At 38.8% G+C, this 138,033-nt stretch overlaps 17 protein-coding genes and 2 pseudogenes across 27 annotated transcripts in view; 2 read left to right on the forward strand and 17 right to left on the reverse strand.

Annotated features, from left to right (window-relative positions):
- Positions 1 to 2,422, reverse strand: part of LOC133731432 (uncharacterized) — a 2,849-nt gene extending 427 nt beyond the window's left edge. The window contains exons 1-3 of the mRNA XM_062158805.1: positions 1,659 to 2,422; positions 858 to 1,565; positions 1 to 768 (exon numbers count right to left, since the gene is read on the reverse strand). The exon at positions 1 to 768 is cut by the window's left edge and continues 20 nt beyond it. Of these exons, the coding sequence (XP_062014789.1) occupies positions 1 to 768; positions 858 to 1,548 (1,459 nt within the window). The 5' untranslated portion in view covers positions 1,549 to 1,565; positions 1,659 to 2,422. The remainder of the gene's footprint in view (positions 769 to 857; positions 1,566 to 1,658) is intronic.
- Positions 2,423 to 6,780: 4,358 nt separating this feature from the next.
- Positions 6,781 to 10,334, reverse strand: LOC133729831 (cysteine-rich receptor-like protein kinase 10). The gene is made up of 7 exons (XM_062157404.1): positions 9,397 to 10,334; positions 8,645 to 8,779; positions 8,429 to 8,550; positions 8,049 to 8,259; positions 7,697 to 7,934; positions 7,435 to 7,585; positions 6,781 to 7,347 (listed from the first exon to the last, which is right to left on the reverse strand). The coding sequence occupies exons 1-7, from the start codon at positions 10,184 to 10,186 to the stop codon at positions 7,021 to 7,023; spliced, it is 1,974 nt and encodes a 657-aa protein (XP_062013388.1). The 5' UTR covers positions 10,187 to 10,334; the 3' UTR covers positions 6,781 to 7,020.
- A 32,195-nt stretch (positions 10,335 to 42,529) lies between these two features.
- Positions 42,530 to 43,342, reverse strand: LOC133729832 (uncharacterized). 2 transcript variants are annotated; one of them, XM_062157406.1, is made up of 2 exons: positions 43,152 to 43,342; positions 42,530 to 42,994 (listed from the first exon to the last, which is right to left on the reverse strand). In XM_062157406.1, the coding sequence occupies exons 1-2, from the start codon at positions 43,236 to 43,238 to the stop codon at positions 42,542 to 42,544; spliced, it is 540 nt and encodes a 179-aa protein (XP_062013390.1). In that variant the 5' UTR covers positions 43,239 to 43,342; the 3' UTR covers positions 42,530 to 42,541. The 2 variants fall into 2 exon arrangements, with proteins under 2 accessions (XP_062013390.1, XP_062013389.1); XM_062157405.1 differs by having other exon boundaries at positions 42,530 to 43,045.
- Positions 43,343 to 45,516: 2,174 nt separating this feature from the next.
- Positions 45,517 to 49,376, reverse strand: LOC133731433 (uncharacterized). The gene is made up of 6 exons (XM_062158806.1): positions 49,345 to 49,376; positions 47,590 to 49,255; positions 46,865 to 47,496; positions 46,492 to 46,776; positions 45,711 to 46,407; positions 45,517 to 45,537 (listed from the first exon to the last, which is right to left on the reverse strand). The coding sequence occupies exons 1-6, from the start codon at positions 49,374 to 49,376 to the stop codon at positions 45,517 to 45,519; spliced, it is 3,333 nt and encodes a 1,110-aa protein (XP_062014790.1).
- Positions 49,377 to 58,010: 8,634 nt separating this feature from the next.
- On the reverse strand, positions 58,011 to 67,445 carry LOC133731434 (uncharacterized). Its single transcript, XM_062158807.1, has 16 exons — positions 66,758 to 67,445; positions 66,524 to 66,643; positions 66,251 to 66,441; positions 65,949 to 66,156; positions 65,604 to 65,841; positions 65,359 to 65,509; positions 64,954 to 65,258; positions 64,108 to 64,160; positions 63,136 to 63,224; positions 61,881 to 62,736; positions 61,540 to 61,668; positions 59,512 to 59,633; positions 59,014 to 59,224; positions 58,691 to 58,931; positions 58,440 to 58,593; positions 58,011 to 58,352 (listed from the first exon to the last, which is right to left on the reverse strand). The coding sequence occupies exons 1-16, from the start codon at positions 67,443 to 67,445 to the stop codon at positions 58,044 to 58,046; spliced, it is 4,065 nt and encodes a 1,354-aa protein (XP_062014791.1). The 3' UTR covers positions 58,011 to 58,043.
- Positions 67,446 to 68,261: 816 nt separating this feature from the next.
- LOC133731435 (uncharacterized) lies at positions 68,262 to 75,779 on the reverse strand. Its single transcript, XM_062158808.1, has 16 exons — positions 75,674 to 75,779; positions 74,700 to 75,341; positions 74,401 to 74,523; positions 74,124 to 74,311; positions 73,811 to 74,021; positions 73,476 to 73,713; positions 73,226 to 73,376; positions 72,837 to 73,132; positions 72,412 to 72,451; positions 70,408 to 71,254; positions 70,197 to 70,307; positions 69,929 to 70,104; positions 69,570 to 69,780; positions 69,198 to 69,435; positions 68,825 to 68,957; positions 68,262 to 68,754 (listed from the first exon to the last, which is right to left on the reverse strand). Exons 1-16 carry the CDS (start codon positions 75,777 to 75,779, stop codon positions 68,452 to 68,454), a joined length of 4,014 nt encoding a protein of 1,337 aa, XP_062014792.1. The 3' UTR covers positions 68,262 to 68,451.
- Positions 75,780 to 83,420: 7,641 nt separating this feature from the next.
- On the reverse strand, positions 83,421 to 86,740 carry LOC133729834 (cysteine-rich receptor-like protein kinase 25). 2 transcript variants are annotated; one of them, XM_062157411.1, is made up of 8 exons: positions 86,600 to 86,740; positions 85,437 to 86,084; positions 85,221 to 85,328; positions 84,979 to 85,139; positions 84,654 to 84,864; positions 84,326 to 84,563; positions 84,004 to 84,154; positions 83,421 to 83,913 (listed from the first exon to the last, which is right to left on the reverse strand). In XM_062157411.1, the coding sequence occupies exons 2-8, from the start codon at positions 85,960 to 85,962 to the stop codon at positions 83,611 to 83,613; spliced, it is 1,698 nt and encodes a 565-aa protein (XP_062013395.1). In that variant the 5' UTR covers positions 85,963 to 86,084; positions 86,600 to 86,740; the 3' UTR covers positions 83,421 to 83,610. The 2 variants fall into 2 exon arrangements, with proteins under 2 accessions (XP_062013395.1, XP_062013394.1); XM_062157410.1 differs by lacking the exon at positions 86,600 to 86,740 and having other exon boundaries at positions 85,437 to 86,492.
- Positions 86,741 to 86,838: 98 nt separating this feature from the next.
- On the forward strand, positions 86,839 to 87,550 carry LOC133729840 (probable UDP-3-O-acylglucosamine N-acyltransferase 2, mitochondrial). The gene is made up of 2 exons (XM_062157422.1): positions 86,839 to 86,972; positions 87,066 to 87,550. Exons 1-2 carry the CDS (start codon positions 86,852 to 86,854, stop codon positions 87,275 to 87,277), a joined length of 333 nt encoding a protein of 110 aa, XP_062013406.1. The 5' UTR covers positions 86,839 to 86,851; the 3' UTR covers positions 87,278 to 87,550.
- A 1,836-nt stretch (positions 87,551 to 89,386) lies between these two features.
- LOC133731436 (cysteine-rich receptor-like protein kinase 25) lies at positions 89,387 to 92,812 on the reverse strand (annotated as a pseudogene).
- Positions 92,813 to 93,491: 679 nt separating this feature from the next.
- Positions 93,492 to 96,435, reverse strand: LOC133729833 (cysteine-rich receptor-like protein kinase 10). 3 transcript variants are annotated; one of them, XM_062157408.1, is made up of 7 exons: positions 95,495 to 96,435; positions 95,198 to 95,317; positions 94,918 to 95,108; positions 94,609 to 94,819; positions 94,285 to 94,522; positions 94,040 to 94,187; positions 93,492 to 93,950 (listed from the first exon to the last, which is right to left on the reverse strand). In XM_062157408.1, the coding sequence occupies exons 1-7, from the start codon at positions 96,264 to 96,266 to the stop codon at positions 93,669 to 93,671; spliced, it is 1,962 nt and encodes a 653-aa protein (XP_062013392.1). In that variant the 5' UTR covers positions 96,267 to 96,435; the 3' UTR covers positions 93,492 to 93,668. The 3 variants fall into 3 exon arrangements, with proteins under 3 accessions (XP_062013392.1, XP_062013391.1, XP_062013393.1); XM_062157407.1 differs by having other exon boundaries at positions 93,492 to 93,968; XM_062157409.1 differs by lacking the exons at positions 95,198 to 95,317; positions 95,495 to 96,435 and having other exon boundaries at positions 93,492 to 93,968; positions 94,941 to 95,096.
- A 1,091-nt stretch (positions 96,436 to 97,526) lies between these two features.
- On the reverse strand, positions 97,527 to 107,600 carry LOC133729835 (cysteine-rich receptor-like protein kinase 25). 2 transcript variants are annotated; one of them, XM_062157413.1, is made up of 8 exons: positions 107,495 to 107,600; positions 99,564 to 100,211; positions 99,348 to 99,455; positions 99,106 to 99,266; positions 98,781 to 98,991; positions 98,452 to 98,689; positions 98,130 to 98,280; positions 97,527 to 98,039 (listed from the first exon to the last, which is right to left on the reverse strand). In XM_062157413.1, the coding sequence occupies exons 2-8, from the start codon at positions 100,087 to 100,089 to the stop codon at positions 97,737 to 97,739; spliced, it is 1,698 nt and encodes a 565-aa protein (XP_062013397.1). In that variant the 5' UTR covers positions 100,090 to 100,211; positions 107,495 to 107,600; the 3' UTR covers positions 97,527 to 97,736. The 2 variants fall into 2 exon arrangements, with proteins under 2 accessions (XP_062013397.1, XP_062013396.1); XM_062157412.1 differs by lacking the exon at positions 107,495 to 107,600 and having other exon boundaries at positions 99,564 to 100,530.
- On the forward strand, positions 107,592 to 111,732 carry LOC133729837 (probable UDP-3-O-acylglucosamine N-acyltransferase 2, mitochondrial). Of its 5 annotated transcripts, none has more exons than XM_062157415.1 (12): positions 107,592 to 107,867; positions 107,961 to 108,168; positions 108,264 to 108,340; positions 108,497 to 108,546; positions 108,636 to 108,751; positions 108,844 to 108,895; positions 108,989 to 109,059; positions 109,201 to 109,267; positions 109,494 to 109,565; positions 109,691 to 109,975; positions 110,099 to 110,323; positions 111,202 to 111,732. In XM_062157415.1, exons 1-10 carry the CDS (start codon positions 107,747 to 107,749, stop codon positions 109,757 to 109,759), a joined length of 903 nt encoding a protein of 300 aa, XP_062013399.1. In that variant the 5' UTR covers positions 107,592 to 107,746; the 3' UTR covers positions 109,760 to 109,975; positions 110,099 to 110,323; positions 111,202 to 111,732. The 5 variants fall into 5 exon arrangements, with proteins under 5 accessions (XP_062013399.1, XP_062013398.1, XP_062013400.1 ...); XM_062157414.1 differs by having other exon boundaries at positions 111,388 to 111,732; XM_062157416.1 differs by having other exon boundaries at positions 109,691 to 109,878; positions 111,388 to 111,732.
- LOC133729839 (uncharacterized) lies at positions 109,969 to 110,617 on the reverse strand. Its single transcript, XM_062157421.1, has one exon. It carries the CDS (start codon positions 110,607 to 110,609, stop codon positions 110,028 to 110,030), a length of 582 nt encoding a protein of 193 aa, XP_062013405.1. The 5' UTR covers positions 110,610 to 110,617; the 3' UTR covers positions 109,969 to 110,027.
- A 7-nt stretch (positions 111,733 to 111,739) lies between the features above and the next one.
- LOC133729838 (uncharacterized) lies at positions 111,740 to 112,717 on the reverse strand. Its single transcript, XM_062157420.1, has one exon. It carries the CDS (start codon positions 112,423 to 112,425, stop codon positions 111,817 to 111,819), a length of 609 nt encoding a protein of 202 aa, XP_062013404.1. The 5' UTR covers positions 112,426 to 112,717; the 3' UTR covers positions 111,740 to 111,816.
- Positions 112,718 to 112,912: 195 nt separating this feature from the next.
- LOC133731437 (uncharacterized) lies at positions 112,913 to 114,922 on the reverse strand (annotated as a pseudogene).
- A 1,217-nt stretch (positions 114,923 to 116,139) lies between these two features.
- LOC133729410 (uncharacterized) lies at positions 116,140 to 116,471 on the reverse strand. Its single transcript, XM_062156929.1, has one exon. The coding sequence runs from the start codon at positions 116,344 to 116,346 to the stop codon at positions 116,140 to 116,142; it is 207 nt and encodes a 68-aa protein (XP_062012913.1). The 5' UTR covers positions 116,347 to 116,471.
- Positions 116,472 to 116,945: 474 nt separating this feature from the next.
- Positions 116,946 to 117,778, reverse strand: LOC133733866 (NDR1/HIN1-like protein 26). The gene has a single exon (XM_062161510.1). The coding sequence runs from the start codon at positions 117,766 to 117,768 to the stop codon at positions 117,100 to 117,102; it is 669 nt and encodes a 222-aa protein (XP_062017494.1). The 5' UTR covers positions 117,769 to 117,778; the 3' UTR covers positions 116,946 to 117,099.
- Positions 117,779 to 119,951: 2,173 nt separating this feature from the next.
- On the reverse strand, positions 119,952 to 121,467 carry LOC133734592 (peroxidase 27-like). Its single transcript, XM_062162213.1, has 4 exons — positions 121,249 to 121,467; positions 120,970 to 121,155; positions 120,714 to 120,879; positions 119,952 to 120,615 (listed from the first exon to the last, which is right to left on the reverse strand). Exons 1-4 carry the CDS (start codon positions 121,465 to 121,467, stop codon positions 120,206 to 120,208), a joined length of 981 nt encoding a protein of 326 aa, XP_062018197.1. The 3' UTR covers positions 119,952 to 120,205.
- Positions 121,468 to 128,204: 6,737 nt separating this feature from the next.
- LOC133733511 (peroxidase 27-like) lies at positions 128,205 to 129,843 on the reverse strand. 2 transcript variants are annotated; one of them, XM_062161133.1, is made up of 5 exons: positions 129,706 to 129,843; positions 129,390 to 129,611; positions 129,122 to 129,307; positions 128,866 to 129,031; positions 128,205 to 128,768 (listed from the first exon to the last, which is right to left on the reverse strand). In XM_062161133.1, exons 2-5 carry the CDS (start codon positions 129,606 to 129,608, stop codon positions 128,359 to 128,361), a joined length of 981 nt encoding a protein of 326 aa, XP_062017117.1. In that variant the 5' UTR covers positions 129,609 to 129,611; positions 129,706 to 129,843; the 3' UTR covers positions 128,205 to 128,358. The 2 variants fall into 2 exon arrangements, with proteins under 2 accessions (XP_062017117.1, XP_062017116.1); XM_062161132.1 differs by lacking the exon at positions 129,706 to 129,843 and having other exon boundaries at positions 129,390 to 129,659.
- Positions 129,844 to 138,033: the final 8,190 nt, after the last annotated feature.

A 138,033-nucleotide genomic window follows, 5' to 3' on the forward strand; every position in this document is an offset into this window, starting at 1 on the left:
CTTCTCTTGTGTTTAGTTTCCTCTTCTTAGCTACTTTTTCCTTGGGGGGAAGATGCCTATGACAGGTCTTCACATTGTGACCTAGTATGCCACAGTTGCCACACCTCAAACTCTTTTGAACCCTGCCAAGCTTTGGACCCTCAGACTCCTTTTCAGATGCATCTTTTATCCTTTTGGTTCTTGGCCTACCAGGCTGCCTATTGTACTGAGGTGGGAGGATTTGGGGTTCACCACTAGGGATCCATAAGTCCATTCCATTCACTGGCTTTACTGTGTTAGAGTAAACAGCCATGTAGGTCTTGGTGAGGTAGCAAGAATCCACATAGTCTTCTGGTGTTTGTCTCATGAAGTTGATAGCAGCTATGGCATGCTTGCATGGTATGCCTGTGAGGTCCCATCTCCTACATGCACATGTCCTCCTAGTCAGGTCAACCACATGCTTAGATCCTCCAAAGCTTTCTACCTCAATCTGGGGGCTGCCAGAGCCATAAGGTATGCAATCTGTTGCAGATTTAATCTTGTTCTTCTCTAGGAGTTCTCTAGGCTTGGGACAGATAGGGTCCACAACTTTGCTCATCTTGTCTCTTCTCATTGCAATCCTCTTCATCATCTTGACCCTAATATCTTCAAAGCATGAAATCACAGGCTTGCTTCTAGCAGGTAAAATGAAAGCATTGAAACTTTCACACAAATTATTAAGAAGAACATCACATTTCAGGATGGTGCCAAAGTGAGCTCTAGACCAATGCTTTGGAGGCCTCAAAGGATCTACAAAATGAAATTCAACCCAAATTAACATTAGGTTGCCATCTTCATAATACAAGTACTAATACAGTATGGTTAGAGTATTGAAATACCTGTTAACCAGTCATAAGCTTTGGGGTCCATTTGCTTCATCAAAACCAGCTCTTTGGTGTAGTAGGCCAGGGTTATTGATTTGGCAATTGCCCAGACCTGATCCTTGAAAACTTTCCCAGGAAACAGCTTATTGAAATTGGTCCACAAGTGTCTAACACAGAACCTATGTTCTGCAAGAGGCACCACAGCTTCACATGCAGGTAGCAGTCCTTTCTGTTTGTCTGATATGAAAGTCCAACCATTGCCATCTCCTATAATCTCCAAATCTTTCACCAACAACCTCAAAAACCAATCCCATGAATCCTTACTCTCCATCTCAACCATAGCATAAGCTACCACCCAGGTTGTGTTGTTTGGATCCAATCCCACTGCTGATAATAGCTGCCCACCATAAGCACTCTTCAAGTGACAACCATCTAGCCCCAAAATGGGCCTGCATCCAGCTCTGAACCCCATCTTCAAAGCTCCTAAACAAACGTACATTCTCTTAAAAACTGGGAGCTGACCAGGGTTGTTGAAATCACATTTGATATCAACAGTGGTGTTTGAATCCACCCTTTTCAGCTCCTGTGCATAATCATGTACTCGTGCATATTGCTCCTTCATGCTCTTCTCAAGCAGACTCAATGCAGCCTTCTTGGTTCTATAAGCTTGTTGAAAAGAGACTCTGGCCCTCACACCAGCTGCCATTGTCTGTGCAAGAGACTCTGTGGCAACAAAAAAGTACAAAAATAAACACATTGCAAACTATATTAAACCAAGGACAATTCAAAGGAAAGAAAGAGTTGCAGAGATTATACATGTTGAAATACCAGGATTCAGCTTGATTTGCTCAGCAAACTTCTGTGTAAGGTATGGTGTTTTTACCATGCTATTATCAAGAATCCTTGGACAATTATGTTCTCCATTATAAGTCTTTATCATCAGGGTGTCCTCATGCTGCATCTTTGATGCAAACAGCTCAAAGGGACAGTTTGGTGCCTTGCAAATGGCTCTAATCCTCAGCCTATCATTCTTAAGAAAAACAGCTTCCCAACCATTTTGAATGGCCCTCTCTCTTATGGCAGCTCGGAGTACCTTTGCTGTGGCAAACTTCATCCCTTTGCAGAAGTGTGGATCCCTCATATCAACCTTAGGATTAAACTCAGGGAATCTGTCTTCACATCCATCATCATCAGAGTTATACTCTGGCCCTAGCCTTTCCTCATCTGAATCCTCTTCCCCAAACATCTGCTCATTGTCTTCTACATCATCAAAACTTTCCTCGTTAGTCTCCTGACCTCTACCTGCTACAGAAGGGCCCTCTCCTGGATTAGACACAACCTCAGATTCTGTTAACCAGTCAAAGAGAAAATCATCATCCACTCCATACCCTGCATACTCATCATCATCAGAAGCTTCAACATAATTTTCTTCACCTTCACTAGCTACCTCATCTTCAAGCTCTTCTTGAAACCACCCATCATCTACAACTTCATTTTCAGGCTCTTCTTGAAACCACCCGTCATCTTCACTCTCATCTTCTTCAACTAGTTCCTCCATCTGCATTTTCTTCTTTCCTTTATCACTAGGGTCAACAGTTGGAGCCCTACTAGCTTGAGTTGGGACTTCATCTTGAGCCTCATTGATCTTCACACCAGGTAGAGCAGGTACAGCCTTCTTTCTGTTTGCACACAGTTTATACCTCCTTGATGGTGTTGTCACTGGTTTAACTTTCTCAGCATGCCTTTTAGGTGATTCAGGAATCTCCTCAATCTTCACCCCCGATTTTGGCTTCCTTGGTGAGTCAGGGAGCTCCTCTATTATAACCCCAGATGATCCAGCTTGACTGCATCCCCAATTAGGTATATGATCCTCATACATGAACAAATCCTTCAAATCTTCATAACCCGGGACAAGCTCTAAGTGGTCTAGGTACAGAATAACCAGTCTGATTTCTGGCACCATGCAACACATTCTGATGACATCCGAGTCATTGTTCAGCTTAGACATGGCATCTTCCTCACTGCCAATAGAGTACCAGTAATCAATCCTTGTTCCCACATACTCAGACTTGATCCCTCTCACCATGCCATCCACCTCAGTCAATGACATTTTATCCTTGTCCACATTATCATAGTAGCTGACAGTTCCACCAATGTACTTGCTATCCTCATGCTCTATGTAGCCACCATGGTATACCTTGATTGTAAAATAATCAAGGTGTACTGCAACACAAGAATACAAAATCAGTTAGCACAATATCCTAGCCAAACAAATCAACACATGACAACAAAAATAAGACTGTTGACAGCAGGGTTCCAACATAATACAGCAATAAGACCTAAACAATAAATAGGGTAGCTGAAAAAGGCAGCTTAAACACCAACCCATTTCACAACGGTTCCAACCACTAAAACAGTAAGACCCTAAACAAAATTGAATTCTCCAGTAGGACCACAAAGTACACTGCCTCAGTACCACTTGTAATCGCTGGCATTTTGTTAAATCCCCTATTTGAGCTACCCAACAACAAGCACATGCACCATTCATTATTCAATATCAACCAGAAACAGACAAACCCTTTGAATTTAAAAATTTAAAACATAACCCTAAATCTCGAAACCCCCAATCTGAAGCTTCTAAACCCTACCTCTGATAACCCACAACTATAACCCTAAATTCGAAGCTTCTAAACCCTAAATCCATAATACTTGTAAAACCCACACAGATAAATTCATTAAAATTGAAAACCCTAACTCACCGTAATTGGGGATTTCGTCGCCTCCAGCTTCGATTCGAGGAATCCATTCATCTATCGGGCCCGCGGCCATGTCCCAAACACGTCGTCTCTATAATCCAGTAATCTCTTTATCTGGGTTTCGAGTTCTGTATGGAGAGGATCGTGATGAAAGAGATGAGAGAGAGAGAGAGAGAGAGAGTGTGTGTGTGAGTTTAGTGTTCCACTACGGGTCCAAACTCGTGTTTAATGGATCTGTAATTGAGTCAAAACTGTCACAAGGGGTTTTTAGGACATTTCGGCCAAATTAAGGGGACAAAGCAGAAACGTGGGCCATGCTGTCTGGTCCAGCTCAGCCAATGACGTCACATTTCGAGCCATTTTTGAATTTTGGAGGCTTGTGATGAAAAATAGAAGTACGAGGACCATCATGATTAAAAAAAAAGGTCAGGGACCAAAGTGATGTTTGCCCCAAAGTTTGAGGGGGCAAACTGAATTTAGTCCTAAAAAAAATAATCCAATCAGCCTTCGCTTTCATATTGGTCAAAGCAGTCAACCCAATATACATTTATGCTTCCCTAAGGGGAGCCGAATCACAGGAGATAAATAACCCAAAATTTTTACATGGGTTAATACACTTCGTTCCCACGAGTGTAGGTGCTGAAGAATCAAGAAAAGAAGTTGCGAGGGAGTGGTTACGAGTGTTTTAGTTTGATGAGTATTTGGAGTTTAAAATTGACCACGTGGATCGAGGACGAAACAATGATCAAAACATGTAAACTTTTCACCATATCCATATTCCCCTGCCCTGATCACATCCAACGGTCAAATTTGTCGAATTCTATTTCCTTCACCTTGTTCATTTTGGAATGTATACTTTTCTCTACAACCAGTAAACATGCTAAACAATATTAGTAGGCATAAAAAGATTTTGTGCGACCCAAATTATCAAAATTGAAAATCGATAGATTTTACATTACCTATGTATTTAACGAGCATTAATAGATACCGTGAAAAAAAAAAATTAACTTGGTCGGTCTTTTTTTTCATATTGGTCAAAGAAGTCAACCTAATATATGCTCATGCTTCCCTAAGGGGAGCTGAATCATGGGAAGATAAATCTTCAAAATTTTTTACATGGGTTCATACACCTTGTCCCCATTAGAGTGTGAGCACTGACTGATCGAGAAAAACAGTTGTGAAGGAGTAGTTATGAGCGTTTTAGTTTGATTAGTATTTAGAGTTTAGTGTTGACTACGTCGATCGAGACTGAAATGATGACAAAAACATGTAAAGTTTTACCGTCTAAATCACATCTAATGGTCAAATTTGCCATATTCTATTTCCTCCACATCTAATGGTCAAATTTACCGTCTAAATATAAGCCATATTTTCCCGTTTAAATCACATCTAATGATCAAATTTGCCAAATTCTATTTCCTCCACCCTATTCATTTTGGAAGGTATATATATATTTTTTTCTATAATCAATAAACATGGTAGACAACATCAGTAGGTATATAAGGATTCTGTGCAATCGAAAATTATTGGAAATCGATAGATTTGACATTAGTAAATACATGAATAATTTCAAATCTATCAATTACTTATTAAAATTAAAATGCTTACTTATTTTAATTAAAAAAGGATTTTCTTTATAAAAAAATCTGTCTCCACGATTAAACTTAAAATGATTACTTATTTTTTCTTATTATAAAAATTACACATTTCTTTTATCATAAATAGCTAAACATTTTAGTATAATTTAATAAATCCGTTTATTATAATTTTTTACAGGGTTATATTAAATTAAATTTAAAATTTTAAAAAATTAAATTGTCCTTTGCCAAAAAAGAGCCTAATAAATTGCAGTCTCTACTCGAACTTTTGCAGCCAAGACAACAGCTAGATGGCTTCACCATTATGCCAACCAAACGTAACTAAATGCTTCTCGTTCAGTGGAAATATATCCATAGTCAGACTCTTCTTCCACCTCCAAAAGACAAAGCCCAGAGAGCTTGACAATTCACATTAGTAGTGAGTTTGCATTCATCTTCCCCAATCATACAATTGCATCAGATGATAGATATAGCTCTATTCTCCATACCCACCATTGTTAGGACAAAGCAACCATCTTGATGCCGTCTCTACTGCCCTACAACATACAATTCGATCTCGAAAGCTGAATCGAGTGGGTGCTGGAACATTGTGAATTGATGGGTACCTCAAGTCCGATCTCGACATGGCCTTCAATCTCCAAATTCAGGATTTGTTGCCGCTGTAAACAAACACGTGAGAGGGAGATCACCGCAGTTAAAATCATATTTCCCTACTTCATCTCGTTTGTTGTTTATGAAAATGGAATTGACATTTTTGGCCCTCCGTTATGGCATGCCGGGCGTGTTTCAGAATTCTTCTGTATTATGATGAGATTCTTGATCTGAAGTATATATGTGGTTAATACGTTTATTGTCTTAATACGAGCAAACGTTGGTATATAGCATCTACAAATTTACGTATTTCGTTTCATCTAAACATAAAAACAACGACGGGGGTACAAGCCTACAAGAGAAGGTTGTGTCAATTACAATGCTAGGGTAAGGAAGCTTAGAGTGGCAAAGGAGCACAAGGGCCATGAACACATTAAAAGAAGGGCATTCTGGTAACTATGCTCTTTTAGATGATCCCCTTATAAGAAAGATTCAGCTAATATTGCTCAGATTAGGCCATACGTGATTATCATTGAGATGTAGCTATAAATTGACAGGAGTGGTGACTTGTTAGGTTGCAGTCGTCTCAGTTTATGGTCAAAATTTGTCCTTATTGTAGAAAAGAACGAAGAAGATTCTATTAAGGTTTGATTTTTGGAAATCAATATTATTGAAAAGTAAATTGATGACCAGGGTGCAATTTTCAGACAAACCGTGTTCTAGGCTGGTTTACTTTTTCCTTTTATTAATGTGTTCTGTATTAAGTGAGATAAACCAAACGTAACGAATTAAATACTTTCATCATACTTTTCTCACATACTCATGCATTTTAGGTATATTATGATTGAATTTTTAGTCTGAAGTATGGTTACATTCACACTCTTGGTACGAGCAAGATGTTTAGGTAGTTAAATTCTGGATACCAGGCAAACACTCGATGCGGTACAGATCAAGCATCTTCAAAAATTGTACGTATTTCACTCATCTAGAAGATGGTTAAAAGAGAGATTATAATTCATAGCTTCAGCTAGTCATTATCAATGTGAACAGAACTACCTATGGGGTAGCTATCACATCTGAGCAGAATTCTACATCTTTGGTGGTTATTGACTTTGGGATGCCAAAATTTAAAGAACATGCACATCCTAAATAAGTATATGCCACAACTAATTCCAGTTTCATCCTCAAAGAAAATATAAACAGATATTACAACAGAAGGGTGCCTTAATTACTTTATCGAGGATATACTTCAGTGATTGATCCTTCATAAACCGATGGACTTGACTTGCTGATAGACTGATCATACTCCAGCGGTATCTTTGGCATGAACTCCGATCTAGTCCTATGGAAAAATGCTGGCTCTTGAGGTAATGGTAGAGAAACAGAGTAGCTGTTGAGCATAAGAACTAGTGATTGCATTGTAGGTCTGTCAGCCGGATCTTCCTGAACACAAAGTAAGCCAATGTGGATACATCTGATAACTTCATTCCTAGAATAAGAATCTCTCAGACATGGATCCAAAAATTCCAAAGGAGTTCCATCCCTCCATAGTTTCCAAGCCTGCATAAGTTCATAAATTTACTTTAGGTTATTCTGTTGGCAACTTAGCAAAGAAGAGCAAAACTGGAGTTTTTAGCTTAAGCTTACATGGCTCACGAGGTCCTCAGCTGCATCTGTTTGGAAGAAGTAACTATTCTTCTTGCCACTGATAATTTCTAGAACTAAGACACCAAAACTATAGATATCGGACTTGATAGAAAATTGTCCATGCATTGCATATTCTGGAGACATGTAACCACTGCAAGTAGAATCATCAGTGAAGAAATATTAGCAAAATGGTAAATGCAGAGAGCATGAACAAGGATTCTACAATCATATACAAAAAGGCAATTTATGAATGGGAACTTACTATGTTCCAACAATTCTATTTGTGTTTGCTTGAGTTTGATCAACGCCGAAAATCCTCGCCATGCCAAAATCAGATATTTTTGGATGCATTTCCCCATCTAACAATATATTGCTGGCTTTAAGATCACGATGTATAATTCTTAGCCGGGAGTCTTCATGTAGATACATAATTCCTCGGGCAATCCCTGCAATAATTTTGTAACGTCTCGACCAATCCAGTTGTCCTTGTTTCTCAGGGTCTGCAAATCATCAAAATCAAGTAAACAAGTTATCATCAAGGAACTAATATCAAATCAATGTTGAAGTAATGCTGTTCCACTACGATAGATTATCAGATGCTTCAGTGTACAGACCAAATAGAATATAGTCGAGGCTTTTGTTGGGGACGTATTCATAAACAAGCATCTTTTCTTCCCCTTCCAAGCAAAATCCCAATAGCCTGACCAGATTTCGGTGTTGAAGCTTGGCTACCAGTACCATCTCATTCTTAAATTCTTGTGCACCTTGGCCAGAGTTCCTTGATAGCCTCTTGACAGCTATTTCTTGACCATCAGAAAGCAAACCCTGAGATCAAACTTTAATCAGCCAATGGATTCGTCATTCTTGCACAACATTTTTAGATTACAGCCTTGAAACCTTCTAGGTTCTCAAGCTATTCAGATTTAAGGTTTTTTTGATTCATGGACATGAAATTGAAACTTCCTAGACCATAATGATCGGCGCATTTATATACCTTGTAGACTTGACCAAATCCACCTTCGCCTAACTTGTTATCATCAGAGAAATTGTTTGTAGCAGCTTCAATGGTACCAAAATCAAATTGCAAAGACTCTACACTAGAAATGTCATTCACACCTGCACGATAAATCAATAAATCCACTGAACTTTTAGAAGACTTGATTCCAGGAGAAATCCAAAAGCAAAGTAAAACTGTAATCAAAATCATTACTTGTTTCTGGTACTGCATTGTACTTCTTTTTTGCCCTCTTAGTAATGAGGCAGTAGCCGATCACAAAAAGCACCAAAGAGGCTGCAATTGGAACGGCAATGGCCACAATCAATTTCCAGGAGGTTTTGCTCTTCCCTGCATAAAGAACAACACTTCAGACTCATAAAACAGAAAATGCAGAAAGTGATGAGTAGAAACGAGTCACAAACCCAATTGGCAAAAAATTGATTTAACAATTCCTAATCCTACCCACATCAATCCCTCCCTTTACTAATCCTCAATGGTTAGGCATAATTCAACCACTATGTAACCTAAATCATTCCAATTCCAAACGGGCCAATACTTCTCTCACAACTCACCACCAAGGTCAATGACAATCGATTTTCCAACAATTAATAAAGACATCATTTTCTAAAGTTCTAAACTTTTAATATAAATTTGGGAACTTTAATTAGGCAATCTAACTATAGATTTTTAAATCAAACAAAACTTTCGAAACATGTGATGCTCCCAATTTTTCATCTATTAAAAGTTGGGAACTTTAGCCAATCTAACACACTATAGATTCTTAAATCAAACAAAACTTCCATAACATGTGATGCTCCGAATTTTTCATCCCATCGAGTACTTAAAAATCTAGAACATCTCGGCCCTATTTCAAAAAAAAAAAAAAAAAAAAAAACTAGAACATCTCATGTTTCGAACAAGCATGATCTAGATGAATCTAATTTTTAATAGTGGCCGAACTTTACCTTTACTCACTGAGCTCGGCGGAGAAAGAGGCCGAGCCCCTGGCGCCGGCGCCGGTGCTGACGTCGAGTTATAAAAGGGATAAACTTCATACCTAACATTACAACTCGGATACAGAACTCGTCCCCCTTGCTTCCCGCCGCAGCAACCCGGCAACTGCGATATGGCTCCTACAAGACACCGATTGCAATCAGAACTAGACAAGTCCTGCGTGCACTGCCCTAAGCTGTACAAGCTAATCAACTCCGTGAAGGTCGCCTCTCTCGTCGCGAACTTATCGCCGCCGTTCGAAGCCGCCGTGGCCACCTCCTTCATACTCGCCGCCAAAACCTGGTTGAACCGGTTCGGTTCGCTGCTGATGTTACCCGTGTTCCACATGAACACCCCCGGCGACTCAGTGGCGACGGAGAAGAAGGACTTGTTGGAGTAACGTAGCAGGCAGTCGTCGTACCATATCACAACATCTTTCTCGACCGGGCAGCGCTGCACGATCTCGGCGGTTGCGGTGGTCACGCAGGACTTGCAAGCGGTGGTGGTGACGTCACCGCGGCAGAGGAAGAGGCCGTAGACGGTTTCGTTAGGGGTACGGCCGGAGGTGGCGTTGTAGAAGCCGGTGTCGCGTGTGGCGTTGGAGGAGAGAGTGGAGAAGAGGTGGTTGAGGTTGGACTGGAAGGTGGAGTTTGGGGTGAAGACGGTGGTGTTGGGGCAGCTATGGTAGAGGTAGTCGGCTTTTGTAGTTGGAAAGCTTAGCAGGGTGACCACTGAAAGGAAGAGAAGGATCACTTCTGCCATGTTAATTCAGCTCTATCTGCTTGCTTTTGCCTTTGGATTTGTAAGCGTATAGATCATGTATATTATCATTGTATAACCAGCGTGTGTTTGACTTGGGTCTTTAGGACTGGTGGACTTTAATAGCTCTTTGTTGGGATTGGAATGGTCAGAGTTGAAAGATATCTCAGTGGTAATAATCGGAGGAAGAGACAAGGAAATAGAGATTTTGTAAAACGTAACAAGTGGAAGATGGGGACGGGAGTGGAAAGATAATATATAGGTTCCTCTTCTACATACACCATCCGTTATTAGGTGAAAATGAAATGGAGGGACTTCAATGACCCAAACGTTACGCGAGCTATCACGACCCGAAAGTCAAGTCAAGCCAGCTTTTAGTGTCTCACTTGTCCAATATCTCCTTCAATTTACTAGAAAATTACAAAAAGGGGGAAGGCAAAAACCATGTAGAAAAACTGTGTGTTATTTCTATAGAGGCAAAAAAAAAAAAGTGTGTTATTGTTTGTACCCACATTTGCATGTTCACTCGGACATAGCTAATGTGCATGGTTATTGAATGATTTCTAATTACAATGAGCCGCTCAACGAGTAATTGGGCCGGTAGCCAGAAATGTTGGCCGATGGATAATTAGATAGTTCATTTGGTCTAAGTTGAGCCAGATAAAGCTAGGCCTTTAGTTATCGGCCGGCCCGTAGTCATCAATTTGAAAGAGATTTATTGACTAAAAGTCCATCGACCAATTGTTCAAATCACTCTAGTCAGTTTCCAACTTGAACTCAAATTAGGAAGATGATAGTCGATTGACAGAGAAGGCCGATAAGTAATAAAGATGAAATTTGATCAAGTTAGTATTTCAATCGAATTGAAGTTTGTTAGCCGATGAGGAGAGTTCAATCCAAGATAGTCTACTTCAAGATTAATTACAGCCGTTGATGACGACCATCAGAGCCAAAGCAAGATAGAGTCCAGCGTCAAGTGAGCCAACGATAAGTATTGGAGCCAAATCAAGATAGAGTCACTGGGCCAAGAGGAGGCCGAATTCCACTCAACTTCAAAGAGTCAAGAGATCAGTTCAAGTCACAGAGCAGCCAATATAAATAGAAGCATCGACATAAGACATCACACATGCACACAACTCTAGAAACTCAAGCCATCAAGCTTTTCTTGCTCTCGTCTTATCTTTTGCTTAGGTAGAATTTCCGTATATTCCTTAGTTAGTTTGCTCTGCTAGTTACAATTTCAGTTGCTTTACTTTCCTTGTAGCCTAGTATTGATTTTAAATTGTTTACTTTGTTTCATTCAAACAATAGTTAATAATTTTCAACCATTCCAGATTTCAGTTTCGTTGTTGCTATCTTTTATTTGCTTCTAATTGTCTTTATGCTTTATTTGTTTGATCATGTTATTTACTGTTCGTAGTCGCATAGTAGCTATTAATCTTGAAGATTTCATTCGTTACGAGTTCACTTTTACTGTTACTTGTTATTATTTGGATCCAATTGACTTAAGCCCTGTGACCAGACAATTCGTATTCACTCATACTCTCACAACCACACCTAATTCACCCGACCTTCAGCCATCAAGTCCTTGATCCAAAGACAGCGAACTATCGGCCGAGAATCAGTTCCTTCCTCGGCCAACAATTGCTTGATAAGTCAAAATTACGTCTACTACATCCGCAATTACACGCTTGGCCTTCTGGCCGCGTGTTTTCACACCCCGCAATCGATTCATTGAGAAGGACATTTGTTTCTTGATCTCTCGGTTATCTTGGCCGAGGTGATTTTCAGAGGAAACAGTTATAGTAAGATATCTTTAGTCGGTGTGGAACATATGAGTGTGTTAAGTACTTAAATTCTAAAAGATGTTTGGAAATCATGTTCTTAGTATTTTCTATGTAACAAACATTTAAATCTCAAGATAAGTAATCTCTTACAATCAATTTTCAGTAAGTAGTTGTCTCTTTTCAATGTTACAAAAAAATAAAGGTTAAATTCTTATCCGTCTCTCGATATAAGAAGCATCAAATGCGAAGACCATGTAAAGCGCACTTTTGTTTGAAATTGGCCACACACTATAAATTTTTAGATCTTCGAATCAAAATGAACGTAAGTCGGGTTTCTCGCCGACAGTACAGATTGAATAACTAAAATTTTTTGCTACGCAACGTGAAAGCCTTTAGAAACTCGATTTCTTGTAGGGAAGACATATTTGGGTGTTGAAAAGTCTTAATAAAAATCATTATAACAGTCAAATAAAGAAGACTGATATATAGACAAATAAAGAAGATTGATATATAGACAGGAATGAAAGATTGAAAAGAGAAAGTGCACGATGCAATATTAAACGAAATTTGTTTCTAAATTTACACCTGATTTAGGGGAATGGCAGATTTTTCTATATAGAAAGCAAGTCACTTAGGTTTGGAAAGGCCTAGTTGATCAGCTTTTAACATTTGAGCAACCGATAGCATGGTTGGCCTATTTTAGTGGGAAAGCCGACGTGGAGCTTGGGATTGTGGTTGAGATGGAAGGTTGAATTTACGGTGAAGACGGTGGTGTTTGGGCAAATATGGGCGTGGTAGTCGGCTTTTGTGGTGGGAAAGCCGAGCAAGGTAACCATCGGAAGGAAGAGAAGGATCACTTCTGTCATACTTACTTCAGCACTAACTACGCACTAACTCCCTTTAGGTGCTTCGACGGTTGAACTAGCTAGCCCTGTAATATTATGCAATAACAATTACAGGGTGCTTGACTTGGGGTCTTGAAGGATCGTTTAGTCAACCAAGCTGAAGCCAAATCTAAATCTAAATCTTCTTTGTCATTCTCTGAATAATTGAGAGAGAGACATATATATATCTCAGTGGTCAATGTGTTGATGAATTTCGTGGAAGAAATAGGAAGGAGATAAGGAAAGGAAAATGTATTAAACATGAGAACCTATATGGGGACGGGAGTCTTGACCAGAAACAAGGGGGGACCAGTTTTTGCTATTGCTACAGTGTTTTCAGGTTGTAATCTAGGCTTCATGCATCTAAAATCATTTGATAATAGGTGAAGTTGATCTAAGTCCTTATATAAACATACAATTATAAAACTCATAGACAAAGTCCCTATTTTCTTGTATGAGATTCATATACTCCAATCTAAACAGTTTATACGTGGAGCACATCAATGATCAATTAATTGACGGTACGAGTCTACGAGATCGGTTATTGGTTTTGAGGATTTACTGGTTCTAGAAGTACTAACTGAAATGTGAAGCCATTGTTTATGACCTTGACAACATAAGCATGCTAGTTTGGATTACGAACGTTAACATTGATTTCATCTTATTTTCTGTTTCATCTTAGTTAGTCATGTCGTATTGCTCTGCGTCGTAACATAACTTGTTCAATTAGTTAACTCATGCCATATTCACTGGTTTAACCTATTCCATTAAATATGGCATGCTCCTGTTAACATGTTTAGCAAGTTGTGTCATATTTATGTTCATGTCAATCGATAATCAACCCATACCTGTTAACTTCGATCATGCACATCCATTGATCTCGATCTAGCTAGTTGTATGACAATTGTGTCAGACATTTTTTTGAACGCGGGGGGTGTCAGTCCATTGAAGTAAAGTAGGAAACATTACAAGAGATGACTCACCCGGACTCCGGGCAACGACAGAAAGAGTCATGAATGAAAAATCTAAGACAAACCTAGACTAAACAAACATAATGAATCCATGAGATGAAGCTCAAGTGCTGTAGAAACATAGTTCGACACTACTAGGATGGTCCCCGACCAAAGACAAAAGACCATCCCAATTTATTCATGTTCCCTTCGACGTCCCCTATTCGAGGGCACCCATGGGAGTGCATTCCTCAGACTCAGAACCTTTGCCAGAAGACATGTGAACCTCCCTATCAGTAAGGGTTGGTGTTCCCGCAGCCAAACCCGAGCTGCCTTCACCAGAGGAAGGATTTTCCACTGCCTTAAAACTCCTCTTCCTTCGAGGTTTTGGATCCTCAGAAATCAGCTTCTTAGGTTTCAAACCCACTGGTTTTGGATTATTCTTACGCCCAGGAGGACGTCCCAATTTAACCTTCTTTGCCGGAGAAACTAAGATAACCTCGTTCTTACTCTTCAGGGCCAATTCAGGTTCAAAACCAAGATCAACGGCCTCCACCTGAGGAGCCTCCTCAATTGTCTTCTTACGCTTAGAATATTGCATGAGGGCCGTAGAGGATGTTCTCTTCTTCCCACTGAGAGATGGGACCACTACAGCAGCTTGCATGGGCGCACTAGCCCCCTGAACCGGAGATGGGATTTTGGCCAGTTGGGCCGCCAGAGCTGATACCGAGAAACCCTAGAGTGAAGACTTAGCCACGGAAGTAAACAGATTAGGTGCTGTGGACTGAGCCAAAACCTCCGCAAGACTCGGAGCAGCAGACCCCACCAAGCTAGGGTTAGGGTTGGCGCCAACAGAGACCTGCAGCGCTTCCGGAGGGCCACCGCAACCCGACCGCTGATGTTCCATCATACCACAGACCCGGCAGAACCCAACGAGTCTCTCATAGCGGAACCTTACCATCGCAGATGCCCCAGAGGTGAAATCAAAGGTGGATGGAGGGAAAACCTGTTTCACCGGAGACGACAGAGCATGATGGATACGAACCCTAACCGTCGTGCCCTTACGAATCCCAGCCTTGTCCAGATGCATGATCTCCCCTAAGGTAGCACCAATGAGCGCCACAGCGCCCTCAGTAACTAAGGCCGGAGGTAAACCCATAATCTCCACCCATACTGGAAAAGAAGAGATCGGCACTTGCGCCAGATCTTTCAAACCATTGAACTCAGCCATAGCCAGCGCCCATTTTCCAAAAAATCACGGCCCTCCCTCAACCGTCCTTTGACGATCCTCTGGGTTTGAAAACTGAAAAACAAATCGGTCATTGACTGCGCGTGCAGAGAGACGATTGCCAAGCCCCCATAAGGAGGTCATAGTCCCCAAGAAAGCCTTGGGATCAGCCCGACGCTTGGCCGTAACGGAGAGAAGTCTCCCCACCGCGAAGTGATGAGAAGACACAGCAGCAGCACCAGTCGGACCAAAGGATGTCCGGCCATCTTCAGAGATCGCCAAAGCGGCTGCCAGACGAGCGGTAACGTGATCAACCATGGTGGAAGAGAGGAGGATGCCAAGAGAAGAAGATGCGAAGAAGCCCTAGCCAGAAACCCTAGCAGAGCAAAACCCTAGCACCATAAAACTCTCCTTATTTATTATTGTGTCAGACATAATAACCCTTATCTTGTAAAAGTAAAATTACAATTGGAATTGGTTTACTCATTTCATTTCATAACCCCTTTATATAGGGAGAGAATTACAATAGAAAGAACAATTACAATGATGACATTAACTACTGATTGGTCCGTAATCCATGCTGATTGATGGTAATTGCTAATTGCTTGATTCCCTCTCCGTCAATCACTTTGACGAAGGCACATAATGTGTTTTTCCTTTAACACTCCCCCTTGTGCCAAGTCAAAGATGAAATGGTGCATGAGTTGTTGTCTCACTAAAAACCTTGCCAAGTAACAATAAAAACCCTGTGGGACAAAAAATACACATTGGTCGAAGAAAAAGAGCACAACGCACCTTTTACATTTGAGGATGACATGTGTGTGTTAGACTCCCCCTAACGTCTACACCTCCCCCTGATACTTACATTAATCAAGGGAGCTTGGAAAGTCTTCGCATTCCTATGCTTTTCACATGTTTCTCAAATGTGTCCTTAGGCAGTGATTTGGTGAACAAATCTACCACATTCTCCTCAGATCTTACTTGATTCATTTGATTCTCCTCAGACCTTACTTGATTCATTTGAATCTTGAGGAGACCTTGTTGTTGCTAATTGTAGGAAAACTTTGGCGATATGTGTTTTGTATTATCACCCTTGATATATCCTAGCTTCATCTGTTCGATGCAAGCTGCATTATTTTTATTAATGCAAGCATGCTCTTCAGTGGTAGAACTCAAACCACTAGTCCCTCGAATATGTGTGATGATAGCTCTTAACCATACACACTTACGAACCGCCTCATGTAGAGTAATGATCTCTGAGTGGTTCGAGAAGGTAGCCACATGGGTTTGCTTGGTTGATCTCCAAGATATCGTCGTGTTCCCAATGGTAAATACATAACCAGTTTTGGGAACGATCTTTATGTGGGTCAGAGAGATACCCAGTATCAGCAAAACCAAACAAAACGTCATTTAGCGTTTCGGTGTAGGGAGTGGCGCTTTCTCCATCAACATTTCCTTTAGGGATTGCAGTTCCATCTGCGGTCCCTCTTGTCTCTCTGTAGGGAAAGAACAGTCCCAAGTCAATGGTTCCTTTTAGGTATCGAAAATGTTCTTGATACCATTCCAGTGACGCTGCGTTGGCGCTGAGCTAAATCTAGCTAACAAGTTCACTGAGAATGCAATGTCTGGTCGAGTACATTGGGCTAAGTACAATAATGCGCCTATTGCACTTAGATAGGGAATTTCAGCTCCCAACACCTCTTCATCATCTTCCTTTGGACGAAATGGATATTTCCTTGCATCCAAGATTCGACCGATCATGGGAGTGCTAGCAGGATGCGCTTTGTCCATGTTATATCGCCTGAATTTTGGACATATGCAAACTGGTGGATTAGTATTCCACAAACTCGGTGTTCTAGTTCAAGGCCTAGATAGAATCGAGTTTTCCCAAGATCCTTCATCTCAAATTCGGATTTCAAGTAGCTCGTGGTTTCTCTTATTTCATCCAGAGTACCTATTATGTTCATATCATCGACATATACAGCTACAATTGCAAATCCGGAACTTGTTTTCTTTATGAATACGCAGGGGCATACTTCATCGTTCTTATATCCCTTTCCAATCAAGTAGTCACTTAGACGGGTATACCACATCAGCCCGGATTGTTTCATTCCGTAAAGTGAGCGTTTCAACTTAATTGCAAACGCACTCTGTGGTTTAGAGTCACTTGACTTGGGTAATGTAAGGCCATCAAGCACTTTCATATATATATATATATATATATATATATATATATATATATATATATATATATCTCTGAATCTAGATCCCCATAGAGATATGTAGTAACCACATCCATGAGCTGCATTTCCAGTCCTTCGAAAATTACTAAGCTAACTAAGTAGCGGAACGTTATAACGTCCATTACGGGAGAGTATGTCTCCTCGTAGTCAATTCCAGGGCGTTGTGAGAAACCTTACTCCACAAGGCGAGCCTTGTACCTCAAAACTTCATTATTCTCATTACGCTTTTTGACAAAGACCCAATTATGTCCTACAGGCTTTACATTTGGTGGGGTTAGCACTACCGGACCAAATACCTGTCTCTTTGTCAGAGAATCTAATTCTGCCTGGATTGTTTCTTTCCATTTAGGCCAATCTGCTCTTTGTTGACATTTTGCAACAGAGCGTGGTTCGATATCATCGTGCTCTATGATTCCTTGAGCAACAGTACATATCATCAATGTGTATGGAAGATCTTTCTATCAACTCATACGCACTCTCATAATCCTCTGAGATTTCTTTGTTCTCTGGAATCATTTTTAACATCGGAGCGTCCTCCAGTATTGATTCATGGACATAACCATAATCAGAGACAATCTCATGAGAGGGATTCTATACATTGATGATTGGTTTGTGCCTTACTCACCCTCTTCTTCCTTGGGTGAGTGTCAATCGAACCAAGTGGCCTCCCCCTCTTCCTTGGGGAGCCACGGCCTCGACCACACCTCCACTAAGTGCGGTTGCAGTGCCTCTATCTACGGCACCGTGCCCTTTGTTGGGGACTTCTAACCTTGCAGACACATTTGCAGCTGGTATATGTGATCTCGTTACTTTTGCGATATCAGTAAACGCATCAGGCATCGAATCTGCTACGTTCTGAAGATCGATTATTCTTTTCACTTCACTTTCACTTTGTGAAGTGCGGGGATCAAAATGAGATAGAGTGGGGACAAACCACGACAATTCCTGTCGTTCCCTTGGAAAATCTTTTTTCCTATCTCCCCCTAACGACGGGAAGACTGTCTCATCAAAGTGACAATTCGCAAATCTAGCGGTAAAGAGATCGCCTGTCAAGGGTTCCAAATAGCGGATGATTGTTGGGGATTCGTATCCAACATAAATACTTAATCGTCTCTGAGGACCCATTTTGGTGCGCTGTGGGGGCGCAATAGGCACATATACTGCGCAACCAAATATGCATAAGTGTGAAATGTCAGGCTCATATCCAGTTACCAACTGGTACGCAGAAAATGGTTGGCTAGCTATGGGTCTGAAACGAATAAGTAAAGCTGCGTGCAATATTGAATAACCCCATGCAGATATAGGCAGGTTGGTGCGCATAACCAATGCCCTAGTGACTTGGATACACATTTACGCAAGCGTACATATCATTGTCAAGATAGGGAAATATTATGCCCAAAGTTTATCGTACCACGGGGATTAGTGGCTAACCCACAATCCTTGGGTAATCGGAAATAAAGACACTTAACAAACAAAGAAAAGAAAAAGAAAATAAATAAAAATGTTAATCTAAGGCACCAAGCCCTAGCAATGCTCGGTTTTGGTTCTCACCAAAGCCTAATCAAAACTAAGAGCCTAGTGGTGGATATGCACAAATGAGTGGAAGATTTCAATATTTGGGAGTTGATTTCAACTTAACAAAAAGATAATGAATGTAAAGCAATAAAAATAAAAATGAAATGTAAACAATAAAAATGAGAATGTCGGGTGTTAGGGAGGCTCCTTCACCCAAATTCTATGTGTCGGAAGCTAATCTAATGTAGATGCAAATTCCTACTTTGGCGGTAGTCGTATCCAAGGCGGTTCAAGGCTCAAGGACCGAAATTCCCTTTCATGGTATTCCTACTCCGGTTCAAGGGCCGTAGGAACTCACTTGGCATGAATTAGAGCCGGTTCAAGGGTCACTAATTCACATCAAGAGGCGTAGAGATCGAGGAATTAGACTACTAAGCGACCCGCCCGCGCAATCACGCAACGGGTGTAAATCACCATGCTTATAACCCCTCGAATATGAAATTGAAGGTTTCTAGCTTAGGAATTAGAGGGGGTCAAGCCTCTAACTCCGTCCTAGACATGCTCAAAATACACACCCTAGAGTTGACTAGGCTCCTAGACATGCATTTTAACCCAACAAAAATAGATATAAGCATCCATCATATGAAAATTGCATCATTACATTAAATTAAACATCTTTTACACAAAATTTGGGTTAGGGATACAACCCTAAAACCCAACAAGAAAATTACTCACAACCCATAATTATAGACATCAAAACTACAAAATTCAAAGAGAAAAGAAAAGAGAAGTGTGGGAGAAAACAAGATTAATCACAAATAGCTAAAAAGCTAGCATGACTAGTCTTGAATTACAACTCCCACAATTACCCAAGTCTTTGATGAATCCTTGAAGCTTTGGGTGAGTAATTCTTCAATTCTCTAAAATAAAACCAACAAAAATCTGGAAAATAGTGAAGGAGGGGAGGAAGGGCAGCAACCCTCCCCAAGCTGCCTCTGTTTTGGTGCGGCTGCTGCGTGTTCTCTCTTGCGGCCTGTAGGTAGAGATGCTATATATAGGGATAATTAGGTCACAGTCCGTGTGTCAAAAGGAGAGAGGATGGCCAGATGATATTGATGGGTTGAATTAAATGGGGTGAGTGGCTCATGATCGCTTAGAGGGGGAAAGGAAATAAGGACTGCCACGTGGCAGCATGTAACTGGACAAAGATAAAAGAAAGAGAAAGACATAAAAGAAGAAGAAGAATGAAGGAGCACGTGCAGCCCTATGTTGTTAATTAAGCATTTGCTTAATTAACAAATCTCCACCATTTCTTCTTTCTTTCTTTCTCTGTTTTGTTTTTTTTTTTTTTTTTTTTCTCTTTCCTTCTTTTTCTTCTCTTCTTCTCTTCTTCTTTTGCTTTCTCTCTCAGCACAAATCAATGATTTTCACATATTTTCTTGCATTGATCCGTTGACCATTGTTGACTTTTCCTTCTTTTGTCGATAATTTCAATTAGCTCCAATTTCGCCTCATTTTCTCACGATTTCCGTAACTCCGCTTATTTTCTATAAAATAAATAAAAGTTGATTAATTACATAATAATTAACTTGAGGATTAACTTATTTCTCGTGTTTTAGATACAATTACATGCATCGAAATGCGTGTAATCACCTAGCCACCATCTGTAGCCTTTTGATGGTGGCTTCTGCGAGACCATTTTGTGTATGCACATGGGGTACAGGATGCTCTACATCGATCCCAATAGGCATGCAATATTCATCAAATGCTTTTGATGTAAACTCTCCAGCGTTATCAAGCATTATAGACTTGATAGGGTGATCAGGGTGGTGAGCCCTTAAACGTATAATCTGTGCTAGGAGTTTTGCAGCATTTCTTGTGGACAATAAAGCGACATGTGACCAGTGTGTCGAAGCATCTACCAGAACCATAAAGTACTTGAATGGTCCGCATTCTGGATGGATAGGTCCACAGATATGTCCTTGTATCCTTTGTAAGAATGGAATGTTTTATGTTATATCTTTAGCATAGGGAGGTCTCGATCCTGTTTTTGCTAAAGAGCAGGCTTTGCAAAACGAGTGATGTGCCTTTGAGATAGTCAATGAGGCATAATGGGAGGGAGGTAGTGCTTCTAGTACTTCAGAAGGCAATGACTGCATTTGAGCAATACTAGAACCGACAGCTTGCAGTGTGACGGATTTTTGTCCCATTTTATGTTTCACTCGAAAGAAGGGATGTCCATATGAGTTTTTTAAAATACGAATCATCATGTCACGACCGGGGTGCCCTAGGCGGTCATGCCAAAGCCTGTATGAGTCAGTGTCCCACATTTCATTATGGGTGACAATCTAGGATTCAATGATCCGAATCGTAGTGAGGTACAGTCCACTAGATTGACTCATGAGTTTCTTGATTACACGCATTTTTATGCGTATAATTATATCTAAAACACTAAAATAAGTTAGTCACCAAGTCAATTATTATGTAATTAATCTATTTTTATTATTTTGTAGAAAATAAGCGGAATTGCGGAAACCGAGACAAAATTGTGCGAAATTGTGTAAATTGAAGTATTCCGACAAATGAGCTAAATTGTCGACATGGTCAACCATGGTTAATGCAAGCTAGGGAGTATGATGATGTGTGCGAAAGTCCTAAGATCACTAAGGGGAGAAAAATATATATATATATATATATATATATATATTTATTTATTTAATCAAACATTTATTTAATTAAACATTTGTTTGATTAAATAAAGGAAGCACGAAGTAGCTTTGCAGCCTTGCTAATTATGCTTCCAATTATGCTTCTTGTTAGTTGCACGTGTCGCAAACCAAGGAAGCCATCCACCCATTGATTGACACGTGCCTACCTCATCTCTTCCTTTATCAAACAGACCAGCCACTTCAATTATTAACCGATTCTCACCTCTCTCTTGAGTATATATAGCCCACGACCTATTCTCCTCTGGGGGGGGGGGAGAACCCTAGAGAAACAGTAGACGCACCACTCACCAAAACAGAGGCAGCCCTTTGGGCTGCTCTCTTCTCTCATCTTCTCCTCCATTTTTCCTCTTTTCTTTAGTTTTATTTTAGGGATTTCAAGGATTTACTCACCAAAAGCTTCAAGAATCTATCAAATGGCTCAACCTCTACAAGATTCAATATTTGGGTATTTTGTGGGAGTTATAATTCAAGACTAGTCATGCTAGCTTTTTAGCTATTTATGATTATTCTTGTTTTCTCCTACACTTCTCTTCTCTTTTGTATTTGAATTTTGTAATTTTGATGTCTATGATTATGGGTTGTGAGTAATTTCCTTGTTGGGGGTTAGGGTTGTGTCCCTAACTCAAATTTTGTGTAAAAGATGTTTAATTTAATGTAATGATGCAATTTTCATATGATGGATGCTTATATCTATTTTTGTTGGGTTAAAATGCATGTCTAGGAGCCTAGTCAACTCTAGGGTGTGTATTTTGAGCATGTCTAGTACGGAGTTAGAGGCTTGACCCCCTCTAATTCCTAAGCTAGAAACCTTCAATTTCGTATTCGAGGGGTTATAAGCATGGTGATTTACACCCGTTGCGTGATTGCGCGGGCGAGTTGCTTAGTAGTCTAATTCCTCGATCTCTACGCCTCTTGATGTGAATTAGTGACCCTTGAACCGGCTCTAATTCATGCCAAGTGAGTCCCTACGGCCCTTGAACCGGAGTAGGAATACCATGAAAGGGAATTTCGGTCCTTGAGCCTTGAACCGCCTTGGATACGACTACCGCCAAAATAGGAAATTTGCATCTATATTAGATTAGCTTCCGACACATGAAATTGGGTGAAGGAACCTCCCTAACACCCGACATTCCCATTTATTTGGTTACACTTTTATTAATTTATTTGCATTTTTATTAATTGCTTTACATTTCATTATATTTTTGTTAATCTAAAATCCTCTCTCAAAATATTGAACTCTTCCACTCATTTGTGCATATCCACCACTAGGCTCTTAGTTTTGATTAGGCTTTGGTGAGTGTTTGGCTCCAATTTTGCTGCAGCTGGTCAACAGTCTCTTTTCTTGCGCGGGCGTGCCAGCACCGTTCGGGTGCGGTCGTCGGGGGTGTCCCTTGACCTGACTTCTATCAAGCGATTGTAGACGAGGAGAACACCAACCTCGTCGTGGGATTCTTTGTGCCTCGTGGTGAGGACTTTGCTGAAGTTTCTTCTTGTTCACAAGTCGATACTCAATATTGCAGATTGAGCAGAGCGAAATCACCGGGAAGTATTGAGATCTTGCTAAAGCGTGACTTTAGCTTGGCTGGGTTGCTAGGGCGTTACCCTTGCTTGGCTGGTTCTGTAACCGTTGTGGTAGCGGCACTACCGTCGGCTCCCGAGGAGACTAGGACCGAAGCACGTTGACAGAGGGTTTGGTGGCACTGAAAGTCGGCTTCTGAGAAGACTAGGACTAGGAGTGTGATCACCGGTAAGAGAAAGAGAAAGAGAGGGAGAGGAGTTGCTCTTAGAGAGGTTTGCTCTAGAGAGAACTTAGATCATCTTAGAGATGTTGTTGTTGAATGTGAATGTGTGTCTTAGAATGAGAGGAGAATGTGTTTATATAGGGAAGAAAAAGAAGAGTGAAATGATGAGTGGAAGAAAAATAATGAAAGTAGATCTAAGTTCACTTGTAAAATATGGAAAAGATAGAGAAAAGATGAAATGAAAGCAAAGCATGAAGGTGCAGCAACATGGAAGTGGTGATGATCTATTAAAGAGATTGTAGAAGAAAAATATATCCAAGGAAAAAGAGAAAAGCATCTAGCTTTCTTCATGTGGGTAGGAAACATGAACATGTGAATATTGAGCTGGTTTTAGGTCAGTTTCTGCCCCTTTATTCCTTCAATTATTTCTCCAACAAGACTTCATTATATGCCTTCGACTTCTTCTTATGAAATGTTCCACTATGAGTGTAGATCATCCTGACAAATTTTCAGATTTTTATTCCATGTGGTTGGGCCGAAAATGCTGCTGGACCTCTTACAGGTCCAGTTTTCCAGTTTTGCTTCTGTAGAAAATTGGGCTGATTGTTTGAAGGCCTTCCACTCAAAAAAAGCTCTTGCACTCTTCATAAGAAATGATCCTTGGTCTGTCTAGAATGGATCTGGAAAGTTTCAGCACATTTCGATTTCATTTGGTTAGTCTGCCACCCCTCCTTCCTTGTCTAGCTCGGTTTTTTTCTAGCCGAAGTAGGAAAATGTGCTAAAGTTGACTTTTCATGTTTACATGCTTCCATGCTTCCATAATAGGCTTTATTTAGCCTCTAAATATATATTTTGAATTTGTCGACAATATATAGCTTGAGCCACTGACATTGGCTCAATTTCTCCAAGACGTGCCTTGTCAGGCCAAAATGTTCATTTTGGGTCCAAACATTGCCCCCCAGACCTCGAAGTCAAAAGGTCTTCGTCTTGACTGAAGAGGTCTTGAATCAGCACTGCTCTTATAATGTCGTTGCTCCAAAGCCACTTGTATTGACTTGACTAAAATTACTTGAACAAGTGGCCTCTCTCCCTCTTAATTATACATAGTGAGCATACATATATTAATCGCCAGTCTTCCTTAGCGAACTATCCTTTGCGAGGCCATGTAATTAAAACCACTTCACTGCCAACAATTCGCAACCCAGCTTTCGCCACAATTATTGGAAAAAATATTGAGTTGACCTCCTCCACTGCTAATACCATACTAGGCATATTAAATGCCTCTTGTATATGTGCCCAGACCAATACCAATGACCTCTTAAGTATATTAGCAAGTTCCAGCCACTATTAGGCAAGAACACAATTTTTTGCATCCTCCGCGACGCACAAATTTGAAACTCTTTTTGTATTTTTGTATTTATTTTAATAAGACATTGTGAATCAAGGTTTAGACATGCGGCCCAAGTATAGTCGTCTAGACACAAATTTTCTTTCAAATCCTTTGGGCAACCTTACTGAAATGGCCAGATGGGGGAGGGCGAACAAGAGAGGCAGAATCCATTTTGGCATGAGCTACTCCCACATAGTGGTTTAGACCCATTTGCATGCACTTTTGGATTCAAGAACCTGTCATGAACGTTGTCCCCTTTCTAGACACCATTTCACATAGGCTATACTTACTAAGATAAGAAAGGTCATAAGTGTGAAGACAGTTTAACAAGTGTTAATAAAAGCCGCTCTTAACCTTAAGGGACCTGAACTAGGCACCAATAAGGAGTTTAGACCAATATTAACAAAAGAAACTTCACCTATCCCGTTATGATTCACAAACCCTTACCAAATTCAACCCTTTTTTTTTTTTTTTTTTTTTTTTAATGAAAAGAAAACTAGAAACGAAAAATTAACAGAAAATTAAAAGCAAAGAAAGAAAGAAGCTAGCAGCACCATGTTTGGCTAACCTCTAGAAGACCACGGGGGAGGCCATGTATGCTTCATTCCAAGCTCCGATGTATCAAAATTTGTAGGGTAAAAATTTCTCCTGTGAGAGCTTGTAGGAAAAGAACAAAAATACTTCTCGTTGAAGAATTTGGAAAAATTTGGCTCGTAGGAGGAGTAATCTTGCCCCCCAAGTATCTTTGTTGGTTGGCGAAACATGATCTTCAATTGCACTTTTGGAGATGAAGATGTTCCAAGATCGGCTTTGTCGCCAACTACCATGTCATAGAACATGGTGTCTTCAGGATTAGCCACAGATTGACCATTATAGACGACCACTTGCTGGTCTGAATTCTCCACATCAAGAGCTTCACTTACTGGATAATTGTAAACAAGAGTTAACTTGTATTGATGATACTCAAATTTACAGTTGCGAAGGACAACTTGGCCACTAGAATAATTGTTCTGGCCATTCATGCAACGTGGGTTGTAGATGTGCCCTCCACATATATCAAAGCCACCGCTTGGCCTTGAAGAATATATGAAGAACTTCAAGTTGAATTGATTAATAAAGCCACAGATTGGCTTCTGTAGACCACAACTTAATTGATAATTAAGATGACCTTCTCCATGCACAGCCTCTGTGTAAGGCTGTGACTCACCAGTGAGACCCTTAGGTTGATTGCCACCTATAGGCAAGTTAGTCTCAGAAATGACCTCTTCGCGAGCAGCTTCTTGATGTTCCAATTTGTCTTGATGCGAACTGACTTGAGTAGCCAAGCTGGAACCTTCTTTGCGCAAGGTCGCGAACTCCGATGAGGTCTGTTTGTGCTGGGTCGCAACGACATTCATCGACTGCTGGTGGTTTTCTTGGGCTGGTTGGGTCACGTCGGCCAGCTGCTCCCAAGTCTGCCGCGACTCTTGTTGGGCTGATTGGAAAAGTTCATCCATCCTCTTTTGCTGCGCCGCCAGGACCTTTTTCAAATTCGCATAATACGAAGCAGTGTTCTGTTGAAAGATAGCAAGTCGCTCCTCTATGCTCGCATTCTCCGGAATGGGAATGGGCACATAGCCTTCTATCGTTGCCATGACTTCAGGAATTTCTTTTGGTAAAGATTTTCCTCTGGCATCCCAATGATGGTGAACACAAAAAGACTCTGGTGTAGTCCCACCGGGTGTGCCAAAATGTTTGTTTTGAAGGCCGGTGGTTGAATGTGCTTGTCCCACTGGGCGTGCCAAAATGTTTGTTTTGAAGCCCGGTGGTTGAATGTCTTCAAGAAAAGAAAAAAAATTCTAACCTTGTCCCACTGGGCGTGCCAAAATGTTTTGGCTCCAATTTTGCTGCAGCTGGTCAACAGTCTCTTTTCTTGCGCGGGCGTGCCAGCACCGTTCGGGTGCGGTCGTCGGGGGTGTCCCTTGACCTGACTTCTATCAAGCGATTGTAGACGAGGAGAGCACCAACCTCGTCGTGGGATTCTTTGTGCCTCGTGGTGAGGACTTTGCTGAAGTTTCTTCTTGTTCACAAGTCGATACTCAATATTGCAGATTGAGCAGAGCGAAATCACCGGGAAGTATTGAGATCTTGCTAAAGCGTGACTTTAGCTTGGCTGGGTTGCTAGGGCGTTACCCTTGCTTGGCTGGTTCTGTAACCGTTGTGGTAGCGGCACTACCGTCGGCTCCCGAGGAGACTAGGACCGAAGCACGTTGACAGAGGGTTTGGTGGTACTGAAAGTCGGCTTCTGAGAAGACTAGGACTAGGAGTGTGATCACCGGTAAGAGAAAGAGAAAGAGAGGGAGAGGAGTTGCTCTTAGAGAGGTTTGCTCTAGAGAGAACTTAGATCATCTTAGAGATGTTGTTGTTGAATGTGAATGTGTGTCTTAGAATGAGAGGAGAATGTGTTTATATAGGGAAGAAAAAGAAGAGTGAAATGATGAGTGGAAGAAAAATAATGAAAGTAGATCTAAGTTCACTTGTAAAATATGGAAAAGATAGAGAAAAGATGAAATGAAAGCAAAGCATGAAGGTGCAGCAACATGGAAGTGGTGATGATCTATTAAAGAGATTGTAGAAGAAAAATATATCCAAGGAAAAAGAGAAAAGCATCTAGCTTTCTTCATGTGGGTAGGAAACATGAACATGTGAATATTGAGCTGGTTTTAGGTCAGTTTCTGCCCCTTTATTCCTTCAATTATTTCTCCAACAAGACTTCATTATATGCCTTCGACTTCTTCTTATGAAATGTTCCACTATGAGTGTAGATCATCCTGACAAATTTTCAGATTTTTATTCCATGTGGTTGGGCCGAAAATGCTGCTGGACCTCTTACAGGTCCAGTTTTCCAGTTTTGCTTCTGTAGAAAATTGGGCTGATTGTTTGAAGGCCTTCCACTCAAAAAAAGCTCTTGCACTCTTCATAAGAAATGATCCTTGGGCTGTCTAGAATGGATCTGGAAAGTTTCAGCACATTTCGATTTCATTTGGTTAGTCTGCCACCCCTCCTTCCTTGTCTAGCTCGGTTTTTTCCTAGCCGAAGTAGGAAAATGTGCTAAAGTTGACTTTTCATGTTTACATGCTTCCATGCTTCCATAATAGGCTTTATTTAGCCTCTAAATATATATTTCGAATTTGTCGACAATATATAGCTTGAGCCACTGACATTGGCTCAATTTCTCCAAGACGTGCCTTGTCAGGCCAAAATGTTCATTTTGGGTCCAAACAGTGAGAACCAAAGCCGAGCATTGCTAGGGCTTGGTGCCTTAGATTAACATTTTTATTTCTTTTCTTTTTCTTTTCTTTGTTTGCTAAGTGTCTTTATTTCCGATTACCCAAGGATTGTGGGCTAGCCACTAATCCCCGTGGTACGATAAACTTTGGGCATAATACTTCCCTATCTTGACAATGATACGTACGCTTGCGTAAATGTGTATCCAAGTCATTTCTCTAAAATGCGTTTCCTTCCACATTCATTAGAGGTAATATAAAAGTATTCAGTTCCATTCTCACAGTGTGCTTTTACATGATAACCGTTGGCACGAATATCTTTGATACTTAACAAGGTTCGATTAGCTCTTGGTGCATACAGAGCATATCTCATATTCTTTAGAGTATTTCTATTTAGGTAGAATGATAATGTTTTCATTCTAATAATTTTTTCTTTTTCTAGATGTATTGCTTTACATCTTTATTATGCTATTTCGAACCATGTAAATATGTGTAGTAAATAAAAGTCGAATAAATTCAGTGCTTCAGAATCAAATTCGAAATTTATTAATAAGCCAACGATAATCAAATCAAGGTCTTGTTTAGAAATTTAATTCATCAAACCATTTATTGAGATAAACTTTAAGACCAAGTAATAGTCTAATTAAAAATGAGGCATTATGCCTTCACAACTGTCTTTGGAAAATAAATAGATAAAGCAGATCAGTCAAAATCTAGTGCATCCATTGACTGAGCAAGTTCCTTGTTGCCATTGAAGTCTGCAATTGTGAGGTTGACATCTGGGTCATGGTCTCCTTCTTCCATATAGTGAGCCTCTTGTTCTTTAGACTCCCTATATCTCTTGTGAGTGGCTGCAACTATGTTGCTTGCTTGGCAGTTCTTGTACCAATGCCCAATGACTCCACACCTATAGCATGGTTCATTGCCAACTCTATCCTGTTTGACTGAAGGGTTCTTAGGTGCCTTTTGCACCTTGTTTCCATCACCTCCACGTCCCTTTCCACGTGGTGCATTGTTGCCACGTGGGTAGGGATCAACACGTCCAAACCCCTTTGCATTGGAGTTCTTTCCACCTTTTATTTTTCCATAATTAGCCTCGGGAATTTTCTTTGTCCCAGTGGGCCTAGCATTGTTGTTCAAGAGATCCTCATTTTGCCTCTCAGCCACTTGCAGTAGGCTGATCAACTTGTTGAAGGTTGTGATTCTTTTGTTGTCATACTCCAGCCTATACTTGTCCGCTAGCATAAACGCTGAAGTAGGAAAGGTGGAAAGAGTCTTGTAGATCATATCATCTTCTGTGATTTCCCTTCCACAGAAATTGAGACGTGTCTTTAAGCGCAACATGTCCTTGTTGAAGTCATTGACCCTTTTATAGTCAAGCAAGCGGATTCCATTCCACTGAACAGCCAGTCCTGGGAGCAAAGTATCATGAATGTTCCCAAAACGTCCTTTAAGGGCATCCCACAATTCTTTGGGTGTCTTCAATTGAAGGTACTCCCAGCGGAGGCTAGGATCAATATGTCGCCTCAGAAACATTAAGACATCTGCTTTCACCTTATTAGATAGTTCATCATCTTTGGGGTTGGTAATGGTGGCGGTATAGTCGTTTGCCACAAAGGCAGTTTCTACATCGGAAACCCAACGGTGGTACTCAAGTCCTTCTGAGTCCAAAATGTCAAACTCAGGTCGAGTTGGATCAGCCATCTACATAAAACAGGAGGGAAGATATAAATTACGCAGTCATAAAGACATCCACATGAATTATTTTCCAAAAATATGAATTAGATTTCAAAACCAAGATTCGTAATTGTCACATTTTTTTCGATGCTATGTGAAAATACTTTATCACAGTAAGTGTGTGTGTATAATGCGCATGAATTTTCATTATCATGGCAAAGCAAATTATATGTTGCATTTTAAAAATAAGCATAGCACATTTAAACATAGCATATATAAGAAATAAACTACATGGCATGCTCAAATTTCATAAATATACAACAAATTATATACTAGTTTAAATTATATACACATAATCATAGCAAATTATATACTACACATAATCATAGCAAATTATATACTACATGTTTATACCTACACTAGCAAGGCTAGTTCTCTCCATCACCAAGCATAAGTAAACCCCACTTTGGGACATCCACGAGACATGGCAAGGCCCAACCGCTACTTGCATCGTGTAGCCCTATGTTCAAGCTACGCGGCGGTATCCGGAAGTCACAAATCCGCCACCGGGAAGCCACCTTTCCGCCCTTGCCAACATGCCACCACAACATGGCTTTCTACATGTTAAATAGACTAGAATAGTAACTTTGCTTGTCCCACATCGAAGAACAAGTAAAGGAGATGGCTTCCTTCACTTATAAAAGGAATGCCTCCTCCCACAACTCAAGACATTCATTACATCTCTTGTAATCTTGTTAGGCCGCAAGGCTCGGCACACTAGTACACATTCAAGTGGACGTAGTCTCCCGCTCATGCGGAGGCGAACCACTATACATCTTGTGTCAATCTCTCTCTCTCTCTCTCTTTACTTATAGTTAATTAGGATCCCCACGGATCCAAGCATTAACATTTGGCGCCGTCTGTGGGAACCCTTAAACAAGAGGTCATCCCATCACAACTACCATGACTAGCGGTAGCGGGGGAAACGCCGATGAGCAGGCAGACCAGTCCGCCATCCCCCAACCATCCAATCCAGCGGTAGGTGTTAACCGCGCACTATTCAACACCCCAACTAACCCTGGCGGTGAGATGGATCCAGGCAGCAGCCGCCCACCAGGCAGCAGCCGCCCACCAGGCCAGGACCTCGCCGCCATGTACGAGTTGGCACTGGCAGACCTTCACAAGGCAAACAGAGAACGTGAAGAGGAGCGTAGAGAGAAGACCGAGGCCCAAAAGCAGGTGGCTGCGCTGATGTCACGTTTTGATGACCTAAAAAGGACGTTGGAAAGAACCGCCAACCCGGTATAGAGCGAGCATTCGCATAGTACAAGGCGTAGTCATCCCAACGCTGGTACATTGGGACCAGAACCAGTCGTACAGATGCAGGTCCCGCTGGACCCCCCTGAACTACTGGGGATGGGACCACCGCCCATTCCCCAACTCATGTTGGAGCAGGAGGCAGAGTCGGTACCACGCACCAACCGCTCGGAAATTAGGGCAAGAACTTAGGGTGATCCGCCTGCGCCAAGGCATAGGCAGACCCAGCGGAGTATATATGCCGGACCCGCCGGCGACGCAACAGCCCAAATTCTGGAGAGGATGCAGCAGTTGGAACAAAGGTTGGTCCGGGCAGAGTCGGGCGCCGCGCTGTCAACTCAAAGTCCACTTTTCACGTCCAGACCAGGACCCTTCACCGCTGCAATCCTACAAGCTATCAGGCCTGCGTACGCAAAAACTCCAAAGATGTCGCATTACAGCGGTACAACCGACCCCTTCGTCCACATGGACACCTTCAAGAAGGTCACCAACAACAAGGGATTTGACGACCCCACTCTGTGGCACTTGTTCAGCGAAACACTGGACGGAGAGGCAATGAATTGGTTCTTCGAATGTCCGCCAGGATCCATTGACTCATTCAACGCACTGTCACATACCTTCCTCTCCCGGTTCATCTTATTGTCCGCCGGACATCATAACACGAGTCAGCTGTTCAGCGTCAAACAGGGAGAGAATGAGTCACTCAAGGCATTCGTCACAAGGTGGCGAGCGGCGGCATCTCAGTGCCGTGATCTGGACAAGTCGATGGCATCGGCGGCCTTCAAGCAAGGACTCCTCAAGGGGCCGTTCCTCTATCACCTCAACTACAATCACCCAAATGCGGCATATGACCATATCATGACTGAGGCGGTCATTCACGCCCAGGCGGAATTCATTACATATGGAGAAGTCCCACCGCCACCGGTAACGCCAGCAAAGGCCACACAGCCCACCTCAAGTCATCATGAGACCGTTAACAAAGCACCCGCCGCATCGCCAACTGACAAGAAAAGGGAATGGCCACAGGGCCACTACCAGAACAAGCGGCAGAAGGATCAATACCACAAGGGCAACCGCCCAACACAGGAAGATAACCGCAACAGACAAACGGAGTCTTCTCAGCGGTATGCAGTGTTCACGGTCCTCACAACCTCGTACGAGGAAATATACAATCAGTGCAAGGACCAAATCCCGCCACCTCCTCCAGCAAAATACCCAAAGATGGGCAAACCCAAAAACACCAGCAGATGGTGCAAATACCATGAAGACAGCGGCCACAATACCAACAGCTGCAACGCACTGAAGACGGCAATTGAGACTTTGTACCGTGAAGGCAAGATGGAACAGTTCAAGGTGCGCCAACCGCCACCCGTGATTGCCAACGTAGAGACGTTAGGCCGCATTAACACAATCGACGGCGGTGCTCCAATCACGGGCTTGTCTCATAGAGCCAGGAAGCGTTATGCACGCATTAATCACCCAAAGGAGGTCTGCCATATTCGTTACGAGAGATCCGCCAAGGTCCCAAAAGTGGGTTGGGAACCTATTACATTCTCTGAGGAGGAGGAGCGCGGGGTACACCTACCCCATGATGACCCCTTCTTGGTTGACGCCATTCTTGGTAGGTTCTCGGTGGGGAGGATATTGGTAGATAGCGGGTCCGCTGTCAACGTCATCTTTAACGGTTGCTACAGCCATCTCAAGCGGAATAACAAATTGCTCCAAGACCATGAGCCGCTGCTCAGCTTCTCTGGTGACGTCACACAGCCGCTCGGTTCTGATTATATGCGGCTAACTATTGGCGCTAGTCCATGTATGGCGGAGGTACATACAGAATTCATAATCGTTGATTGTCTCAGCTCATATAATGCCATCCTCGGACGACCGGCGCTCAACAAGCTTAAGTGCATTATCGCCGGATACATGCTTCTCATGAAGTTCCCCACACCTAACGGCACGGGCAGTGTGCGGGGAAGCCAGCAATTGGCACGCGAGTGTTATTCAACGACTGTGGCACGGTCAACATGCCGCCATGATGTCCTAACAGTGGGAAACCAAGCACCGCCACCAAATATCTTCGAGGACCCTAGGGATGAGGAGGAGAAGTATGTAAGGAAGGAGCCGGTCAACCCGGACACATCCTTGAAAGTTGTCTGCATCTCAGATGAGCACCCTGAGCGGACAGTCCGCATAGGCGCCCAACTAGATCCAGAAGTAGAGGCAGAACTCATTCAATTCCTACGTCATAACGCCTCCGTCTTTGCATGGTCCTACGCGGACATGCCAGGTATCTCCCCTGAGATTATCACTCATAAACTGACCATCAAACCCTCTTTTTATCCCATCAAGCAGAAGCGGAGGGCCTTCGATGAAGAAAAATACCGGGCAATCGGAGAAGAGGTCGCCAAACTCCAGGACATTGGATTCATCCGCCAAGTCGTCTATCCCCAGTGGATCTCAAATTTGGTGATGGTCAAAAAGCCCAGCGGCAAGTGGCGGATGTGTGTTGACTTCAAAAACCTCAACAAGGCATGCCCAAAGGATAGTTTCCCGCTACCCCGTATCGATCAGCTGGTCGATTCCACCGCCGGACATGAGCTCCTCAGCATGATGGACGTTTTCTCCGGATACAATCAGATCAAAATGCACCCCAGCGACCAGGAATGCACAACCTTCACGACCGACAAAGGCCTCTACTGCTACAATGTCATGCCTTTCGGTCTGAAGAACGCCGGTGCCACCTACCAGCGGTTGATGAACGCCATGTTCGCGGAGCATCTGGGAAAAATCATCGAGGTCTACGTGGACGACATGCTGGTTAAGAGCGTAAAGGCCGGCAGACATGTGGCAAACCTCAGGATCATAGTAACCATTCTCCTGGCCTATGGTATGCGCCTCAACCCGGAAAAATGTTTCTTTGCAGTCACAGCTAGCAAATTCCTGGGATACATTGTCAGCGAGCGGGGCATCGAGGCTAACCCAGACAAGGTCCAGGCCATCCTTGACCTGGCGGACCCAGAGTATAAGGTGCACGTCCAGTGCCTCCAGGGCAAGTTAACCGCCCTTTCTCGATTCATCTCTCGACTCACTGACAAGTGTGCCCCATTCTTCAAACTCCTCAAAACAACGCACAAGAAAGTCATCGACTGGAATCCGGAATGTCAGGCGGCGTTCCAGGGCCTGAAGGAATATCTGGCGACAGTCCCTCTCCTCTCCGTCCCTGTCCAAGGAGAAACCCTATTCATATATCTAGCGGTATCTGCATCAGCGGTAAGTTGCGCAATTGTTAGAAGGGAAGGCCAGGATGAGCTCCCGGTTTTCTACGCCGGCAGAGGCATGAACGGAGCAGAAACAAGGTATCCTCCCTTGGAGCAACTGGCCCTCGCACTTATCGTTGCCGCCAGGCGCCTCCGCCAGTACTTCCAGGCCCACACGATCCATGTGTTAACCAATCAACCGCTGAGGCAAGTCATGCAGAACCCTGAACACTCGGGGCGCCTCAGCAAGTGGGCCATCGAGCTCAGCGAGTTCGACATAGAATACAAACCAAGAACCGCCATGAAGGGCCAGGCAGTGGCGGACTTCATCGCTGAACTCACCGAACGCCAACCTGAACCCGGTATAGAGATGGTACCCGGAGCGGAAGTGGTAACCGTCGGGGAGGCAAGTCCCCTCCAGTCGGATTGGAACCTACATGTGGACGGATCCGCCAGCGCCAAGGCCAGCGGCGCCGGAGTCATCCTAACAGGACCGGGGGGACTGAACGCGGAGTACGCGTTGAAATTCAACTTCAAAGCTTCAAACAATGTGGCGGAGTACGAGGCACTTATCGCCGGTTTACTCCTCGCCATTGACTCAGGGGCTGACAGCGTCAACATATTCAGCGACTCTCAGTTAGTCGTTAACCAGGTCAACGACAGCTTCCAGGCCAAGGACCAACAGTTAGCGGCATACTTGGGATATGTCAAAACGTTGCTAAAAAAGTTCAACTTCCACACCATCACACAAATCCCCAGGGAAAAGAACGCCAAGGCTGATTCCCTGGCGAGACTGGCAACCGCCCAACCACATCAAAGTCCAGCGGACACAAAGGTGGAATGCCTTGACAAGCCAAGCATCACAAAGACCCTAGTAGAGATCTTCAACATTGAAATCAACCCCAGCTGGATGGACGAAATCACTGCATACAAGCGCAGCGGCACACTACCAGAGGATAAGGTCAAGGCACGCCAAATTCAGCGGAGAGCAACCCGCTACAATATCCAGAATGGCAAGCTTTACCGCCAGGGGTTCACTCACCCCAACCTCCGCTGTTTAACCCCGGAGGAAGGAAGGCTCGTGCTGGCAGGAATCCACGGCGGGGAGTGCGGAAACCACTCGGGCGCCAGATCCCTGGCCAATCGTACAATGCGACAGGGCTACTTTTGGCCTACGCTTGGTGAGGACGCCCGGCAGGTGTCAAGATCTTGCCACAAATGCCAGCAGTTCGCCGATCTCCCACATGCGCCGGCGGAACCACTTTCAGTCATCATCGGTCCATGGGTCCACTCTACATGGGGCCTCGACTTGATGGGAAAATTCCCAACCGCCAAGGGACAGTTCAAGTACATCATTGTCGCTATCGACTACAACAGCAAGTGGATAGAGGCCGAGCCACTGACGGCCATCACTACCGCCAAAGTCATTCACTTCCTCTGGAAAAACATTTACTGCCGCTATGGTGTCCCACACACAATCATTACAGACAACGGCACACAGTTCAACAATGAGGAGCTCATTTCATTCACCGCCAATCTGGGCACCAAGATGAGCTTTGCCTCTGTCGCCCACCCCCAAACCAACGGCCAGGTCGAGGCGGCAAACAAGATAATCAAGAAGCTGCTAAAAAAGAAACTCGACACTGCCAAGGGCTTGTGGGCGGAAAAGCTTCCAGAAGTACTCTGGGCCATCAGGACGACTCCATCCTCCGCCACTGGTGAAACTCCCTTTTGTATGACGTTCGGAACTGAGGCCGTTCTGCCTGTCGAGGTAGCTCAACCCACCGCTCGGGTCGAGTGCTACCACCCAGAGACCAACGGCGATGGCATCAACCTGGACTTGGACCTCCTAGAGGAAAAACGACACAAGGCCCATTTGCAAAACCTGCAAAACAAACAACGAGTTTCGCGTTTCTACAACGCCAGAGTCAAGGCCCGGAACCTCCAACTGGGGGACTGGGTAATGAAGGAAGTCATTCCAGCACCAACAAAACTCCGCCCAACTTGGGAAGGTCCGTATAAAATAGTAGAAGTCGTTAGCCCAGGCACCTTCTACTTAATGGACAAGGATGGCGTCACTACGACCCACCCTTGGAATACCGAACACCTTCGGTATTACTACAAATAGTCGTGTCACTACCCAGGAGCATCTTGACTTAGCTAAATTTTTGTTCAATATTTAGCTAAGGGAAGCTACCCAACGGGTACATCCCCACTTTTGTTAACACTGACCAGTCAGTTATCAATGAAATGAGGAATTATTCAAACCATTGTTACCAAGTCTAGCACTGAGGGCAGCTGGCAACGCCAGCAATCGTCAGCGGACCTCGTCCGCTACGTTGTGCACTTGGACCAATCTTAATTCCTTTAATTTTTCATTGATTGCAAAAGAAAATCCTAAGTCAAACTCTAGCGGTATAGACATATCATCACACAACGTCAAAAATTCCATACTTCATATATTCAGGGCTGGGACTCCCCACCCAAAAATTGTTCCTTACATTCAAAAAAAAAAAAAAAAAAAAAAGTACATATGTTTTCAGCCTCAGCGGCTACAGTCAAAACAGAGCACGTCCGGCATGTCAGGGGTTGGCCGCATCGCCTACTTCGGACTGCGACGGCTGTCCGCAGCTTCCTTGGTCAGTCCCTCGAGCGGTGGGACTTGGCGTCTCTATGGTCCCATCCGCCGGAGTCTGGTACCCGCTGCCTGAGCTGCCGCCACCTGCTGGGGGACTGGGCACTGGCGGGGGTTTCTTCGTCGGCGCTGCATTTTTCGCTTGCGGCGCCTTGGGCAGGGACGCCTTGGCCCAATCAATGGCACCCTTCGCTCGCAACATCTCGACATTCGCCAGGGCGCCGGCCTTCGCCGCTTCATTCAGCGCGTTTTTATATTCCGTCGACTGCTTGAAATTCTCCACAGCGGCGGCGGCGGCTCGGCTTCCATCATCCCTCAGCCGGGTCAACTCACCCTCCAATCTCTTCACTTCCCCTTGCCTGGCGGCAGACTCCCGCTGCAGGATGTCAATTTTCTTCTCCTTGGCGGTCACACGCTCTTGCAGCAAGGCCTTGTCTTGCTCCAGCTGGGAGACTTGATCATTTCGTTCTATGTCCCGCTGGATGGCGACGTCTAGCTTGCCTCGAGCGTCCGCCGCGTCACAGTCTGCCTTCATCAGGCGTCGCTCCACATCCGCCAGCCTGTCCTTGGCCTCCGCTGAGCTCGCCGTACCTTCAAGCTTCGCCTGCCTCTTCTTCTCAGCACCACCTCCGCTGGGACGAACTCCTCCGCTGGGAATCACCGGCGGCACACCACCGCCCAACTCCGGGTTCCGCCGGACTTCCGCCGCTGAGCAGCTCAGCTCCGCGCACCATTCTCCAGCCGGACTTCCGCCTCTGAGCTCCCAGCACCATTCTCCGCCGGACTTCCACCGGACTTCCTACACTGCTCCGTTGCAGCTCCACCTCCGCCACGCAGCAGCTCCGCTCCGCTCCGTTCATCCATCACAGCTCGTGCACTAACGCAGGCCATCGGCTCATTGCAGAGATAAGTTTTTGACCACACATATACTATATTCTCATGGCCATGCATCTCAACACATAGATTGGCCATGCCTACACACATGTGCGTCCTGGGCTATTATCTTTTGGATACATGGCTGCACATGCTTATCCTTTATTTTATAACTTACAAGGGAATCTGAAACTCTTCCACCACATGCATATTGTGCCATGCATATATATTGACATTCTCGAATATATGTCATATTTACTCACTTTTATTCCTCGGTCGGTTCATTACTATGAATAAATTGCTAATCACTTTTAGCTCAATTAAACATGCTTGGATAAATGCTTGCGAAACGGTTACGACTCGCTTGGGTATGAAAGCATGGCCGCGACTCGCTTGGGCAACGCCCCGCACGCTAATACAGCGCCTACACCCAACTTGCTTGAACACCTAACTCGCTCCACTTATCCAACATGTTTTAGTGACGCTCTCGGTTCACAATGCTTCTTACATATGGTCTAGCCTCCGGGCACTACACTTGTTCACGTTTCCTTACATATGGTTTGCCTCCGGGCCCCACGAGTCTATGGTCTACGACCTACCGCCATGCGGCAGGGCGACGCCCCAATCTCTCATACACTTACGAATTTTTTGTCTTTTGTGATACAGGATAGCGAGTCCCTTCTTGCTTGCGGAGCTCGGGGACTTGTAGGGGCCGTACGCCCCTCGGATTTTACTTATGCTTGATGACTTCATGGTTTGAACTCCCCAACCAAGAAGCTACTCTTACTCGGGGACTTCGGGGACTTGTTTATACCTACACTAGCAAGGCTAGTTCTCTCCATCACCAAGCATAAGTAAACCCCACTTTGGGACATCCACGAGACATGGCAAGGCCCAACCGCTACTTGCATCGTGTAGCCCTATGTTCAAGCTACGCGGCGGTATCCGGAAGTCACAAATCCGCCACCGGGAAGCCACCTTTCCGCCCTTGCCAACATGCCACCACAACATGGCTTTCTACATGTTAAATAGACTAGAATAGTAACTTTGCTTGTCCCACATCGAAGAACAAGTAAAGGAGATGGCTTCCTTCACTTATAAAAGGAATGCCTCCTCCCACAACTCAAGACATTCATTACATCTCTTGTAATCTTGTTAGGCCGCAAGGCTCGGCACACTAGTACACATTCAAGTGGACGTAGTCTCCCGCTCATGCGGAGGCGAACCACTATACATCTTGTGTCAATCTCTCTCTCTCTCTCTCTTTACTTATAGTTAATTAGGATCCCCACGGATCCAAGCATTAACACTACACATAATAATAGCAAGAATATATCATGCATAAAATAAAATGTAAACAATAGCATAATACAAAGCAGGCGTAGACATAATTTATATAAGCGTAAATAAAATAAAAACATGCTCAAAATTTCAGAATAAACCCTAAACAATAAAATATAAAGCATGCTTAAATATAATCATATAAAACATAAATAATAAGGCATGCTTAAAATAATCAAAATTATTTAACTAAACATGCTCAAAAATCCTAATTAAATATACCATAGTATGAAATTAAATAAATAAAAGAAAACATACTTGGTTTGGAGAAAATAAAACAATCCTAGCGCACGCGCGTGTTGATGCAGGCGTGCGTAGCGATGTTTTTAGGCTTTGAGAAAAACTGGGCCGCTTTCTCTTTTTGTTGTTTTTTTTTTTTATCTTTGTCTTGGCCACAGGGCCTGATTCCTTTTTTTTTTTTTTTTTTTTTTTTTCTTTTTTTGTTTTTTTTTTTCTCTCTGGGCCTTCTGTTCTTTGGGCCTTTTTTATTTATTTATTTTTTTGTGGGCCGGGTCCCTTCTCTTTTTCTTTTCTTTCTTTTTTTTCTCGTCTTCTTCGCGTCTGCTACTGGTTTGCAGATGGGTGCAGATGGCTGGCAGCGGGAGCGGAGGTCTACAGTGCGCGGCCTGGTAGGCTGGAATCAAGTGGCCGCGGGGTTGGGTTAGGCTGGGCCTGCGAGGGGCGGCGCATGCGGGTGGTGGCCTGCTGTGCTAGCAAGGGAGGGCAGTGGTGCACGCGCGGAGGCTGGGCTATGTGCAAGAAGCCACTCGGAGGCTGGCAATGTGCTGAGCGGGGCTGGGCTGTGTGCGAGGAGCCGCTCTGTTGTAGGCGCTGGGCTAGAGGCTGCGCAGGCGGGGTTGGCAGGGAGGAGGGTGAGCTGATGCGCGGCCGGGGAGAGAAGAAGATTTTTTTTTTTTTGTTGGTGGCGGCAGAAGAAAGTTTTATTTTTTTCTAGGGTTTGGGTTTTTTCTTTCGAAACTAATTTTTTTTCCTCTTGGCTATTTGCTCTGAGCGTGCTGATAACGTGTAAAAGTAAAATGACAATTGGAATTGGTCTACTCATTTCATTTCATAACCCCTTTATATAGGGAGAGAATTACAATGGAAAGAACAATTACAATGATGACATTAACTACTGATTGGTCCGTAATCCATGCTGATTGATGGTAATTGCTAATTGCTTGATTTCCTCTCCGTCAATCACTTTGACGAAGGCACATAATGTGTTTTTCCTTTAACAATTGTTTATGTCTAGATTCTTTTTTTGTTTTTTTCATAAGTATTGGTTTTGGTCCCCCTATTTTTATTCTTGAAAATGAGTTTTTCTATTAGGAGCTCCATATTTTCTCATTTTACTTCTTTTCCATAAAATCTATTCCATATCATCATCTAATTAATGCGAAGATCACTTTAAATTTAAGATGCTAAATAAGGAACAGACATAATAAGTACTTGAAAGTTATCAAAAAATTAATAATATATAAAGAATAGTGTTTATTGAAGAGGATACTTAACTTCAACGTTCTCAATATATAAAACACTAACCCGTTAGAAATGCAATCAACCTAAGAAAAAATATATTGAGTCACTAACAGTTATCTGTGTTAAAAAAAAAGTTACTAACATTTATCCGCATGAATGTAATTGATTAAACAATTATTTTTATTCATGCCCTAGATACATGAGAAAAAGCCAATATAGACAACTTCTATGAAGAAGTTTGCATGTGCCAAAAAGAAATTCACCTCAATAGTTTTGCATTAGGAATACCTTGAATTGGGTTGGCAGTCAATTAATAGTTTTCATTAGAAATCAAAAGTCATGGAGGCTAAACAAAAATGGAGGATTGGCAAAAAAAAAAAGAAAAAAAGAAGAAGGAATATCCGTAAAGAAAAATTAATGAATGGAGTTATGGTGAGTAAATTCACCTAAACTTTCTATATTTATAGACTATATGAATAAGGTTATGTTAGGAATTTGAGGGATACACATAATGAGCAAAATTTTCATTCAAAAAGAAAAAGGGAGGTGTAAATAGCATGAGAGAACGTCTTAAAAAAAATTTGGAGGTCCCGATAGAAATTTTTTTTTTTTTTTGAAAGAGGGCCAGTACGGCTGCCCTTAAGCCTTGATCATTACTGAAACTGCAGAATACATGGGGGCACATGATACCTAAACCCCAAATTACAATAAGCATAAGGAGAATATCCCGAGATAATCACTACACCAAAACTGGGCTTTTACGGCCTGCGATGTGCGCCGTAAAAGCCTATTTACGGCGCACAAAAACAGGCTGTAAATGCTCGCGCCGTAAAAGACATATCCCATTTACGGCATGCTTTTGTGAGCCATAAATGTTCATCTATGCACGCCGTAAAAGTGTTCCTACCGATTCTCGGATCTCTAATTTGACATATAGGTGCGCCGTAAATGCTCAACAAAGCGCGCCGTAAAAGACTTTCTGTGGAACTCATTTACGGCACACATGGTATGCCATAAAAGAATACCTATAGAGTTATTTACGGTCCACATAGCACGCCGTGAAAGACTTTAGGCATAATTCTCAATGTCATTTGTGACACACTCTACACGCCATTATTGGCATTTCTTCTTTGCAAGAAATTTTATATTGCTGCTCATTTGCCAAATATGGCAGTATATTCAATGTAGCTGCTCAACTAACAATAATTCATTTCAAAACCTTTTATAGATTGTCAAAGAGCAAAGGTGAATTAACATATATGATACATTAATTGAAATAGGATATCTGTACAAACTTGTTACCATGCCATATGCAACTAAACTACAAAACAATTGCATTTGCATGTCCCTGCCAACTTGAGTTTAAAAGTAACATATTACAGTTCAAAAATATATTGCAAGGTAATTGCAAGGTTTCAAGCACCACTATCCAACTGCAATTTGTATCTCCCAATTAGTTCAAGCAAGCAAATCAGCAGTACCAACATAAGGCATTAATCTGCATACACCACAAAATTTGGCAATACCTGCTGGAAACAAGTTTGAGAATATATGTTATACATTGGCTACACTGTTTTCTTCTTCAATCAAGATAGAGTTAATTAAATAAGATACTAGCAAAGGATCAGAACAGAATCTAAATCACTGAAAGCATAGTACAATACTCGAAATAATAAATAAGATGAGTTCATGCAGTTTCTAAATCTTTCCTCCTTCTTTCAGATATATTTGCATCCAATATTTGGTTTTCAAAAGAGATTCTTATCTTCACAAACTACTTGAACTAAAGTTTCTGAAAATATTTATAATTTGAACTTGGAAATTAGCATTCACCCGACTATAATGGCATAGTCCTCGTATAACGACCTTAATTCTACAACTATAACTAAATTATAAGCAAATGCAGAGAGTTGCAATATGAGAACAAACTGGAATAGAGAATCTAGATGGATGTTATTTAACCACCAAAAACAAATAACACTAGTCAAGACAAAAATGAAGAGGTGATTAGTGTTAGGATATGTTACCGAAAAGTTCATAAACTAAACTTGTTTGATGTACTTGATAGGCCATGCAATTGTACTTCCTTGAGCCATACTCAGTGTTCCAAACTCCCTAGTTGGTCGATATAAAGCTATATCCTCAAAAACATCAAGCACCCAAACTTTCCAGCATTCATGACCAAGGGGCACATGATGGATCTTTACATTTGGATCTTTTGACTCAAGTTTTGCAATTGCAACAACCTGTTCTTCCATCTCAAACCAATTTAACAATTCGATTCTATTCTGATCATCCTTTGTAACTTTGGTCCTTTTACCTTCCTTGTCTTTGCTTTGTGACCCATGATCAGCAGAATATTGAATACTTGAAGTTTTCTTTTGGTTGCTTTGCTTGCTTTGTGGCCTCCCACTGTCAGAACCTCGAACACTTGCAATATTTTGGTTGCTTTGTACTCCATCACTGCTATGATGTTGAACACTAGGATTTTCATTCTGCGTTTGTAGTGCAAACATGTTAGCAGAATGCTGAACACTGTTACTACCCTGCTATTATAACATTAAGGAAATCAGTAACATGGTTGACTTATCGACCCAAAGTTAATAATTACAAATAAATAAATAATTTAATAGATGTATTTTAAAGACTTACGTGGTTATTCCCTTGTTTCTCTGATCTTGCTAAAAGAGTGGCAACCACTTCTTTCAATCGTTCAATCTCTTGTGATTGAGAAAGCATATTCTGTGCTTGAGTGGACACTTGTTTCTCTAAGTTAGCAACTTTGTTTCCAACTTTGGTTTGATATTCTATCTTTGAAGGGACTGCTCCAAATCCTAACCCTCTTACCCATCCTCGTGGATCAGGTCCTAGAACTTGTGCTACAGCATCATCTTTCAAAGAAGATGTTTGTGAAGGTTCTTGCTCTGCCCTTTTCTGCTTCACTTGTTTCTGTAAAAACCATGTGTCAGTTAGATTGTCAATTAGCTAGTCTTGTGGTATAGATATAGATTTCTTATTGAATTATTTGGTTAAAGAAATAAAAATATCTATGGCATTCAGTAAATACTTATTGATGACAATGGAAGGTGAAATTCTTAACCACAAATAATCTATTATTAAATTTATCATCTCAATAACCAAATCATTGTAAATTCTTGCAAGATTAGAAGGAAAAAAAAAAACAACCATCCAAATTGCATTAGTACATGAAAAATGCACTGAAATCACAATGACAGAGATAATGCACTGAAGCGTTTCCACACTACATGTTCTGGAATAAATTCAAGGCAATCAAACCAAAAGTAACTCACATATAGTCCCCAAAATTCTTTAACAACTTGTTATTTGGATCATTCCCATTCAAAACTTTGAAATAAAAAGAGGTACCAATATAAACAAACATGTGCAATTGACTCAGGAAACCTAATTTAAAGCCTGCTTAAGATGAAAACCTCCGGCAGATTGAAACCATTGAAAAAGTAATCCAAACTAGCAAAGCAAGCAAATGGAGAACAGACACATAATGGAACCAAATTTGCTTCTAGACAGAGAATTAATGGTCATTATTTGACTCTTTCCAAAGAAGAAGAAGAAGATATTATTCTTGCAAGTAATGATAATTTACGAGTCAAAACAGACTTACACTAACCCTTCTGGTACCTCTTCACCAAAATCCAAACTAAATACATAACTGATTAGGGAAAAAAAAATACCAAAAGATGAGCCATAAAGAAGAGTATACATACCACTATTTCCGGATCCTCAACTACTTCATCTGAACTCTTCTTCTTCTTTGCTTCATAAGCATGAATCCATATATCAGACCTTGATATCGCATCTGGATTTTCACTTTGTTCCCTCTACAAATCAACAAGTAGAAATAATCTTTATGTTATCAAATTATGAAACTCATATGACGTTAATATATAACCACATTATTCTTACCAATTCTTCTTCAAGCCGCGCGAAACTTTTTCTACTAGTTCTATGTAGTAAAGTTCTTCCTGCCCGCATTCTCTTGAATTTTTGACACTTCTCCTATGATAAACATATGGTCAAAGCATTTTTTGAAATCTGATATTGCAAGATAAATTCAGACTTGTATATATATTACAAAATACTTCTAAAACATACCTTAAATCCCACACTAGTTCTGTGTTTAATAAGAGCTAACCACTCATCCATGGATTCTATGTTATTAGGCTTGAGAAGGGCAGCAGCACGCTGTAAACCAACAACTTTGGCTTGCTCTTCCACTTCTTTCATCACTAAAGATCTATTATCTCGCCAAAGTTTCGTCATCCTTCGAAAAATATGCTTCTTGTAGAATTCATCAACAACAAAAGTTGTCTACAAAAGAAAATAAGTGAATCAATTGGTGAACATAAAAGGCTCGTTGTAATATGTTCCTATATATAAGTTTAGAAAACTTACTGTGACGTGTTTCCAAATCTGATCTTTGAAAGTATTAGATAGATCTTTCCAAGTTCCAGCGGTCATTGGTATTAGTTCTCTTGCTGAGGCTCCAATGAAAGAAGAGAATATACCTGCATTTTCTCCAATGGGCTGGCCTCTTTCATTGAATTCAACTACAATAGGAAGTTTCCTTTTTTTTTTGGCAATATCCAACAATTTGGCTTTACCCCGAGGGGGAATTTTTTTCTTTTCTGAGTTTGATGTAGCTTGACATTCCGGAATATCAGCTTCTATAGGGGATGAATTTGAATTTCCATTAGATATTCTTAAGGATTCATTCCTTTTTTCCCTAGCTGCAAGCACAAGAGCTGCTCGTGCAGCAGTATCCTGCCTTTTGGCTTTCTTTCCACCTTGTTTTGAGGTCTCTCCTCCACCCATACTTTATAGGGTCAACAGATTATGTTCTACAAAACACAAAAAAATTATGATCAATGTACTAACATGTAAAGCAATCTTATCCAAAACCACAAACTAAATTAGATCTTACCCTTAGAATATTGCTGTGCTGATAGATTATATCAATGCTTCTGTGGAATTTGAGTTATTCAGAGTCACCGTCACTCTGTTCAACCAGCAAACAAGCAAATTAATATCCTTGCTGATATTGATACCAGAACACACACAAACACATACAATGCAATAAATTCATTTAAGTATAACAAATATTGATACCAGAACACACACAAACACATACACAGAGATATATCTATTATTGTATGCAATTCCTACAATTACCGAATTGATTTCCTCATTATCATATCTCTCACATTCTTCATCCTCAACGTCGAGGTCTAGCTGTGATACATCTACTGGCATGTAAGCACTTTCATCACTATCATTCTCAAAAAACCCTCTTGGCGGTGCTTTGAGTACAACATGCCAATTCGAAGTGTCACTCTCTCTTGAATAAAAAACCTGTTTCGCTTGGGAAGCAAAAATAAACGGATCTCTATCAAACTGATGCTGCCCCTTGTGGAGGTTCACTAATGTAAAACCATCTTCAAATTTGACACCGGTCCCTATATTAGCCCAATAACAATCAAATAGGGGAACCTTAAATTGACGGTAGTCTAGCAGAACTATATCTCTTATAACACCATAGTAGGATATTCTGTCCATCTTCTGAAAATTATCCCTTGCACTTGCTCGACACATAGTGTCTCCTTCAACAAAAACACCACTATTTTGTGTGCTCTTCTCACTGGCCTCAGTTTGAAATCGGTTTCCATTGATGATGAAGCCTGTATGTGATACCACATCTGCTTTTGGCCGACAAGCAATCCACTTTACTGTATCTGACATATCTCTTGAATCACCAAATTTGACCTTATCAGCTAACCATCCACTAAAAGTACTAAGATGTCTCTGTTCAAGAAGGTTTTCATCATGCTCAAGACGCGTATCAGAATACTTTAGTTCTTCCCTGTGCATTCTGATAGGAAAAAGACTTGTATAAAAAAACTGGACAAGTAATCTAAAGTAAATTAGAACAACTAAATTTAGCAATCAAACTTACTCTCTCCATGGATCGACCTCTGAACTATTTGTCCACACAAATCGATGAGCAATCTCTAACATAGAAGAACTGAATAGTTTTAACTTCCCCTCACCAAGTGGTCGCCCTTCTAGTATTGTTTCATGCTCAAAATCCTCATTGCGTCTACTTTGAACACCTATTTCAGCTGCTCCTTTAATGTATCCACTACAAAAACGTGTCATTTCTTCAGCCAAATACTTTTCTGCTATGCATCCTTCAGGGTTTGATCGATTTTTGACATATCCTTTTAGGTCCTTCATAAACCTAAAAAAAAAAAAAAAACCTGCATTAGTATTGATACTATACAAAGGAACTAATCAATTATAGTTAATGAAGTGCAATGTAAGCTCACCTTTCGAAGGGGTACATCCAACGAAAATGTACAGGGCCACCAATTAGAGCTTCTTGTGCAAGGTGAATTGGTAGGTGAACCATAATGTCAAAGAAAGAGGGAGGAAAAAACCTTTCAAACATACACACAGTCTCTGCAATTTCTTCATCAAGAACACCAATATTTTTCTTCTCAATCTCTCTTTGACATAACTGATGGAAAAAAGAACACAAGCGAAAAATTGCAATTCTTGGTCCTTTGGGCAGAAGTCCTTTCAAAGCTACCGCAAGAATCTGTTGTATCAAAACATGGCAATCGTGTGACTTCAAACCCATGATCTTGTTGTCTTGTAAAGAGACACGATTTGCAAGATTAGAACAATACCCATCCGGCAATCTCAACTTGGCTAACCTCTTACAAAATATCTTCTTCTCCTTCTTTGAAAGCACGTAAGGTGCTGCATCACTTTTGGATTTGCTGGAACCATCTTCTTTTGGATGCAATTTCTTTTTAATACCCATCACTTTTAAATCTTTCCGAGAATTCAAGTTATCCTTCGTCTTTCCCTTCATGTTGAGTAAAGTGCCAATGATGCTCTCACATATATTTTTTTCAATGTGCATCATATCTAAATTGTGTCGCAATAACAAAGCCTGCAATATAGAGAATATATATTAAATTAATGCAATCAATGTTACAAGGTTTCAGCAAACTGTAATGAAACTAATTAAAAAAAAAAAACGTACCTCCCAATATGGTAACTCAAAAAACATTGATTTCTTCTTCCATCTCTTTGAAGGCTTTAAAGGATCCTCACTGTCATCATCACTATCATCATCTGAATTGCCAATGGAGTCATCTTCCATTTCATTGACTGAACTTTTTTTACCTTCAGTTCTTCTCCTTTTTCTGCTGTTACTGCTGCCAACCTTTTTTTTTTTCTTTCTTGTGCAACGCTTAGCCTCCTTACCCCAATTATTTTTAATATTCTTCACCACTTGAAATACCTCTGAACCAGTTAGCTTTCTAGGCCTCACTCTATGTTCCTCGGTTCCATTAAACCAAGTTTTATTATGCCGATATGGATGATCATGTGCAAGAAATCTCCTATGACACATATATGCATGCTTTCTTCCATTTGGCAGCCATTGAGAGGATGTTTGAACACCACATACCGGACATGCTTTCTTTCCCTTTGTGGAATATCCCGACAAATTCCCGTAAGCAGGAAAATCGTTTATTGTCCACATCAATATAGCTTTCAAGTTGAAGGCAGACTTGGTGAACGCATCATATGCAGTAACCCCATTGATCCATAACTCTTTTAAATCTTCAATAAGGGGTTCCAAGTATACATCAATGTCATTTCCCGGTTGCTTAGGACCGGGGATTAGTAATGTCAACATTAAATGTTCCTTGGACATGCATAACGATGGAGGGAGGTTATATGCAACCAAGATCACAGGCCAACAACTATATCGGGAACTAAGATCACCAAACGGATTAAATCCATCGGATGAAAGACCAAGTCTAAGATTACGAGGATCTTCTGCAAATGAAGGCCACTTGCTATCAATCTTCTTCCATGCAAGTGAGTCAACTGGATGACGCATCTTGCCATCTTGACTTTTATGAGTGTGATGCCATGTAAGTTGTTCTGCCTTTTCAGAATCCTTAAACATTCTTCTAAATCTAGGGATAATAGGAAAATATCTCAAGACCTTTGCAGGGACTCCTTTCTCAATCTTTTGGGTGCGCTTATTTACTTTCCACCGAGAGGCACCACATTTAGGACAAGTCTCCATGTGCTCTAGACTCTTTCTAAATAAACAACAATCATTAACACAAGCATGAATCTTCTCATACCCTAGATCAAATGCTTTGAGTAATTTTTTTGTTGAATATAGAGAACTAGGGAGTATGTTATCTGGAGGTAGAAGACTACGAACCATCTCTAGAAGTTCATCGTAGCCACTGTCAGATAAACTATTTCTTGCCTTAAACTTGTAAAACATAACTGTTGCTGACATCTTTGTGAAAGGACAGCCTGTGAATAAAGGAAGTTCTGCTTCGGAAACTAAATTTCCAACATTAGGCTCTAGTGGTGCAGGTGCAGGTTCCATAAATTCATCATCTAAATATGCATCTCTGTACATTCTATATGTCTCTAAATTCTCCATGTTTTCCATCATTTCTTGTTGTACAGAAGTGTTCGGATCCCCATGAATGGTACAGTTACAATAACCCTCATATAACCCATTTGAGATCAAGTGATCTAATACTTCATTAGGTGGATGAGACCAGATGTTTATACAGCCACTACAAGGGCATTGGATCTTCTTCGGGTACCCCTTACTTGCATGAATACTAATAACAAAGTTTCGTGCTCCATCATAAAAACCTCTAGGATCGCTATGACAAAAAAAATAACAGAATGTTTTTAAATTAGAATTAGGAGGTTTATATTATCATAATATTAATGTTTCTGGTTTAGATGTAACCTGCTTTTACAATGTGCCCATTCTGTTTCCATTTTGTTTCACCTTTGTTTTCCTTGAGGCTACATTCTAACTTGTATTTAGACAGCAAACACATTCCAGATGTTTAAATACTATAACTATAATTATCCAGATAATAAAAGAGTTACAAGTAATAAAAAGAAATTAAAAAAAAAACTAGCACAGAACTACACATATGCAGTTCTTTATATTTCATTGTTTCAATCATGTCTTGCTTAGTTAAAGGAATCTTGAAATCAAATGACAAGGAGAGAGAGAGACACAGAGAGAGAGAGAGATCTTACTAGTTAATGCATTTCACGGAAAGCATGATAATGGAGGTGATAATTTAATCTTTCATTCCACAGAAAAGTTGCCTTTATTACCAACTCTAGCACTGAACTGTCAATGTTGATATCTCCAAGGGTTGAAAAACTGTAGCTGGCTAATAAAACAACTAGATCAGAAATCATATAATAAGAATATAGCAATTAAAGAAAAAGTGGCTAGATAGAAGTAATACAACATAGACGTCCAGAGGACAAACAGATAACAAATTTGAAAAAAAAAATAATAATAATTATAACTCTTGTGATCAAATATGCTAATTAATACCTACAACGTTGAGAGAAAAGAGGAAAAAATAAGCAGGCAAAATTGAGAGGAAAGAAGAACAGCTCAGAAAACGTTAAGGTGGTTTTAGGGTCCTCCTTTCTCTTAAGTTTTAATTAGAGGGTTCAATAACTATAAAGGTTTCAAGAAAGCAAAAACCAAACTCCTCCCTTCAACTTCAAAGGCTTGATTAGCTGCTCTAAGGCTGTAAGTCATGTATAATATTCCCTTCAAGATTATAGCATGAGGGTACCTAATACCAACCATACCAAATGAGATGTCAACCGCAAACTATCAGATCTTTTGCATTGCTTCTGTGTCATATCAAAGAACATGTATATTCATGAATAATGATGTAGGATACATATATATATACTATATCTGTCTTAAGACTGCTCAACTTTATACTACGTATACATATTGAAGAATATACTATATTTGTAGTCATATATACTCGGAAATAAGAGAAATAGATGTTTGAGAATTATTCTCAAGAGGTTCAAAACAAACAGAAAATTAGGCGAACATATAACATGTTTTTATTCTTCTTGCATACAGACTTTATATCCATATATACGATATTTATGTTCTCATGCCCCAAAAATGAACTCAATTCTTCAGGTCTTATTCAAACAAGATAGCTGCTACTACTGATTAATTGTTATTGCAGGGTGCACAAATAAACAGCCACCCTTAAATTAGAAAAAACTCCTCATGTTCTAAAGTGTTCTGAAGCTATGGCTAGCTTGGAACCAAGCATATTGTCCAGAAAAGCTATAGCTTGGAACAAATGAAATTTAAAATGCAGATTTATATGCTTGACCAATCTGTATGACTTTGGGAAGCAAATAATTTGGAGCTATCCGTCGTCTAATAAATGGGAATTTAGAGGATAATTGAATACATGAAGCACATAAGAAGTAGAACAGAGCAAGAAGGGAAGAAACGAATATTTTTGGCGCCGATCAATCATAATACACGTATGATATTAAATTAACAAGTACTATACATCATGGAAAAAACTTCAAAATGAACTAAATACTCACTCTTGTTTGTTTGGGGTAATGGAGCTGTGAGGTTGACGCACCTATTCCATGAGCAATATGAGAGACCTGTTGATGTCCGAAGCCGAGATTTCATATGCCAAGAAGCAGCTGGTAATAAAGTTTGAAGATTCACTAGATGAATAGGCTACTGATGATGGTCAAGATAACAAGGTTATCATGCTTGTTCCTTACAAATACTGAAAATGAGGAGAGAAAGAAAGGTCATCACTAACCTAATCCCAGCACACTTTGCATTAAATAATGAGAACCTATATCTAGCACATGCACTATGTAATAATATATATCTTCCTCAGCACACTCTTTTTTTCCAATTCCAACATAGTGAACTTAGAAACAATTTTCTCAAAGCCTTCTCATTGAATTCAAATTGCTGAGTTTTGACAAAAAAAGAACCCACATATATAGAACCCAAACTAAAAGCAACAACATTTAACAAGAACCAACAACATAAATTTAAACAAGCCCACCAAGTGAGGGTCATATACAGACTGTTGCAGTAACAAAGGCATCTAGAAGACTTGGTCAAAGCAAGTAACAACTCACATACAGTCCCACTCCTAGTCAAAAATTCAGAGGAACGTACCAATGCATCTACCTTGTCATAGTGCTCCAAAAACTCATCACAATCGTGCATAAGACTTTGATCTGCTTTAACCGAGTCATCCACCAAATCAGAAACTCTGCCGCATCAATCAAACCAATTCAATACACTCAATCAAACCAAAAGTTTCAAATATTACATATCAAGCAGAAGCCCATCTCAGATAAACCAAATACCCAGCTACAAATCCTAAATTTTAGACAAACCCGGTTCACTTTTGATATAAAAACCCAATCAAATTTACCAAAATCCATATGAATCCACATGCAAGATCATATATATGGCCATACCTGAATTTATGAATAGAAATCACAATCTGAGATGCTCATCTTCGTCCTCGACTGAACACACAACGGCGGTCGACCCAACCCCTGTCGCGAAATCCGATAACCCAAGAGTAGAACTTGCGCGAGGAAGAGTTGAGATTTTTGCAATATCTTGAGAACAGGGTGATTAGATGGGAAGAAGAACTCGCGGGAAGGTTTGAGATTTTCGCTTTCAATTTTGGGGCATTGCGAACTGGTGATGAGTTTGCAAAGGGCATGACTTTCTTAGAAGAGAAAACTAAGAGAAGTAAGTAATTTTCGGGAAAGTTGCCAAAAGAGGGAAGAGAAAAGTGAGAGGGAAATCAGATATTTTAGGTTAAATTTCGCGCCTTAAAAAATTATGTTTTTACGGCATGCTTTTTTGCGAGCCATAAATAAGCTTTTCTATAGATGTTTTTACGGCATGCTTATTATGTGTGCCGTAAAAGCATAACACAATTACGGCGTGCTATTTTTGTGAGCCATAAAAGACAAACTGATAAGGTTATTAATGGCATGCATCTTATGCACGCCGTAAAAGAGTACATGACAAAGGTTATTTACGGCATGCATCTTATGCACGCCGTAAAAGGGTAACATTTACGGCACAAAAAATTGCACGCCGTAAATTTTGCGCAGTAAAAGCCTTGAATTGTTGTAGTGAATAACGGGAGTCTCTACGAAAAATATGTATTCTACCAAGCACTAATTAGCGAAGAGTGCACTTTTGGCTACTCTATTCGCTTTACAAAGGTGATGACATACCGGAAAGTAAATGCTTACTCGAAGCCATAAGATACTAATAAGATCAGCTTTCCCACTATGTTGCCACCGGAAAACAAATCCGATGACACTTAGTTTCATCCTGCCACTAGGAGGTTGCGACCATTTGACAAAGCAAGGAACTCGCCGCCTAACTGGGGCAGACAAGGCACGTACACAAGGTGTGCAGTCCGGGACAGAGTCCATGTCTCCCTACTACAGCTTGGTAGAGACTTATTTCCGGCATAAAGCCGCATTCTACTAAAAGAAAACAAATTAAAACAGAAAAAATAAAAATCAACCACTTTGGGCACAAAGACATAGCCCAGGCCCAAAACCCAAGCAAAATGGCTAAGTGACTGCATGGGCTTAAGAGTCTGGCCCAACCCAACACAGCCCCACCTCCCATCACCGCTGCCTCATCACCATCACTGCCAGATCGCCGAACCTCCGTCACACCACCGCCAAGATGAGCCTCACTCAGCGCCGCACCTCCTCCAGGATGAGCGTCGCTTAGCATCGCAGTACCAAACTTTGCACCATATATCAGTGAGCCGAGATGCAACAGAACCGATCGATCCAGTCCACGACGACGCCAGGAGAAGGTGGAACTCGATCTCTCTTCCCCACAGCCACACCTCGATGCAAACCCCACCAAGGACCGTCCTCCATACCCTGCAATCACCATTGCCACCGCTCTTAGCCTTTACAGCCCCAGATCGAGACCGATCTGAAGAGTTAGAATACCGCCACCAAAACCTCTCTTTCCAGCCACTGATACGCTAAAGGCAAGCGTATAATTTAACCCTATAAGATGTCATCTTTAGTATATAGTAAATAGGGATCGTTCTATTCTGGGGATTGAGGGTACACCTGTTATTGTCAAACAAATAAAGAATTAAAATAAAACAAAGTATATTATTTACAAAAATAAAATAAAGTATATACAAATTTACAAAATAAAGGGGGGTTTTTAGAATTGGGTTTCGAAAATTAAAAGAATTAAAACAAATAAAACTATACAAACACAAGTACAAGAATGGAACATAAGAAACAAAGATCAAAACCAATTCCATAATCAAATTTGATTCAACCCTACAATTGTTCTTCCAAGTCATGAGAAAGAAGTTGATCATGTGAAACATTTGAAGCAAACGATTTCCCATATTTTACTTTCCTTTACTAATTAACCTAAGTGAAAGCACCTAGATCAATCCTATCAAACATGCAATCAAAGTCTAGAAAGCTAGCTAATCAAAACATGTTCAACGCAATACACATAGAGAAAAGTTATCAACTTAAGTGCACAACCTAGTATGAATAAGTTCATCTATTTGCAATCCTCTTCAATTGAATTCGACCTTTGTCCAAAGCCTTTATTACTTGTGATTTAGGTTCACAAAACTATTAGGTGAATCGTTTACCTAAATCTAGCACCAATTACATGCATATATCCTAAGTTGGCCACCAAAGAACATAAACATATAAAAGTTTTCTGTAAAGCAAATTCAATCGAACAAACTCACATAAGCAACTTAGAATCACAATCATAGGAATCAAAAATTTCAATGAAACATAGAATTGGGCTATAAACTTTGCCCTAATGTTATTGTCAACTAGAAACAATTCCAACGAAAATCAAACAAGGAAAACCTAAAGGTTACAAAGAAAGAGGACGAATTACACCGTGAGATGGAGATGTAGACGTTTGGAATCTTGAATCTTGAAAGCAAGTCTTCAAGGTGGACGATGAATGATGATGCTCACGGCTCCTTCTTCTCTTCTTCTTCCTTGCTTGAAAACCGTGGATTGCACTAGAGGATGGAGAGAGAGCTTTGACGTTTGAGAGAATTTTCTGAATTATGAGGTCTGTCTAAAACATCAAAATATGGGGAGTATATATAGGGGACGTTGGACTTGGCCTCCAAGCTTCATGAATCTTCTATTATTTTTCCAAGGAATTATTTAATAATTCCACATAGCTTCGACCAATCCCGTAGTGCCATGTAAGCCCTGGTGTGTTATCCAACCAATCAAAACTCTCCAAAATTAAGTCCATATCCCTTAATATATTATTGCCGAAATATCCATGAATTAATTCTGATTTTCTTCTTTATTTTCGGCCAAAATTCCTTTAGGAATTGTAGGAACGAATCTGGACTTGTTTTTGAACCTTTTCTTCCTTAAATCTCTCCATGGACTACCTTTAACGTCTCCCCTTGATTTTCTCTTGATTTTCATGAAAAAATGCAGATTTTATTCCTTATTTTCGTCCAAAATATATTGAGGGGATTTAGGAACGAATCTGGACTTGTTTTGAGCTTTTTCTTGTTGCACAATCCCTTGAAACTCTCCCTAGAATATCTCCAACGTTTTTCCTTTATTTCTTCTTGATTTTTCACATTATCTTCATGATTTCCCACGGCAAAATCAGATTTAATCCTCCAAAAATATCTCTTTGTGCATCACAAAACCCTAATCACTTGGGCTTTAATCCATTTGCCGAAATCCACATTAATCTAGAAGGATCTTGGGCCTCCTTGCGTCATCTTCAAGCCTTGATGCCTCTAACGTCATTTCCCTTTAATATTTCAATCATGCTTCTTGGTTGACGTAGGAGTCATGCTTAGTCAAAGTTTCCTCTTCCGAACAGGATTTCCTGGTTGAAAAAGGAAAGCTTCATTTGTTCATTTCTGCTCATTTGTGGGTCCTCTAGTGGCTTGTCTTTGCTCCCTCCAACGTTCTCTAGCTCCTCTTTCCATTTATGAGCTCATTTCAGCTCATTTATTCCAAGGACCTGAAAATAGAAACTATTACCAAAAATAGAAACTTTCCTAAAATGAAAATGGAAACTTTCCTAAACTGAAATGGGAAACTTTCTAAAAATGAAAAATAGAAACTACAAAACAGAAACTTTCTACAATTAGGAACTTTCCCAATCGAAGAATGGAAACTTTCCTAAACAGAGTTTTATTAAGGAAATAACGCAGGAAATGTAGGGAAATAGCAGTTAAAACGTCGCATTAAAATGCTCCTATCAAATTCCCCCACACTTAGCTTTTGCTAGTCCCTTAGCAAAATCACACAAAGACACAAGCTAAGACTCAACGAAAATTTAAAGACTCAAACAAATACAATGACTCTATTGCCCTTCAACATTTTGTCTCAGAAATCTCTTACTTTCAATACACCAAGATTAGCACTCAACCAAAAATCAATGTTTAAGCATTCGAGAGTTAATTAAAACATATAATCCACACATACACAAGTAGGACTTGGTTGTAACAATGGTGATGGGGTGGAGCTCAGCATGTTTCAGACAAGTATGATCCATAACCTCACAAGGTATATCCACTATTTCTTCTCTCAGAATTCAAGGCAATGCTTAAAAGCTTATAATCACTCAATTATATGTGAGAGAAAATATTTTAAGGCAATCAAATAGCTCACATATATAAGAAACGAAAAGCACTTTGTGAATATAATTTTTTCTTTCAAAAGATCTCATGAAAGATATCAACTACTTGCACGAATGGACCCAAACCATAAGTTTAACTCTTATAACTCACCTCCACAGATCAAAGGCTGTCCCATCTTAAGGATCAAAAAGGTCTTACAAAGGGTTGTAATGGGGCCAAGGCTCAAGGTTTTAAGAATTGAAAGGTAAGGAATTAAACAAAGTGTCCTAAAAACCTAGTAGAGCTCATGTAGATGTAGAGACTTCTAGAAATCCACCAAAGCAAAAGTCGCACCCATAGAGGCAAAATACAGGGCCTAATGTCTTCATGTTGGGCCTCATCTTCATTTTAAACTTCCTTTGAATTCTAGTGAATTGGACAAAGGCCAAATTTTTCTGTAGTGGGCCTTCAATTCAAAACAATCTCCAAACTCTCCAAGTATGGGGGACTAAAATCCATAGACAAATATTTTTTTCTTTATTTTTCTTTTCTAGCCGTACACAATATATTTTTCTTTTCCTTTTCTTTTTCACGGCTTTCACATTTTTTTTTTCATGGACAAGTCTACCCCCACACTTGAACTTTCACATCTTCTCAATCCTCATCCTTAACGCCAAACCATGTAGTAAGTCTCGAAAGATAGCTCCACTAAGTTCTTAGAACAAAGGGTAGAATTGTAGCTATACTAAGGTTCAGGGTTCAGGATTTTAAGGGTGATGAAAGAAAGGGCTTAATGTAGGCTCAAAGGGTTTTATCTAAGGGGGTCCCACGACGGGCACAAATGGGGACACAAGCTTATTTGGCAATGGTGATAATTCCTAGGGTGCCTCTATCCTTTCCAAAATCAGGGACATGTATCGATAAAAGTCTCAACAAGCACAATAGTGAATTCTAGCATTCTCTAGTCCATTAAACTTAATCTATGGCAAGCAATCAATCAAATGAAAGAATAATGAGATCATCAAAACATCGCCAAGAAATTAAGAATTTTTTTTTTTTTTTCATTTATCACTCCAAGAAAAAGGGACATGGGCTCAAATATCTCACATGGGTTTTTATGAATCAAAACTCATCTTAACATGCTCATATTTTGTACCAAGGTCACGAAATCCATATCCACTACACATGCATACATTTTTCATATATCTCAATTAACCAAAGAATACCATTTTAAAATCATCTCAATACAGTGCTATTTTACTCAAGCACGGTACGTGCGGAATCCTTTTCTACCAACTTTATCCACATAGTTACGTCGGAGATCAATAAGGCATAATTAACTTTTAGATTATGTTACGTGCATAATTAACTTTTGTGACGTGATGAGCCCCTAACTTTGTGAACGATTAAAAACTAATCCATAACTTAAAAGTTGCATGAAATTAATTTTCAAATTGTACCAAAAAAATGAAGTAAAGTCATCTAACTTTAAAAGTCATGCCAGCTTGTAAGTCAATCTGAATAACCTTTCGATTTGTTATTAATTGCCCAGAAAAGTATTTACCTGTTGAAAAGTATCTCAGTTCCCAAGCGATAGTCAAATTCATTGAAAAAGGAAAAAAAGAAGAAGACTGAGATCAGAGGAATGAAGGATGGAAACGGAACTGGCCGATATGATGAGGCAATGACAATGCCATATATGTGCAGGCCAAAACCAAGGGCTCCATGTGAAAGCTGAGCTATGAATCAAAGACGAATTAGGAAGAAGAAGATGAGAGAGAGAGAGAGAGAGAGAGAGAGAGAACTGAAAAATGACTGGATTACATTTTTACTGAGTTGGTTACAAATCACAGTTTTACATGGACTTATATATCAGTTTTCTACTACCAAATTACCAAAATAGCCTAACATACTCCTAGCACCATGAATGAATGAACTGCAACAATTGTCATCTAACTCAGCGTGGGATATCATCAGAAATCGTCAAACCATTGACAGAGCAACTAGGTAAATCCCCTAATGTATGACAGTGATCATTGATAGATCTTCCTGTAAAGAAGGCAGGTCGCTCAGGTTTGGAAAGGCAGATACTTTCACTCTTTAACATTAGAACAACCGACGACATGGTTGGCCTATTGTTTGCGTCTTCTTGAACACACAACATTCCAATGTGGATGTATCTCAAGAACTCCTTTGGATTGCATGAATCTTTCAGCAATGGATCCATCAACTCCAACACTTTTCCTTCGTTCCATAATTGCCAAGCCTGCAATGAGCGCACATGTCAACAATATAATCAGTTAGTTCTAATTAACCAAATTAACTCCTAGCTATAACAAAAAGATCGACTTACAAGACTGAGAAGAGTCGGTGCAGAAGTTGTGGGATGAAAGCCTAAAAAGTTCTTTCTTCCCGTTAGGATCTCAAGCAAGAGTATTCCGAAGCTGAAGACATCAGATTTTACAGAATACAATCCCTCCATAGCATATTCTGGAGCCATGTAACCACTAAAGTAGTTGCAAAATCACATAAAAGGTCAAAACATAAAACTTGAGAGTATATACTAGGTAATTGCATGTACGTATATAATTAGTTACGACTTACTAAGTGCCAACAATTCTTATCGTGCTTCCTTGCGTTTGATCATCAACTCCAAACATTCTTGCCATTCCAAAATCTGAAATTTTTGGATTCAAACTGGCATCCAACAAGATATTGCTAGCTTTCAAATCACGATGTATAACTCGAAGCCTAGAATCTTCATGAAGATAGAGGATTCCTCGAGCGATTCCTCCTATTATGGTGCAGCGTCTTGACCAATCCAGTTGTTCTCTTTTTTTGGCTTCTACGCTCTCGCATTCAGCAAATATAATTATGACAAAGTACTTTCTCTTCAAATTAAACTTATTATTATGATATTCACTTACCAAATAGAAAATAATCAAGACTTTTGTTGGGCACATATTCATAGACAAGTAGTGTTTCTTCTCCTCCCAAGCAAAACCCTAGAAGCTTTACGAGATTCCTGTGTTGAAGCTTTGCTACCAATAAAACCTCGTTCTTAAACTCTCGTACACCTTGTCCGGAGCTTTTTGACAGCCTCTTCACAGCTATTTCTTGTCCATTATCAAGCGTTCCCTGGTGAGTTATATGTATAGTACTTAGTTTAAGCAATCAATCATTTTCCATTCCATGCCCAAGTTGTGAAACATCAATTGTATGCACATCTTGAAACTGAAACTATGCAATGCGCATGTATTCTTTTTTCACACTTCTTTTTTATCAATTTCCCCTTGAAAATCCCCAAGAATTTATTAAAAATGTAATTTTCCTATCTACAATTGTAACTGGAATTTTGAATTCTACTATTAATCCCATAAGATTGCATATGTCCTTAAATTTCTGAAGAATGAAAGGATTTGTACCTTGAATACTTGACCAAATCCGCCTTCACCTAACATGTAATCGGCAGAAAACTTTTTCGTGGCATCTTCGATAGTTCCCAAGTCAAATTGCAAGGATTCAACAGTTGTCATATCATTTTCGGCTAATTAAGAAAATTAAAAATGAATTTTTTAGAAGATTAGCTAAAAACATATTAAAAAAAAAAAAGAGATACTGTAGTCATAAAACAAAATGTATTAATATGTGGATAATCAACATTACTCCCCTTAATACCCTCATTTTGTTAAATATTTTGAACCATTGGATTAGTAATATATCCAATGGTTCAAAATATTTAACAAATTGGTAACTTGTTTAGCCCTTAGCATTTCTAATTTTTTTGGTAACACAAACTACTAATTGAATTGAAAACAATAAAGATAGTGAAAATAATAAAGCCAATTAATGTTTGATTATCAATTGACAATTGACAATTATGATTTTTCCTTTTTCAAAAAAAAAAAAAAAAGATTCTTCTATCCTAGGTTCACCGAATCACTTTTAGTTAAATAGTCTATATTACTAATTAATTTTATCATTAGTGAATTAATGCTTGATTAATGCTTGTTATTAATGGACAATTACACAATTGAAAATTACGTTTTTTCCTTATTAAAAACAAAAACCTTCTAACCTAAGTTCGCAAAATTAGTATTAGTTAAGTAATCTTTATTACCAATTAATTATATCATTAGTAGTTTCCTTAACAAAATATATTTCTTTTTACATGCATTTTACGACAACGACAACAATTAGTGTAAAAATAAATAATATTTGTTTTAAATGTAGTCAAATGAGAACCTTTAGGACTTATTTACTCAAATGAGAATCTACTTTACTCTAATGAAAACCTATTACAATTACCACTTTTAGGACTTAATTACTCAAATGAGAACCTACTTTTCTCTAACGAAGACCTTATTTACTTTAATGCAGATTTTTTTTCTAATTACCACATGTGTCCTCAAAGTGGTTACATGAGTCCTCAAAGTGGTAAATATTATATAAAATAGAACATGTATGAATCTTTATGTTTTTATCATTAGTGAAATTATTACTACAATGACTACACATTTTATCACAACCCACAACACTTGATGTAAAAGCGGTAACTTTTGTTCTATTTGTAGTAATTACTCCACCTAAACTAATGTACTAATTTATAGACAATTTAACAAGTATGACAACAAATTTGTTGTCAGAGTGGTAAATCTTTATGTTTTTATCATTAATGAAATGATTACTACAATGACTACACATTTTACCACAATTACAACAATTGATGATTTGATGTAAAAGCGGTAACTTTTGTCCTATTTATAGTAATTACTCAACCTAAACTAATGTACTAATTTATGGACAATTTAATAAGTGCAACAAAAAATTTGTTGTCAAAGTGGTAAATCTTTATATTTTTATCATTAATGGAATAATTACTCAATGACTACATATTTTACCATAACTCGCAACTATTGGTGTAAAAGCGGTAACTTTTGTTCTGATTGTAGTAATTACTTCAAAAACTATACCATTTACAAGATTACCAACCATTTTACAATTCCGACAACATTTGTGTTGTGAACATGGTAAAATTAAAATTAGACCAAAAGATATGTAACAACTCAATATTGTAAGGAGCTTTTCCACTTGATAATCAAGGTTCTAAATTTGATAAAAGTTGTCCAAATATGATATTTACATCTTTGACCACTCAATTACAATAACCACAACAACTGTTGTCATAAGTCATAATTGTAGTTCAACTATGTGTAATTTATTATTTTGACAATACTTGTTACATGATTTTTAACAATGTTACATATCAAGAAAGAGTGTGTTGTTAATATGGCAAATTTTATTTTAAAAAATGACACATGTCAATATTTAATTGGGTAACCTGTTGACCAGTTCAGTAGCTTTCCACTATATTAATTTACTAAAAGTAAAAATAATAAAAAAATAAGAATATGACAAACACCAAGGTACCCAAGACGACCCCTTAATATTACCTTCATGTTGTTGTCCTTTGGCTCTTTTTAATTTGCGAATGAAACATCTGGCCACAACCACAACTAGCACACAGAGAGCAACGGGAGCAAGAATGCTAGGAATGACTATGGATGGGAGTTTACCTATTCCTGTTTATTCAATAAAATTTTCAAACCAGTAGAACTGTAGAAGTGAAAACAATTATGAAGGGTAACAGCTAGGAAAATCTTTGTCAATTCTAGATTCTCAAACTTAAAACTATAAATTTTCCTCAGATATGTAAGTGATTGATCAAAATTTTCTTGATATTAAGCAATAGAACACTAGTACATCGAGTATTCATATGGTAATATAGTATTACCTTTACGTACCGTTGCCACCGGGGCTGGCGGAGGAGGTGCTACAGGGGCTGGCGGAGGAGGTGCTACAGGGACTGGCGGAGGAGGCATATCGTGCTGTGTTGAATAGAAGGGGTACACCTCGTACCTAATATTACAACTTGGAGACAGAATTCTTCCCCCTTGTTTTCCACTACAACAAACCGGAAGTTGTGCTATGGCTTCTCTAAGACAGTACTTGCAATCTGCGGTGGACAGATCCTGCGTGCACTGTCCGAGGGTGTACAGCGTAATAAAATCTGTAAAAATTGCTTGTTGGGTTGCAAACTTTTCAGGGGCTTTGATAACCTCTCGGACTAGCTCATTCGTGGTATTTGCTAGAACCTGGTTAAATTGGGCTGTTCTATTATCCTCAACCTGCGTCACATTCACTGTGTTCCACATGAACACCCTAGGTGACTGAGCCCCGGTAGAAAGAAATGACTGGTTAGAGTAGCGTACCATGCAGTCGTTGTACCATATGACAACCTGTTTCTCGACGGGACACCTTTGGACAACCTCTGAGGCCGCGGTGTCCACGCAGAATTTGCAATCGTCTGCGGACTTGTCACCGCGGCAGAGGAAGAGGCCGTCCACTGTCTCCTTTGAGATCTGGTCGCCAGCAGTGTCCTGGTAAAAGCCGGTGTCACTGGTGGCATTAGAGACAAGGTTAGACAGCAATTGGTTGCGATTGGTTTCGAAGGTGGAGTTTGGGGTGAAGACGGTGGTGTTTGGGCAGATATGGTAGATGTAGTCGGCTTTTGTAGTGGGAAAGCCGAGCAAGGCAACCATTGAAAGGAAGAGAAGGACCACTTCTGCCATACTTACTTCTGCAACTAGCTATAGCTCCCTTTAGGTGCTGCTAGCCTTCAATGGTTCAACTAGCTAGCCCTGTAATATTATGTAATAACAGTTACATGCATGGTGCTTGACTTGGGGTCTTGAAGAACCGTTTAGTCATTGTGTTCATGAAACTTCTTGGAAGAAGAGGAAGATAGAGACGAGGAAAGGAAAACGTGTTAAACTTGAGAACTGGAAGATGGGGACGGGAGTCGTGACCACTGACCAGCTACGTCTGCGACTAGTTTTAGCCATTGCTAGACTCTGTAGAGGGTATAATAGGTATTAGGTAGGTGTGTTTATTTTAGAATAGTATGAAAAAGCATTTTACTTTGCAAGTTCATTATCAACCAGTCAAAGATGTAGCCTTCGCGCGTTCTTCTCTTTTACCTTTCTTACCTTCTCCGTTATGTCACGGTGGGATTTCAGTGCTTCTCGAGTGAAACTCAAACCGAGAGTGCAAAACGACGTCGTCGGGGAACCTCGATCTGCATTGTAATCATCGCGGTTTGGTACAAGCACAGAGAATTTGGTAATTTCTTTCCGATTGGCGCCTCTCTCTTTTGTGCTCTTGAGCTATTGTCTGTCATGGAATCTCTTTACTTGGTTGTTATGTTCAGTTTTCATCCGTCCATTTTGAAAGTATGAATTAGTTGAGTTTTGAAGAAGAAGAATTTGTGATATTTTCAAGAAGAATTGATGGAATTTTGCAGAAATAGAAGAATTAGATGTATATATTTGAAGAAGAATTATTGGATTTTGAACAAGTAGAAGAATTAGTTCTAATTGTTTGAAGAAGAATTAAATTTTGAAATTGATGTTGAATTTTTTGAAGCAGTAGATGATTAGTTGTATATAGTCTGATGAGAAGAATTGAATGATTTGAAGAAGAAGAATTGGTTGAATTTGAAGAAGTAGATGAATTAGTTGCATATGGTTTGAAGAATAAGAATTATGTGATTGTTAAAGAACAAAATTTAGTTGGATTTTGCAGCTTGTTGTTTCTTTGTTTTTTGGATGGGATGGTTCTGGATTTGAATTTTGGTGTTGGTTGTGGTTTGAGGAGATGGAGGTGGAGCAGGTGACAAGATTTTATACTGGTAAAATAGAGATGAATCAGCTGATAATGGTCTCAGGGGTTGTATGTGATACCAAGCCCAAGATACTGGAGGTGAATGTTTTATGGTCAGAACAAATGTGCCGGGATATGAATTGGCTGAGAGCAAAATGGAGGGACTAGAGTATTCGTGTAATATGATGGCTGAATTTGTTATATCAGTGACCATGGATGATAACGCAGGCTTTGATGGTGAAATCCAAAACACTTTCTAGAGCTATTGTCGGGGTCTCGATATTTTCATTGAGTGCAACCTCCTGGGGTCTTAATATTTTCAGTGAGTGCATCCTCTTTGGCTTTGGTTTCACTGTAGGCAGAAGATGGCTATCAACATTAGCTCTAGGACTGAGCACTGACTGGTTCCTATTGGAAGATGCTTGATGCTTTACCAATGGACTTGAATCACGCTGCTGCTTAGATTGGATATCTTTTGTGGCAGTGACTTCACCTGATGCATCTTGAAAGACCTTAATTTGACCATTGTATTGAGTTTAAATCATGGCTTGGAAAGCTGAGAAGACAGCAGATTTAAACTCAATACAATGGTCAAATGAGATTCGGACCTAAAGGACATTGGAAGGCATACGATTGACAATCCAATCGGAATTTTTCGATAGCAATATAAGGAACCCAAATTTGAGCTCATGACAATTGGAGACGCAATTGGATAGGGACCCGCTCTGATACTATGTTAACCGGCGACAAGTGTGGCCCGTGGCTCATTATTATACCGATACGATCTCAACTTAACTACTTGTTAGGTGTTCGGTTTTAATCACAAAATGTCTCAGTACAATTGGGTGAGAGCCACCCACTTATAAGTTATATTTTATTTTGTCACTTTTCTAAGTTAACATTAAAAAAAGAAACATACCATATTAACCTTTACTGAAGGATTAACTACTGACCCTGAATTTACATCCTAAAATGATTTTGGTATTTAACTGTAGCATACATTACAACAATGCCATTGTTCTAATCATTTTGGATCATATGTTTGCAGAGAAAATTGTGCTTCCCCTGCCATTAGTTGAATACATCGATCGAACAGTTTTAGATGTTGAGTCTGGTAAATTAGCGAGCAAGCAAAATGAATTCACCTTGGTGAAATGATGGAAAGAGTGAGCTGATTTGAAGTAGGATTAGTGGTATGTGTAGACTCGTTTATTGGAGCAACTCTACCTATTGCAAATATGGCTGGTTTCTTTGGTTCAGGAAGACCAATTGAGTCATCATTTCCCAGCAACACAACCACAGCTGACATTGTTGGTCTTTCTTCAGGGTCTTCCTGGACACATAAAAGCGCAATCTGCAAGTATTTCAAAACGTCTGCTTTCGGGCAACATTCCATCAACAAAGGTTCCACAAACTCCGACCCTTTTCCATCCTTCCATAGTGTCCATGCCTATCAAATAATTAAGTAAATAAGTCTTGTTATTGATGCCTGCATTGCAGCTAAACTTGGTTAAGTGAGACTATTAGTCAAAGGGGGCAAAGAAACATACGTATTCAACGAGCGTCTTGGCATGTTCCGTGAGGTAGAACCCACTAGTCTTTTTCCCACTTATAATCTCAAGCAAGACTACTCCAAAGCTGAAAACATCAGATTTTACAGAAAATAGTCCCTCCATTGCATACTCGGGAGCCATGTAGCCGCTGTTTTAAAGGTAAGCATAAGCCATAAAGCATCAGCGCACATATTCTCTTTTCAATCGTGGTAAAAAGTTGAAATACACATGAAGAGACTTACTGTGTTCCTACAACTCTTTTAGTGTTGGCAGTGTTCTGGTTGTCACAAAATATCCTTGCCATTCCAAAGTCTGATATTTTTGGAACCATTTCATGGTCCAACAACACATTGTTGGGCTTCAAATCCCTGTGAATGATCTTAAGCCGGGAATCCTCATGAAGATACAGAAGTCCTCTGGCTATTCCTTCAATGATGTTGTGATATGTTTGCCAATTGAGTTCAGCTCGTCTTTCCAAATCTAAAAAGTTCAGTTGTAATTAAACCAATGCAGTTCATGTCATTGTCATGGTATCAAAGGGAGTATAATATATAAGCGAAATACAGTATAGTGGGGAATGAACGAACCAAAGATAAAAGTATCAAGGCTTTTATTTGGCATGAACTCGTACAAAAGCAGCTTTTCTCCTCCCTCAAAGCCACATGCCAAAAGCCGCACGAGGTTTCTGTGTTGAAGCTTTGCAATGAGAGTGACTTCATTTCTAAACTCCTCTAAGCCTTGCCATGACTTTCTTGATAGTCTTTTAACAGCTACTTCTTTCCCATCTAGCCAACCCTGGAGTATTTCCAAAGTTACATACACATATGGTCTTACTCAGCCAGCTATGAACCATTACTTCACCCATTTAGAACTATAAGAGATGTATTACCTTGTAAACAGCACCGAATCCACCTTGTCCAAGCTTGTTCGAATCTGAAAAATCATCTGTAGCTTTCCTTACAGTAGCTAGATCAATGAATGGCAGCTCTTCAGAACTTACCATTTTGTCTTCTTCAATGATTGTGACTCCAGTGGGGTTTAATAATTCAGGTAATAGTCCATGCTGGCTTCTTTCTTCATCTGCAGCAAGGTTAATTAGAATTACAAATAACTTTTAATTGGTAATCCTACCTATATAATTAAAGAGTTTTGATCCATGTACCTCGGACATTTTCCAATTCACTTCCCCGCCGAAGATAGACAGCACAAAGTACAATGAAAACTGCTGATAGTATAGTGGATACACATATAACGACCACCTTCCAACTCTTCCTCTTGTCCCCTGTCAATTAATTTATGGTGAATTGATAGTATGTATTTTCAATGTATTGCAACTTTGCAAGTACAGATGATTATCAATAGAAAAGAAGAACATTTGAATTTTGAAGTCTCTAACCTTTGGAAATGTCGTTGAAAAATCGGTAGAGCTCAAACCTCACATTACAATTATTGCTAACAACAGTTCCACCTTCACGAGCAGAGCAGCATACCTGAAGCTCCTCACGAGCAGAATTCAAACAGTTATGGCATTCATCTTCAGAAATGTCTCTAGTGCACTGTTGTAGGCCATAAATAGATTGCTTTCCTGAAAATTTCATATAGCCAGTTGCAAACATTTCCTTAGAAGTATAGGCAGTCTGGTACAAGAGCTTTGTCATTAAATTATTCAAAACATCAACTAACTGCTTTGGATTTGATACATTCTTCTCCTGCTTATTCTTCTCAGGAAGCTTTCCACCATAAAACATCACTGAAAAGAACGGGGTAGAGGAATAGTGAACTTGACATAGATCATACCATATAATTGCTTCTTCAGTTTTACAACTCTTGATTTCCTGGCTTGCATCATGAACACAGCTCTGACAAACTGTGGAGTTTACATCCCCTCTACAAAGTGCTTGTCCATAGACCCAGTCACTGCTATTGCCAATCGTGTCATTGTAGAAACCACCAGAGATTGAAGTATTGGAAGACAATGACTCGAGGAGTAGCTTGAGATTATTTTCAAATGGACTCTTGGCAGTATAGTTTCTGGATCTACAATCTTTGAAAAGAAGATCTGCACCAGAAATGGTAGTAGGCATTAAAAGTAGAATAATTATGAAAACCATAACTGAAAGTGGATCTCTATAAAATTTTTAGGAAAAGGTTCAAGGAAGACTCATACATATACATATTTAGGTCTCTCTGACTATTCAAGTCTGGCAACGGAAGTTTAACCACTTGTTTGCATACGGTTAGGCTCTTGGATATGCCCAGAAACTTCCTTGCAGAATCTAGGAAGGCTAAGATTCTTTATGATAGGGACTGGGAATAAATGTTCAAAGCTTCGAGTATTATAGGGACCAGGAATGTTTTGTACTGAGCAAGGCACTGATGTAAACTGGTACTTCTGATTAGTAAAATTACAAGTTTTATGATAAAAAATTTTAAAATGTTGAATTTTCTGATGTGTACTAATCAATGCCTTTGGCACCTTGGTTGCATACTATTCTTAAAATGAATGAATAATCTATAGCCAGCCGGGTTCATAAACAGTTGTAAACTGTTATATTCTGAAAATACCAAGTGTTGAAACTTTAGTGTGTATTTTTCTTTGCACTTTATGTTTGGTTCTGAACAACTTGTTTTCACTTACTACTGGAAATATTTTCTTTGGCATTCGTATTCTATGGACTGAATAACAACCTTGTCACACCCTACTTTTATTGAGAAGAGTTATGTCAAGTGCCTCTGAAGGTTGCAGAAACAGAATAAAAATAGCTGTTGATCCTGTTTTTTTCTTCAGGTTTCTCAGTTTTATAATCTGCTAGACATTACTGTGAAGTTGGTACTTTCATCCAGCACATCAATAACATGAGTAGTTATCAAGTGTCTGCAGTTCCCAAAAATGTACGAAATTTGAAACTCTAAGAGGCAAAAGAGAATACATATATAGACATATATTTCAATTGCAATTCCAAATTGGGAACTCATATCAGTTAGAGATTAGACTTTGTGACTAATTTACAGAAGGCAGGTATTTTGTGCCTGGGAGGACAGAACATCAATTAGATGGCAATTTCAATGCCACCATGAACATCAGCTCTGCTACCGTGGCGCTATGTTGGAAATTGTTAGTCCATTATAAGAGCTACTAACAGCACCAGCCATATTATGGACATCACTGAATGTTCCAATGGAGAAGGCAGGTTTTCCAGGTTGGCTAAGATTTACAGTTTCACTTTTCAACATCAAAATGGCAGAAGACATGGTTGGCCTGTCATATGCATCTTCTTGAACACACAACAATCCAATATGGAGATATCTTAAAAACTCATCTGAATCACAGTAACCAACCAGAAAAGGATCGATTAGCTCCAGTCCTTTTCCTTCATACCATAATTTCCATGCCTGCATACCATCGTTCCATTAGATATAACCACTCAAAAACTTAAGAAGCTATACAATTACTTAAACTTACATATGATGGGAGGCTAGCACGCTTGGCGTTCTTTCTCCCAGTTATTATCTCAAGAAGGAGTACTCCAAAGCTAAAAACATCAGACTTGAAAGAATATAATCCCTCCATTGCATATTCAGGAGCCATGTATCCACTGTTGCAATACGGAATTTTAGAATAGATGTAGAGAAACTTGAGTAGGGAGTGAAAGTCTACACGATAATGTTGGAACCAAAGCATTCAAAAACAGAGCAGTTATGTGTACTAAAGCCATGATTCTGTAAAAGGCCATGCCAATCTTGTGATAGACATGGAAAAATCTGAATAAAAAAGTTGCTCAACAGCTAAGTATTTCTGTAAATTGAAATTGCAAAGGTAGAGATCAAGGACTTACTAAGTCCCAACTATTATGGCAGTATTAGCTTGTCCTTCACTTCCTGCAAAGATCCTGGCCATGCCAAAATCTGAGATCTTTGGGTCCATCTCATTGTCCAGTAATACATTGCTAGCTTTCAAGTCTCTGTGGATGATTCTAAGTCGAGAGTCCTCGTGCAAATAGAGAATTCCCCTTGCAATTCCAGTAATAATGTTTATACGTCCGGTCCAATCAAGTTGTGCCCGTTTCATTGAATCTAGCCATCATAAGTGGAAAAATCATTGATTAACACAAATTGGCTAGGAATCATGTAATGCTGAACTTTGGATTTATTAGCTATATAAATTGAAGATAAATTAAACTGACAGAGATAAAAAGAAATTAGCACACCAAAAAGAATGACATCTAGGCTGCTATTTGGCATGTATTCATATACAAGAAGCTTTTCCTCTCCATCTACACAATAACCCAAAAGCCTGACAAGATTTTTATGTTGAAGATTCATTATCAGTTGAACCTCAGTTGTGAATTCCTCTGAACCTTGCTCGGAACAGCATGAAAGCCTCTTTATCGCCACTTCCTTTCCATCACTCATGATACCCTGAGAAATTAGGACTCAAATCAAACAAAATCGTAACCAAACAGATAATAAATACAACCAGTTAGTTTTCCTATAGTGCAGAAGTTTTTAAATTATTGAAGCAATGTTATTACCTTGTAATATTTTGGACAAGAAAAACTGTTCTTACCTTGTAAACAGGACCAAAACCACCTTCCCCAAGTTTATTCGACTCAGAGAAGTTGGAAGTAGCTGCTCGTATAGATGCAAAGCTGATATTGGGGTATTCCTGAGCTTTAAGGTTGTTCCTTCCTATAAATTGGTTTTCATGGACTAGTGTAGGTAAACCTAAAATTACACTATTGTCTGAAGATGGAGCAAAAAAAAAAAAAAGCTGCTTCAGAAAATGATTCAGTGAGCTTTGAATTAAATTTTCCATAAGCATTCAATATCATTACCTTTTCTATTTCTCCTTTTCATTGCAAGAAAGATATAGAAACCAAAAAGTACTACCGCCAGGCATGCTGATAGGCTCACCAGGATTATTATCAACCAAACCTTCCTTCCACCTGATTTTGGCAAGCATTTGCAATAAATAATCTAATTTCCTTGTGAAAAAGTCTATAATAACATGCATAATGATACACTTTCTTGAAATTAAGTACTTACCCTTAGAAGCTTGTGTTGGATAATTGTAGGAAGCTTGTGTTGGATAATTGTAGAATGGGTATAACTCATACCTCAGAAAACAACTACGACTGAAAAGTCTTGCACCCATGGCGAAGAAATATTCTCTTAAAACGTCTTCTGTGGCTGTCTGAAGGCATTTGTCACAGTCACCTTCAGATAAATCGGTAGTACACTGCACAAGAGCATATATCACTTTGTCTCCAAAGTTCACTTCTCCAGTAGCATACATCTTAGGGAAAGAATCATTATAAGCCGCTTTCTTAGCGAGTTCACCCAGCTTTTGATTCACAACAGACATAAACTTTTCTGGCTGCTCTGAAATATTCTGTGGATTGACTTGAAGAACGTTGTTGTCCGATACATTTAATCTGCCAAAGAAATTCTCATTGGAGTAGCGCAGCTGGCACCATTCCTCCCATACAATTGCTTCTTTTGACTTAGGACAGAGATTCATAATGTGTGATTGTGCTGCGTCTATGCACGTGTGACATGTATCGTTTGAAACAAAGTGGAGGCACATATAGAGAGCGTAAACTCTATCTGGCTCATTTCCAATCGAACCATTATACCACCTGGAAACAGAAGCTTTGGAAGATGATAAGTTGAGTAAACTCTCAAGGTTTCCTTGAAACGTACTATCGCCTGCATAGTCATTAGTAACAACTGAGCATATATTATAAGGAGGGACATCATAAGGTGGTGCAGCACAAGCAAGCTCAAAAAGGAGAGTCATGAAACAACAAAGCAAAAGCACCGGAATGGTTTTCATGGCACTTAGGATATGAACCATGTTTTGTCTTGCAATTTTTGCAGTACAAATAATCATCTATATATAATCATGCCAACAGATTTGTACCACTTTAAATATAGACTAATAGACCTTTCGGGTACAAGTTCAAGCTTAAACATTCACGCTTCTCTTTCAGCAATTTAGTCAAGCAGTTTAGTCTGGAAAAGTAAACGATCTAGATTGATGGGCGATCTAGTCTAATCCATCAATTGGCCTTAGATTCCTGGAACCTGTTCTCCTTTGTTTACTATTCAGCCATAGGCACACAAGTTTAAGGATTTATTGACCAAAAGTAATACCATGAAAGAGAGTGACAAAGAGATGTCACGGGCATAGAATAAAACTGGAACATGCTTGGATTTTTGTGTGGGTTTGTTGTTTATGGCTGGCGCAAGATATTATTATTCTTTTGGAATTGTTAATGGTGTAGGTATACTTGGCTTTCTTATCTGGGTTGGAAGTCATCACAATGGTGAAGGTGCAAAAGTCCAAGGATATGCATGGTTTTGAAGGAGAACAGGTAAAGCACTAACCTTTGTGGTCATGACCACAAAGCTTCAACGAAGCTCTTCATAGTTCTCCAATGGGTTCTGTATCTTCCAAATTTCCAGTCGCTGCCAGTGTCAATCTTTGACCTTTTCCAGACTGTTAAAATTCTAAAAATAGCCAAATAGGAGGAAGAGGATAACTTCTTGGGACATCTTACCTAATGGGCTTGCAGAGATGGGCCTAGACTTGAGTTTACAATTTTACATTATGTGAATACAAGTCGAAGTCCATTTGGGATGACTTTGTGGACCGTTACAAACCCAAATGGGTAAAAATATTTAGATAATCACCAATATTTTTATTCTCGAGAGACCTACTATGCGATATAATATTATTCATCAGTCAAAACTCCAGTTAGCATACTTGACACACGCACGCAACAACAACAACAACAACAAAAATAAAATCTCTAGTTAGCATTGACAAACATAAAGCAAAAAACATTGTGGAGTGCCAAAAAGATGTTAAAGCAATTTTTCGGTTATTTGACTTATTTCTGATCCTCTATGTCTTTTTCCGTCACTATAAAGATGATGATACATCAAAAGCACTAATAAGACTAAGACTGAGACTAAGAAAATCAAAATCATCCTCCGGACCTTGAAGGATGAGGCTTGACATGACAATGCTAGGTTTTCCTAAACCATGTAGAGAACTAGTTCTTGTTTAACAAGTAACCTAAGCCTATAAATACAGTACACATCATTCATTCTATTCGAGCAAAAATGGGAGCATACGAGGCGCATTTTTTTGTAGGTCTATTGGGGTTCGCATGTGCTCCGTAGAGGTTGTGTAATGAGGTCATGAGTTCGACTCACAATAGATTAGTTGTTGTATTTGAAAAGAAAAAAAAAATCTAGCATTGACATAAATTTTGCAGTATCATACCATGAATATTAACAATATGAAATTAAATTGGCTTTCTTTACAAGTTATGGCATGTCTGATTGCTACATAAAAACTTGTAACTTCCATTGCATCCATTTATTACCTATTATGTACATGACACTATCCATCTCCTACTTTGAACTTTCAGTTTTCAATCTCTGTACATATTGAGCAAAGTCACCTTGGCAAAATGATGGAAAGAGTGAGGCCGTTCGGAGTAGGACTAGAAGTAGACTCGTCAATCGGAGCAATTCTACTTGCTGCAAATATTGCTGGTTTCTTTGGCTCAGGAAGCTCAATTGAATCACTTCCCAGCAACACAACCACATCTGACATTGTCGGTCTTTCTTCAGGGTCTTCCTGGACACACAAAAGCCCGATGTGCATGCATCTCAAAATCTCTTTTGTTGGGGATGATTCCATCAAGCAAGGCTCGATAAATTCAACTTCTTTTCCATCCTTCCATAGGTTCCATGCCTATCAGTTATTTAAGCAAATTGAAATTCATGACTATTTGGGAGCAAAACTTGAAGATATATTAACCATTGTAGAGTAGAGATAAGAACTTACATATGCAACCAGCGTCTTGGCATGTTCAGTGAGGTAGAATCCACTATTTTTTTTCCCACTAATAATCTCAAGCATGATTACTCCAAAGCTGAAAACATCAGATTTTACAGAAAATAGACCCTCCATTGCATACTCCGGAGCCATGTAGCCACTGATTAACTATAATTGTTAGCTAGTTCTCTACTCCATCACATTTAAAGGACTCCAGAAATTGACAAAAAAAAAGAATGATAAAATGAAGCATACTCACTATGTTCCTACAACTCTTTTAGTATTAGCTGTGTTCTGATTTTCACAAAATATCCTTGCCATGCCAAAATCTGAAATTTTGGCCACCATTTCATGGTCCAAAAGTACATTGCTGGGCTTTAAATCCCTGTGAATGATTCTGAGCCGGGAGTCTTCATGAAGATACAGAAGTCCTCTGGCGATTCCTTTAATGATGTTGTGATATGTTTCCCAACTAAGTTCAGCACGCCTTTGCGAATCTGAAATTCATGACATGTTTAACTAGATATGATAGTATGATGTGATACTTAAGGCTGAAAGTATATGTAGTACTATAATGGGTAGGCTTAACAATACCAAAGATAAAAGTATCAAGGCTTTTATTTGGCATGTACTCATACAAAAGCAGCTTCTCCTCTCCTTCAAAGCCACATGCCAAGAGCCGCACTAGGTTTCTGTGTTGAAGCTTTGCGATGAGTATGACTTCATTTTTAAACTCCTCTAAGCCTTGCCATGACTTCCTTGACAATCTTTTAACAGCTACTTCTCTCCCATCTGGTTGCACACCCTGACAGTATTTTCACAAAGATCAAATGCATGTTAATTAGGGGCAGATACCAATTAATACTCGGCCCATTTAAAACTATAATATAATAAATAGCAGCATTACCTTGTAAACAGTACCAAACCCACCTTGTCCAAGCTTGTTGGAATCTGAAAAGTCATCTGTGGCTATCTTTATAGTTGCTACATCAACAAATGGCAGTTCCTCAGTCACCAATACGCCTTGTTCTGTAATTGTTACTTCAGTGGGACTTGCCAGATCATTTAATAGAACCTGCTCGCTTATCTCTTCATCTGCAAAAAGATACAAATGGAGATAAAACTTACTAGCTAGGTAATCCTGCATAAACTCAGAATAACCACAGTTTTCATCATCTTTGTACCATTGACATTTTTCAATCTCTTTTGCCGTCGAAAATGAACTGCACAAAGTACAACTAGAACTGCAAATAGTATAGCGGATGCACATGTAACCACCACCTTCCAAGTCTTCCTGTCATCCCCTGCTAATGGTACCTTAATTATAATGGATGAATATCAAGGTTGTATGTTCTATATATATATTGGTCATGCTATGTAACGCAAGCAATGTATATAATGGATTCCTAATAGTATTTATAGCCATGTCAATGTATGTCTTTCTAACACTATGATTATCAAAAGAAGAATTGAAGTCCCTAACCTTTTGAATATGGATAAATTAACAGACTGCTTGAAGTATCATTAAAAAACTGGTCGATCTCAAACCTCACATTACAATTTCTACTGACTACAGTTCCGCCCTGATGAGAGGAGCAGCATGATGAAAGATCCTCTAAAGCAAAAACCAGACAGTCATTGCAGTCTCTTTCAGAGATGTCTCTGGTGCACTGTTCCAGACCATAAATAATTCTATTTCCCGAAAGCTCAATTTCACCAGTTGCAAACATTTTCTTTGGAGGAGTAAACAGAGACTCTCCGGAGAGGTTATTCATTAAATACCTCAAAACATCACCAAAATAATGTGCATCTGATACATTCTTCTGCTGATTATTCTGGTCCGGGTACTTCCCAGTATAAGTCATCGATGAAAAGAACATCTGGTAGGAATAGCGAACTTGACATAGTTCATACCAGATCAATGCATCTCTAGATTTGCAACTGTTGAAGATTTCCTGGCTTGCATCACTCACACATTTCTGACAAGCTGTGGAGCTCACATCCCCTCTACAAAGTGTTTGTCCATAGACTCTGTCACGGCCAGTGCCAATTGTGTTGTTGTAGAAACCACCGAAGATTGAAGCGTTGAATGACAATGAGTCAAGGAGCTGTAAGGTTTTGTGGACTAATCAATATCAACTAAAGTCACAGTAACTTATTACTCTTCATACAGAACATGTAATTGGACTAAGTTATGTTATTCTAATTGCATTCCTCCTACAATAAGGGTATGTATGGCCATGCCTTACTACATTAGGTAAAATTGTTCTGTACACACTTCAGGAATATAGTTCCTATTGCTATTATGTTTAGGAAATCTTTATGGGAAGGAACCTAAAACTAAAAGCCTATATAAAGAACTACTTGGTCCCTGCTCTAGCTGTCATAACTATCAATTGAGAATTCATAACCTCTGCCCATTGGAGACTCTCACTAAAGGATAGCTCAGAGGAGAACCAACCAAGTGCATCAGCTCTAAGTTCAACTTGTATTCTTCAACAATGGCTGCAGCTCCAGGTAAGTTTGTGTTCTTACATTGAGTACAATTAGCATATGCATACATTCAGTTTTACTTATATTTGGTATCAGAGCCTTTGTGCTCAATTAAGAATCGACTTAATCTTATGCAAAAATTATTTTTGTTTTCATACACAAAAAAAAAATAATCGGAGCCTACAGTTTTTCTTCAAAAAAAAAAAAAAAAAAAAAAAAAAAAAAAAAAGGCACCAAGGGGGAGAGAATTAAGTCTGTTTAGGGCCTGCTTCATTAAACCCGGCCCAAATCTGGCAACCCCACCCGAAAGCCTGAACATAAAAAAAAAAAAAAAAAAAAAAACTGAACGAAGCAATTCTTGTTTTAACGTTGTTTGACTACGGTTATTCCCAATTCTGGGTTTGCTCCAGATGCTAGGGTCTCTCGATTAAGCCTTCAACAAGAAGATTCCGCCTAAATACTCTCTATAGCTTGTTGAATCCTTAATCAAGGAGCCTCTGCATCTACAATTTTTGCTTTCGGATTGTCATCAGTAATCAGACCTTCATAAATCTCAAACCCAGGTGCACGGCTTATACATGCTCCAGTTTTTGATTCTTTTTTTGCAAAATTTAAATTCGAATAGCCTTGTTGAGGCCTATATATATATGTAATTTTTGCAGGTTGATTGTGTTTTGATTGAGTTTTGTGATGGTTGAATAGTATGCTTAGTTTCCAGTTTCATTGAGAAAAAAAAAAAAAAAAAAAAAAACTTCACAATAAGATTAAAATCATAAAACTCTTTTCTAGCACTTAATTGTCTTGGTCCAGTTTTAGTTTAAGTTTTTTTTTTACAGATAGTACTGTCGATAGCAGTCTCTTGTGAAAAGATTTATACTAAAACATTAGTACTGGATCAGCAGCTTGTGACATTGATTTTAGTAGCTTGAATCCTTGCTCCATACAGGAGGTATAAATGATTAGAGCTTCTGAGGTCAATGTCAGCATATAACAAAGTCTAAAACTTGCCTTAAGAAGGTAACATGAACTGTTTTCTTGCCACTCTAGGTGTTAACATGTTCAAGATACCTACAGTTGAGTTTCTTAGATTTTGTGTATATGATTAAGGCAAAATAAGTGTCAAAAGTCTTTTTGCCACTCTAGGTAAAGCATGACACATTCAGCATTCATATAGGCACTTCATTCATTGCCTTTTCAGTTAACTAAATGCATTGTTTACTAATAAAACTTCTAAAATTTTCAGCTATGAATATGCTTTTTAATTGCAACCAAATGGAAACTCTTAATGGTTCGAACTTTAAGAGATGGAAACAAGACCTAGAATTATGCCTAGGATACAGCGACTATGAGCATGTCCTGCATGAAGACCCCCCAGCTGAGTTAACACCCACCAGTACTAGGGAAGCAAAAGATAAATATGCTCAGTGGCATAAACATAACAGAATGGCCCTAGTTATCATGAAAAGATCCATGTCAGAAGCTGTCAAGGGAGGTATACCAGATGCAAAACTAGCAAGGGAGTATTTCAAGAATATTGAAGAAAAGTATCAAGTGTCTGACAAGGCTGAAACTGGAGCATTAATGAATGCTCTTACTGGCATGAAGTTCGATGGAGTAGGGAGCATTAGGGAATACATTCTGAAGGGGACAGAAACTGCAGCAAAATTAAAGGCTTTAGGTGTCACCATTGATGATCCCTTTCTAGTTCACTTAATTCTGAATTCCTTACCCGCACAATACTCTCAGCTAGAATGCAGCTACAACACACAGAAAGAAAAATGGAGTGTGAATGAGTTGATTTCAATGTGTGTGCAAGAAGAAGATAGAATTAAGAAGAGAAAAGGGGTAGCTATTAATCTGGTCAGCAAACCACAATTCAAGAAGAAAGCTTTTAAGTCCAAGTATTCTGCAGCATCTACCTCAAAAACACAAAATGAAGCAACTCAGGGATCTAACAACTTTAAGAATCAAAAGTCAAGTTCAGTTAAGTGTTTCTTCTGCCGTAAGCCAGGGCATGTTAAGAAAGATTGCAGAGGTTTTAAGGAATGGATGAGTAAGAAAGGTAATAATTTCAGTTTTCAAAATAAAATTGTTTTTCATTTAGAGTCAAAAACTGTCAGTGTGTCTAGTAGCTCTTGGTGGTTTGATACTGCATCTCCAATTCATGTTATTACATCTATGCAGGGTTTTCTAAGAAAGAGGATTCCAAACAAGGATGAAGCTAGGATTAGCTCGGGGAATGGGAACCGAGTAGCTGTCAAGGCCATAGGAGTCGTTAGACTTGTTTTTATTACTGGTTTTTCTTTGGATTTAGAAAATGTATTTTGTATTCCTTCTATGCAAAGAAACCTGATTTCAGGCTCTCTTTTAGTAAAAAACAATGGCTGTACTTTTACAGGCAATAATAAAGGTTTAGATTTCTTCAAAAATTCTGATTTTATTGGTGATGCTTCTTTAATTGACGGTTATTGGCATATGAATTGCAGGAATTCTGTTGAAGTGTTTTTGACTGAAAAATCCGTTGGTTTTAAAAGGCCTAGACTGAATGAAAAATCTGCTTTTCTTTGGCATAAACGTTTGGGTCATATTTCAGAAGAAAGGCTGAAAATCTTAATCAAACAAAATGTTTTACCTTCTTTAGACTTTTCAGATTTCGGTGTTTGCATAGAATGTCTTAAGGGTAAAGCCACCAATCTTAGGAAGAAAGGGTCAATTAGAAGTCAAGAGCTATTAGAACTTATTCACACTGACATTTGTGGTCCTTTTCCTCATAAAACCATCTGTGGAAATCAATACTTCATTACTTTTATTGATGACTTTTCTAGATATTGTCAAATTTTTCTTATTTCTGAAAAATCAAAAGCTCTGGAAGTTTTTAAAATTTTTAAAGCAGAGGCAGAGAAACAGCTAAACAAGGTTATCAAAGTTGTTAGATCAGATAGAGGTGGAGAGTTCTATGGCAGGTACACTGAATCAGGGCAAAACAAGGGTCCCTTTGCTCTCTATCTTCAGGAATGTGGAATCAAGGCTCAGTACACCACACCAGGAACTCCACAGCAGAATGGAGTCGCAGAGAGAAGGAATAGGACTTTGATAAATATGGTGAGAAGTATGATCTGTAAGTCTGGTTTGCCGAGATATTTATGGGGGGAAGCACTGAAGACAGCTAACTACATATGTAATAGGACCCCTAGCAAATCAGTTGAGAATAAAACACCTTTTGAGTTATGGTTCAACAAGAAACCTAGTCTACATCACTTTCATGTATGGGGCTGCAAAGCAGAAGCAAGGATTTACAACCCTCAGCAACAAAAATTGGATTCCAGAACCTCGAGTGTTTATTTTGTTGGTTACTTGAACAAATCTAAAGGGTACAGGTTTTATAGTCCTCATGGCAGCACAAGAATATTAGAAACCAATAGAGCCGTTTTTGTTGGAGAATTAGATGGTTCAGACATTGTCGATATCGGTACATTTGAAGAAATTGATGAAACTGATACTAATGATACTTTTGAGTGGTTAGTTTACAGCAGCGATGAAGGAATAAGCACTGAAGTAATGGATCAGATTGAAGTACCAGCTATGCATAATGTTGTGCCTCCAGCAGAAACACCTGCAATTGAACATGATGACATTCAACCACAATTTGAACAAAATGAAGCTGCACAACAACAAGAACCTCATGATGAGCCTCATCGACATGATGAAAATGTTCAGCAACCTCAAGAAGTAGAACCACAACAGCAACAACAAGAACCAATACAATTGAGAAGATCACAAAGGGAAAGAAGATCAGCCATTCCAGATTGTTATGAAACAACATTTCTGACAGAGACAGATTTTGATCTTGGAGAAGAAGAAGATCCAGTTACTTATTCGCAGGCACTACAATCAACATATGCAGATAAATGGATAGAGGCAATGGAGTCAGAATTGAAGTCAATGGAAATAAACAAAGTGTGGGAATTGGTTGATAAACCAGAAGGATACAAACCAGTGGGATGCAAATGGGTATTCAAGACCAAGAAAGATTCAAGAGGTAATATAGAAAGACACAAGGCAAGGTTGGTTGCCAAAGGATTCACTCAAAAGGAAGGGATTGATTACACAGAAACATTCTCACCAGTGTCGACTAAAGATGCCTTCAGGATATTAATGGCCTTAGTAGCTCACTTTGATCTTGAACTGCATCAAATGGACGTCAAGACAGCTTTTTTGAATGGAAATCTTGATGAAGAGATATACATGGTGCAGCCCGAGGGTTTTATTGCTGAAGGACAAATTGACAAGGTATGTAAACTTAAGAAATCCATTTATGGTTTAAAGCAGGCTTCTAGACAATGGTACCTTAAGTTTGATTCAGTGATTACTTCATTTGGATTTGAGGAAAATAGGTTAGATGAATGCATATATATGAAGATCAGTGGGAGCAAGTTTATTTTCTTAATCTTATATGTTGATGATATCTTGTTGGCAAGTAGTGATGTGAATATGTTAAAAGAAACAAAGAATTTTCTTTTGAAGAATTTTGATATGAAAGATATGGGTGAAGCTGCGTTTGTACTTGGTATAGAAATCAAGAGAGATAGAGAAAGAAAAGCTTTGGGATTGTGTCAAAGAAACTACATTGACAGAGTGCTTAAGAGGTTTGCAATGGAAACATGTAAAGCAGGTGAGTCACCAATGTCAAAAGGGGATAAGCTACACTCAGGGCAATGTCCCAAAAACTCACTAGAAAAGAAAGAGATGGACAAAAGACCATATGCTAGACTGGTTGGGAGCTTAATGTATGCTCAAGTGTATACAAGGCCAGACATTGCCTTTTCAGTTGGGGTATTGGCAAGATATCAGTCCAATCCTGGGAATGATCATTGGGTTGCAGGCAAGAAGGTACTCAGGTATTTACAGAAAACAAAAGATTATATGCTGGTATATAGAAGAATTGAAGATCAGGACCTTGAGGTCATTGGATACACAGATTCTGATTACAAAGGTTGCATCGATGACTTGAAATCTACCTCAGGGTATATCTATATGTTGGCAGGAGGTGCAATATCTTGGAGAAGTGTTAAACAGTCTCTAACAGCCACTTCAACTATGCAGGCTGAATATGTGGCTATTCATGATGCTACTGGTCAAGCTTTATGGTTGAGAAATTTTATGAATGAAATAAAAGTGGTAGATTCAGTAGAAAGACCGTTAAAGCTTTATTGTGATAATGCAGCTGCAGTGTTTTTTGCTAAGAACAATAAGAGATCCACAGCCTCGAGGAATATAGATGTGAAGTACTATGCAGTCAGAGAAAGTGTGAGAAACAATGAAATTGAAATAATCAAAATCGGCACCCTAGCTCAACTTGCAGATCCTCTTACAAAGGCCATTGCAGTAGCACCTTTTCAGGTACATGTCAAAAATATGGGTGTCTTAAAGAATTTTGACTTGGCTGAATGAGTGGGAGTCATTTCTGAGTTCATCATATGAATCATACTTTAATAGCTGAAAACTTTAAATTTTCTTAAGTAATATTTATTTTAGAAGTTTATTTGTTCAAAGCTCTCATCATTATAAAGGTTCTGCATACATTGTTAAGCTTGAAAGTTCAGAATTTTTCAAGGATATTAAACATCAGTTGCAGATTTGCATAACTACGATGATCCAATTAGAACTTGAATTTTCTTTTGTAATATCAGTAAGCAAAATTTTATGCATTCTGATTATATTATTGAATCCTACAGTAAGGACCTTATTTGTGCTATTATATTTTACATTCATGAGCACCTATGAATATTTTGTGTACATGTAATTGCTCCTGTGATCTGTGGTTGCTACATTATGGTAATGAGGTGCTGGTGTTTGGTTAAACATCTGTCTTCTCATTGTCTAATGGTGTTAACTGCAGATTGACTGAGCTGTGAGGATGATTTGGAATTCATGACTTGTCCAGCGCGCACTTCATAATTACAATATCTTGTTTAAAGTAATAATTCTTGCTGTGTTGAATATTGACAAGTCCAAGTGGGAGACTGTAAGGTTTTGTGGACTAATCAATATCAACTAAAGTCACAGTAACTTATTACTCTTCATACAGAACATGTAATTGGACTAAGTTATGTTATTCTAATTGCATTCCTCCTACAATAAGGGTATGTATGGCCATGCCTTACTACATTAGGTAAAATTGTTCTGTACACACTTCAGGAATATAGTTCCTATTGCTATTATGTTTAGGAAATCTTTATGGGAAGGAACCTAAAACTAAAAGCCTATATAAAGAACTACTTGGTCCCTGCTCTAGCTGTCATAACTATCAATTGAGAATTCATAACCTCTGCCCATTGGAGACTCTCACTAAAGGATAGCTCAGAGGAGAACCAACCAAGTGCATCAGCTCTAAGTTCAACTTGTATTCTTCAACAATGGCTGCAGCTCCAGGTAAGTTTGTGTTCTTACATTGAGTACAATTAGCATATGCATACATTCAGTTTTACTTATAGGAGCTGCTTGAGATTACTTTCAAATTGGCTGCCAGGAGTGTAGATGATGCCATCATCTGAGCAAAAAGTGGAAAGTGGATCTGCACCAGAAACGGTAGCTGGTAACAAAAGTGGTAGAATCATGAAAAGCATAACTGAAAGCGTATCCATCCTCTAGAAATGGGAAATACAGTAGACACAGACCAGTCCAATAGCAAATACAACCTCATTAACTTAGTTCTCAAATGCTGGTTTGACTTCCGATATTCAATAGCAAAGAAACTTCCTTGTGATAGAGATCAAGAATAAAATCCAAATTTGAATTGTTGACAATGAAAGAGTTTGGCACATTGGTTATTTCCTTTTCTTTTACTTGATTAATCAGAGACTTTGGCACCTTGGTCAAATTACATACTAATCTTTCCATGTGCAGTAAATAAATTAAAGTATAATTATCTCAGAGTTTAGATCTAGATCCAGTGAAACAAACAAGGTAGTTGGTAGTTGTAATAGACTAGATCCTGGCCTACCTGGAAATCTCACCTAACTATTTGTCTGACAACTCAAGTAGAAGAGAGAAGCCAGGAAGTTACTAGTGAAAGAGCTGGACTTAGCATAGGAAGTGGCACAACATAGCAGACTTGACTTGACCTATAGACATCTGAATAAATATAAACCCTAATAAGTCTATGTATCTAATTTATCAAATTATAACAGAACCTCTTAGTTACTTATTTAGATCGATTACATAGTTGACTTGATTCTGAATAAATCCACCTTAAATCCTTAATATATCCATCTCAGTGTAAAATAATACCAGTAAGAATATATTCAGCTTTCATTGCTCATACCGTAGCTTTTTCGTTAAGTATAATTAAATTTAAAAACGAAATCAAAGTTAAAAAATAAAAAAAATCTGGGTTGTCACCCTCAGTGCACGTTCCAGGTTGGTCAGACAAATGCCATTCAAATTTAATTATAAAAATAAGAAGCATGATCTTATCTTCAAATAGAATGAAGTCAAATTTTACGGATCAGATTCATTACTATGGTATATTCTAGGCTTTTAACGATAAATGTTTAATAATAAACAAACAATTGGATCTTAGCAGCCTGAGTAGCTAACCACCTCAAATTTGATTTATCAGCATGATTTTCTGTGAGTGGACAGAAGAATCTTCACACCCTAATATTTATAATTCAAGTTGCAAAAGAGAAGACATATTCTTCAATTGCAATTCAAAGATTGGAATTTACATGGGGATAATATTCACAATCTGAGGGCTCTGTATTAAATAATTGCACTTACTACAGATTACAGATCAAGTAAAGTCAACAGAAAGCAAATACACAATTTAAATACTATGTGCCTGGTAGGACAAAGCATCAGTGCATTACAATTTCCATGCCATCCATGAATCAACTTCGTTACCGAGGCATGATATTAGAAACTGTTAATCCATTAATTGAGCAACTATCAGCACCTCCCTCAGTATGCTGATTAGTGAATCTTCCCATGTTGAAAGCGGGTTTTTCAGGTTGAGTGAGACTTACAGTTTCGCTTTTCAACATTACGACTGCAGAAGACATGGTTGGCCTGTCATTTGCATCTTCTTGAACACACAACAAACCAATGTGGAGATATCTTAAGAATTCTTCTGGATCACATGAACCAACCAGTGACGGATCAATTAGCTCCAACCCTTTTCCTTCATCCCATAATTTCCATGCCTGCATATCATCATACAATGGATAAGCATTACGCAATATCACTTTGAGGAAGTGCTAAACATCGATGAAGTTTATGTTAAATAAACTTACATAAGTTACGAGGCTAGGCGCACGTTTTAGTAAATGAAAGCCAGTGTTCCTTCTCCCAGTTATGATCTCAAGCAAGAGTACTCCAAAGCCATAAACATCGGACTTGACAGAGTACAGTCCCTCCATAGCATACTCCGGGGCCATATATCCACTTTTACAACACAAAAATTCATGGTAAAGGTTTGGAAACAGAACTGGGGGATGAAAACAAAAGTATTGCAACAGAACAACATATGGAACGATTTGAGAGTTTATATAAAGGAGTTCAAAAGTTAATTGTTTCAGTAAAACTAAACTAGAAGATCAGAAATCAAGCACTTACTAAGTCCCAACTATTGTAGCAGTATTAGCTTGTCCTTCACTTCCTGCAAAGATCCTTGCCATGCCAAAATCTGAGATCTTTGGGTTCATCTCATTGTCCAGTAATACATTGCTAGCTTTCAAGTCTCTGTGGATGATTCTAAGTCGAGAATCCTCGTGCAAGTAGAGAATTCCCCTTGCAATTCCACTAATGATGCTCACACGTCTGGTCCAATCAAGTTGTGCACGTTTCATTGAATCTAACCACCCATTATAAGCACAGAAGTCCTTGATTAAGATCCATCTAAAAATATATCTTGAAAAAATCCTGACTGAGAAATAAAACTAACCAAAGAGGATGACATCTAAGCTGCTATTTGGCATGTATTCATATACAAGCAGTTTTTCTTCTCCATCAGCACAGAAACCTAAGAGCCGGACAAGATTTTTATGCTGAAGTTTCATTATCAGTAAAACCTCATTTGTGAATTCCTCCAAACCTTGCTCGGAATAGCATGAAAGCCTCTTGATTGCCACTTCCTTTCCATCCCTCAGTACACCCTGAGAAATTAAGACCACATTCCTTTATCAACATAGAGAAAATACTAAACAAGCAGATACTACATACAAATATGCAGTTGTATCCTGAGTATAAATGTGAAATCATGTTCCTACCTTGTAAACTGGGCCAAAACCACCTTCCCCAAGCTTATTTGAATCAGAGAATTTGTTAGTAGCTGCATGTATAGAAGCCAAACTAAAATAGGGGTACTCCTGAGCTTTTGTGTCATTTTGTTTATGGAACAAATCATGCTGTCCTAAAATTTCTCTATTCCCTGAACAAACAAAAGAAACCTGCCTTAAGAAAATGACTAGAGGGATCAGCTATTTGAAGTAAAATTCAGAACAACCATTACCTTTTTTCTTCGATTTTCTCATTGCAAGACAGACACAGGAGACTACAAGTAGTACCCCCAGGCATGCTGACACAATTGTAAGGATTGTGATCAACCATATTTTCCTCCCTGCATTTAGGAGAAACCATTGGCAGTTTAAAATTGATATCCCTTGTGAAAGATAGAATAAGTAGCACAATTTGTGTCAAAACAGAGACGCTGTTTTCAAGTACTTACCTCCTTTGTTATTAGCAGTAGAAGCTTCAGACGTTGCCCCGTCATAGAAGGGATAAAACTCATACCTCAGATAACAACTACGACTGAGAAGTCTCGCACCGATGGAGAAATAGAACGCTCTTAAAACATCTTCTATAGCTCTCACAAGGCATATATCACAGTCTTCCCCAGATAAGTCTGTAGTGCACTGCACAAGAGCATATACCATTTTATGTTGAAAGGGTACTTCACCAGTGGCATACATGTTCAGTGAATGATTAAAAGCCGCCTGCTCAGCGAGGTTACTCAGCGTCTTGTTCACAACTGTCTCGAATTTTTCAGGAACTGAAATATTCTTCTTGTTATCTAAGGGGATGTTGTCATCTACATTCAATCTGCCAAAGAAATTCTGATTGGAGTAGCGCAGTTGACAGTTCTCCTCCCATACAACCGCTTCTTTGGAGTAAGGACATATGTTTGCAATGTCTTGTTGCGCCATGTTTATGCAATCATGACAGGAACCGGGATCAAGATAGTCGAGGCACATGTAGAGAGCAAAGACTTTATCTGGCTCATTTCCAAAGGATGTATTGTACAACTTGGAAACAGAAGCATTGGAAGGTAATGAATTGAGCAGAGTGTTGAGGTTTGTCTGAAACGTACTATTATCTGAATAGTAGGAAGTGTTTGAGCATAGCTTATATGGAGGGTCAGCATAAGCAAGATCACAAAAGAGAGAGATGATGACAGAACAAAGCAAAAACAGTACTGGAAAACGAAACATATTTTGGTTTTCAGTTCTTGAACAATGAACAACCATCATCAATTACAAGTTTACAACAAAAGCAAAAGATTCATACTAATTGGTCAGCAGATTAATATAAGCTTATAATGAAACAATTGGCTCTAGCTTATTGTTTTCCAGTATTTCTGCCAAGTAATTTCTGGGCCAGAGTGCTTGACTTCTAAGCATTCAATTGGCTATAATTTCCAGGAAAGTCTTTTATCTTTGTATTTACCAAGTCATTGGTATGAGTTTGAATACTTATTGACTTGAGCTAATGCCTAATATAATAAACAATGACAAAGACATCTTCAAGATAAAGATTCAAGATAAAGATAAAAACTACATCCATGGCTAAATGGGTGATTAATGAATGAAAAAAAATCAATAAAGGACCCACCTTTATGGTAGATTCAGTGAAACTCTTCATCTCTGTCATCTCCAAGACTGCAACTTTGAAATTTCCAAACCCCCAACTTTGCTTCTATGACCAAAAAGATGAAAACTTTAGCATTGGGCCAAGCCCAATAGAACTAGACCAAACTGCCCCTCCAACACAAACTCGACTATAACTGGTTCAGGTTCAGACACAAACAGAGTTTTAGTAGAAGTGCCCCACTTTCCCTCCTCAATTGAATCACACTCCTCAGTTATGGCACTCCAGCTTAGAAGACTTGCAGCTGCATTGGGATACCCGCCACAACAAGTTCGAGCCTTGTCTCAATTGGGCTTCGGAGCTTGTTACAGTTCCATTGCTTCCTCTGACTCCTCTGGTAATACCCATCACCTGTTTGTGAAAATGTCTAATTAGAGTCTTGGCATTACTTGCAATTTATGCCCACATGCTCTGTTTTTTGCAAGATTAGATTATGGGGTTGGAACTAAACCCCAAGATTTCCGAAGCTGGCCTAACGGAGGTGGGTCTTTTCACAAGTCTGCCAGCATTGACCCAACAGCGTTTGTGGAGTTTGGTGCTGCTGTGCATTCGAAGTCCGTTGTGGGTGAGCATGTTTGTATTGGTTCCGGAGCTGTTATTGGACCTGGTGTTTCAGTTGGGCAATCGACCAAAATAGGGTAGTGATCTGATTTTCTGTAATTTGGACTTTCGTTTTGTTTAGAGAAAATTATATGTAACCCCAATTTTCTAAAGAGGTATTAGGAAAAATCCATGAATATTTTCCTATCAATCTACATCGTAGGTACAACCACATCTTCTTGTTCTGTCTGTAGATGCCAGCGGAAGGGTATGTAATGGTTACTCTAGCCTTAGGCAAACACAAATTTCTAGTAATTTGATAACACTCCACAAATGCTATCTGGAGGTGTTACAATATGCTTGTAATCAACTCTATTTGAGTTTCTATCTATAAAGTTATTTCCTTGATTAAAAAAAAAAATCCACGTAGGCAACCTTCCTTGTAGAGTGTTTATTCTTTTTTCTTATTTTTCTATATGCCTGATTTACTTTTGGGCAACATTCTTTATAGATCAACACTGTATAATTATAACGTTTTGAAAGTATGGGATTTATGGCTTAAAAATTGCATGCTTTGATTTCAAATTTTCATTGAGGAAAACTTTTATATATAGCACCATGATTTTAAACTATACAAATACTGGTTCAGTTCCTGTAGAAGTTCAAATTTGTTGTTGTGAACTTATGTATCACCTATGCATTCGTGACCATACTCTCTTTCAAAAGTATGATATCTACTAATAAGGTATGTTATTCATGAGATTTAGTTTTTCCAATCTTTTCTTTTCTCATCATTGTACCCTAAATTTTCTTATGATAAAGTATGTTGTTCTAGGTTTGAACTTTTCCTTTTGTATATTGTCATGTTATTTTGATCATCGTTCATTCTCAATTATTATCTAATCGATAGATACATGCATATAGGGACGAGTTAGAGATTTTCAACTTAAGAAATATTGTCAACTCGTAATGATAGAATACCTAAGAAAGAGGTTGATATCTTCTCCAAAATAAATAAATAAATAAAAACAAAATGAGATTGATATGAAAATTCCTAGAAGTGAGGTTAGCAAAACATATGCGTCTAATCTTTAGGTTGTAAAAATAAAAATAGAAAATTACATATAAGTAACAGACCAAAGTTTGTTAAAATATAAATCTATTAGATAGGTTAAAAACTTAAACCTCTACCTTTAAGTCGGGTTGCAAATAAATTGATGAAAAACACAAAATCTACCTTTAAAATAGAAAGTTTAAATTACTAAAAAGTAAATTTCATATTCATTTAAATCTAACCACGTGGTGTGGTGTGTTGGTCGAATGGCCTAGTCTGGAACCCCCAGGTCTAGCGTTCGAATCCCAACTCCATCTCGTGGCCAGCAGATTTGAGGGATCCTTTGGGTTCGTGCGTCTGCGGTGCAGTGGATTAGTCTGGCTTTGCCAGGCTTTCGCCGCAATGTCGGTGCAGGTGTCCTGGCGCTGGGATACCACTGCATGAGTGTGTGTGAGTTACTAACAACTAACCCGATAAAAAAAAAAATATATATATATTCATTTAAATCTATAAAGCCTTTGAATTCAAAAAAAAATAATGCATAAAGAAAAAAAACTCTTTAATTCTAGCAATAATGATGAGTAAAAGGAAAACTGCTATAATTGGTCCCAATAAAAAATCTACAATTAAGGTATTTAAAGAGAACATTAATTTTGCTAGTTGACTAATATTTATCAGCTTTAAATAGTGACACATGTGTAATTTAGAAAAAAAATAAAGACAATATTTTGTCCTAGTTGGCAACAATTGGGTATAGATTGAAAAAAAAAAAATTGGGTTTCTCCATTAAGAATTGGGTCTATAATGAATTTCTCGTTCATAAACTGTTGTATTCTGAAAATACCACTTTATGTGTCGTTCTGAACAACTTGTTTTCACTAACTACTTGAAATATTTTCTTTGGCATACGTATTCTATGGACTGAATAACAACCTTGTCACACCCTACTTGTATTGGGAAAGAGTTATGTCAAGTGCCTCTGAAAGTCACAGAAACAGAATAAAAATAGCTGTTGATCCTTTTTTTTCTTCTGGTTTCTCAGTTTTATAATTTCTGCCGGACATTACTGTGAAGTTGGTTCTTTCATCCAGCAAATCAATAACGTGAGTAGTTATGAATTGCACTTCCCAAAAATGTACGAGATTTGAAACTCGAGACGCAAAAGAGAATACATATATATTTCAATTGCAATTCCAAATGGGAACTCATATCAGTTAGAGATTAGACTCCGTCACTAATTTGCACAAGGCAGGTACTTCGTGCCTTTCCAACATCAGCTCTGCTACCGTGGCACTATGTTGGAAATTGTTAGTCCATTATAAGAGCTACTAACAGCACCAGCCTTATTATGGACATCACTGAATGTTCCAATGGAGAAGGCAGGTTTTCCAGGTTGGCTAATATTTACAGTTTCACTTTTCAACATTAAAATGGTAGAAGGCATGGTTGGCCTGTCACATGCATCTTCTTGAACACACAACAATCCAATATGGAGATCTCTCAAAAACTCATCTGAATCACAGGAACCAACCAGAAATGGATCAATTAGCTCCAGTCCTTTTCCTTCATTCCATAATTTCCATGCCTGCATATCATCATTCCATGAGATATAACCACTCAGAAACTTAAGAAAGTGCTATACAATAACTTAAACTTACATATGATGGGAGGCTAGCACGCTTGGGTTCTTTCTCCCAGTTATTATCTCAAGAAGGAGCACTCTAAAGCTAAAGCCATCAGACTTGAAAGAATATAATCCCTCCATTGCATATTCAGGAGCCATGTATCCACTGTTGCAATACAGGATTTTAGAACTGATGTAGAGAAATTTGAGTAGGGAGTGAAAGTCTACAAGATAGTGTTGGAAGCAAAGCATTCAAAAACAGAGCAGTTATGTGTACTAAAGCCATGATTCTGTAAAAGGCCATGCCAATCCTGTGACAGATATAGAAAAATCTGAATAAAAAAGTTGCTCAACAACTAACTATTTCTATAAATTGAAATCGCAAAGGTAGAGATCAAGCACAGTACTTACTAAGTCCCAACTATTATAGTAGTATTAGCTTGTCCTTCACTTCCTGCAAAGCTCCTGGCAATGCCAAAATCTGAGATCTTTGGGTTCATCTCATTGTCCAGTAATACATTGCTAGCTTTCAGGTCTCTGTGGATGATTCTAAGTCGAGAGTCCTCGTGCAAATAGAGAATTCCCGTTGCAATTCCAGTAATAATGTTTATACGTCTGGTCCAATCAAGTTTTGCACGTTTCATTGAATCTAGCCATCATAAGTGGAAAAATCATTGATAAACACATTGGCTAGGAATCATGTAATGCTGAACTTTGGATTTATTAGCTATATAAATTGAAGATAAATTAAACTGACAGGGATAAAAAGAAATTAGCACACCAAAAAGAATGACATCTAGGCTGATATTTGGCATGTATTCATATATAAGAAGCTTTTCCTCTCCATATACACAATAACCCAAAAGCCTGACAAGATTTTTATGTTGAAGATTCATTATCAGTTGAACCTCAGTTGTGAATTCCTCTGAACCTTGCTCGGAACAGCATGAAAGCCTCTTTATCGCCACTTCCTTTCCATCACTCATGATACCCTGAGAAATTAGGACTCAAATCAAACAAGAACGTAACCAAACAGATAATAAATACAACCATTTAGTTTTCCTATAGTGCAGAAGTTTTTAAATTATTAGAAGCAATGTCATTAATTACCTTGTAATATTTTGGACAAGAAAAACTGTTCTTACCTTGTAAACAGGACCAAAACCACCTTCCCCAAGTTTATTCGACTCAGAGAAGTTGGAAGGAGCTGCTCGTATAGAAGCAAAGCTGACATTGGGATACTCCTGAGCTTTAAGGTTGTTCCTTCCTATAGATTGGTTTTCATGGACTAGTGTAGGTAAACCTAAATTACACTATTGTCTGAAGATGGAGGCGCAAAAAAAAAAAAAAAAAAAAAAAGCTGCTTCAGAAAATGATTCAGTGAGCTTTGAATTAAATTTTCCATAAGCATTCAATATCATTACCTTTTACTATTTCTCCTTTTCATTGCAAGAAAGATATATAAACCAAAAAGTACTACCGCCAGGCATGCTGATACGTTCACCAGGATTGTTATCAACCAAACCTTCCTTCCACCTGATTTTGGCAAGCATTTGCAATATATAATCTGATTTCCTTGTGAAAAAAGCTATAATAACTTGCATAATGATACACTTTTTTTTTAAAGTACTTACCCTTTGAAGCTTGTGTTGCATCATCGTAGAATGAGTATAACTCATACTTCAGGAAACAACTACGACTGCAAAGTCTTGCACCCATGGCGAAGAAATATTATTCTCTTAAAACGTCTTTTGTGACTCTCTGAAGGCATTTTTTACAGTCACCTTCAGATAAATCGGTAGTACACTGCACAAGAGCATATATCACTTTATCTCCAAAGTGCACTTCTCCAGTAGCATACATCTTAGGGTAAGCCGCTTTCTCAGCGAGTTCACTCAGCTTTTGATTCACAACAGACTTAAAACTTTTCTGGCTCTGAAATATTCTGTTTATTGACTTGAAGAACGTTGTCCGATACATCTAATCTGCCAAAGAAATTCTCATTGGAGTAGCGCAGCTGGCACCATTCCTCCCATACAATTGCTTCTTTTGACCGAGGACAAAGATCCATAATGTTTGATTGTGCTGTGCCTACGCAATTGTGACATGTATGGTTTGAAACAGAGTTGAGGCACATATAGAGAGAGCGTAAACTCTATCTGGCTCATTTCCAATTGACGCATTATACAACTTGGAAACAGAAGCATTGGAAGGTAATAAATTGAGTAAACTCTGAAGGTTTTCTTGAAACTTACTATCGCCTGTAGAGTCATTGGTAACAACTGAGCATCTACCATAAGGAGGGTCATTATATGGTGGTGCAGCACAAGCAGGCTCAAAAAGGAAAGTCGATCATGAAAGAACAAAGCAAAAGCACCGGAATGGTTTTCATTACACTAGGGGAATGAACCATGTTTTGTCTGGCAATCTTTACGGTATAAATAATCATCTATAATCATACCAAAAGATTTGTACCACTTTAAATATTGACTAATAGACCTTTCGGCTACAAGTATGCATTCAAGCTGAAACATGCAAGCTTCTTTTTCAGCAATTTAGTCAAGCAGTTTAGTCTGGGAAAGTAAAAGACCTAGATTGATGGGACCATCTAGTCTAATCCATCAATTGTCCTTAGATTCCTGGAACCTGTTCTCCTCTGTTTACTATTCTGCCATAGGCACAGAAGTTTCAGGGTTTATTGACCAAAACTAATACTATTAAAGATAGTGACAAAGAGATGTCACTGGCATAGAATAAAACTGGAACATGCTTGGTTTTTGTGTGGGTTTGTTGTTTATGGCTGATGCAAGATATTTATTATTCTTTTGGAATTGTTAATGGTGTTGGTATCCTTGGCTTTCTTATCTGGGTTGGAACTGATCACAATGGTGAAGGTGTAAAGGTCCAAGGATGCATGGTTTTGAAGGAGAATAGGTAAAGCACTAACCTTTGTGGTCATGACCACAAAGCTTCAACGAAGCTCTTCATAGTTCTCCAATGGTTTCTGTAACTTCAAATTTCCAGTCGCTGCCGGTGTAAATCTTTGACCTTTTCCAGACTGTTTAAATTCGAAAAATAGCCAAATAGGAGGAAGAGGGTAACTCTTTGGGACATCTTACCTAATGGGCTTGCAGAGATGGGCCTAGACTTGAGTTCACATTATGTGAATAGAAGTCGAAGTCCATTGGGGATGACTTTGTGGACCGTTACAAACCCAAATAGGTAAAAATATTTAGATAATCACCTTAATTTTATTCTTTTTTTTTTTTTTTTGGTAATCCTTAATTTTATTCTTGAGAGACCTACTATGAAAACTGTGTAGATATAATTTGGCTCCTATTATTCATCAATCAAAACTCTAGTTATAATACTTGACAAAAAAAAAAAAAAACTCTCTAGTTTGCATTGACCAACATAAAGCAAAAACCTTGTGGAGTGCCAAAATCTTGATTCTAATTAAAGATGTTAAAGCAATTTTTCAGTTATTTGACTTATTTCTGATCCTCTGTGTCTTTTTCCATCACTAATGATATGGAAAAATGATATGGAAATTTGTTGTATTTGATAAAAAAAATAATAAATTCAATGCTTGACATAAATTTTGCAGTATCATACCATGAATATTTTTTTTTTGAATATTAACAATATGGAAATTGGCTTTCTTTACAAGTTATGGCATACATTACAATGCTCCTCGTTGCTACATAAAAACTTGCAACTTCTATTGCATCCATTTATTACCTATTATGTACATGACACTATCCATCTCCTGCTTTGAACTTTCAGTTTTCAATCTCTGCACATACTGAGCAAATTCACCTTGGCAAAATGATGGAAAGAGTGAGGCCGTTCGGAGTAGGACTAGAAGTAGACTCGTCAATTGGAGCAATTCTACTTGCTGCAAATATTGCTGGTTTCTTTGGCTCAGGAAGCTCAATTGAATCACTTCCCACCAACACAACCACATCTGACATTTTTGGTCTTTCTTCAGGGTCTTCCTGGACACACAAAAGCCCGATGTGCATGCATCTCAAAATCTCTTTTGTTGGGGATGATTCCAGCAAGCAAGGCTCTACAAATTCAACTTCTTTTCCATCCTTCCATAGGTTCCATGCCTATCAGTTATTTAAGCAAATTAAAATCGAGCAAAACTTGAATATTAACCAATGTAGAGATAACAACTTACATATGCAGCCAGTGTCTTGGCATGTTCAGTGTAGAATCTACTATTTCTTTTCCCACTAATAATCTCAAGCATGATTACTCCAAAGCTGAAAACATCAGACTTTACAGAAAATAGACCCTCCATTGCATACTCCGGAGCCATGTAACCACTGATTAAGTATAATAGTTAGCTTGTTCTCTACTCCATCACATTTAGAGGACTCCAAAAATTGACAAAAAAGAATAGATAAAATGAAGCATACTCACTATGTTCCTACAACTCTTTTAGTATTAGCTGTGTTTTGGTTTTCACAAAATATCCTTGCCATGCCAAAATCTGAAATTTTGGCCACCATTCCATGGTCCAAAAGTACATTGCTGGGCTTTAAATCTCTGTGAATGATTCTGAGCCGGGAGTCTTCATGAAGATACAGAAGTCCTCTGGCGATTCCTTTAATGATGTTGTGATATGTTTCCCAACTAAGTTCAGCACGCCTTTGCGAATCTGAAATTCATGACATGTTTAAGTAAATATGTGATACAAGGCTGAAAATATATGATATATAGTATAATGGGTAGGCTTAACAATACCAAAGATAAAAGTATCAAGGCTTTTATTTGGCATGTACTCATACAAAAGCAGCTTCTCCTCTCCTTCAAAGCCACATGCCAAGAGCCGCACAAGGTTTCTGTGTTGAAGCTTTGCGATGAGTATGACTTCATTTTTAAACTCCTCCAAGCCTTGCCATGACTTCCTTGACAATCTTTTAACAGCTACTTCTCTCCCATCTGGTAGCACACCCTGACAGTATATTCACAAAGATCAAATGCATGTGAGGGTCAGATACCAATTAATACTTGGCTCATTTAAAAATATAAGATAATAAATAGCAGCATTACCTTGTAAACAGTACCAAACCCACCTTGTCCAAGCTTGTTGGAATCTGAAAAGTCATCTGTAGCTATCTTTATAGTTGCTACATCAACGAATGGCAGCTCCTCAGAAGTCAGCAAGACGCCTTCTTCTGTAATTGTGACTTCAGTGGGACTTGCCAGATCATGTAATAGTACATGCTCGCTTCTCTCTTCATCTGCAAAAAGATATAAATGGACACAAACTTACTAGCTAGGTAATCCTGCATAAACTCAGAATAGCCAACATTTTTCATCATCCTTGTACCTGTGACATGTTTTAATCCCTTTTTCCTTCTAAAATGAACAGCACAAAGTAGAACTAGAACTGCAAATAGAATAGTTGATGCACATGTAACCACCACCTTCCAAATCTTACTGTCATCCCCTGCTAATAGTACCATAATCATAATAAATGAACTGATAGGCTGTATGTTCTATGTAAAGCAAGCAATGTATATATAATTAATTCCTAATATTATTTATATCCAATGCATTGCAAGCAAATTATGTCTAATATTTTGCCAACAGTTGGATTATCAAAAGAAAATTTGAAGTCCCTAACCTTTTGAATATGGATGAATTAAAGGACTGCTTGAGGTGTCATTAAAAAACCGGTAGAGCTCAAACCTCACATTACAATTTCTACTGACTACAGTTCCACCTTGATGAGAGGAGCAGCATGATGAAAGATCCTCCAAAGCAGAAACCAGACAGTTATTGCAATCACTCTCAGAGATGTCTCTGGTGCATTGTTCCAGACCATAAATAGTTCTATTTCCCGAAAACTCGATTTCACCAGTTGCAAACATATTTTTTGGAGGAGTAAACACAGACTTTCCGGAGAGGTTTCTCATTAAGTACATCAAAACATCACCAAAATAATGTGCATCTGGTACATTCTTCTGCTGATTATTCTGGTCAGGGTACTTCCCAGTATAAGACATCGACGAAAAGAACATCTGGTAGGAATAGCGAACTTGACATAGTTCATACCAGATCATTGCATCTGTAGATTTACAACTGTTGAAGATTTCCTGGCTTGCATCGCTCACACATTTCTGACAAACTCTGAAGTTCACATCCCATCTACAAAGCGTTTGTCCATAGACTTTGTCATGGCTAGTGCCAATTGTGTCGTTGTAGAAACCACCGGAGATGGAAGTGTTGAATGACAATGACTTAAGGAGCTGCTTGAGATTACTTTCAAATTGGCTGCTAGGAGTATAGTGACTGGCATCAGCTGAGCAAAAAGTGGAAAGAGGATCTTCACCAGAAACGGTAGCTGGTAACAAAAGTGATAGAATCATGAAAAGTATAACCGGAAGTGAATCCATTTTCTAGAAATGGGAAATACGGTGGACACAGACATATCCAATAGCAAATTAGAAGCAAAGACAGACTCATAAACTTAGTTCTCAAATGCTGCTTTGACTTCCAACATTCAATAGCAAAGAAACTTCCTTGTGATAGAGAGCAGGATTAAGTATTTGGAAGATTAGCACATAGGGTTATGAGTTATGGCCTTTTCTTTTGCTTGATTAATCAAAGATTATATTTATGGCACCTTGGTTACATTACATCCTATCATTATCTTTGAGTAGATTTAGTGAAACAAACAGGTAGCTCGCAGTTGTAAGAGACCAATTCCTATCTGAATATTACTTAATTATTTGGTTGAACGTACATTCAAGTAGAAACTAAAAGCTATGAAATTACTAGTGAAAGAGCTCGACTTAGCATAGCAAGTTGCACACCAGAGCAGACTTGACTTACCGGCCTGTAGCCTTCATGATAACAAAAAATAAAAAATTAAAAAATTAAAAAACTGTACTTCATATCTTTAAATGATTCTCTAAAGTGACATCATATTATGGCCCAAGCAACTATGCTTCAACAATTACTATTTTTTTTTTCTTTCGATTAAGTTGACTTCATTCTGAATACCATGTTAATACATCCATCCTAATGTTGAATAATATCAGTAAGAGCTTGACAGGTTTCCATATTTTCTCTAGTCTCATACAATTTCTTTACTAGATTGTGATTTAATCGTGAAATAATTTCCTTGTAAATTCTTGGATTTTGACTCTGAATCGGACTATCGTTCGTAGAATATTAATACTCTTTCCGATTTTAAAATGACTTGTGTATGTTTCAAAAGGATCTTTTACCGTGCTAAAAGGTTTTCACCTCGTTTTATTGTTCATATATTCAGCTTTCATTGCTGATACTATAGGTTTTGTGTTGAGAAGAAATAAATTGAAAAGAAAAATTGGAGAAGAAAAGAATCTGGGTTGTCATCCGCAGTGCACATTCCAGGTTGGTCAGACAATTGCAATTCAAGTTTAATTTTATCAATAAGAAGCATCATCTTATTTCAAATAAGATCAACTCAAGTTCTATGGATCAAGTTCATTACTATGATCCTTGGCTTCAGATTATCGCAGTGCTATGAATGTTTAATAATAAACAAACACGTGGATCTCAGCAGCCTAAGGAGCTAACTACCTCAAATTTGATTTATCAGCATGGATTTTCTGTGAGAGCGGACAAAAAAGTCTTCACGCCCTAACATTTATAACTGAAGATGCAAAAGAGAAGACATTCTTCCATTGCAATTCAAAGGTTGGAATTTACATCAGATTAATATTCACAATCTGAGGGTTCTGTATTAAATAATTGCAGTTACTACAGATTACAGATCAAGTAAAGTCAACAGCAAGAAAATACACAATTTAAGTTGTGCCTGGTAGGACAAAGCATCAGTGCATTACAATTTCCATGCCATCCATGAATCAACTACGTTACCGAGGCATGATACAAGAAACTGTTAATCCATTAATTGAGCAACTATCAGCACCTCCCTCAGTATGCTGATTAGTGAATCTTCCCATGTTGAAGGCGGGTTTTTCAGGTTGAGTGAGACTTACAGTTTCGCTTTTCAACATTACAACTACTGAAGACATGGTTGGCCTGTCATTTGCATCTTCTTGAACACACAACAAACCAATGTGGAGATATCTTAAGAATTCTTCTGGATCACATGAACCAACCAGTGACGGATCAATTAGCTCCAACCCTTTTCCTTCATCCCATAATTTCCATGCCTGCATATCATCATACAATGGATAAGCATTACACAATATCACTTTCAGGAAGTACTAAACAGCTATGAAATTTATGTTAAATAAACTTACATAAGCTATGAGACTAGAGGCACGTTTAGGTAAATGAAAGCCAGTGTTCCTTCTCCCAGTTATGATCTCAAGCAAGAGTACTCCAAAGCCATAAACATCGGACTTGAAAGAATATAGTCCCTCCATAGCATACTCTGGGGCCATATATCCGCTTTTACAACACAAAAATTCATGGTAAAGGTTTGGAAACAGAACTGGGGGATGAAAACAAAAGCATTGCAACAGAACAACATATGGAACGATTTGAAAGTTTATATAAAGGAGCTCAACAGTTAATTGCTTCAGTAAAAATAAACTGGAAGCTCAGAAATCAAGCACTTACTAAGTCCCAACTATTGTACCAGTATTAGCTTGTTCTTCACTTCCTGCAAAGATCCTTGCCATGCCAAAATCTGAGATCTTTGGATTCATCTCATTGTCCAACAACACATTGCTAGCTTTCAAGTCTCTATGGATGATTCTAAGTCGAGAGTCCTCGTGCAAATAAAGTATTCCCCTTGCAATACCACTAATGATGCTTACACGTCTGCTCCAATCAAGTTGTGCACGTTTCGTTGAATCTAACCACCCATTATAAGCACAGAAGTCCTCGATTAAGATCCATCTAAAAATAATATCTTGAAAAAATCCTGAGTGAGAAATAAAACTAACCAAAGAGGATGACATCTAAGCTGCTATTCGGCATATATTCATATACAAGCAGTTTTTCTTCTCCATCAACACAGAAACCTAAGAGCCTGACAAGATTTTTATGCTGAAGTTTCATTATCAGTAAAACCTCATTTGTAAATTCCTCCAAACCTTGCTCGGAACAGCTTGAGAGCCTCTTGATTGCCACTTCCTTTCCATCCCTCAGTACACCCTGAGAAATTAAGACCACATTCCTATATCAACACCGAGAAAATACTAAACAAACAGATGCTACATACAAATATGCAGTTGTATACTGAGTATAAATGTGAAATAATGGTCCTACCTTGTAAACTGGGCCAAAACCACCTTCCCCGAGCTTATTTGATTCAGAGAATTTGTTAGTAGCTGCATGTATGGAAGCCAAACTAAAATAGGGGTACTCCTGAGCTTTTGTGTCATTTTGTTTATGGAACAAATCATGCTGTCCTAAAATTTCTCTATTCCCTGAACAAACAAAAGAAACCTGCCTTCAGAAAACGACTAGAGGGATCAGCTGTTTGAAGTAAAATTCAGAACAACCATTACCTTTTTTCTTCGATTTTCTCATTGCAAGACAGACACAGGAAACTACAAGTAGTACCCCCAGGCATGCTGACACAATTGTAAGGATTGTGATCAACCATATTTTCCTGCCTGCATTTCGGAGAAATCATTGGCAGTTTAAAATTGATTTCCCTTGTGAAAGATACAACAAGTAGCACAATTTGTGTCAAAACAGAGACGCTGTTTTCAAGTACTTACCTCCTTTTTTATTAGCAATAGAAGCTTCAGATGTTGGCCCGTCATAGAAGGGATAAAACTCATACCTCAGATAACAACTACGACTGAGAAGTCTCGCACCGATGGAGAAATAGAACGCTCTTAAAACATCTTCTATGGCTCTCACAAGGCATATATCACAGTCATCCCCAGATAAGTCTGTAGTGCACTGCACAAGAGCATATACCATTTTATCTTGAAACTGTACTTCACTAGTGGCATACATGTTCAGTGAAAGATTAAAAGCCGCCTGCTTAGCGAGGTTACTCAGCATCTTGTTCACAACTATCTTGAATGTTTCAGGAACTGATATATTCTTCTTGTTAGCCAAGGGGATGTTGTCATCTACATTCAATCTGACATAGAAATTTTGATTGGAGTAGCGCAGTTGACACTTCTCCTCCCATACAACCGCTTCTTTGGAGTTGGGACACATGTTTACAATGTCTTGTTGCGCCATGTTTATGCAATCATGACAGGAACCGGGATCAAGATAGTCGAGGCACATGTAAAGAGCAAAGACTTTATCTGGCTCATTTCCAAAGGCTGTATTGTACAAGTTGGAAACAGAAGCACTGGAAGGTAATGAATTGAGCAGAGTGTTGAGGTTTTTCGCAAACGTACTATTATCTGAATAGTTGGAAGTGTTTGAGCATAGCTTATACGGAGGGTCAGCATAAGCAAGATCACAAAAGAGAGAGATGATGACAGAACAAAGCAAAAACATTACTGGAAAACGAAACATATTTTGGTTTTCAGTTCTTGAACAATGAACAATGAACAACCATCATCAATTACAAGTTTACAACAAAAGCAAAAGATTCATACTAATTGGTCAGCAGATTAATATAAGCTTATAATGAAACAATTGGCTCTAGCTTATTGTTTTCCAGTATTTCTGTCAAGTAATTTCTGGGCCAGAGTGCTTGACTTCTAAGCATTCAATTGGCTATAATTTCCAGGAAAGTCTGTATCTTTGTATTTACCAAGTCATTGGTATGAGTTTGAAAACTTATTGACTTGAGCTGATGCCTAATATAATAAACAATGACAAAGACATCTTCAAGATAAAGATTCAAGATAAAGATAAAAACTGTTGTAAATCATTATGGCTATATCATGTAAATAGATATAGGGTAAATCATTATGTTGTTATAGGCTTACCCTTTCCATGTTTTATGGATGACTTTAGGAATCCTTGTTTTATGGAGGACTTTAGGGGTCCTTGTTTTATAGAGGACTTTAGGCTACATGTTCCCTATCTTCCACTATATGTAGTCCATTTCTCATCCATGTTATGAGGAGAAAAACAGAAAATACTACACTTATTATCTGCATCTAAACTCTCTCTCTCTCAAGTTCTTAGAAGCAAAGCTCTCTCCATTTTCTGAAACACTTTCTATGTTAGTTTTACAACACGTTATCAGCACGAATAGCTCTAGGATTCGGATTGCAGATTGACAAGAGAAGAGGTGAATAACTATTGGGTTGCAGAGAAGTGGTAGTTCATCATTCAATCAACATCAGTCTACAAGCTCTACAACCAAGTAGGTTTTTCCAAACAAAAACCAATTTCACTGTTTCATTTTACCTTCTGATGTCTGTGTTCCAGTATTTATTTAAAATAGTAATTCAACTCCAAAATTCACCAAATTTTGTATGCTGGAGTCCTTATATGTTTAGTACATCTCTGTAAATTTTCATATTTTTCTGGGTAGTTTTGCTTAGTGTTTCAGTTCGTTTTTTGACTGTTGTTCAGTAGGAACTGCAGTCACAGTTTATGACTTTTGTTGAAGCATCTAGTTTAACTTAATCCTCTATGAGAGACACTTATTTCTCTTGCATTATAATTGGCATGATTGAAAAAAAAGGGAAAGAAAGAGGAAAATCAATAGCTTTTAATTTAGCTATCAATTCATGTATATTGTGACGAATATCTATATATACTTGTTTGGACTTTGTGATAATGATACATCTTTCCTTCATTATTTATTATGATAATGTTTTGTGGTGTTACCTGCTCATATTAAATTTAAATATTTTACCCGCTTAAATTCTTTGCATTAGAATATATATGTGCGGAATGCAGGTACTTAACGAACCGGAAGTTCACACACATAAACATTGAACCAAAATTTCATACATAAATATTGAACCAGAAGTTCACATATAGTATCGAACCTGTAGTTTTGACAACACTGAAATATTATGAATCTTTCCAAGTAGGCTCACCCAATTCGATGTGATGTCTAGGCAAGATACAATGAGGCTGTGTACTTAAGAGAGCCTCGCTCCACCCAAACCTCATACTCTTACCTGGTCGTATTTAATTGGAGTTACCAAAAGGGTTGAGTAATAACTTTTCATTCCTTGGCAGACCAGCTTGAGCCCAGCAGGCCCACTCTCCCTCTGCGGGACCTAGCAGCCCAGCAGGCCTCACACACCATTTAAATTACGCATGAAAGGCCGGGTCACAAGCCCGCAGACTAAGCCCGATAGGCTTCACTATCAAGCCCATTCCTTTGGTCCAGCAGAATCAAATAAAAGGAAAAATGATTTGATTCTACTGAGATTTGAACCCAGACAATGTACATGTCAATATGGCTATTGCAAATAAATTCACCATATTTCATATGTGTAATTAATTGCCAGAAGCATTTATTCACATAATTGTGTGACAATTAATATGTTATATTACTAGCATGCAATTAATATCTCAATTGATTTGTGATTTCCATTTATTCAATTTGTGAGATATTATTTCAATTTGCTCTATTCAATATTATTGTGTTACTTGTCTAAATTTTCGCACTAGAATATATGTGTAGAAAATGCAGGTACCTAATGAACTAGAAGTTCTAAATGAACCAGTAGTTCATACACATATCGAACTTGTAGTTTCGATAATGCCATTTAAGAAACTTGAAGTTTCCTTCATAAATTCACCACACATGATAAAACCAGTAGATTTTACATGTTTAATCCGATTTTTCATACCATGTTATAGAACCTGAAGTTCCTATTAGTTGCTTATGGACGATATTACCCAAAGCACTAAGATTATTTGTTCCTTTCCTGTAAGAAATACCAAATCTCAACAAACTTGACTTTGTTTCTTTGGAGGTTTCCGGAAGAAACTATCTAAAGTGGTTCAAGATGTGATAATTCATCTAACTGCAAAGAAGATGAGATCAACAATCAATGCTAACAATGTCGTCATTGAGGCTTTTAATATGAGTGCCATAATTTTCAAAGGAAACATATGGAGAAAACACTCCAAGTTGAGTATCCGATGAAGAGGATACACAGATTCTTTGGGTCGCTCTAGAAGAGCACTTTCACCATCAAATGACCATTTTCTTGCTTGAAGCAAGACATGATTGGCAGAACGAAATTAGCCCATATGACCGTCTGCCACTTGGCCAAAGCCCAAGAGGCCATGTAATCAGGCTCCACGTGGCCAAGGCCTACGTGGTAGGAACCATGATGCCATAACTCAGCAAGCCCGAGTTGAAAGGAACACTGGTCCGGCCCGCTGCCACCAGAATCGATCAGCATGATCTTTGTTATCAATGTGGAGGAATTGACTGCTGGTCCCGCACCTGTTGTGCGATAGCCTAAGCAGTAGATGAGTATTACGCCAGTCGCAGAACTCGAAATACCAACTTTATTAAAGGGTCATTTTCTATCGATTCCACACTAGAGATCATGGATTTTCAGGCAGTTACTGAACATACCGAGGATTAGAACTCGAAGACATGGGTATAATTGGCCCCTTGTGCCATATCTATTTCATCTTAATGAATGAAACATCTTCGGATTTTGGTGATTTATGTTTTCAATTATTTTGGATTATAGAAATGTGGTTATGTTCGAATATATTTAATTCAATAAACTTATTCATACATGTGATCCATTGAATTAAATAAATGAATAGGCATATTCTGTGGGGAAGTTTGTTGTCCGGTTAAAAGTGCTATTACGCACACCATACTCCGAGATCGGAGATATGTTTCAAACTTATTGCCCATGCATACCTCTGTGACAACCATATCAGGCCAATCCAACCTGATAGAGGGCTATGGCAAAGCCCACTTTATGTTGTCCAATGGTACTGAATTTACCATTAATGAGGCCTTATATTCTCCACGTTCCAGAAGAATGTTATTGAGTATTAAGGATATTCGAACCAACATTTATCACGTTGAAACCCCTAAGAAAAATGAGTGTAATATCTTTGCATAACCTCTGAATGTGCGGCCAGAAGCGTATATTGGAGAAATTGAAATTTGTTAGCCAGAAGCTAACCAATTCGAGCAACTACTTGCTATGGCATGACCATTTGGGACACCCAGGTCAAAGTATGATGCACCGTATCCTCAACTTATCACACGGGCATCCCCTTCTGAATAAGGGTCCTGTGTTTAGTAACACATTACGCCAAACTTGCTCGTTAGGAATGTTAAACTCTAGACCATCATGTGCAAAGACTAGTATATACACACACCATTTTTCTGCACAGAATGCAAGGAAAATTTGTGGACCTTTCCAACCACCATGCGGACAATTTAAATATTTCATGGTTGTGGTTGATGTATCGACAAAGTGATCACATGTTACACTATTGTCCACAAGAAAATGCTGCTTTTGCTAAACTCTCGCCCAGATCATGAAATTGTGGATCACCACTCGGATTATCCCATAAAGTCCATAAGACCTGATAATGCCGGAGAGTTTACAGATTGTCACTTTGATGAGACAGTCTTCCCGCCGTTAGGGGGAGATAAGAACGTTACCGTTCCTGATGAACGACGTGAATTGACGTGGAATGTGTCTCCACTATGTCTCATCTCGATCCCCGAACCGCACAATGCGATAGTGAAGTGCGGAGAATTCTAGATCTACAAAGTGTAGCCCAAAATATGCCAGACGCTTTCTCTGATCTAGCTAAAGTGACGAGATCACATATACCTGCTGCAAATGTGCCTGCAAGAATAGATGTCCCTGTAGGACGCGTTGTCCCGGATGGACGAGGTACGACCATGGCGGCTAACCAGTCACATGTCCCTGCCCAGAAGCAAGGTAGACCACTAGGTTCGAAGGATTCCTATCCCCGGAAGAGGGTAAAACCAGCACAAACGAATCCACTAGACATCGCGATCTCAACTGATCCATCTCACGAGATAATTCCAGATTATGGGTCCGTCCTAGAAAAGACAACGTTAGGGGACGCTCCAACATTTGAACCCACTCTCGAGAATAGAGAAATCTCGATAAATTATGCATGCTTAAGTGAGATTTGGAATCGAAATGAGATTATCATCGATGATATATTTGTATTCGCGGTAGCTACCGAAATTATAACTAGCGATGACATCGAACCTCGCTCCGTTGATAATGTCAACGTAGAGACGACTGGCCAAAATGGAAAGAAGCAATCCAGGTCAAATTAGATTCCTTGACAAAGAGAAAGGTGTTTTGGACCTGTTGTTCCTACACCTCCCCATGTTAAACCTGTAGAATTTAAATGGGTATTTATAAGGAAGCGTAATGAGAAAAATGAGATTGTGATACACAAAGCTCGTCTAGTGGCGCAAGAATTTTCTCAACGCCCTGTGATTGATTACGAGGACGCGTATTCTCCCGTAATGAACGTCATAACGTTCCACTACCTTATCAATTTGGTAGTTTCCGAAAAACTGAATATGCAGCTTATGAATGTGGTCATAACTTATCTCTAGGGGGATCATAATACAGAAATATACCTGAAAGTTCCTGAAGAACTTAATATACCCGATGCAAATAGTTCTAGACCACGGAACACGCTCTCCATTAGTTTTGAGGCGTTCACTTTATGGATTGAAACAATCCAGACGGAGGTGGTATAACCGTCTAAGTGAATATTTACTCAGGATGGGATATGTGAATAATAAACTATGCCCATGCGTGTTTATTAAGGAAACAAGTTCCTAGTTTAGAATTGTGGCGGTCTATGTCAATGACATGAATTTGATCGATACTCCTGAAGAGATCAAGGAAACCGCAAAGCACCTGAAGTTGGAATTTGAGATGAAAGGCCTTGGGAGAACAAATTATTGTCTCGACCTGGAGCCCGAGCACAGTGCAAATGAAATTTTGGTCCATCAACCAAATTACATCCAGAAGATGTTAAGATGCTTTAATGAGGATAAAAGCAAGCACACCCATGGTCGTCTGAAGTCTAGAGAGAACCGTATCGTCCTGCAGATGATAACGAAGAGATATTGGTACCAGAAGTCTCATATCTAAGTGCAATAGGCGCATTATTGTACTTGGCTCAATGCCCTAGATAGGACATCTCATTCGATGTGAACTTGTTAGCTAGATATAGCTCTGCGCCAACACGCCGCCACTGGAATGGCATGAAAGACATTTTTCCGCTACCTTAGAGGTACAACGGATATGGGCTTATTCTATCCCTACGCATCAAGGAATGGATCAAACCCCCTTGATCCTCAGAATGATGCTCGCCTTGTTGGATATGCTGATATAGACTATCTATCAGACCCGCACAAGGCACGTTCCCAAACTGGTTATGTCTTTACCATTGGGAATACTGCAATTTCTTGGAGGTCTACGAAATAGACACTTGTTGCTACCTCTTCGAATCATGCTGAGATACTAGCTCTTCAAGAAGCAGTATGTGAATGTACATGGCTAAGAGCCGTTACAAAGCATGTTCGAAGCACATGTGGACTGCATTCCACCACTGATGAACCAACCATTATCTACGAGGATAATGCTGCTTACATAGAGCAGATGAAGACGGGTTTCATCAAAGGAGACAACACCAAACATATTGCACCGAAGTTCTTCTTCAATCAGCAACAACAGGAGCATCAGAAGATTGAAGTCAAGCAGATTCGATCTGAAGATAATCGTGCAGACCTCTTTACCAAGTCACTACCAAAGTCTACATTCCAGAAGCATGTTCAAGGTATTGGTCTACGTAAACTATCTGAATTACCTAACATGTAATTTTCAGGGGGAGTCGAAATCAGGGGGAGTATCCCGAAGCATATACACTTGACCATCGTGTACTCTTTTCGTCCTTCGTCCAGGGTTATTTTGTCCCACTAGGTTTTGTTACCTGGCAAGGTTTTAACGAGGCACATCTTTAGAATGGTCACCCCACTTATACTACATCCTGAAGATGCTTTGATTTGACATATATGCATTTGCTCATCTTTTCCCTTCGACCACGGGTTTCTCCCACTGGGTTTACCGGGCAAGGTTTTGGTGTAGCAAATCTAAATGCATCCCTCTCGTAGACATACTACCTACTTATGATGCTAATAAGAAGACTCCACTTATCTCCGAAGCTGTGATATTACTACTCCACACTCATACGCGTTGTGCTCTTTTTCTCCTTCGACCAAGGTTGTTTTTTTCCCACAGGGTTTTTATTACTTGGCAAGGTTTTTGATGAGACAACTTAGAAGCGCACAACCCATGCAACACTATTGACATGAAATATCCAAGGGGGAGTGTTGTAAATCATTATGGCTATATCATGTAAATAGATATAGGGTAAATCATTATGTTGTTATAGGCTTACCCTTTCCATGTTTTATGGATGACTTTAGGAATCCTTGTTTTATGGAGGACTTTAGGGGTCCTTGTTTTATAGAGGACTTTAGGCTACATGTTCCCTATCTTCCACTATATGTAGTCCATTTCTCATCCATGTTATGAGGAGAAAAACAGAAAATACTACACTTATTATCTGCATCTAAACTCTCTCTCTCTCAAGTTCTTAGAAGCAAAGCTCTCTCCATTTTCTGAAACACTTTCTATGTTAGTTTTACAACAAAAACTACATCCATGGCTAAATGGGTGATTAATGAATGAAAAAAAATCAATAAAGGACCCACCTTTATGGTAGATTCAGTGAAACTCTTCATCTCTGTCATCTCCAAGACTGCAACTTTGAAATTTCCAAACCCCCAACTTTGCTTCTATGACCAAAAAGATGAAAACTTTAGCATTGGGCCAAGCCCAATAGAACTAGACCAAACTGCCCCTCCAACACAAACTCGACTATAACTGGTTCAGGTTCAGACACAAACAGAGTTTTAGTAGAAGTGCCCCACTTTCCCTCCTCAATTGAATCACACTCCTCAGTTATGGCACTCCAGCTTAGAAGACTTGCGGCTGCATTGGGATACCCGCCACAACAAGTTCGAGCCTTGTCTCAATTGGGCTTTGGAGCTTGTTACAGTTCCATTGCTTCCTCTGACTCCTCTGGTAATACCCATCACCTGTTTGTGAAAATGTCTAATTAGAGTCTTGGCATTACTTGCAATTTATGCCCACATGCTCTGTTTTTTGCAAGATTAGATTATGGGGTTGGAACTAAACCCCAAGATTTCCAAAGCTGGCCTAATGGAGGTGGGTCTTTTCACAAGTCTGCCAGCATTGACCCAACAGCTTTTGTGGAGTTTGGTGCTGTTGTGCATTCGAAATCCGTTGTGGGTGAACATGTTTGTATTGGTTCCGGAGCTGTTATTGGACCTGGTGTTTCAGTTGGGCAATCGACCAAAATAGGGTAGTGATCAGATTTTCTGTAATTTGGACTTTCGTTTTGTTTATATCTATACTTGTTTGATTTTGAGGGAGTTGTTGGGTTTCTGATTTCTACAGCTACAATGTTTCACTTAGTAATTGCACTATAGGAGATTCGTGTATAATCCACAATGGCGCATGCATCGGTCAAGATGGTAATGCTCTTTACTGTAGGCTTTGATACATATTATGCAACTAATGAAAGTGAAGAAAAAATCATAATAAAAGCATATTGGGATGTAAGTTGAATAACGGATGTTGTTATGATTGTTATGAACAGTTGTCTGATCTAGGATGTTGGTTAACTGTAGGATTTGGGTTTATGGTGGATGAGCATGGGAATATGTTAAAGAAGCCTCAGGTTAGTGATGTTTCTTTGTAATATTTTTCTCTTTCCCTTTTGTACTTTGGAGTGTAAGAGGTTATGTATTGCATTTTCAAGCACTGTAGAAATGGAAGGATCTTATTGTATTTCTTCCTTGTTCTTCTCTCCATCCAAAGATGCTGAATGCTAGGATAGGGAACTGTGTGGAGATTGGTGCAAATACATGCATTGACAGGGGTAGGTAAGACCTATGCCCTTTGGAGCAGTTGACACTTTGTACTCTGGTTCTGTATAAGTTTGAATACTGATAATTGACTTTCATGGTTGATGCAGTTGGAGAGATACAGTTGTAGGAGATCATTCGAAGATTGATAATTTAGTTCAGGTACTTTTGCCTTTCATGGCCAAAAAATGCTTTTGCCCTTTGCTTCGTTAACTTTCCAGGGATCTACAATAACCTGTTTTCTCGGTTTTACAGATTGGTCATAATGTAGTTATTGGGGAGAATTGCATGCTTTGTGGTCAAGTTGGGATTGCAGGCTCAGTGACGTACGTTCTATCTCTCCCTCTCCTATTTTCATTTCTCATTTTAAGCCATGGTATACAATTCACTTCCATTGTAATGGCTTGGACGATATTTCAAAAATCTGCCAAAGCTAATTATTGACTGTCTTCTTTCTCCTCTTGTAGGGTAGGAGACTATGTGACTATGGGAGGAAGGGTAGCAGTTCGTGACCATGTCTCCATTGTATCAAAGGTATTTGCACTAAGAGCCAGTCGAGTGCCTAAAGTTTCATGACCTTGACTCGTTAATAACGCGGTATTCTATTTATGTATCATATGAATTTTGCAGTGTGCTGTTGTTAGAAATGCCCAAAACAGTTACTTTCTCTTTTTTAGTCACCTGATTCTTTTTCATGCCCACCCATCTTTATTTGACCGAGGAGTATGGTTGAAAATATAAAAATACATGGAATTTCCAGGTACGGCTTGCTGCTACTAGCTTTGTCACAAGGGACATTAAAGAACCTGGAGATTACGGTGGCTTCCCAGCTGTAAGTATCATCTTAAAAATGAAAGAAATGAAAATGATTTCTTCTTAATGGTGCAGGGTGATTGCTGTACATTTGCAGGTGGTATTAAATTGATATGTGGATAATGTAGTTTGGTTGCTTTTCAGGTTCCAATCCGCGAGTGGCGAAGACAAGTTGCAATTCACAGTCGGACATCAACAAAGCGGAACCCTTAGTATCACCTTATGCTACTAAGGCTCGTATTGTGACATGTAGGAATTCTGACAGTCACTACTGCAATTTGTTTGCTGCTCTACTATGTGCCATAGAAACTCCATCAACTATTTTGATATTGGTCGGTGAATAATTTTAAGCAGCTTTTTTATTTTTTTTTATCATTATATCAATATAAAAGAAGCTCAGGAGCGATACTTCTACTACAGTAACAGAAGGTATGAACAGAAATAAAATCAAGAATATTGTAAACTAGGTTAGATGAAATACCTAATATCGAAGACTATTTGTCCTCAGTTTCTTGGAAGCATATCTTAGCTTGATTTTCTTCTTCTTACCAGAAAGCTTGCCGTCTTTACCTATTGGTAACAAACCTTGCAAGTCTAGCACATGATGTCTCTTGCTTCCCCATGTGTTGTATCGAATCCTAGTTAGTAAAGTCACCTTCAATTCTGCAGTTGCATTCGATATTGAATTACGAACAGCTCTCCACACTTTTGGATTGGCATCCATATAATCAATCACTGTACGCCGTCTGCTTCTGCCAGTTCCTTGATGAAAAGGAGGTATGGTTTTCTCTGCAACTTTATCCTGCCCATAATTGAACGTCAAGAGAGAGGTATCATAGTAAATACTGTAGTATGTGTTACAGTTTTTAATTTCAAGGGCATATACAATATAGCCATTCTGACCCCCATTCTCTAAACTAGACTTTGGGATGGTGATATCCACAATGGTATAACTAGGGGATTTCACGTGAAAAATTAGCCACAGGAAAAAGGCCAGAAAACCCAGAATGGCCAAAGTTTCCAGAACACACGCATGGAAATACGTTTTTTCACTTTCACACATTTCTCCAAATGAGGATCAGATTGACACCTGATTTTAGTCTATTTGAGAGTTGAGAAGGAGAACAGAGTAAAGTGGTGTATTAATTTTCCCTAAGAAACTCACTTGCGAGATTATTAAATGCAGTTACTCTATCTAAGTTACAACAGGTTATGTTCTTTTCTTCCAGAGTGGGGCTAAATTATACTTGAGAGGAAGGCAAAGACTAAAGCAAAGCTATTAATTTGTCATCAACCTTTGCTGACAGGAAATTTGTGCTGGACTTGAGACTTTGCTTCTGCAATACATGGTTGGGAACTTGGGATACTAGCTGGGCATTCCTTTTCAAAAAGAAAAAAACCAATAGAGAAAAAGCTATAAAGGAATAGAGAAAGGAAGGAAAATATAACTGTATAGAAAGGAATAGAAAAAAAGTAGATAACAGAGTATCATATTATGCATCGTATCAGTTTTGAAGTTTGATGTTGTTAGAACTTAGAAATGCCCAAAATTGTTACTTTTTCTTGTTTACAGTCATCTCATTCTTTCATGCCGCCCGTCTTTTATTTGACTGAGGAGTATGGTTGAAAATATAAATATACACAAAATTTTCCAGGTGTGCCTAGCTGTGTGGCGAGGGAAATTAAAGAACCCGGAGATTAGGGTGGCTTCCCAGCTTTAAGTATCGTCTTAAAAATGAAAGAAATGAACATGCTCTTTCTTAATGGTGCAGGGTGATTGCTGTACTTGTGCGCATGTTACTGAATTGATATGCAGATAATGTACTTTCTTCTCTTTTCAGGTTCCAATCCGCGACTGACCAACACAAGTGCCAAACTACAGTTGAACATCTAAATAGCGGAACCCCTTAATATATATCACTAGAAAGGAACCAGGTTCCACCCTTATGCTATTAAACCCATCTATTGTCATTATGATTTATGAGCTTGTGAAGAACTTGACTATATATGCTTAGCAAGGAGGTAACTATCTAGGAATTGTGATATAGTCTTATAGTGCAGTATGTTGGCTGCAACATTATGCACTGCAGAAACTCATGAAGTATTAGATATTGGTCAATGTATACTTATAAATGCTGTTCTTTTATTATTACTATATGAATATAAAGAGGCGCGGAATTGATACTTATACTTAAAGTAATAGAAGGTATTATCAGTATAAAAATCACAAGCATAAAACACCATATTGTAAATTAGTTTACAATATAACATCAAAATCTAAGACTATTCCTCCTCAGTTTCTTGGAAGCATGGCTTAGCTTGATTTTCTTCTTCTTACCAGAAAGCTTGCCGTCTTTACCTATTGGTAACGCACCTTGCAAGTCTTGCCCGTGACGTTTACTCTTGATTCCCCATGTTTTGTATCTAATCTTAGTTAGCAAAGTCACCTTCAACTCTGCAGTTGCATTCGATATTGAATTGCGAACAGCTCTCCACACCTGTGGATTGGCATCAATATCATCCATCACCGTACGGGTTTTGCTTCTTCCTTGATGAAAAGGTGGTATGGTTTTCTCTGCAACTTTATCCTGCCCATAATAGAACGTCAAGACTGAGGTATCATAAAAAATACTGGAGTCTTTGTTAGAGTTTTCAATCTCAAGAACATACACAATAGAGCCATTCTGTGCCCCATTCTCTATATCAGAATTTGGAATGGTGATATCCACAATGGTATAACATGGGGACTTTGGGCGTAAACTTAGCCAAAGAACTAAGGCCAGAAGACCCAAAAGGGCAAAAATTTCTAAGACACACAAATAGAAATGCTTGTTTTCGCTTTCGCACATTTTCCCGAATAATGAGGAACAGATTGCCATCTGATTTTTAAATAATGTCCATATGAGAGTTGAAAGGAAGAGAGAAAAGTGGTGTAATTGCAGAGAAAGTTCGGTTGAGAGATATGAATGCGATTACTTGCAATCTGAAGTTAGAACTGGATATGTTCTTTTCTTCCAGAGCAGGGTTATGCCCCATAGGTTCACTTGAAAAGCCTAAGAAGGATATTTGCTAAAGGCAAAATAGGTCAGCCAAGATGAGAAGCAAAGGCTAAAGTAAAGCTGTTAGTTCATCATCAACTTTTGCTGACTGGATATCTGTGCTAGACTTAGGCCTTTGCTTCTGCAACACGAGGTTTTATCAAACTGGGCATATATTCCTCTTCAAAAAGACCATATAGAAAATCTATGCAAGAATAGAGAAAGAAAGACAAAGGGTATATAGAAAGGAATAAAAAAAGTAGATAACAGAAGGTATTGCTTTTATGCATGTATGCCACTGGAACTGGGTCTGTCCACAATTTTACAAACATTAGATTAAGAAGAATAAAATGACATAATGGTGGCAAATTAAGAAATTTTACACTGTTCGCTTTTACATGCCACCAACTCCAAATTCTGAAGTTACTGAGTTGAAAATGAAAGCAACTAGTATCTTGTAGCTCAACATGAAAGCAAAACAATATTATAAACTAAATTACAGGAAAAACATCTAAGATAAAAGTAACAACCGAAAATTTTCTCTATTCTTGCTCTTCCATTTCTTACTCAAAATGGCGCTTTAGCTTGATTTTCTTCTTCTTACCAGAAATCTTGCCATCTGGCCCGATTGGTAATACAGCTTGCAAGTTTACCCCATGATGCTTGCTGTTTCTTCCCAAGGTTTTGTATTGAAGCTGAGTTCGTAAAGCCACCTTCAGTTCTGCAGTTCCATTCAATATGGAGTTTCTAATTGCCATCCAAAGGTGTTGATTGACCACCTCCACATGATCAACCACTCAAACTGTATCGCTTCCTCTGATGAAATGCAGGAATGGTGCTCTCCCCAACTGTATCCTGTCCATGATAGAATGCCAGAAGTGTGTCATCATAGAAAATAACCGAGCCTTTGTTAAAAAAAATTATTTCAAGGCCATATTCCATGGAACCTTTTATACCCCCATTAATGTCCAAATCGGACTTTGGGATGGTGAAATCCACAATGTTATATCTAGGGGGGTTTGGGATTAAGCTCAGCCATAGTAATAAAACTATGAGACCTAGGGTGAGAAGATGAATATAAACCTAGATAGCAGTAGTACCTGGTTTTGGACATTTCCCTAACCGAGGATCACAATCTTAAATACTGGCAAAGAGCTTGAAAGGAAGTTTAACAGAGAAAATAGAACAAGGATTTGTTGCTGACCGTTTGCAATATATTTTACTAACACAAAAGTTAAAGAAGGGAAAGAGAAGTACATAGGACAAGTAGAGAGGAAATAGACCGAGGGTTTGTTGCTGCTTTTCTTCATTAATTACACAATCGAATTATCTTCAGGCTTATATAGCCTCAAGATGTAACTGACCTTATCATCTTCAATCTTTTTTCTTTAGCAAGGTTCCATTTAGTAGTTAATACCAAACGCTACTATATTTGTAGTGTAAACATATGTCAATGGCTTTCCCATTACTAAAGGAAATGTTTGCTTGTGATCTAAGAGATGTTTTAAAATAGAAGTTAAAGAGCCCACTTACTCATATAAAGCAATAGTAATGTTTCTTATTAAAGGAACCACCCTTCCAGAATATGGTGGGACTGTAATCTCAATATTTGTCTTCAAGGCCATATATTACTGATGTATGTAGAAACTCACGGTCTCATTTGAGCAGATGAAATAGGGAAAGTTCTGTAACATTTTGTAGGAATTATTGCATTGGACATATATATATATATATATATATATATATATATATATATATATATATTAATATATATATATATATATATATATATATATTTAATAATGCGCTTTCTTTTTCTTATGAATCAATGATTTGAGGCCAATCAATTTCTTTCAGTAATTTTCTTTTCTGTGCTTTCATTTTTCTACATTTTTAGACCGAGTTGAAGCCAATTTACGCCAGGCCTCCGCTAGTAGCAGTCCTAATTGTCTGAAACAGAGATGATCCTATGACAACAAAGATGAAGAAGCCAAGGCAGAAAAGAGGCAACTACAAAAAAATTATATATACAAATATTCTTTTGCTTGTTATATGCAATTTTGATAACACTAATGCCTTTGCAAACTAAGTATAGATGAACTAATAGCATAATTAATCCAGATGTCAATCAGATAGTAATGAAAGCAAATCAGTTGACCGAATTAACTATGCTGTTTATGCAACAAATGAAGCAAATCACAACTTCTGATGGAACAGGGCCAATAGCAGAGTCGACCTTCCCCCTTTTGGCAGTTTTCTCCGGCACTGCTCCTCTCTCCGTTATTTTCTTCTCAAACTTTTCTACCTTCCTAACAGTAAAATGCTTTGATTTTGTCATGGTGCCGAGCTGTGCGTGCGTTGCAGGTTATTAAACTTTCCCCTTTTCTTCAAACTGCAAGAGCTTCTATTCAATTAAGAGAATGAAGAGAATCGTGTCAGGTACTATTTCAGTTTTCACGGAACGAGTATTTATAAAGGCTCTATCCTAGGACTATAAGAATTCCCATTTATGATAGGAGACCTCTTTTGTTCTGTTTTGATCCTTTTCAATAGAATCCTAATATCTTCGGGATTCTATTAGATCCAAGTGTTGCTCCAACTCCGTTTCAATGGAAATCTCCTGTACAGTTCTTGCCAGTTTATATCAGAAACCTTGGTAACATCCAGTGTGGCATATAGCGGAGGGGTTGCTCTAATTTACGGGATTGTTCTATATAAAATTGAGAAAGGGAAGAGGGGGCGAAAAGTAGTGAATCTTGCAGGAACAGACTTTGTGTAGAAACTGATTTTCTGTATTTTGCTGTTTACAAAGATACACATATATAGCAGTGAATTGCTGCTGTTACAATACAAGTATTAAACTATATTTACAGCTAATTATAACCATATCAAAATAGCCTATGAGTAATTCAATGGAGAAGATTCATGGCTTGATTTCAGGAGAAGCTTTAGTTTGTCTAACACTGCTTGCTACTTGGTTACTGAGGGATATTGCTAGCTGCAAGAACCCGAAAGTGAAAAAGTGCAACTAAGGCCCAGTTTGGATAGCTTAGTTTAAACAATAAGCAGCTGTAGCTTTTAGTTTATGAAAACTGTTTATTTTTTACCAAATTCTAGAAGCATCAACTTAATGGTGTAACTTTTAAAATAAGTTACTTTATTAAATTTCCCAAACATCTTTTGCTATTTATAAGTTAAGCAGTTTTTACACTTTAAAAGCTAACGTCAAACTGGGCCTAGAGGGCTCAAATTATGGGAATATATATAGAGGAAATCGTGCGTGGGGTTCTATGTAAACTTTTTTGCACCACTTGAAAACGAATATCCTTTGCCTGTTATGTATGATTTTGTAAAACATTCATGCCTTTGCAAACTGGCAAATATAGACACTAGCATTATTAAATCACATATTGTTTATAATTCCCAACCCAATTACACCAAAAGCAGTTAAATCAATAACAGAAGAAAACAACAATAACTTTGAGTACTTTTCTTTTCTGTGCTTCTAAATATAGGTTTTAGTCTTCTACATCTTTAGACTGAATTGAGGCCGATTTACACCATGCCCCCGCTTGTAGCACTCCTGATTATCTGAAACAGAGATGATCCTATGACCACAAAGATAAAGAAGCCGAGCAAAATAGGGCCAACAGGATAGTCCCTCCCCCTTTTGGCTGTTTTCTGAGGCACAGCTCCTCTCTTCGTAATCTTCTTGTCAAACCTCTCCACCTTCCTACTAGTGAGCCTCCTTGATGTCGTCATGGTGCTGAGGAAGCAGGCGTGTGTCACAGCCCTTTCTTGAACTGCGAAGAGCTTCAAGTCAATTAACAGGATGATAAATCGTGCTGCGAGTGCCTTTTCACAGTACTCCTATAGTCCTATTTGTAGAGGCTTAATTAATCCTTGGACTATATAGAATTCCATTTTTTGATAGGAGAGACCTCTTTGTTCTCTGTCATGATATTGTTTTGATAGAATCCTAATATCTTCAGCACTCTATTTGAGTCTAATTTTCAATCTTCTTTCATTTTAGTTCTTAGATATCAGAGTGAGGCTTACTGGCCATCTCTATCATTGAAGGCTTTATCACTCTTCTCTTCACAAACTAACTTAACCTCCAGTTCTGTCTGCGACAGCAATACTTCCCTGTATGCTTGGCTAAATTAGCTTTATTCTCGGATGAAAGAAATTTTGGCAGCTTAAAAAAGAAACTGAATCCAAGGAAGCATTCGTATGAATGAAAATGGAGACTTAAATGGAACGGAAGGTAAGAGAATGATTGTTGAAGAGTCTCAATGTTTTCCTCTTAATGTTAAAGATTACTGATATGTAGATGGATGAACTACTTGCATGATCCACGTATTAGATATCATTTGAACCAATTTAATTATGTATGCAACAAATGAAGTCACAAACTTCTGGTCACTATACAAATATAAACGAACCAAACCCAATAACCCCAAAAGCAACTAGAAATATTCAATTACAAAAGGAAAAACAAAGATTTCTCCAACTCTAAGTGAAATAGACAGGACATCTTTTATCTTTAGAAATGGCCAGGATCAGGCCATCCTGGCCTACATCAACATCACAGTTGGCGTGAACACGGTGGCGCTTACTAGTCCAGGTGGAAATCTTAAACCTAATCGCCGACGTTAAATCTAGGCGAAACACAACCGTCCCTTTTGCACGATCATTCATGAACTCCGTCCAACGTTGGCTACTTACCGTCAAGCTTGCCCCTGTAAACGATCCATGTACGATTGTTGTGTTCTTCGGCCCTTGATAAAATGGTGGCAACAATGATGAGATTAATCCAATCCGTTGGTCCTTATAGTAAACTGCCCCGTCCATCTGATCATAATATATTCCGATATTATGGTTCGCATTACGGGCGGAGGCATTGAACGTTATCTCTGCATTTTCGAACCCCGTTGCTTGGTTCAAACCGGGTACTGAAAATTGATGGATATGAAATCTGGGCCGGTGAGGACGGAAACTAAGCCATAGTATGAAAGTTAGTATACCAACAACAAGAAGGAGAGCCAAGAAAATGGTACATATAAACTTGGACAGCCGGGTGGTGAGGCTTTCTTTGACGCGGTGGGCGTAGTACCGGGCAGTGTGCTGACGCTTAATGGGTTGGGGCTGCGGGGTTGACACCGGCAACCGGGAGGAGTACATTATTTTGGAGAGGAAGGAGAGAGCAATGTGATGAATAGGATACACGGCTTTGGAAGTGTTTATATATGTTTATGTAGTGAAGAAGGTGACGGGGAAGTGAAGGGAAGTTAAAGCATTTTGGGTCTTTTTGCATGGAGAAAGCAAAGAATAATGACAGGCTGACATCGTTATATCAATTGGTTTGTGTTCATGTACATTATATAGGACTGTATCACCAACCACATTACATAAACTTGTATACGAGGAAGGTATAAACTATAAAGAAGGTGCCCTGAGAATTGTGGAAGGTATATATACGAATTATCCTGGAGAATGCATGATAGTGTGAGCTGGTGGTCCAATGTTTATATATGTACTTTTTTCATAATGATATACCTAATTCTTATTGGGAAGTATATGTTATCTTTGTTTACGTCCCAAAATGATGCTAAGGAAGCAAGGAAGAAAATAAAGATGCTAGAGAGTAGAGATTATAGTGGAATGATCAAAACAAAGGTTCTAGAAACTAATTGATTGTAGAATATTAGAGTGTTGTAAAAGTAGTCATAGATTGCCCTAAAGTACTAAGGGTTGCTCTAAGATACTAATGACAATTGTACGTTTTTTTTTTTTTTTATCGGGACGCTACCTCGATTACGTTAGAGTTAGCAACACACTCACTCCGTCAGTATCCAGACTTAGGTTTACGAGAATATCTTAGCAAAGTCAGACTAATCTCTCGCCGGATGCGCATTAATCCGAAGACCCCTCAAATCTGCTGCCTCAAACTTGTGGAAATTGAGACTGAAACTCTAGATATGGGTGTTCCATACTAGACAGCTTGACCAACCTTACCACATTAGGTGGTTAATGACAATTGTACTTTAACATTACATTTGGTAAATTTATTTTTTTTTTGGTAATATTACATTTGGTATATTTGGTACACTGTAACTGCTTTTATTCTCTCCTAATACTTTTGTGTATACTTTATTGGAGCCTCCAATATTGTTAATGCGTTTATGCTGTTCTTTTTTTTTTCCCCCGGCAAGACTATTCTAGTTTAGTTGTTTTGTTACGTCATTTCACTTCTATTACACTAATAATTAATGAGTTGTGCTGAAAATTGCAATAAATTAGACAAAAAAATGCTAATCGATTGCAAGCAGAAAAGTACTGATCGGTTAACTGCTTATATAAATCGATGTACGAAATAGTTATACATATATATATATATATATATATATATATATATATATATATATATATATATATATATATATATATATATATATATATATACGGACGCGTTCCAAAGAGGACGTCCGCACTTTCGCTAAAGTGCGGACGACGGCGCTGCAGTCCAACTCAGGCCACGACGGCGCGGCGCGGCTTGCCGGAGGGAGCCCAGGGGTCTGCGGTCGAGTGGAGTCGCCGGCGACGGGTTTTCCGGTGCTGCACAGAACCTGCAGTTGCAGGTGAGGTGGCTGCCCAGAAACCGGCAACCCCGACCTCCTCCGACCTCGAACGGTGCCCAGAAGCCGTCTGGGATGCTTCCGGCCTCCTTCCGGCCCGATTCGCGCCACCGTCGACGCCTGAGCTGGGCTGCAGCGCCGGCGTCCGCACTTTAGCGACGTGCAGACGTCCGCTTCAGAACCCGCCTGTATATATATATATATATATATATATTTTTATTTTTTTTTTTAAGGAAGGGCCAGAAACGGCTACCCGTAGGCCATGATCATTAATGAAACCATAAAATACATGGGGGGGGACATAGTGCCTAAACCCCAAATAATAATAAGCATCAAGAGAATCACCCGAGATAATACCAGGCGTCTCAAATAGAATACATATTCTTAAACTGCACCAATTAGCGAAGAGTGCACTTCTGACTACTCTATTCGCTTTACATGAAATTAGGAATATATTTATTTTGATTTTCTGATAATGTTAAAATAATGAATCTCACTTGTGATAACATAGCTGTCATAGCTAACCTTGAAGAGCTCAAGCTAGCAACAATGGAGGAAAGAGAGAGAGAGAAAAGCTCGAGCAAAACTTTCAAAACTTTCCAATTAATGCAACACACCGAAAATTCTTACATCAAAGCCTATTTATAGTTAGATAAAACTCTAACAATTATTACAACTGAAAAACAGAAAATACCCTAGATAAATCCATGTCAGCATAACAGCATGGCAAGTGACCACTACGTGGAGGACAGCTGTAGACCACAACACTGGTCAAGATCAGGACAGCTCACGTTGACTTGTGTAAGGGTTAACAACTTGATCGAATAAAACGCTATCTTATTAAATTCAATAAATTGAACACTCCATCGTTCAAACCAATACCAACCTGAAAGACATAAAATCATCAAGAATTCAAACAAATACAACCAGTATCATAATGGGGGCAGATAAGCTTCAGTGATCATGTTCCACATGATCCTTAATTAATTAATCTTGCTGCACACTTTCCTGATCTCTCCTGCATTCCCCGTGAGAACTCCGATCCTACCCATTTTCACCATTGAAACACCAAAATCCTTCAAGAAACTAGCTTTTCCCTTAGGAGTGGCATGGTTTTTAACGTAAGCTTTGGTCTCACTGTCATCAAGAAGAGCTGCATCTGACTGAAAGAGGCCCTTTCTCTTGGTCACAAGAGTATAATAGGAAACGTCAAATATCTTAGAACCCCCGGGATCCATCTCCACGAGAGTTGTTTGGTCATTGGGCTTGCATTTCATCTTCAACCTTGCAATGTAGTTGCTATCCAACCTGGGATCGGTATCGCCCTTTCCGGTGAAGTTGTAAAGACGGTTGTTGAAGGAAGAGCAATGAGACGTCCCAATGGTGTGACTCCCTGAATCGAGTAAATCATATAGTTCGTGAAGTTAATCGAATAATTTTAGTACTACATGTGATCCATTATATATGGTGGCCATGGTTAATTAGGTATACCTGATAGTACGACAAGATCTTTAGCACTCAGACCTCTCTGTGCAAAGTCTGATTGTAGTGTAGTGATGTTTGCAGTAGGTGGTGGGAGATTGCGCAAGGCATCTATCATGTTTGATACATTACCATCTCTTCGTCCAGTTTCAACATCCCAATGTCGTCCCATGTCCTGATTCACGCCAATTAGGTCAATGTTAGGAAATATGGTCAACAATGTATATCAAACTTAAGAAACCAAACGATGATCTGTACTACTTACCGCCACAACCACATCCCTAGCTACAATGGCTACGATGTCAGAGCATGAAACCACCCCAGGGCAAGCTTTTTCCAAAGCAGACTTAACTCTGTCAATGACTTCAAACCCTCGAAGACTTAAGTTTGGAATTGCATCCTTTTCGGCTAGGTTCGTTGAAGAATTCAATAGCACTGAACCGTCGCAACCCTGCATATTCAGAGTATGTTAGCTAGTGGGTCGAAAAATCATGATATAGGGCAAAAAGAACTTAAACAAAATGGATGATTGAGTTATAGGTACCCTGACAAAGCAATCATGGAAATGCATTCTCAGCAAAGGACCAGCGAGTGAAGGTGCTACCGCCATGGTTTGAGCGATAACCTTCTTGACTATGGCCTCGGATTTCGGGCATGACTTTGCATAAAACCCTACTTTCAGTCCCTGTGCATTTGCAAAGTCAAGGACAGAAAGCAGAACGATCCCTTGGATCAGGAGGAAGATAAGCTTTGAAGTAGCCATGTCCTAATCACAGAAACAAAGAAGCTTCTTAGGAAGTAGTTAGGTTTCTTCTGTAGATACAATACTAGCTAGCAAGGTTTATATAGTACTAGGATAGCCGCTAAGAGTGGTTGTCGTTACTTGGCGTTTCGATTGACTTTTGATTGGTTTTGTCTGTTATGTCTGAATCTCTGATATAACTACTCAGGATATTAACAATCACATGCAATGATCAGATGAGAAGAATTATAAGCGTTAGTTGATTCATGGGATAATATTTGAATATAGGCATTAGGCTGCATGAGCTAGCATTTGATCCAGAATATATTAGGAAGCTAGGCCTCTTCATTCCTTCAAGGGCACAAAAGAAAGAGTTGACCTTAATTTGCATATATTATCATATCTTAACAGAACGAAAGCAAGCATGTGCTGTATGGCTAGCTAGCTGACACTACAAGAAAAAAAAACATGTTTAAGGACATGCAATTCATGTTGTCAGTAACTTTCAACAACACTCGGAGCATTTGTAGATGTCAGAGTCGTTAAAGTTTAAGAGTCCTTAACATCACACTTTGTACGTTGTCGAAAAGACGTAAAGCAAGTTGTTGTAATTATTCAGCAGTGCGCTTTGCACGTTGTCGTAAATTTTCAACAACATTTCAAGAGCGAGTTGTAATTTTTAACAACACTCTCGGCATGTTGTCTTTAGTTTTCAACAACATACATGGTATGTTGTCATATTACTTAATACGTTGTTATAATGTTTTTTTTTTTTTTGTAATACGTTTTTACAATGTTTCAATATATATTATTGCACCCAGATTGATGGGTTCTTCTTTCATGTACCTCTATAATCATTCACCATTACTTGAGCACATTCTCATACCAATACCAGTACACTATAACTATATAACTATGTAAAAGAAATATATACATTTCATTAAGAGTGCCACATTGTCTGATACATAATATTTTTTATAAAACATACATGACAAAGTTCTGAATTCTTTGTGCAATATTGGTAATTGACAATACATGCATAGTATTTCAACTTCCTGACCTAGCCTTGCAGTACTCTAGTAAAGCAAAAGCATATCATAAATGTAATATTAATTAAGAGAGAAACAATGAGTTGTACATACTAAATTTTTTTATTGAATTACGCTGAAAAATGTTAAACGGTTGCAAGCAGAAAAGTACTAAATACTTAAATAAATAAACAAAATTCAGTTTAGTCCCTCGAACTTTATGACTAAAATCAGTTTGGTCCCTTTTTTTTTTTTTTAATCACGTTTGTCCCTAGACCTGTAAATGGACCGGATTTTGATCCGGACCCGCTCCAGATCTGTACGTGGCTATTAGACGGGTTTGAATCAAAAAATTTGATCCGTTAATGATCCGAATCCGTTAACCCGTTTATTTAACGGATCAAATACGGATTTAGATCGATCCGATCTGTTAATGATCTGGCCCGTTTTAGTAATAATAAAATATTATTTTTTATTAATATATTATTATTTTTAAAAAATATAAAATATAAAATATGAAGAATTTCTAATACAAATTTTTTGCATAAATCTAAGGGACAGTCCATCACCCAAGATTCCAAGAAGCATTAAGAATTTTGATAATATAATTCTATTTTTGGTGATATTTTTCATGTTGTTTTAATATTTTATTAATATCTTATGAGGTATCATGATATAAATTTAATATTACTATTTAAAATTTTAAAACATTTGAAATTATAAACGGGTCGGATTAGTGGATCGGGTATCCGTTAATCCGGCAGATACGGATTTGGATCGAGCTATCAATGATCCGCCGGGTTAACGGAGCGGGTTTGGATCGAATTTTTTTAAGTAAACGGATTTGGATTTAGGTCGATCCGATCCAAATCCGGTCCATTTACAGGTCTATTTGTCCCTAAGCTTCCAAATCACATCAGCCGCGTCCAAATTTTGAATTTTCCTCTGAATGTGACATCATTCGCTGAGCTGGAGCCGAAAGCATGGTCCACAAGAAAGGCAAAATAGACATTTTCAAATAAAAAGATTATATATATATGCGCACCTCCCCCCCCCCCCCCCCTCTCTCTCATGCCTATTCGGATTTGAATCTACATATTGCAGTATTGCACACATTGCCAGAAATCTGGACATCTTCGGAAACATTATCCGCGCGGCGGTGGATGGACGATGAAACTTGGCCGTTGTCCGTGGCGGGGCCAATTCGAGATTGTGGAGCTGAGAAGAGAGAGAGAGCGTGTTTCAATTCCAATTCGATCCAAGCTTCAGATCGAAGGGACTGGTCCAGATCACCAAGCTTTGCAAGGGACTCGAAGCACAACTTCTTCTCCATGGAATGGCAACCCAAAAGTCCAAAACAGAAGCAAAGAAGAGCTCCGGTGAAAGAGAATCGAAGCCCGAAAGCTTCTCGGGTTCGCCGGCAGATTCTCGACGTTTCACCGATAGCCGAAGCTTCCTCTCGACGTCGTGGACGTCCCTGTGGTGTCGGATTGTCCCAAAAATGAAGCATGAGTGAGAATCGAAGCTAGGAGAGATGGTGTAGGGGTTTCACAGTGGGTTTTCTTCCTTTTCCGGCGACCTTTGATTTCAACTCAGGTGTGAAAGTTGGTCAATTCGCCGAGCTTTACCTCTTTTTATACTTGATTTTGAGTTTGGATGAGATTTGAAGAAATTAAGTTAGGTTTTGGGCAGTGGCTGATCACCGTGTAGTTAATGTGCACCACGGCGGCAGCGGTTGTCGGAGTTGATTTCTGGCTTTGGTTAGTATACTGAACTTGAATGGCTGATTTGAAATGCTTGAATTCAAGATATGGAAGAGTTGGGAATTGGAAGGTTAAACAGGATTTTTGAAGAGTATGAAAGTATTACTGGTCTTCATCCAACTTGATATTCAGGTCATCAGGTGATCTAAAGCTGCTATACATGTTTCCAGTTCGATAGTTTGGTTGTTGTGGTTGCAGGTGATTGCTAAATACTACTGTTAATTGTCAAGCTATGGTTGATGTAATTTTTGTGAGATCGATGTATTTGGTTCTGCTATTGAAACTAAAGTGGCCTGTGGCCGGGAAAGTTCAGAATATCATTTTGAATGAAATGGGATTCTAGAGGAAGAGGAGTAATTGTAGTCAAGGGTTAATTTCAACATTTCCTCTAAAATTAGGGTAAAGTCTGCAAATGGAGCCTCATGTCGGCTCCAGCTCAGCAAATGACTTCACATTCTGAGGGAAATTTAAAATTTGGACACGGCTGATGGGATTTGGAAGTTTAGGAACCAACGTGATTAAAAAAATAAAAATAAATAAAAATGATCACATTGATTTTAGCCCTAAAATCTCTAAAATTTGAAGGACTAAACAGAATTTTGTCCTAAATAAATCGATGAACGAAATAGTTCTACATATATATGCATGAAATTAAGAATATTGATTTGATCACTACTAGAAATTTCCCCATTAGCACCTCTTGTTTTGCCACTAAAAATCTTCAGTGTGATAAATGAATAGTTTCACACTGATATAAACAATCAGTGGTTTTTTTTGTTTCTGTCACTGATCATCAGTTTCTAATGTCTACAGTACATACAAGCAATATATTGTTTAATCCCTACGTCACTGATAACGGTGTCAACCAGGAATAGTAAGAATACTATAAAGCATTGTTTATGTGATTCAAACTATCAGAATGAAAAAGTAGGACTTCAGCAATTTTACACGTGGCTATATGGCAGTCAATTCTAATTATAGCCGTCGGATTAGTGATGAAGAGCTGATCTGAGGATGAGATAAAACTGCCTTTAATATACCCCCTTCACCTTCAGAGTTCAAACCTAATTTCTCCCCTCATCTCTCTCTATCTCTCTCTCTCTCTCCATACCTAAACAAGATCTAGTTTTTCTCCCCTCCTCCTAATTTTCGATCTCTCCCTCTCTAGTGTTTTCTTCTGGGTAACTGTTGCAACCCATCACAATTGTCATCCGTTTTCAATCTCATCCGTCGGCCTAGACGATGCCGATTCAAGTTTACGCTATTATATTTCTGTAATCTCTGACATTTTCGTAGGCGTTCGATATTGGGGATCTGATGTTCCCACAAATTTGCAGCTATGGAGAGGCGGCGGATCTACGATATCGTTAATGTCCTCTAGGCGGCGGATCTACGATCTGATGTTCCAATATGACCAGATCAGACACCGATCAAGACACCAAACGGTTCCATATGGAAGTCGTCATCACCGACGCTATCAACAAGTGATGGGTTCGTCAACACCGTCTTCTGGGTCCAGACCATTCTCGGCCGAAGCTTAGGTCGGGTACAGGGCCGACGTGATCTGAAGAGTCCGGCGTCCCCGATGAATATCTTCGTTCAAAGGTACTCTCTTTTTCTATTTATCAAATGATTTAAACTGTGTTTCACATCAGACTGATATTTCTATTTGTTGGTGACGATGTATACTATTCAGACAACTTTATTAAGGAGTAACTTGAATCTAGTCTCGAATGAGGAGCTCATGTTGTTTGTTCCTTGGTGATATGGAGAATTGAAGATTTGAAGGCATGGAGCTTTACAGTTGGTAAGCACTTCATATATATTATTCTTCCCCACTTTTCATGATAAGATCTGTAATTTTGGTTGTGCGATTGGTTTGGAATGGGAGTTATGTAATTTCGGGTCTAAATTTATGAACTTTGGGGGTTATGTATGTCAGTTATGAAGATTACCGTGAAAATGTGAAATAGACGTTTTGATTGAATGGCTCTAGTCATGTGAAAATTGAATATATATATATATATATATATATATATATATATATATATATATATATATATATATATATAAACTGTACATGAAAGAATTGCTGGGTTAGCCAAGTATTTGATACATAAATAGTCAAGTGGTTTGCTTTGAGTAGGAAAAGAAAGAAACGTGGCTTAGTCTTCCTTTTTGTTCCCCTGTTTCAGATCTAAAGCTTTGGCTTATAGTCTCAGAAAAATTGATGCTTTGCCTTTGTGGGTGGTGAGTATTCAATCAAGTTTGAATATTGATCATCAACTCTTATTTTGGGTTGTTTCTGTGTTTGCTTCTTTTTTTTGTGGGTACCAATAGTTAGCCTTTTTTGTTTCATTCTGATATGTTTTGTCTGATAACCTTAATTACTTAGGTTAATTCATTACTGCATTTTATACTTATGTACCTAACTAATAAATATTTTGGTTCGGATTAGTTTACAAATTTATTGGATATTTCTTCTTACCTCCTCAGTTAACCTGAAGGTGGATTAGCTTTTGGTTGCCTTGGAGGAGCAGGAGACTACTTTTCTCAAACAGTTTGATCAAGTAAGTGAATAATTTTTTTTAATTTTAATTTTTTTTGAATTGCAGATAAACTTAGTAGTGAGATTTACAAACAAAATTTATTAATGAACTAAACTGGTTTCTAATTTCCATTTTTAGTAGTGGGATGTAATATTTATTTTGCATATCACTTTTACAAGTATATTAAGAATATGTGATACTGGCATGTGCGTTTAGATATACTTATATGGCATTGCTCACTTCGGCAATACTTGCCTTCACCTGATATGCAGATTCACAAAAATATGTAAAAGTAATGCCAAACAAAGTGCATCAGCAATTTTCCATAGAGTATGAAAATGCTGGTAGTCAGTTCTGTATTTTCGTTTTCCCTTGGTAGAAAACCCCACACTTATACAAGTACATATATACATTTGTAGTTATTCTGCATATCAAAAACTACATGCACGCCAAACTGAATAAGTATTTCTCTACTTTGTGTTTAGGCTCCAAAAAAGCTTTAGCCAAGTTCACAAGTTCAAGATTTACGGCAAGGATTTACTACAGTTAATCAGGTAAAGCACAAGTATTTCAAGATTCAAATTTTTGGAGATGACTACATACTCATTGCCTATCATCACTGCCTTAGTCTTTAATTTGCCGGAAGCTAAAGCATTATTAAGAAGATACAGATATCGTACAGGAACCATAAGAAACTAATAGGTATTAGCTTTGTATCTTGTTTTGGTATCAGTGGCGTTTTTTAATAATCATATACAAGAACTCATTATTTTCATTCGTAGACATTTTTGTTATGTGTTGTTAACAAATTTAAATTTAGGATACTGATTGAATTGAATAAATTTGCTATTTTGGCTGCTCTATATCTCAGTTTCATTCTTGTGTATGTTGAAAGTCTTTTATTGAGCTTTTGATTTATTTGACAGAAAGCATATGAAAGTTGCTGGAGGGGTAGAGGTAGCAGATGCAGCTAAGGGGAGGAACATGAAGAGATTTATGTTTTTTTATGTTGTAGTTTCGTTTTACTTTTATGAATTGTACAGTATATTTTAGAAATATATAGTATATTTGAAGTTTTATATGAATTGTACAGTATATTTTGAGTTATTTTTTTTTATATATACTCCCAATTTTGACACTGATGTTGGTGCCATTCAGAATACACACTGATTCAGTAACAGTGGGAAGGAAAAAGGTATCTTGCAGCATTGGGTTTTGGGATGCCACTGATGTTTTATCAGTGTGGATTGTCCCAATAGCACCTGCTATAGAGGGGACTGATAGGGAATTAGTGGCTGCATAGTGGCTATTGGCATTAGCCACTGTTATCAGTGTGCTTTGTCCCAATAGGGACTAATTCAAATCAGTGTGAAATGGGGAAATTTCTAGTAGTGGATTCTTTGATAAAATTAAATTAATTAATGAATGTCATATTATTTATTGAACACTTCAACGTTCAAACCAATACCAACCTGAAAACATAAAATCATCAAGAAATCATACAAATACAACCTGTATCAAGATGGAAACAGATAAGCTTTATTGATCACGTTCGACATTATCCTTAATTAATTAATTAATCTTGCTGCAGACTCTCCTGATCTCTCCTGCATTCCCCGTGAGAACTCCGATCCTACCCATTTTCACCATTGAAACACCAAAATCCTTCAAGAAACTAGCTTTTCCCTTTGGTGTGGCATGGTTTGTAACGTAAGTTTTGGTCTCACTGTCATCAAGAAGAGCTGCATCTGACTGAAAGAGACCCCTTCTCTTGGCCACAAGAGTATAATAGGAGACGTCAAATGTCTTGAAACTCCCCGGATCCATCTCAGCGAGAGTTGTTTGGTCGTTGGGCTTGCATTTCAACTTCAACCTTGCAATGTAGTTGTTATCCAAGGTGGGATCGGTATCGCCATTTCCGGTGAAGTTGTAAAGACGATTGTTGAAGGAAGAGCAATGAGACGTCCCAATGGTGTGACTCCCTGTATCAAGTAAATCATATAGTTAGCGAAGTAATCGAATAATTTTAGTACTACATGTGATCCATTATATATGGTTGCCGTGATTAATTAGGTATACCTGATAGTACTACAAGATCTTTAGCGCTTAGACCCTTCTGTGCAAAGCTTGATTTTAGTATAGTGATGTTTGAACGAGGTGATGGGAGATTGAGCAAGGCATCTGTCATGCTTGATACATTACCATCTCTTCGTCCAGTTTCAACATCCCAGTGTCCTCCCATGTCCTGATCCATGTCAATTAGATCAATGTTTGAAAATACGGTCAATAATGTATGTCAAACTTAAACAACCACATGATGATCTGTACTACTTACCGCGACAACCACATCCCTAGCTACAATGGCTACGATGTCAGAGCATGAAACTACTCCAGGACATGCTTTTTCCAAAGCAGACTTAACTCTGTCAATGACTCCATACCCTCGAAGACTTAGGTTTGGAGGTGCATCCTTTTCGGCTTGGTTTGTTGAAGAATTCAATAGCACTGAACCGTCGCAACCCTGCATATTCAGAGTATATTAGCTCGTGAGTCGAATAATCAAAAAAGAACTTAAACAAAATGGATGATTGAGTTATACGTACCCTGACAAAGCAATCATGGAAATGCATTCTCAGCAAAGGACCAGCGAGTGAAGGTGCTACCGCCATGGTTTGAGAGATAACCTTCTTGACTATGGCCTCTGCTTTCGGGCATGACTTTGCATAAAACCCTACTTTCAGTCCTTGTGCATTTGCAAAGTCAAGGACAGAAAGCAGAACGATCCCTTGGATCAGGATGAAGATAAGCTTTGAAGTAGCCATGTCCTAATCACAGAAACGTAGAAGCTTCTTAGGAATTAGTTGGGTTTCTTGTGTAGATACAATACTAACTAGCAATGTTAATTTATATAGTACGTACTAGGTTACCCGCTAAGAGTGGCTGTCATTACTTGGCGTTTCGATTGACTTTTGATTGGTTTTGGCTGTCTTGTTTGAATCTCTGATATAACTACTCAGGATATTAAGAATCATATGCAATGATCAGATGAGAAGAATTATAAACCCTAGCTAGTTGATTTATGGGATAGTATTTGAATTAATATAGGCATTAGGCTGCATAAGCATTTGATCCAGAATATATTAGGACGCTCGGACTCTTCATTCCTTCAAGGGCACAAAAGAAGAGTTGACCTTAATTTGCATATATTATCATAACGTAACAGATTGACAGCAAGCATGTGCTGTATGGCTAGCTAGCTGAACCAATTATAGCCCAATTTCCCGCTGACAGTTTACCAGCTGCTACAATTATCATCCTCATAAACCAATAGAAACTTTGCAACATTGCACTCCAGATAGCAGATTGGTCATACATATAGTAACTTGCAAAATTATATATTACTCTCATTACTTAAAATGGAAGCAAAAAGAATTAATGAATTCATGCTTGTTTTTAGTGTCTTAACCCTGATCCAACATTATCGATAATATTGTTGGATCAGCTCCTATTTCAGAAATCTCTCGATCAATTCGTAAGGATTTTTGTTAAGAGATTCGTTGAGATTAATCCCTCGATCAGAGACAATCGATGGGACTCAAGGCATACCCTTAAACTTGACATGAATGAGAGAGAACTGATCGATTCCTTAGTTGAAACACCACTAAAACGATCATCATATCTTTGGGATCCTACGATCGGAAAGATTCATAGTTTAGATTTCCACTCAAAAACTATATTTACAGAAGAAAAATAATCACTCCATGAATACACATTTAATATTGTCTTGCGTTTCTAATTAACTTTTTGTAACGATGATCTTTAAAAACTGACCTAAAAGATTTGTGTTAGTATGCCAAAGCCAAAGTACGTGATTAGTTTCCAATATCTATCTTGCTTGATTGGGGTCCTGGATTATCACGTGACATTTCCATACAGTGATTTAGGCCAATAATATCACTCGAATTTGATGAGAACCTTGCAGGGAGTGAAAAAAAAATTAAGAAACCAATTAGAAATAAGTACAAATCATATGAACTAATGATATCACTCCGGCCACCACGTATATCATAGTCTGAGACTATCTAATAATTTCCCCCCCCCCCCCCTTGTATTCTGCAATTTCATTAATCAAGGCTTGAGGGCAGCCGCACCAACCCCTTTAAAAAAAAAATAATAATAAAATAATTTTCCATTGATCAGTGCTAGAACCGTAGAATGTTGTTATGATTGGTTTGTTATTAATTATGTACAAGTTTCTTACGTACATTGCGCCGGCCTTAATGTCAGACACGTTCATATTACCAGGAAACACGACCCACGAGAATGTGTTCTGGAAACTTGAATGTCGTAAAGAATCAAAACTTCACTAAACTATATATGTATTGCGGATTTTAAGAAACATTAATCCAGCTAGCTAGCAAAAACCAATCCTGATACTCGGACATGCATAATGCAATGCTTGTATATAATAAATAACAAGGGTTAGAAGAGGGTACTGATGACCTTTTTCCCAAAAATAAACCGATAATGAGAGGGTTCTATAATTTTAACAATAAATTTTCTCTTTGATCTATTAGATTTTTGTATAAATATAACACGTGTCTTGTACGGTGAGAGTATTGTATATATAGATTTTAGTATATATGCCCAAAAATTGTATAGATTTTGGCATACATGCCCTATGTATTGTATAGATTTTCGTATGCATGCCCAAAAGTACTACGCATGTACTCATATGTATTGTACGTTGAGAGTAATGTATGTCTCTACTGAAAATATATATAAGACTGCAGATATTAGAGTCAAGTTTTCCATATTTTCATAGATTGGTAATTATTGTTTTGACTATCAGAGCTAGATTGTCTGCATGTTTGGTTCAACGATCATACCACGTTAATTACTAAATATGAGATTTTCAACTTATTTGCTTAAAACTTTCCAACACGTGAGCCTATATTGAGAATAATGTCTCACATGAAAAATTTAAGACTTCATAATGTAAAGACTCTCAACCTATTGCATGCTAATTGGTTTGGATGATTCTATTATGTACAGAAAGCTACTAGCTAATTACTACAAACCAATTCTAAAATTAAAAATAACATACCGATTTGTCATTGGATATTTTGATGCAGCTCATTAATACATTTTTTTTGTTTTCATGTATAGCGAGAAAAAAAAATCATAATTAAATAATTAAATAGATCATACGTTCTGGCTTAAAAATTCTACATTGCACATTGATGTATTAATATTTTATGTTATATGCATGACATCATCTTAGTCGTTTATGTCAACCATTAATCATACTGATTTTTGGTCAAAATCTCATTTTTTTTGAAGTAATGATAATTTCATTGCTAAAAGCGCATGTCAAGAAAGTCATTACATACCCACCCGTTGTCACATACTGATGGACATAACAAGGCTTCGTGGGGGAGTCACAGTGGTACATAAGATAGACCAACTATATTAGAACTTACCGCTCACTTATTTAAAGCGAGCCTATAACTATGTCAAATAATTGCATAGCTTATAGGCTTTACAACCATAAAAGAACATATATCTTCTCCTTTTCCTTTAAGCTAGGGTTAGGAGGTTTACCTGAAAACAGAACACTCAGGACATCTTCAGCAGGAACTTTCTTCGCTTTAGGAGGATTTTTGTTTTTGGCTCCCAAAGGTCTTCCTCTCTTCTTTTTTCCACCAGGAAGCTCTATTTACACAGGTTTGGGCATCATTACATCTGCAGGCACCAACATACCACCTGGTGTCTCTACTAAACTGAGAGATTTTGCACTGAACTTGGTAGGGAATTCAGACATTTTTACCTTCTTGGAGGGAGCAATAGGGCTTGTTTTGCCTTCCAGGAAATCAAACATAAAAAATTGGAGCTTTTTTGGAGAAGAAAATGACCGGTCTCTCTTTGCTTGCAGGTAGGGGTCCACGGGTACCAAAGCCAACTCATTGCCGTCAGCGTGTCTTTTTTCTGCACTACAAATAACAATAGGTTTGCATACCTTACTTGTCTCAGCTCCTCCAAACAAAGACCTTCCAACCAGCGGAAGAATAGGGGTAGTGAGACCTTGGAAGTGAAACATTCCATCCTTGAATTGATTTCCTGAAAACCCTAAAAATGAGCCATTGAACTCTAGTTTTCTTGCCGCTGGTGATGGGGTAGCAGTGACCGGTGGAGTTGCAGTTTCACCATTGCATGCTTCTCCCTCATGATACACACGCTGACATGTCTTGCATTTGTCCACGAGGTTTTTAAAGAAGAAGTGAACCTCTTGCTCAATCCCTTTGGCGAACTTTAGGGTTTTTTGCATGAAAAAAGGTTTCGAAATTGCATGTGAAACCCTAACCCTAATCTCTCCAGTTGCATCAAAAAACTTTTGGTCCAGTTCAATGAATTTACCTGCAACAGTAGCAACATTTGCAATAGTATTCCTTTGTTCATATGTCGGCGGCATATTTGTGATGCGAACCCAAAAGAATAAATCCTCCATCTCCACAGATCGCAGAGACGATACTCCATCATATGGTTGTATAACAATCAAAGCACGATTGAAACTCCATGGACCAACCACCAATACCTTGTTTCTATCTCCTCGGAGGTCAAAGGAGAAAAGAAATTAAGCGATCCGAAGATCGCTGTTGAACATTAAAGCCTTTATTCAGCACCCAAATTTGGCGAAAATGCCTTTTCAAATCCGCAACATTCGTTGGCTTTAGTGTCAAAGGCCGTGCCAGAAGATACGACTGGGAGTTTCGCTGTGCTCCCCCCTCTGCCATGGAAGAGATGTCCACGACATCATTGATAGCAATAGCAAGAGAGGTAGCAAAGCTTCTGGTAACAGAATCCATGTAGGACATGGTAAATATGATAAATATGAAGGGAGGTTTGGAGATTTGTGGATACAGGATCAAGATCTGAGTGGGAAGGGATCGGAAAATGATGCAATAACGTGGTCAAGGGAAGCCGCTTAGATATCTTGGATCTTAATATGGTCAAAATCTCATATTCTTATTTTATCATCAGAAATTTTCCACCCTTAAATAATAAATTTTAAATACTTCTCAATTGATGGAACTCAAAAGTCACAGAGAAAAAAGAATATAATTTTTCAAACTCATAAAATAAAATTCATTAAAAAAATTGTTCGAGGTCTCGTTGTTCCATCAATTTAAGAACACGTTCTAAAATTCATTCTCTACAAATGGTGAGCTTATGGTACAAGAAAATTTTCAAGAGAAAATAGTGTTAACTAGTTTTAACATGTTTCGACAGGTCATTGCATTCCACGAATACTGCACAACACCTTACAACGTGTCAAACCATGCAAAGCCACATTTCAATTGGCATGTTTCTTAATCTCACAATTGGTAAAATTAATATGATCTTTAGAATTTATATTTTTGAATAAATATCAAATCGATATATCAATAAAATCAAGTCAAAATGGGCAATTACATATCCTTCCTCTACCGACATGGGTAGATAAAAAGTTTGTGGTGGTACCATAGCGATACATAGATTAGGCCCACTCACTCGACAATTCCATGCTCACTTAATAAAAACGAGCCTATCTAATTGGCTGCCCACAAGGGAATTATTAGAAAGACAAAAAAAAACTTATCTAAGTGGCAGCTCACAAGGGACCAGCCCTAAGCCCAGCTGTAATCTGGCCCAAGTCCCTTCTTCATAACTCTGTACAAAGCCATCGAGACCCCCATGACTACTTCCCACCACAACTCCATAATCAGACCCCGTGCTTGAAAGATCCAAACCAAAGTGTGAATCTCATCACACCGAATCGCGGATAAAACACTTGATGCTGAAGTCAACTTGCCGCCACCTGGTGTAGGTTTGGGACGGAGAAGCCCAGTCATGATCTTGCCTGCCACAGAGGTGCGTCAGATCAGCAAAAAAAACCTAGGCCGCCAACCATATCTGTCAGCCCTCACCACCACAACTCCATCACCAGAGTAATAAATGGCCCCGTGCTTGAAAGATCCAAACCGAAGTGAGAATTCCATCACACTGAATCTCCAATAAAACCCTTGATGCCGAAGTCAACCCGCCGCAGCCTGGTGTAGGTTTGGGACAGAGAAGCCCAATCGCGATCTTGATTGCCACAAAGGTGCGTCAGATCAGGAAAAAAACTTAAGCCGCCGACCATATCTGTCAACCCTCGCACCAGCACTTTCCTTGCATCCTAGATCGAGCTTTTAGAGAAAGCACCATTCGTCCGGCAGCGGTACCTCAGTGTTGATCGATCGGGGCCAACACATGCGCTAGGCCGCAGCTAGACAAGCACCGTTGGTAGCGCCGGAAACACCTAGGGGTCGAGAGAACTTTTGCGGTTCAAGAGATAAAGTCTTTTTCTTTTTTGGAGAAGCTATTCTATAATCCTATTATTCTTTAGAATTTATATCAATTGACGGCATACCAAATTAAATCTCTAATGGATTCTTTTTTACGGTTTTCAAATTCAAAAAATAAAAGAATTTATAAATAAATAAATATTAAAAAAAAACATGTTCTATATTTCAGTATTCCAAAAGTTTAGGCATATATATTCTAAAAAGTCATGCTCAATGATAACAAAGCTCATTGTACAGGTAAATTTCAAATGGCACATGGAATTCAAAATGCAACCTCATGATACATCTAATGTGCCAAACCATTTTAATCAAATTTTCCGATGTCATGAACTCACTATTGGTAAATTATGATTTTCAAAAAAGTCTCCTGATTGACAAAACTCAAAAATATTGGCCCTTTTTTTCATGATTTCTAATTTTCTATTATTGAAAAAAAAAATCACTTCCAATACCAATAATTTTATGAATTTTTCCTTCATGATATATTAGATTTTGTTAATATTTATTTTTAGTTGACTATATCATTAATTACATTTTTTTAATCTAAATATGTATTTCGTTTTACAATTACCTGTTTATCTATCTATACTATTATTAAGAGAATAGGGTTTGTTAGCTAAAATCTAAAATTTTGACAGAATTAACCCTAGAAGATTAATAAACTTTGAAAATTAATTAAATCACAAGGATAATTAAGACATTTACAAAATATATTTTTATTAAAAAAATTTGAAAAAAAATATCCACAACTCACTTTTCTCTGCAATAACCAACTTTTTTCTTTTTTATTTTCTGAAAAAAAAAATTAATAACTTGTGGAAAAATGCTAGTTATTAATTATTTTTGTTTCTTCTACCTCGCTCTGTTAGGGTTTGTCCACTTAGTCGTCTGGCCTTGAGTGTTAAAATTTCTCTTCTGCTCTCACTGATGGAGAAACCTATGGGTTTTAACCTATTTCTCTTCCTCCTCTTTGCTGTCTTTGGGTGGTGGTGGAGTTGGTTTAGATGGTGGATCTAGGTTGGCTCTTCCGGTCAGATCTGCAAGTGTAGTCATGGGTTTAGGATCTCCCCTTTCACTTGATTATGAAAAGGGAACCCGGCGATGGGTTATTGTGACGGGATATTTTTGCCCAAGATTTCAATCTTGATTTGAAAGATGGTGGCGGTGGTGGACTTCAGAATGACGTTCCAACCTTCATAGGCTAGCTCCATCCTCTTCTTTGTCTTCTTCTCTCTTAGTAAGGGGATGAATCTCGAATCGTGTTGGTCTAGTCACAAGGGATCAACCGATCAACAGGTCTTGGTGAATTGCCGGTGCAATTGATAGAGGGTGCTAGCAGTGATGGCGGCTTGTTAGGAGTTGCTGCAAATTTTTTTAGGGTTCTTTTAGAGTGTGGGCCGGTTATGGGCTTTTGTCTGTTAATTGGGTCTTTTTTTATTTAACTTTTTTTTTTTATGCGGGTCATGATGGATGTGAGGTCTGCGATCTCTCTGCTTTTTTTAAAGGAGATGCTGCAGAGTGCAGATCTACCTTCAACTCTCATGTTTGTCTGCAGTTTCCTTAAAAAATTTAGAGAAATTCGTCCAAACAGTATCTGAACTTTTCCAGACTATTAATTTTCATACCTATACTTTGAAAAATCTCATAATAGTACCTGAAGTTTTGGCCCCGACCCAAATTTCATACCTGGCAACAGTAAAAATGTTAACTCTGTTAACTTTTAAAGGGTTTTTTCGTCATTTTACTATTCATCCTCCTATCTTATCTGAAACCATCCTCATCTCCATCCTCTTCTTCTCCTCCACCGAAAGCATCTCAAAGATTCAGTCTTTGCACACAAAATCCAAAAAAGTTTTCAGCATTCCCTTACATTTCCCATATACTGATTAGCTCACTATAACAAATTAACAATGCATTAAAGCCAATTTCTCTTACTTTCAACTCAGACCGATTAGCTCATTCATATACATTCCTCCCAAACATACATTATGCATCATAAAGCTTCAAACTTTTTGCAAAATTACACAAAATCAAACAACTTTCAGCTATCCCAACACACCTACCAAGCCAAATCCACCTAAAACACCATAAATTCTTCAATTTCTACCAAACAAATGCAAAATTGAGCAACTACACAAGTCAAGGTAGCCTACCCTCACCTCGGCTTCCCTAGACTGGCCTGCCACCCTCCCTGCCTGCAGTAGACTCGCGTCCGACAGCCCGCGCCTTGCACACCCCACCTCTTCGCCCGCAACGGCGCTGCTGCACCTGTACGCATGGCCCAACTCTCGCCTAGCCGCGCACGGCCGGCTGCCCACCTCGCCTAGCCTCGCACGACCCGAGAAGGCCACTGCTCGCCGGCGCTCTCCACCGTCGCAGCACCCAGATCGGCGACGATGTAGCAGCCCACTCATCCCCAATCCCCGCCAGCCCACACGGGCCTCAGCCTTGTCCAGCGCTGCACCCCAGGCCTCCGCGGCCCCGCGCACGCCTCCCCGCCTGACAGCATCCACTCTCGCCCGACCTCGCCTCCCTACAAACCATCCATCGCTGCAGACCAGAAGGAAGGAGAAGGGAGAAAAGAAAGAAGAAGATGGAGATGAGGATGGAGATGGTTTCGGTGGAGGAGAAGAAGAGGATGGAGATGAGGATGGTTTCAGATAAGATAGGAGGATGAATAGTAAAATGACGAAAAAACCCTTTAAAAGTTAACAGAGTTAACATTTTTACTGTTGCTAGGTATAAAAATTGGGTCGGGGCCAAAACTTCAGGTACTATTATGAGATTTTTCAAAGTATAGGTATGAAAATTAATAGTCTGGAAAAGTTCAGACACTGTTTGGACGAATTTCCCTATCTTT

This window comes from Rosa rugosa, chromosome 2 (assembly GCF_958449725.1).
Source record: "Rosa rugosa chromosome 2, drRosRugo1.1, whole genome shotgun sequence".
In the NCBI taxonomy this organism is placed as follows: domain Eukaryota; kingdom Viridiplantae; phylum Streptophyta; class Magnoliopsida; order Rosales; family Rosaceae; genus Rosa; species Rosa rugosa.

What these genes read in the sequence shown, in the direction of transcription:
- LOC133733866 (XM_062161510.1), bottom strand. Translation starts at nt 117,768, where the DNA reads ATGTACTCCTCCCGGTTGCCGGTGTCAACCCCGCAGCCCCAACCCATT.
- LOC133729833 (XM_062157407.1), bottom strand. Translation starts at nt 96,266, where the DNA reads ATGGATTCACTTCCGGTTATACTTTTCATGATTCTATCACTTTTGTTA. An exon ending in GGGATTAAAACATGTCACAG is followed by an intron (nt 95,109 to 95,197) that starts GTACAAGGATGA and finishes ATCTTTTTGCAG; the next exon opens with ATGAAGAGAGAAGCGAGCAT. An exon ending in GGTTTGGTACTGTTTACAAG is followed by an intron (nt 94,820 to 94,917) that starts GTAATGCTGCTA and finishes ATATACTGTCAG; the next exon opens with GGTGTGCTACCAGATGGGAG.
- LOC133733511 (XM_062161133.1), bottom strand. Translation starts at nt 129,608, where the DNA reads ATGGCTACTTCAAAGCTTATCTTCATCCTGATCCAAGGGATCGTTCTG. An exon ending in CTAGGGATGTGGTTGTCGCG is followed by an intron (nt 129,032 to 129,121) that starts GTAAGTAGTACA and finishes GACATGGATCAG; the next exon opens with GACATGGGAGGACACTGGGA. An exon ending in AGATCTTGTAGTACTATCAG is followed by an intron (nt 128,769 to 128,865) that starts GTATACCTAATT and finishes TACTTGATACAG; the next exon opens with GGAGTCACACCATTGGGACG.
- LOC133731435 (XM_062158808.1), bottom strand. Translation starts at nt 75,779, where the DNA reads ATGTATGCATATGCTAATTGTACTCAATGTAAGAACACAAACTTACCT. An exon ending in AATTTATCCATATTCAAAAG is followed by an intron (nt 74,524 to 74,699) that starts GTTAGGGACTTC and finishes AGGTACCATTAG; the next exon opens with CAGGGGATGACAGGAAGACT. An exon ending in GAAAAGGAGAAATAGAAAAG is followed by an intron (nt 70,105 to 70,196) that starts GTAATGATATTG and finishes CTCCATCTTCAG; the next exon opens with ACAATAGTGTAATTTTAGGT.
- LOC133729834 (XM_062157410.1), bottom strand. Translation starts at nt 86,238, where the DNA reads ATGATGGTTGTTCATTGTTCAAGAACTGAAAACCAAAATATGTTTCGT. An exon ending in GAGAAAATCGAAGAAAAAAG is followed by an intron (nt 85,140 to 85,220) that starts GTAATGGTTGTT and finishes TTGTTTGTTCAG; the next exon opens with GGAATAGAGAAATTTTAGGA. An exon ending in CTTAGATGTCATCCTCTTTG is followed by an intron (nt 84,564 to 84,653) that starts GTTAGTTTTATT and finishes ATGGGTGGTTAG; the next exon opens with ATTCAATGAAACGTGCACAA.
- LOC133729410 (XM_062156929.1), bottom strand. Translation starts at nt 116,346, where the DNA reads ATGACGACATCAAGGAGGCTCACTAGTAGGAAGGTGGAGAGGTTTGAC.
- LOC133729839 (XM_062157421.1), bottom strand. Translation starts at nt 110,609, where the DNA reads ATGTGTGAAAGTGAAAAAACGTATTTCCATGCGTGTGTTCTGGAAACT.
- LOC133731434 (XM_062158807.1), bottom strand. Translation starts at nt 67,445, where the DNA reads ATGCCTACTACCATTTCTGGTGCAGATCTTCTTTTCAAAGATTGTAGA. An exon ending in CCTTGATACTTTTATCTTTG is followed by an intron (nt 65,842 to 65,948) that starts GTTCGTTCATTC and finishes TGAACTTTTTAG; the next exon opens with ATTTGGAAAGACGAGCTGAA. An exon ending in CACCGACTCTTCTCAGTCTT is followed by an intron (nt 58,353 to 58,439) that starts GTAAGTCGATCT and finishes CGCTCATTGCAG; the next exon opens with GCTTGGCAATTATGGAACGA.
- LOC133729840 (XM_062157422.1), top strand. Translation starts at nt 86,852, where the DNA reads ATGGCACTCCAGCTTAGAAGACTTGCAGCTGCATTGGGATACCCGCCA. An exon ending in TGCTTCCTCTGACTCCTCTG is followed by an intron (nt 86,973 to 87,065) that starts GTAATACCCATC and finishes TTGCAAGATTAG; the next exon opens with ATTATGGGGTTGGAACTAAA.
- LOC133729837 (XM_062157415.1), top strand. Translation starts at nt 107,747, where the DNA reads ATGGCACTCCAGCTTAGAAGACTTGCGGCTGCATTGGGATACCCGCCA. An exon ending in TGCTTCCTCTGACTCCTCTG is followed by an intron (nt 107,868 to 107,960) that starts GTAATACCCATC and finishes TTGCAAGATTAG; the next exon opens with ATTATGGGGTTGGAACTAAA. An exon ending in CGCATGCATCGGTCAAGATG is followed by an intron (nt 108,341 to 108,496) that starts GTAATGCTCTTT and finishes GGTTAACTGTAG; the next exon opens with GATTTGGGTTTATGGTGGAT.
- LOC133729838 (XM_062157420.1), bottom strand. Translation starts at nt 112,425, where the DNA reads ATGGCAATCTGTTCCTCATTATTCGGGAAAATGTGCGAAAGCGAAAAC.
- LOC133729831 (XM_062157404.1), bottom strand. Translation starts at nt 10,186, where the DNA reads ATGGCAGAAGTGATCCTTCTCTTCCTTTCAGTGGTCACCCTGCTAAGC. An exon ending in CAATGCAGTACCAGAAACAA is followed by an intron (nt 8,551 to 8,644) that starts GTAATGATTTTG and finishes TTTATCGTGCAG; the next exon opens with GTGTGAATGACATTTCTAGT. An exon ending in CTGAGGACCTCGTGAGCCAT is followed by an intron (nt 7,348 to 7,434) that starts GTAAGCTTAAGC and finishes GAACTTATGCAG; the next exon opens with GCTTGGAAACTATGGAGGGA.
- LOC133729832 (XM_062157405.1), bottom strand. Translation starts at nt 43,238, where the DNA reads ATGCTTTCTCAATCACAAGAGATTGAACGATTGAAAGAAGTGGTTGCC. An exon ending in AGAAACAAGGGAATAACCAC is followed by an intron (nt 43,046 to 43,151) that starts GTAAGTCTTTAA and finishes TTATAATAGCAG; the next exon opens with GGTAGTAACAGTGTTCAGCA.
- LOC133734592 (XM_062162213.1), bottom strand. Translation starts at nt 121,467, where the DNA reads ATGGCTACTTCAAAGCTTATCTTCCTCCTGATCCAAGGGATCGTTCTG. An exon ending in TCCATGATTGCTTTGTCAGG is followed by an intron (nt 121,156 to 121,248) that starts GTACCTATAACT and finishes CTGAATATGCAG; the next exon opens with GGTTGCGACGGTTCAGTGCT. An exon ending in CTAGGGATGTGGTTGTGGCG is followed by an intron (nt 120,880 to 120,969) that starts GTAAGTAGTACA and finishes GGCGTGAATCAG; the next exon opens with GACATGGGACGACATTGGGA.
- LOC133731433 (XM_062158806.1), bottom strand. Translation starts at nt 49,376, where the DNA reads ATGGAAACAGAATGGGCACATTGTAAAAGCAG. An exon ending in GAGGTCGATCCATGGAGAGA is followed by an intron (nt 46,408 to 46,491) that starts GTAAGTTTGATT and finishes TTTTCCTATCAG; the next exon opens with AATGCACAGGGAAGAACTAA. An exon ending in ATAATGAGGAAATCAATTCG is followed by an intron (nt 45,538 to 45,710) that starts GTAATTGTAGGA and finishes CTGGTTGAACAG; the next exon opens with AGTGACGGTGACTCTGAATA.
- LOC133729835 (XM_062157412.1), bottom strand. Translation starts at nt 100,326, where the DNA reads ATGTTTCGTTTTCCAGTAATGTTTTTGCTTTGTTCTGTCATCATCTCT. An exon ending in CTTAGATGTCATCCTCTTTG is followed by an intron (nt 98,690 to 98,780) that starts GTTAGTTTTATT and finishes ATGGGTGGTTAG; the next exon opens with ATTCAACGAAACGTGCACAA. An exon ending in GGTACAATAGTTGGGACTTA is followed by an intron (nt 98,281 to 98,451) that starts GTAAGTGCTTGA and finishes GTGTTGTAAAAG; the next exon opens with CGGATATATGGCCCCAGAGT.